The following is a 144,179-nucleotide window of genomic DNA, read 5'->3' as shown; positions in this document are numbered from 1 at the left end:
TTGCTTTAAAATTAAAACATTGTGGGGTTACTGTTAAAAGTTGGCAAGTCTCGAAATTGTATTATGGGGTAATTGCAATTTGAATAATGTTAATGGGTCTAGTACTACTCGGCGCTGGGACAGCTGGGCGCCACGCAAACGAATGAAATTCGAAAATAAATAGACGTTCGTGAATTATATATATGTACTAATATATTATGTACTTTTAAAATATATAATATAATATTTAATTTTATTATTTATTTATTTAAATTATTATTAAATACAATGAGAATTTAAATATAAACACATAAATAATGATTAAATTGTGCGTATTTTTAAGTTCTAACGAGAAGAGAGTTGATTATTTTTATATAAAGTCTCAATTCTCAATCCGCAATAAATAATCATTATGTTAAAAGCAAAATTAATTAAAGCTACAAAATAGTAGGTCGATAGAAACTGATAAAAATTTCTCGTCTACTGTCTGTATAAAAACGTAACAAACGTCGATTTATTTCATTCGACAGTGCGGCGCCCAATTGTCGTGGCGCCCTGTTGTCCCTTTCTTGTGCTGATGTCTTTGTGCTTTATGTGCACAAATGTTTTATATTATATATCGGATGACCTTAATTTTTTTTCCAGCATACATCTTTATATAAAGAGACAGTTCGTTGTTAAATATAAATGCCTATTGACATACCAATTCTTGGAAGAAACCCTACGAATATAAGCTTACTCATGAACGTTCAAATTATTATATTATTTGAAATTTGTCCTAAAAACACGTAGATTCAAAATACCTGAACTCGGGTATTTTAGGTGTTACTTTGCGGTCGCGTGTCGGTTAGCAATAAGGGATCTCAAATTTTTCGTTCCTCTAATTAATCTAAATGATGTTACAAGGTTTACTAATAAAAGCGCATGTAATTACCACGAAACCCAGAAGTGAAAGCAACGTCGTGAAATCATGCATTTTAATAGATAATGACAATAAATTTTAAAGTAGGTAGGTATCTAAAGTAAAATGTCATGTAAATATTATTGTTATTGATAATGGTATATGAAAAATAAACCCGTATTATTTATTAGGTATAGAGAATCGACTGCAGAAGAATGGTCTATTATTTTAAACTTTATGTATTTTTTACCACATCTTGTGAGTATATTTTTGATTGACAATTTTATTAATAATGTAGTTTTTCTTAGAATTTGTTATAATAATGTGACTGTGATATTTGAAATTAGAACTAACTATATTAGTTTTGACATAATCTATTAATATTTAATGCCAATAATTGAGAGACCAATATGTATGTTCAACCAAATCGATTCGGATATTGATATATTCCACTTACGTGAGTGCGAGTTTAGGTACAGGTTGTTTTACACATTTTTAAAATAGGATCTAATTAGCTCATTCGGCGTACTTCTATTCATCTATTTTATATTTTTTATATTTACTATTTTTTATATTATGTACCGCTTATATATCTTTACTTTTCATGACATGTTGTGAACGTATTGAATGTGTAATGTACTTTGCTCACTATACGTAAACAAATAAGTAAATTTGAATTTAATGGTAATTCAATTCCCGCTGACGTACTTTTAAATGCTAAAAATAATATTCTAAATAATAAAGTATTTATTTTATTCAATGAATAATTCACAAGGTTTGAGAATGTAGCATTATAATAATATATTATATTATATTAAACATACATAATTACAAATATACAATATACAAAAAAAAAATACAAAATATATTTTTGAAAAAAAATACGACAACCGACGGGACTTGAAGCTGTAACCACTGGATTCGCGCCAAAGTGGTTTTTCAATTAAGCTCCAAAAACATCTTAATTACAATGAATTTAACTAGTATTATCATATTAAATGTTTATCAAAATCGGTTGATAATGTTGGTTATCGGTTGTTGTATATAAAATCAAGGTTATCAATAATTAAATACCTTAATTACTAATCGAAGGCGGGATCGCTCCAACTTTTTGAATTTTAACTTATTTGTACTTGTTAATCATTTAATAAAGTATTTCTTTTATCCAAATAATAATTTACAACATTTTAAAATGTAAGATTCTATAATATATTGAATATACATCATTTAAAAACATCTCATGTGTATTCATGTAATCTTTCAAAAATCTGTTTATTACAAAAAATCTGGGTAATTATAGGTATGCAATGTAAAAAATGTACTGTCTTTGCTTCATAATTGTGCACTTTTATGTCGTATTATATTTATATGATTTTTATACTAACAAAAAAGTAGGGGACCTTGAATTTTTTTAAATTCTTTTAATGGTAACCGGGCACCATCGAACTTAGTATTTATAGATAGGTATATACGTAAGTGTTGTATTACGTAAGTGGCGCATTTTTCGTTACTGCTCCGGGTACTAAAATACCTTGCTACGTTTCTGACCTCTCCGCCAGTACTTATAGAAGTTATACCTATATTTTGAGTTTCTTCATAATGAAAAATATGAAAAACTATAAAACCGTAAGTCACACAAAGCATTCAAAAAGCCTTAAATTGAATTTTCACAAAAATATTCTTTACGATACATGAACCCTCAGGTTATTTTACATAGCTGCAAAAATCACTATATTTTTTTAACACACCTTTAGTATAAAATTCATTGAAAACGGTGAATAGCTGTATTTTAAAAGTTAATTTAACTACTAAGAGCTTTTCAGTTAGGTAATTCCATTTGATTCATAGCTCTTTCATTTTCAAGTAACCCTTGACACATGCACTTTAAACGAGTTTCCAATTAAATTTGCCGTTAAAGGTCGTCACACCTACATTGGTGCATTAGTGCTACCTACCTGTATTACCTGCTTTCGATTCAGTTATTAAAAACTTTTTGTAAGAATTATTAAAAACTATTAATTTGAAAATTGTATATCTCAATTAAATAGGTATACGTATAACGCAGTACTTATATTAAACTGAAAAAAAATATTTAAAGTTTATATTTACTCAAAATGCAATTGTTGTATAAATACACACTTAGGTAAATAAGTTAGTTTTAGACACATTTTAAAAAGTAAATAAAAATGTTAACTTCTAAGAGGATCATAATATATTATTGTGCCTTTATTTGGTGGTTAGAGACGATATTTGGGAAGTTATATAAGAGGATTTTTTTTTTACGAATAATGGTTATTAACCATTTGCCCAAGCCCCGATTCCCGGTGAGGTCACAATACACGCATGTGATTTTCTTAAGACTATGTATTTATGTGATTGTTAAATCACTGGTATATATCACTGGTAATCAGTGGTAGGTACTATCGTGAGCTATTACTAATAAGTATTACTGTAACTAGTAATAACTAAATATATTTTTTAATCTACATAATTTGAAAACACCTCAAACACCTAGTCCAAAAAATCTTTTTTTTGAAAAAATACAACTCCCGACAGGAATTGCACCTATAACCACTGGGTTCGAGCCAATATGCTTTACTAATTAAGCTACGGGAATTCTACTTAACTACATGAAATGCTTATCAAATTGCGTTGATGTTGGATATCGGGTTTTGTGATTTAAATTAATGTATCAACTAAGTGACTTAACTACCAACCGAAGCCCGAATCACTCCAAATTTAAGTTATAATTGCTGATGTTTTCAAATTATGTATATTCAATATATAGAATGTTACATTCTCTAATCTTATAAATTATTCGTTGATTAAAAGATATGGTTAATTAAATAGTTTTTTAACAAATAATATATGGTAGGGGTAGAATATGAATTACGTAATGTGAGAAAGAGATACTGGCTAAAATTCCAAGGTATATTAATTATTGAGAAGAGGGTGTGAAATTAGTAAAAATCTGATAACAATTCATCGTAAAAAGTATGTGTTGAAAATTAAAAGAAAATTGTATAAATTACATAAATATTATATTATATTGTCTATAATAATTATTTCTAATCAAAAATAACTACACATAGTTTGAAAGTGAAATACTTTCGTTCTTAAGCGATGCCAATTTATTCCAAATTGAGTAGTTTTATTTCAGTGGAAATAGTGCTGCGTTTCATTTAAATATAAGCTTTTTGAAAAGCCTGCCTCTAAAAACTAATATTATGTTACGCAAAGCTCACTTGGAAGAAAGCATAATCTCAAATATGCTTACCCCACATACATTGAATTTTATGTAATAGTATATAGGGATTTTGCGAATATTTGATCTTGCAAAGTAGTCGTGTGCTATTTTTTTCTGCAAAGCCTTCAATTTCGCCTTTTGTTTTAAACCTTCGTCAAAGACTTTCTTATGAAGCCGGAAAACTTTCACAAATTTTTGACTTCAAACATGGTCCTATTATTTTTATTATTGCTTCTATTGAAAGTATGTACATTTTAAAAACTGTGGTTGAAAGGAAAGTTTTATTCAAGATTATAGAATAAAAATGACACCTTCTTAAAGTTCATGAGATATACTATTGATTGTTCTTTCTCCAACGGCCGATGGGCGTAACTCCGGACAACACAACAACCCGCCTATGATGCATGCAATTCATTGTTTCATTGTTTGACTTAATAATTATTATTACTTATGAAAATAATACTTTTAGACATGCATGATATTTTATTTGGCAGTGGTAACAACGTGATGATGGGATTAATTACCAAGTTTATATGGGGACTTTAGGAAATTAAGATTATATATTATCCATGTATGGGATTTACACCTAGTAAGTATAATATTATTAAAGATTGGTAACACACATACATGACGTATATTTACCTCTCAACATACCTGGTCTTATCTCGGGAAAATCCCGAGGCCTTACATTTGGTTGGGAATCATTACCAGTTGTTTATTCCTTGTAAATGTTAAGGTCTCTGAAGCAGTTACTTACTGACACCGCCAAAAGTCTCATCCCTGAAGGATCTAATTCCATTGAACCCTAAAGAGGCCTAAACCATTATCTGGCAGACACATAGAAGTATGAGAATCGTTGATTACGAGACAGCAAGCCAATATCAAGCTAAAAATGTAATTATTATTTGTTAATAATAATATTCAAATTTTGTTTCGTATCCGCAATATGTTAAGACGGCGCAAGTATGTCACATGATCCGACTATTTTTATGTATTATTATTAATTACTTCAATAAGTGTGGTGTTTGTGATGATATATTATAATCTACTGTTAAAATGACTTATCTTAAACAAATTTATTTTTACAGGGGGCACAAAAACGTTTTTTTATGGTTTTCGATGAAAGTTCAAATATACAATAGAAATTATAAATAAACATTAAATGCATGATGATAATTTATTAGCTTTTTATTTTCCTAATCTGATATTAATTATTGAGGTAATTAAAGAAAAACAAATAAAATGATAGTTAGATCTCATTTCCTACTTCTCTTCCTTTTTTTTTTAACTAAGTTTATATAATATTTCGGCATTTTTTGCTGCTTACAATGTGTATTTAGTCGTGTAATTGTTATTGTTCAATATTTTGAAAAAAAACCGAGGGCTAACTCCTTTTTCCTTTCTACAGTTGATATCATTATTGTTTGTAATCGTAATATTTAAAAAAAAAATAGCTTTTTAAAACGTTGAAGCATTTCTCGAGAGCAGTTGATAAGTTAGGCATTTTCATTGAAAAAAAGAGTCTTTTTTTCGTTTCTTTCACTCAAAAGGTCTGAGTGTTTTCACTTCGAATGGATTTATACTCCAATCCTAGTACCTTAGTCCACCTGAGTGATGCGATAAAGCCTACGATAAGAGTCCTTGAAGGGACTCTCGGCTTTTATAAATATATGTTAATTCAAATTCGACACTTTGTAAAATAAACACAACTTCTAGAATGAAAAATATTTTTCTCAGATATTTTGCTTAGTTGTGTTCCAGTCGAGTAGAAACCTACCTACATACTTATTCAAAAATAAAAAATAAATATTATATATTATTTATTAAAAAAAAAATCATCTTAAAAATGTTACATTTATACATTTTGTTACATTTACAAACTTCATTGCGCTCCAGAATTGGAGCATAAGGCGAGCATGATATCGTACTACTTTCCTCTGTCTAGCAGATTTAGTGGAGACATCTAATACCAAAGCTCAAAAGTGGAGATTATAAATAGTCGAGGCCTCTGGGCTTTGGCAAGGCCGTCTATTATAGTCAGGCCGCGGAAAAATATGCTGAGTTCCCATAGTAGTGCTGTGCTAGTCATTGCGTAAATTTGAATGCAATATGGTAACCTGTCTACCGTAAATGAATAATTTTTATTGTATAATATGTTCAAATTAATTAACGTTTTAACATTTTCTACAAATAGTTCACCATATTATTGCATTTGACATATTCTTTCTAACATATATATTCTTTTTAACACTACAATATTTATAGGCCTAGAGGTTTAATGACAATAATGTAGTGAAACAGTAGTGTAAGAAATCTGGTTCAGACTTCAGTTACATGTGTCTAATAATTACTGAGGCAATCAGCCATTTTATAAGTAGGTATATAACTAAGTGTGGACTAACTGTAACTAACGGTAGGCCGGACATATCGCACGGCGAACGGACGGCCGCTGGACGAATGCAGTCATTCAGTGGTACCCGAGGAGCACTAAGCGGCCACAAGAGCGCCCCAACACCCGCTGGATTGACGAACTTGTCAGGTTTGGTGGAAGTACGTGGTAGAGAAAAACAAGGAACCGAGAAGAGTGGAGGGAGCTGGGGGAGGCCTTTATCCAGCAGTGGATCGACCCTGGCTGAAAATATATATAACTAAGTATTAATATTTTATAATTTGATATTATTATGTAGTTTGATAACCTTGATAATTTAAACTTATTTACTCAGTGGTGTGTCTTCTTTATTCATACATAATTTTGATCAACCTCAGAGTTGCGCAGTACGTTGGTTGATATGCTATAACGTCATATTTCAATGTATATTTTATTTAAAGCGAACATTACAAATAACACGTTTTCAGCATTTAATGCCATGCACAGTATTTAAAATAGAGCGCATAAAAAACAATAAGTACATAAAAAATCACTAAAACCACAGAAGAGTAAACAATCAGCTAAATATATACTATTTTATAATTTATAAAAGTTCGTCCACCCAAACTCACACAAAGTGGAATATACGAGGGTGGGTCAATAAGTCCTTAGAAAAGCCGACAGGTGGCGCGACTAGTACTGTAAGCGGTTTGTTTTCATGCAGCGGCACTACCGATTCAGTATGCTGCGAAGTTTCAATCAGATTGGTCGGGTTGTTGTGTGTTTCTCGTACATTTAAAAAAAAAATTTGCTTGTGGAAAATGGAAAAATGGAAAATGGAGAAAATTGAGTTTAGAGTTGTTATTAAACATTTTAATATAAAAGGGTTAACAGCAAAGGAAATAAAAAATGAGTTGGATTTAGTTCACGGCATATCTGCTCCTTCACTTGCAACAATTTATAACTGGTTAAATGAATTTAAACGTGGTCGTACATCAACAAAGGATGAACCACGCTCAGGACGTCCTGTAGAGGTGACTACACCAGAAATGATCAATAAAATCCACGATATGGTGTTAGGTGACCGAAGATTAAAGTTGAGTGAGATAATTGAGGTTACAGGGATCTCAAAAGGTAGCGTCATTTCTATTTTACATGACAAATTGGGCATGAAAAATATTTCTGCAAGATGGTTGCCGCGTTTGCTCACAGTCGACAATAAACGCAATAGGGTCGTGGCCTCTAAAGCCCTGTTGTCGCTCATGCAACGCAATCCGGATGAATTTTTTCGTCGCTTTCTGACTGTAGATGAAACATGGATACACCACTATACTCCCGAGACGAAAGAACAGTCAAAGCAGTGGATTGCGAAGGCAAACCATGTCCAAAGAAGGCGAAAACCGTAAAATCAGCTGGTAAGGTTATGGCTACTGTATTTTGGGATGCACGTGAAATTATTTTCGTTTTCGACTATTTGGAAAAAGGAAAAACAATAACAGGGGATTATTATGCATCTTTATTGGACCAGCTAAAAAACGAAATTGAAGAAAAATGGCCTCATTTAAACAGGAAAAAAATCCTCTTTCATCAGGACAATGCCCGTGTTCACACATGTTTACGATCAATGGCTAAAATTGAAGAATTGAAGTTCGAATTGGTCGAACCCACCGTATTCGCCAGATTTAGCCCCCAGTGACTTTTTCCTTTTCCCAAACTTAAAAAAATGGCTAAGTGGACAACGTTTTTTTTTCAAATGAAGAAGTCATCGATCGGACAAATGCTTATTTTGAGGACCTTCCGAAAACTTATTTTTCTGACGGTTTAAAAAAAATTGAGAAACGTCTAACCAAGTGTATTGAGCTCCAAGGAGATTATGTTGAGAAATAAAAAAAAAATACAAAAATAAAAACTGTTTTAATGCTTTTTTCTAAGGAATTATTGACCCACCCTCGTATCATTCAACTTTCCCACACGGTCTTTGTTTTCGCTATCGGTAGTGTTTAGCCTTGTGATTAAGATTGCACGCAGTTATTGTTCTCTCAATTTACATTACTAATGGTATCTAGGTTAGCTCTAAGCCTTATTAGAACAAAAATCAATGGTCTCAATAAATGTATTAGGGACACACAGGTCAATACTCATAATAAGATAATGTTCCCGATTAAATAAGCTAATAAAGATTTTATTTGAAATTGGCGCGTCTTTAGCAAGCGGCGAAAACAAATAACAGAGTCTCTCGATTTCAGACATTGTTTCCGATACTTAGAAAAAAGCTTAGTTATATCAGTTGTCCTCTGCCCTTGCAAACAAGAAAAAGAATATATTCAATATATAACCTTCCGTAGGATTGTTTTATCGGAGCGAGAAAATATTGTATAATCTCGAATTTTATTCAATAAGTAAAAAAGTCAATTCCATAATTGTTTATATTATCTCCTATATATTATTATCCTACAGCTGTGCCCGTTTTTGCGAGCGATTGTGTGACTTATTCGTCATGTCCAATAGGTTTAAATGAAAAATTCAGTAGAGAAACGTTCTTTATTCAAGTATAAAAGTATGGAATTTGATAAATTTCGTTGCGTTTTAGGGTTTTTTAGGGTTATTTTGACTGTTTTACAATAGATTTTCGATCGGCACGTGACTTTTTTTACAACACATATTAATTAGGGAATTTATTTTTTCGATGTGTTTGCAACACTGAAAATATTATATTTCAAAATGGCGGCTACTCCGTCAATCGTAATGACAATATGATAAATAATGCCTTTGTATTAGAAACAAAAGATGTTTATTTAGGTTTTGGTGACTTTTAGAAACGGATACTACTCTCAATCAAGTGATTTGGCGAATTGTTTATGTTTTAGTGAATTTTTAATCCGGATATTATTCTCAATCAAGCGATTTGGTGCGATCTTAATTAACATAATATTACCCTTTCAGTAGAGGTTAAATAAAACTACCTAATACATGTGTACCTATATTATATTAAAACACTATACTTATCCTAATAATACATTCAATCGTTTGAAGTTGTTATTATAATATTAGATTCATATTACCGGCGAAGTATACCATGTCACATCAATCTGACAGCTGCTGTATGTTTATGATGTGTCACCGTCACCATTCTAATTTAAGTTGTGAAGCAAATACCTATTGTGTATCTACTGTTGATGAAGTTATACGCCAGGTAAGTGCATATGCTCCTGGTTTAAAACATCATTCTGGTTTTCTGGTCATTATGACATTATTTTAATGCAACACTTGACGTATATTATTTACGGTCACATTCATAACTGATATTATATTTTTAGACCGTGAAAAACAATATATGTATTTGTCAGGTCCACGACATTATAAGCCGACATGTTAGCCACTCAGTCATTGTGGGTTTCAAAAACCTGAATCAATCCAAACCTTCATCAAACTGTTCAAGCAAAGTAATTCCATTCCTTTCGTTCACAAATTATGTTATCAAATTTGTGATAATATTTACCTAGGTACCTATTCAATTCATTATTATTATCACCATCATCCTCGATCAATCTACTGTTAGATGAAGTTCTCTCCAACCTAATTCTATTTATCTGGTAATATAGTAATTACGGTGAGTACGTAGATATGTATATATTAATGTATAACGATGGTATTTGAATTTAAATTGTAATGGATTTAATATATAACATATTTTGTGATAGGTACGTTGTCTTGACTTTCAAATTATTAAGTTATTTAAAATAATAATATTATGCACTATTCTGCTCACGTTTTTCAATTATGGTTGATAGTACCGATCAGTGTTACATTTTTCAAACTGTTTGAAATTGGACCCACTGAAGTAAATTTATTTATTATAAGTATTGAGGTCAATTATTCTCTTTCCCCAATTATGAAATGTGGTGATAAAACTAACTATTTTCACTCTCCAGGTTAGGTTTGGTTTGGTCTAAAAAGAAAGTTATAAAATCTCATGTCCACCTCTGCGGCACATTTACTACAGATTTTTTTATGTTTACGATAAATGGATGTTAGCCACTCGGTTAACCTATTATGTCCATACTGGTACAGTTCGGTTATGAGGAATACAGCGAAAAACACATTTTGAAAATAGCTGAGATACTGGATTATTTGTTAGGTTAACCTAACCAAACCTAACATATCGGCTATTTTCAAAATGTGTTTTCCGCTGAATACCTCATAACAGAACTGTACCGCAGAATCTTATTAATTGCATTTTTCGACATTTATCCGACTGTCATTTATTTTATCAGCTTCACAATAATTCACAATAACATAGACTAAAATATTTTTATTCGAACTTTTATATTCAAAGACAACGTAAACATAATTATTTTTAGGGAGGTAAATTATTAAAAATGACATTTACTATAGGTAATTATTACACAACGTATATAATATTATTTCATTTTATATTGTAAATATTTTATTACATAATATAAGTAAAATGCATGCGTGCGTATAAGCAAATAAAATAGTGAATTATGATAATTTCATACCCTAATCACACTATGAGTCGTCTACGTCGTATTATCCATTATTTCCATTCGCGTGGTTATATAGAAGAATTAATATGTATCACTATGCTTATTCGCATTCCACTACTGGATGAAGGTTTTATCAATAATCCTATTGGTCATATGAACTGCTATATCTATTAAAATTGGTGATATTAAAATTTACCTACCCATTTATATCGTCATTATTATCATGAACCAGGATCAATCCACTGCTCGATGAAGGCCTCTCAAAACTAATTCCATTCCTGTTTCATATATACATTGCTGCATTTATCAAATATTTCAGTATAATAGATTCATTTCATCGTTATCATCATTAGACCAGGTCAATCCACTGCTGGATGAAGGCTTCTCTAAGCCGATTCTACTCTTTTTGGTCCTATGAATAATCGCTATATAATATACATAATCTACCTATTTATAATGCCATTATCATAATCAGTTTATATCAATACACTGCTGGACGAATTCTTTTCCAACCTAATAATTACTTCCTCTCAGATCTATATGTTTCTTCTTTTATCAACATTTGTTTCGATATGAACGTCCCGCAGCGTGAAACATATTATCGCTAAAATTTTAATTCAAATTTTAATTTTTTTAAATATTATTCTATGGCTGCAAGCATTTTTTTAGACAATGAAACAAAACAACTTAATAGTTTAAATTTATTTTTTATATGGCTAACCTTCTTCTATTACATTATATTCAATCGCAATCAAATTGTCAGGTATTATGCTAGGTCTAGCAGCCTGGGATGGTATCAGATGACATCCTGAAGGCCAAAATCCATAATAGACTATACATATGACGCTAAATTTATATCGACAGTAACGACTTGCAAATTGTAAAAGTAACAAATCAGCGACATGCCAAACGGCGCCGTCTCTGCATACTTCACAATTTTATTAAAATCCAATATCATTTCATTAGGACGCCAAGCTGTCTGCAAGACCTAGCGAGACAGACTGGCGAGAGCCAGCTGGCTCAGCTAGTCTATATAAATGTGCTTTGTCGAATGTGTAATCCCGAATTGGTACCGAAGTAAATGTATTTGAAAACTAACTCCCGGTTATCAAATTACCTACATCTTTGATTCGAGACATTGTCTAGTTAACTGCAACGTAGAGTACCATAGACACTAGTATCACACTACCCAATTGATCTGAGTAGTAAATACCAGGTAGGTAATCTACCTACATGCCTTTTGATTTGGTTTGATATGTTCCGGATGCCGCCAAAGAGTGCGACACTTCGTACCCTTGTGGCACAGCCTCAATGGTTCCGTCGTCGTGGCCGGCCCTCCCTCACCCTGCAGCGGTGCTACAAAAGCGATCTACGTGCTGCAGGTCTGTCATGGCGGGAGGTTCAAGAGTTGGTGATGGATCGAGAGAAGTGGCGCGAACTTGTGCTTGCCCTATGCCACAACGCTGGGTCGTGATAGGGTGAAAGAAGAAGAAAAGAAAATATAGTAATGATAAAATTGATAGGATTCTTCAAATCATAAATATTTGTCGTTTTATTTACCAATTTGCTCATTTAAATACCACTTCCATAGAAAACAATCATGAAAGAAACAGCAGAATTCCCAGCGAGTGTTATTATACTAGAAACAATTTGGGCTAAAAGCTTATAAATAATGTAAAAGCTCTGTAATAATATAATTGCCTTATAAACTGGTCTTCCAATGTCTCATCGGTATAGTAGGATTTATAGCACAATCAAGAGTACATGAATACATCATAATATCTTGTATCTGTGGTAAGCATATAATTTCGATTATAACTGAGTGAAGTCTTATGAGATTTTAAGTTTTACAACACTTGATATCGATTCCGAAAAGTTTTTAGTGTGGCTGAACTTGTATTTATTGAAAAATTATTATTTAATTAATAATTGGCGCAATAAAATATAACCTGTTCATAATGTATTGCTTATACAGTGCGACATTTATATGAAGTTTTCTACGTCACCACGGTCATTTCTGGAACTAAAATACGCCCCCCGTGATTATTTTCCCCTAAAAATTCTATGCATATTAGATATTGCGTGGAGTTTTGGTGGAGTGGATGAACGGTATTATTTTGAATTTAGAAGTATTGTGAGGAAAAGGAACAGAAAAGAAAGTTTTTAATAATTCTTCTCAATAGTGTCAGAGATAGAGTATCTATTAGTTATATTATATTATATTATATTAGTCAATACGCAAAGAACACGACATGATGTAATTTATTAGATAAACGGTGTTATTAAATATCATACGCCTATCTCATTTTATAGCTTAAGGCTTATATCTCAGTTGAGGCATGGTCTAAAAAATCTTGGCTAGGCGATGCGCGGATTGCAGGTGCAAATGACGCATGCCGACCGAAACATAATTTGTCATCATTCGTTATCACATAAATCCAACATGCGTCCATTTAATGTTCTGTTTATTGTTCTTTTAGTAACAATAATTATGTATTCATTGACATGTTTTCTTTTTAAAGTAAATGGGTAACGGTTTTAGTCATCTTTTCACGATTTAAGAATTAATACCCCCGGCGCCATCACGAAACAAATTGACATATTGACACCTCTACGTTCGCTCTCAGACTGCCAGCGAGTCCAAAATTTCGTCGCAACTATAGTTGAAAATTATTTGCCGTTTCACTGAAGTATCGCCTTAATACATTTGGCCCTTGCGCAGAATGAAATATACACATATTGAAAAAATAATAAGCATTGACATTGATCAGCCGCGGATTGAAGTATTTATTAAAAACGCTTGGCGAACGTACCTAGGTCAAAATTATTGATATAATAATATTTTTTTTCTTGACATTGACATAGAAAATTTACAAAGTAGAATTACAACTAACTGGATGAAACTCACATTGACAAAAATAACAAGCATGTTTTGCCCAGCGGTAGATACCAATTTGTGACCAACAGCTTAAGCTCTACCCACCAAATCACCATGGGTATTAATTAACTTTGTGTTAACCATGTTTAAAATTTAAACATTTTTTTTCCATTATCGTGAATTAATCGTGTCGTTTTTAGAAAAAAAGTTATCAGAGAAACTTGTTCAACATCCCTGAATTTAAAAAAATGGCGTATGATTAGATGGAAACTAGAAAAAAATATCGGTTACCGCCACAATAGTGGATAGGTATGCTAAAAACACTGTGTTTAATAAAATATAAAACAAAACTTTTATAAAACTGCTCATTTTTCGTGATTCAGACTTTAACTGATATATTTTCCAGCTGTTTTATATTTCGCTTGATTAATTATTGCGAGGCCATTACTTTTGAGTCTCGTAAAATAGGAACAGTTCATCACTCGCCTTTTTAATTTCATTATTTAGTAGCGACAAATTATTTCTGACTGAATAAATTTATTTTCAGCGATAAATGAGCCGCAAAACACAGCTTTAACATGACAATTTATTTATTTATGCGTTTGACGTTTAAAATAGACTTTTAAGTCATTTGATAATATATTTTTTTACTATTTTAGAACTTTGATGGATAAGAATACGATAAAAATATATATTTCTTAAATTAAGCTTTTTGCAGTCTACGCATATTAGTACTTACTGCCATCTATGTTTAAAGATTGTATTCAGTGACGTACCGTGGGAGTAGGCAAATAATATTGAGTTGCATGGGTGAGGCACATTATAAAGGGCGGCAAATGGAGGAACTAATACAAATATCACAACTTTTGAGAGCGATAGCAGTTTTTCATTAGACGATGTCACTTTGTTAGAAAGAATCTACGTCTTAAATAAAGTTTAAAGAATAATCGAAGCATAAAAAATTCAGACAACTTTATGGGTATCATAACACAAAACGGTTTATTGCACAAGATCCAATCCTCTCAGCGCCACAAACCAAACAAAACCAATTAATATTGAGAGTAGATTTCATGACCATTCTAATTCTCAGTAGATTATGTTTGTCAATTTAAAGCTTTCTTGTATATTATTTGTCTGTTTAAGGTAGCCAAAAATAAATAATGTAATAGTTAAATAGGTATAATGATCCAAAATAAATGGGATCGATATTCTAAGTCTATTTAAGGGTGACACTTTGCCTAAGGATGTCACTAATGATTGCATTTATTTATCCGGTGCAGTCGATATTACCGGGTGAATTGCAGGTAGATTCGGTTTTCCCAGTAGGAAAAATATTTTGCACCTATGTCATGTAATGTAATTCGAAAATATGTAGAATTTATAGGCATGTGGGGATGTGATAGTCAACAGTTTGGATGTAGGAGACGCTGGATGTATGTGGTGATGGTGGTTAAGCGACGGAGGAGTGATGTGAACTGAAGTCTGAGGATGATTTAGATTGTGTGTTTATTTGCGAGTTTGACATAAGTACAGTGATACAATGGGAAGAGATAATAACGAGATAATAATAAAGAGTGATAGTTCTCAATGTGGACTGAGTTTACGAAGTGACAAAATCGAGTGAGACATTAATTTGTTGTTCGATTGTTACAGCCTTTTTATTAAACCCAACACGGTTGAAATAAAAGCACAGAGAGTAGGTATCCCAGGCTTTTGGTGAGAATTTTTTTTTAATATAATATTACATTACTGAGGTGAAATAATTCTTACTTGCAATAAATAATTTGACTGTGTGAATTTTGTATGCAAAAGAATACTATAATGTAATGAGAATAACTTATTTTTGCCTTTCGCACCAAGTCAGTGTTATAAAAAACTACTAACTTACTGACAGGTTGTGAATCATAAAATAAATAACTGACAATGAAATAAATAATGATATTAATAATTTTATTTAAGTACTGGGTCACACGCATCCATTGACAGCCACAGGTAACTAACAAAAATACCATTTTGACACATCAATATAAAGATAACAAAGCGAGTAATTTAATAAGCAACTTTATAACATGGGATATCTCCGAAAGTGTAAATTCATTTAAATGACGCCCAATTGAAATAGAAAAAAATTGGGAGTGTGAAATTGAAGTGGAATAATATTCAATTAAATAGTGGCATTTGTATAAGAAATTAGCAAATTTTAAATGATACCTAATTGAAATGAAAAAACATTTTAGGAGTGTATAAATTGAAGTGAAAGAGTAAAAAATCAACATGCTGGCGTTTAGATAAGAGATTGGCTATACGAATTTTCTTAGAACACTAAATATACTTACCTAAGAAAAGGATTATTATCCTAAATTGTCGATTTTTTTATAATCCAAAGTGAATACTGATTTTTATTATTTTATTGACACAAAATAATATATTTGTTGTATTACTGCTTAACAAGAAATCAGTGTATTAATATATTAATGCAGTAGGTATTATATAAATCGTCAAAGGAGACCAATTCATCACACGTGTGACTACGTCACAGGATTCATAGATTAGCCCAAACGTGAATACTATTCAATTAGAGAATAATAATAATATACCCAAGACGATCCGTTTCCCGCCCCACCGTCCATGCGCCCGGGTGCGGTCGTAAATTATCACCCGGTCACTTTCGGCGCACATTATTACCGCTTGTGACGTCATGCGGGTTGACAGCGCCACTCAACAGTGGGTCGACCGGCTTCACAACGAGTCACGCCGCAACTAATAATATTGTACAAGGCATATAGTTTCGATTCTCGGCAAGGTATGTTAATTTTACAGAAAATATTGTAGGTAATCTATCAAAATAGATTGAATGTTGCCAGTTGCTTATATAGTTACATCTATCGACATAAAATAGAACTAACGATCTTAGTCGATATCAAATCTTTCAATCATGCAAATCACAAATAATCTCTCATTGATAAATCGTTCCTCGAATACTGTGTTTCTCCGCAATATACAATAAACTATCAAAATAAAGCCGTACATACTGTCGTGTAATAATATTAAAAAAAATATATGAAACCATAAACGCTCATAAAAAACAGTTTTGTGTTTATTATTCAATTACGTATCCATATAAAAAAAAAACTAAACGTCATGCTAAATAAACATAAGGAATAACTGCATAGTAATCCCGACGGAATATGACGTACAACTATACTAACCATGACACCCACGGTGACCGCGCGGCTTAAGCGTTAGACTCTAACGCCGTAGGTTCCAGGTTTGAATCCTGGGTCTGGCAAGTACACATATTATTTTTCAATTTGTGTGTGTCAGGGTATAGACCTAATAGGTTGAGCAAGTGCCTGACATCCATTTCTCGTAAAAAAACAAAATCTGTCAATACAAACCTCTACTCTGTGGAGGCCCATATGATCCTATTACGTTAGGATCGGACATGGTCAAAAGAATATTTACCATAATGCTAACGTTCTGATCAGCCTTTTTCACATAATCCAGAAAAGTAAATGAAAGCAAAGAGTTATTCAAGTCCGTTCAGAAAGTTGTTGGACCCATCGGACTGTCCGACCTGGTTGGCAAAGAGATCAGTTTTAATGCTTAAATAATTGCGTCATCAAATGGTGAGGATAAAGATGTCTTATGTAGTTTTGTTATTTCATTCCTTTTATTATATTTTTTTCTGTTTATTTTGCTTATCTATGGTTCACCATCACTTGCGCACTCATAGTTATATAGTCTAATATATTCAAAGAATACTTTAGTGTGTGGTGACCTCAGCCCTGAGTAACTGCTCCCGAGACGTTCTGAGGTATAAACAACTAAAAAAAGTCTCACATTAAAACTTAGTGTCTCATCATACTTCCGATTAAATACGGTGTAGTGCGGGTTTGGTGGGTGCGAGCATTGGGTATGTTGGTTGATATTGTATTGGTTTTTGGGCTGTCTTTATATTAATTTATGTTCTCCTCTCCCTCTCTTTCTCTCTGTGTCAGTCTGCGAATGGCTTTTTCAATAAGTTCGGAAAGTAAATAGCAAAAAATAGGGAAGGCAAGTTAATATTTCTATTTGGTAGAATTCCATTGTATAAATAAAATTATTACTCATTCCATAATATTTGAGTACCTTTCCGTACTGGAGGAAGAGAGCCATCATACGAGATTTTTGTAATTAGAGGTCGGGTGTATTTAATTACTTAAAAAATTCACATGGTCGGCTGGTTACAATAAAACATATTTAGGTATATAGGGCATGGTCCCCACAAAGGGGGGCCGACAGGGCTCTAGCCTAGAGGCCCGGGTTCAGGAAGGGCCCAGCGTAGCGAGTCGCCAAATAAGTGATATAAATACACATCACAAATTCTCTCTTAGTAAAAAAAGTCGCCTGCAGCGCTATTTTCCTTCAATAATGTTATTATTTCAAATTAAGTAGTTGTACTATACAAATTTTAATTGTGTATCGATACTCGACAACTCCATAATTCAATTGGATGTATTAATATATGTAGGTATATAAAAAAAAACTAAATTATTATACACATTCATTTTACCGCGTACAGTAGTCAGGACACTATTTGGAACGCTACTGTAGAGCGTCACACTGCCTTTATCTTTAGTAGTATGTAGGGAGGCCCGCCAACGATCCTAGCCCGTGGACCCGCTTCAGGATGTGAGGGCCATGACATATGGATTCGAAAAAAGTTATTACGTTCCAAAGAAGTCTTTTTTATTACCCCGGGACGGAATAAGGTTACATGCCCAGATAAGACTTAATAAAAGACATTGTATGGAACCGTCACAAAAACTACTTTCACATTGTGATAATCTCTTATAATATTGCTAATAATAATATATCCAGGGCTCGAAATGGAACGGAATGCACCGGAGCGCCGTTCCGGCTCGTGAAATTTGTAAATTTATCGCTCCGTCTCGTGGAAAAAATATGTTGACCGTCTGAGCTAGATAGACCATAGAATAGAAAATCTGACACACTTATTTTTATAAAATACACCTACGATTTGATGACTATGTGAATAAATATCTTCACAAAACTTGACGAGCGCTCCGGTTTACAAACTTTTCCATTTCGAGCGCTGAATATATTTGTACCTCAGAGCCATTGTATGTCAAGTTCGATTTTGCCAAAAATGAGTAGGATAGAATGTGTATGTGATTTTTCCAATGGAATTTTCTCATTCAACAGAGCCACGAAATTCTTAAAACGATGAAGTCGTAAGGGGCATGAAAAATCTAAAATTACGTTTTCCCGAAAGTGTTTTTTTTATGACTTCCAGATTTAGATTCATTGTTTATCATTCATATAGCTACTTTTTATCACTAGTCATATTATAATACATACATATATATATTTGTATAGCTGCTGTACCCGCAACATACGTTTTCACATTGAAAATAGAGCCGAGCCGTAATCTGCTTGTAAGTTTGTAAGCGGGTAGGAGTTTGCTGGGAAGGAGGATTATTTCTAAAAGATGAGCTGCGTAGTACTAGAAAATCATTGTCGGCACAGATTTTCTGAGAATATAGCTTTGGTACGTATCAGATAACAATATTTACTTATCCATAAATAGTACATCTCTATTGTAGTGTTGAAGATGGGATTAATTGGCATTCCATTCTATATTCAAATATTATAATATACGATTTGAAAATTAGAATAACGAGCGGACTTTTAGCTATTATATAATATTGACATCTATGAAACACACAAAAAGGTAAAATATGTAACCAGGAATGCGATTATATACCAGACAATATGAACACCTTCTATAGATCTACCATCATAAATTGGCATTTCAGCGAGGGCGCTAGTATGACATTGAGAATATTACCATAACTAACAAAAAAATGGTAATTTATAATTTTTTATTGGTAGTAGATTATTGTACAAATATTATGCAATCCATAATTTGAGAAACATGTTGTAAAATTAAATGGCATTTGTAACAAATTTATCCTCGATAGACAATTTTAGTTTCAAATTCGACCGGCTGCCAACTTACGATGGTAGATCTTTAGTATTATGTTTTTCAGTATCAAAACTGGCAATGATCGAATATTATTCTTCAACTTGAAACAAAGAAAAATTTGGCCAATCACACTGGCGAGTTACAAATTAAAAAATGACACGTCTTTTACCATAACAAAGAATAATACTCAAGTGTTGGTCATCTTTTGGGCATTTATTGCACTTATCGTCAACCTGTTTTTATACAGTTAATAAAAAACATACTAGGCGATGCTAAGGATAAATTAGTCAGTTTAAAGCACGACTATTTACGTCTTCTCTTTCTTTCACTCCTGCGACAGCCTGTGAGTGATCTGATTTTTGTATCAAGTGATGAACAACGTTGTGTGGGTTTTGGTTAATTTTAAAATGACTTTTAAGTAAGCTGTTTAAGTGTATAATAATATATTACAACTGCTTGTACACGTTGTAGACGGTTTCATCGCTTAATTCCTATGGGTCTATGGTGTAATCGACCAAAATCTATCCTGCGATCGTAGCGTTGAATATGTCTGCATTATAAGCATTATAATTATTATGGAAAATATTATGTCACGTTATAAAAGTTCAACACTATTCATTCAATTGCAAAGTAAAATAGTAAACCATATTTCGCTATTAAGTGAATCAAATACTAGGAATCCACAAAGCGGTTATTATATTAAGATACTTTTAAAAGAGAAATGCTTGTTAAATATTCGCAAAATACATTGGATTATTGTCCAGTAGGTACATCGAACACACAGAAATATCCAAGATACTGGATCAAATCCTTGATGCACGGAAACGGCGATTATAATATCAACTAAACCAGAGTAAGTGTATATAAGTTTCATCATAATTGATCAATTAATTAAATGTCTTCATTTTATTTATTGATTACCAATAAAACGTCATTAAAATTCCATTAATATATCTCTTAATTTAGCTGTCTATCAATATCTATATGAGTTAAAAGGTATGTACTTACAGAATACGGCGTCTGTCACTTTAGTTTGTTTTTGAATAGCACCAGCTATTTAACTCTTGCACCTGATTTAAACGATATTCTTAAAAAAACATCATATGGATAAGTCACATCAATTTAAGATCTTAGAGAAGGTAGCTTCAGTGACGTTTTGTATAGATAAGTAAATCATCCGTTGATTAGGGACAGCCAATTAAGGAAGGAATACTTACGAATAAAACAGTTTCTGTTAAAAATAATGAAATAATATTGCAGAATTTTAATATGCAGTGATTTTAAGTAGGTACCTATGTATTTATATCAAATAAGGACTAAAAATCGGAATTTTAACACTGTTTAACACTAATTAAATGCATGCTGGTAACCTTTTAATGTAGGTACATACTTAATAATACTTTTATAATGGATAACAATATTATGTAGTGTTTAATATTATTATAGTTTGACAGTGGCACATGTGGATAAAAACTATAACGTCTATAACTAAACTAAACAAGAACTATTTTGTCAGTACACTTTTTCCTGCTTTTTTTAAGTTTTTAAATAATTTTAATAACACAAAAATATAAAGAATGATACAGTTTGTTGCTGAACTAATTAAGCTCAGCTAATTATTCTGCATTTGAGGGCACCGCGAAGTAAAGGTAATTAAAAACTACAGACATAATGATTAGATTTTGCTGATTATTTGAAAATTTTACTATCTAGAATCATTGAATGAATAAATACAACGTAATTTTTATCCGCCCTCTAATTTTGGCCGCCCTAGTGCATATTTTACACATAAGAACAGGTCAATTTTTGACGAATTAAAAACTTCTTAAATACTTTTTCATTTTTTAATTATCAATTATTTAAATGAATTCATCACCCGTTTCATCTGACTCGGCTTATACCCAGTTAAAAGTTCGACAGTATTCGTCGGTGTGTTCATTTGAACGAAGTAAGTTTAGTTAGCTCTACCAGACCAGCTAGGTGGGTGGATGGCCAGAGTTTGTGTAACATGAGAATATAATGATAACAAGTAAGAGTATGCAGATGATCCTCAATCATTCGCCTTAAGAATATCAGGTCTGTGTGTAAGTGAAAGCCGAGCAATTGAATTGTGGATAGGGTTACCAGAAGTGTAAAATAATATTAGAAAATTTTACTATAGAGATAATATTATTGAAGACATACAATTTAATTGATATATTATCGCTGTCATTCTGGCAAAATGTTATATCTACAAAATAATTAACTTACTTGATCAAAAAAGCTAAACGAAGCTATAATTGTTTTTAATAAATTTAAGAGATGATTCGGAGACTTTCGAGATGTGGCTGTATAGGCGCATCCTCAAAATTCCTTGGACTGACCGGATGACAAATGTTGAAGTTCTCAATCGAATGGGGAAGGACCGAGAAGTTCTACGTAGTATCAAAACCAGGAAAATACAGTACCTCGGCCACATTATGAGAGGACAAAAATACAGCATTCCCCAACTTGTCATTCAAGCAAAGATTAATGGGAAGCGTAGCAGAGGACGGCGCCGCATTTCGTGGCTTAAGAACCTCCGTGATTGGTACGAGTGCAGCTCCACTGAACTGTTCCGGGTAGCAGCCGACAAAGATAAGATCGCCCTGATGGTGGCTGACCTTCGCTAGGGGATGGCACAATAAGAAGAAGAAGAGATGATTTTTATCAGGTGCTTTGAGTTATGTATTTATTATTGTAATTTAAATATTACACAGATTTTTCTGTTAAAATTTATGAGTCACCTACAACCAATTACAAGAGTTATGTGTAGGCGCACATACATATATATGGTATCTCCCCGTCTATTTCGAAAAAATATCGATAATAGTTTATAATGAATCGATTTTCCAAGGTAGCGGGAAAGAGTATGGTTAACAAAATCAGACGGGTGCCACTGACTTTACTTCGCATTTATACTTGTAGCTTCTAATGGCTTTAACCCCAAACCCAACACTGTTTCGGGTACATTTCTCATACCCAGGTACTCCACACTTTGAGTTTAGCAGAAATGCAGCTATAAATATGTACGAGTTATTGCGACATGTCGCACCCACAGGTGGTTAACGAATAGGCCTTAACGATAATTTATTATTATAAGGATTCATTAATGTCGTCTGCGTTTCTTTTCTTTTAGACATGCCGCGTCAGAATATTAAATTAAACATATTAAATGGACGATTTGTGTTGTGTTTTTATTGTTTATAATGATCTATTATTAGGTTATGACGATTTATATGCTTATCGAGTGTATTATTTATTAGTACTAATAAGGTAGGAGTTTTTTTACAAACACTTTAACTATTCATAATTTGTTTGTTATATTTTTTATTATGATACTTGACATAATAGGTAGGTGATAAACCTTTTACCTACTTTATTGTATTAATTTGTAATATAAATTAGAGGTGACTATGTTCATTGTTAGTGTGTATTTGGCTTATGGTGAGTTCACATAGTCCCTGAAGATGCCGAAAGGCGAAACTGGGGTCGCAAAAAACTACTCAAATGGAATAGCACAAAACATAAATCCATTAAAAATTAAATTAAATATTGGCTGTCCCACTTAGTTGCATCAATTAACTGCCACGGGTCTTTTACTGGCACAGTTCTTGCACATCGTAAAATGCCGAGAGGAGTTAGGCCAACTCGTTGACACGGTTATTCGAGAGAAAAACCATCCGGGTTACAATCCTCAGTCACGAGGTCCTGATGAAAAACAACTAGTTAAACCTATTCCATTTATCTAAATAATTCATACTTGTCTAGTTCCTGCAAGAGGTTTGGACCCAAACCCCCATCCTTGTATGTACGCCTGGGTGTGTGACGTCAATAATTACTGAACTAAAATTTATGTAAAATATAATTTCGACAAAAATATCAAATAAGTATATAATAATTGATATATTACCAGATTTGCGATATATAACCCCTTACTACCATATTTTTTAAATTATAAACCAAAATAAAGTGTATTTCTATGATCAGTAAAGTTGTATATAAGTACTTAGAAAAGAATATATTAATAAATCACCCTTTTCTACAAATGCGGATAAATTTAAACCACTGAGTAATTTGTAAGTTCTACATTTCATATCGTTAACATGTTAGATATTATATTATTGATCTATCGGTGCGGCGAAATCTATTTCTTGTCGATGGCAATTTTATGGTAGGTAGTCACCGCGGGTGAACGAACGATTGAAATAATATAATACGTAATTTTGATACAAAAATAATAATAATTTGTATTGTATATAGTAAATATATTTTTTTTTGACCATGTCCGATCCTAATAGGATCATATGGGCCTCCACAGAGAAGAGGCTTGTATTGACATTAACAGATTTTGTTTTTTACGAGAAATGGATGTCAGCCACTCGCTTAACCTATTAGGTCCATACCCTGACTCACACACAAATTGATAAACAATATGTATACTAGCCAGACCCAGGATTCGAGCCTGGGACCCACAGCGTTACAGTCCACCGCTTAAGCCGCGCGGCCACCGTGGGTGTAATAATTGCAAGATAAAAAGAATTTTTTATATACCACGTTTTTAAATTTTCTGTTGAATCATATAAACTTAACAATTATATGTATTAATAATTTGGGACAAATGAAGCAATTGTCAACAAATCATTTTTTTGCTATTTTGCAACAGACAAACAAATAATATAGAATACTGAAATGTAATTTTGATTTCCATAGTAACGCACGTATATATTAATAATTTAGTTGCTAGGACCACCCACTTAGCAACAGTGACGTCCCTAGACAAAATGCCGCCCCTAGGCAGCGTCAAAATGCCGCCCCATTTTTTTTATCATCCTTTCATTACTCCAATATCTAAGAAATGTGTTGTATGAAGCATGGCTCCCGTATCCTGAAGCGGGCCCCCAGGCTAGGATCTTTGGCAGCCCCCCTACCTATCGCTAAGGATAAAGGCAGTGTGACGCTCTACAGTAATGTTTTCCAAATGGTGTACGCGTTAAAATTGATGTGTATATTTAGTGTTTTTTGTATATTTTAATACACCCATTTGAATTATGGAGTTTTTAAGTATCGCTACACAATTTTAAATTGTATCGTACAACCACATAATTATAAATATTAATAATATTGAAGAAAATAGCGCCGCAGGCGAATTTTTTGCTATTAGAGCGAATTTGAGATATGTGTTTATTTCACTTATCGAGCCCGGGACCCAGGCTAGAGCCCTGTCAGCCCCCTCTTGTGGGGGGCATGATATGGATGGATACATTACTAACAAAATATATACCTACCACTAAGCTGAATCATAAAAAATTAAACTTAGATATTAATAAATAAATTATCAAATAAATATAATATTAGTTAAACACTTACCCAAATCACCAGAGTCTGAGATGCCATTTGGTTGATACCTATGTCTGACACATTTGGTCTGTACCATTTAGTAATACCTACGCAGACGTAATATTTTTACACCATTTTTTCTATGCCATTATTGTACCTTACAATATGTAAACACAATAATTTTCCTCGTTATTTTTTTAATATAAACCTAATTTTAATCATAAATATACTATTAATTAATAGTCTCAACACTCAACCGTTGATGATTGAAATAAAATACCCAAATCCACACTATTATCAACACAAAATATGTTTACAAAAAATGACTTAAAGAAGATATTGTTATTCACAGCACGATAAATACGATATAATCTAGATAGGTACCTACTAGTGTACATTTTTATAACAATTAGCTGGTACTTAATATAGTATGCACGAATACTAATTGATTATGACTTATGACTTGTTATGACAAATGTCAATGGATTAATAATCATTATGAATATCTATTTTGCAATAGACATCCAGCAACTTTTAAATCTCGGGAGTGACTAGCAAAATTATTTGGATAAATTAAAAAATACGGAGGTATGTACCTACCTATAAATCTCTACCATAATGTTCCTTGTTTCGTCACCAACGTTGAAATCTATATAGGTAGTATTATTTTGTTTCAATACCTACCTACGTCGCTTGTTCGGCGCCAGCTATGGCGCGACGGCTTTTGCGCGTATACCTACATAATAATATCACTGTTATGAAAGGAACTCTTTAATCTGAGCAAATGACATTATATTATTATATTATTTATGAGTATTATGACTGATTTATTATGGTTTTTTGGTGTTTTACATTTATCATTTATAATGTGTCTACGTAGCAAGAGTAGTAAAAATATTTTTTATTGTCATTTGTATACGAAACCGAGCAGTCAAAAATAAAACAAAAATTCCTCGCGAAGCGTGGTGACATCATACTAAAATATAGTAAGTACTGGATAAAAAAAAACATCCGGAAAAACACATCTCCAACGCTCTGGTTATAATATAACTAATATAGGTAACTATTTCTATATACTCGTAATACCAAATAATTCTAGTCGATTTGCCGCCCTTCGAGTATCTGCCGCCCCCAAGCGACGCTCAATCTGCCTACCCCCACGGGACGTCACTGCTTAGCAACCTATAATAGTGGATTTGATTACGGATTTCTTCCGAAATAACTCTTTATACAAAACAGAATTAACTGAAAATTAATTCAATTCTACTTAAAGATGGCTAAAAGTATTAAAATAATGCATTGGAAATATTGGCATCGTGTTCTGATATATTCTAAAAGTTTCAAATGTCTAGTTTGTCGGGAAGTTAGTTAAAAATCGATTGCAAGATTTGTACTGGATAAACAACCACCGGACAAATAATAAAAACGTAGTAAAAATGCAAAAAAAAATACCGAAATGGTAAAATTGAATTAATGATGTTTTCGCTGCAAAATCCACTTTCCAACAGTAAACAGTATTTTATAGATACCTATAATAATATTATATAATATATTATAAGATACTGTTTTCACATATCAATACTAGATTGATAGAGTCCTCATTTACACCGCATATAATATGGTTGACCTAACGATTCTAACGACTTAGTTGTTTTGACGATGATTTAAATACTTGTCACTGTGAATTAAATAATTCAATTTAATATTATTTGTCGTTAGGCGGTAGGCCGAGTGCTATTACATAATATTTTTCAAGACCATGATGACTTTGGATATTAACGTCATCATTCCGTCAAATTACCGTTAGGAAAGTATTAAATTCTAGCCGCTATAATAACTTCAAAGAGAATAATATTAAAGCATAGCAAATTACATAATAATACACCAGGTATTTTCAAAGCTCAGTCTAGAAGCTTTTAACTGACAATGTAGTCATTTAAAATGAATGACGAGAAATAATGTAATGACATCATTATTAGAAGTCGCCAGTCCATCACGAGCTTTCATTGACTTGGTCAAGCGGAATCTTCAATTATTATTATTCTTCACAGTTCCTGTCAAGTTCAAATGGTACATATTAAACTTCACCGTAACACAGTTGACCGAGATTCTCGTATAGTATTGAGTAAAAAAATACTCGTTGTTCCTGGAGCATTGAAGACAGCACAGTTCCAATTTTATTAGATTCAATAGGAACATAAATTTGATATTATTGGTTTAACATGTTTGATAATAACGTTGTCATTACAATTAGATATTTGATAGGTAGGTACGATTTGAATGGATTTAGAATTCACTTACCTATCTATTTTCTTCTGTCTTCCCCTTATATTCCAGTGGTTTTTATTATAAGTATTAATATTAAGTGGTTTATTTAGGCAAGGAATTGATTTCAATATTATACGGCCATATATTTCCGATACAACATATCACGATGGACTGTGTTACGGCCAACTGCATACGTACAAACTTCCGGACGCGATCTTGGCGTTATTAGATAAAAAAAAATAGTCACACTAATTATATCTTATAATAATTATATTATTCGCCTTGTCACACTTCGGAATCGAAGTAGGTACATATTATAGGACAAGCATAAAATCGCGCCATTTCCTACGATCCATTCTCACGTCTCACACCTCTTACCACATTGTGAGAACTGTTACGTAGCGCATAATATAAATTTTAATTTTTATAGATTGGCCATATTTTTTTTTTAAATTAAAGAGTTTTAAATTAACATACATTAGTAAATTAGTGGTGCAAAAAAATGTCAAACTGGTATCAATAGTTTGAGCAGTGTTAATTATTTGAACAGCATGTTATTAAAATAAAGAAAAATAACTTTTTTTAAATGATTAATAATTATTATTATTCCATCAGTTATAATTATAGTTTCTGATGCCCTCTTGGATAAAACCAGTACCTATTGCTTGTATTTTAAATATATTACGTATAATAAAGTAGACAATAACACTAAGTTCATAATTACAATTGTTTTTTGTTTTATAACAAGTCTTGTGTTTGCGTAGATAATCGATAATCAATAGAATATTGACTTGTTTATGTTAACAATATGTATTTAACGCATTTTGAAAATAGCAAATAAACTGGATTATTTGTTAGTTTGGGTTAGTTTAGGTTAGGTTAGGTTGGGTTAGGTTAGGTTAGGTTTGGTTAGGTTAACCTAACAAATAATCCAGTTTATCGGCTATTTTCAAAATGCGTTTTCCGCTGTATCCGCTTTAACCGAACAGTACCGTATTTATTTGACAGCTGTCACTTTAGTTTCAATTTCACTGCTAGGGAAACTATCTATTTGACTCGTCACGAGTCCAAAAATTGGCAGCATAGCACATAAATACTTATGTCTATGCATATAGCCCTTAGTAGTGTACCGTCTATTGGAGGATTTAAAAATCATAGATACATACCCTAACTAATATTTAATGGAATGTATATAGAGATGGGATAAAGATATATATAGTATTATGTAACTTAGTTTATTTGTGTTTACTTCTACAATAAATTGAAGGGAATATTAGATGCTCTACTAAGCAATATTTATTATTTATCCAAATTCTAAATTTAAATAATTAATTCAAATATGGATCCACCCTAACACAGTGTGAACCCCTATTTTTTGACTTTGACTGTTAAATGAGTTTGACATTCCTGCCCCAAAATATGCTTTGTTTCGTAAAAAAATACATTGTAAGGAGGAATGCTAGTGACACCTTTTAATGAGCGTGGAATAATGGTCTTGAAGAATAATCATGGGAAAAATGTACTCCTTTTTACCTTTGGTTCAATAATACGTTACGCTTGTACCCATTAAGGAACGCTAAAGAAAAACTGAAATAAAATTTAATTATTAAATGAAATACCTACTTAAGACGATAGTAGATGGTCTGTAAAATTTAACATATTAATCTAATTTTTAATACTAATGTACCTATTATTAATTGATTAATATCTACTGTTACTATCGATAATTCAATTGCAACTTTTTATCGTACTAATTACACTTTTATTTATTAGAAATGGACCGGTTTCATCCTCTTCAGATGAACATTTTCAACATTTTCAACAAAAAAACAATCCATTCCCAACCATAAATTATTGACAAATAACACCACAAAAGATATCAATGACGACTTTTAAAATATTATCATAACTATTTAATTATCATTCTTTCTTTATCATATCGTTGATATCAAAAATTTAAACTAATATTTTTGTAAGTAGGTAAACAGTAAGTATCTAACTCATTTTCACTATAATAACTCTATATTATGAGTGGATAAGGAAACAGACAAGGATTTTCGATGTAACAGAGTTCACTAAAAACCTGAAATGGAAATGGACTGGACACATAGCTCAAAGAAGGGTCAATCGTTGTACAAATCTAGTCATCCAGTAGTACCCAAGAGGTACAAAACGTCCGCAAGATAGACCTAGAGGCCGCTGGATCAATGAAATGATAAATTTCTGTGGAAGTATGTGGCAATGAAACGCACAGAACGGAGAGAAATAGAATCAGCTTGGAAAGGCCTTCATCCAGCAGTGGATAGATTCAGGCTGATGATGGTAATGATGGTGAAATGTATGTTAAGTTATGTTTTTTTGACTTTCGAAAAGGAGAGGTTAATTCTTCCAGCGTTTTACATGTACATTCCCCATATCCAAATACTTCACACTTTGATTTTAACGATAAATATCTGGCCTTCTGGTATAACTAAGTGTGTTCACCTACGAGTCTTTGTGAGCTAATCGCATCCACGAGTGGTTATCGAATGAGCGTGACTTAACAGTCATATATATTAGTGTCCATGTGTGTCGTCCGTGCTGTCTTGTCTTTTAGACATGCCACATATGAATACTAAACCAAACATTAGATGCCCCAGATGGTTACACCAATTTATGAGTACCACGGGTCTTCCTGCGGCCACATATTACATGTCGTAGAACAATGCCGAGTGGAAAGGGACCAACCCGTTGTAAAGACTGTTCGACAAAATCGTCAGCATCACGATCATGAGGTCCTGACAAAGATGAAGCAGAAGTAATATGTAATTTGTATTTTTCCGTTTGTGGGGTCCGAACCCGAAAACCCCCCCCTTGTGTGAACGCAAGACTTTTACTGTATACCAATTATTACTGTGGTACTTTAGCAAATCTCGAATATGCGTATAATACCGTTTTTTATGAATAAAATAAAACAAACATTAAGGTACTAGTCAGTTATCCTGGATACAGCGGCAAACACATTTTGAAAATAGCCGATATACTGGATTATTTGTTAGGATAACCTAACCTAACCTAATTTACCCTAAACTAACTCAAACTAACAAATAATCCAGTATATCGGCTGTTTTCAAAATATGTTGGCCGCTCTATCCAGGATAAACGTATAGAACCAACATTAATTTTAACTTTTTAACTAACTTTCATTTTTACGTACTTATATCTTACGATAGTTTTTTTTAATTTTTATTTTAAACTGCGAGTAAGAACTGAAAGTGTAAACACAGTCAACCAACAGCTTATTTCTTCACGGACGAGTAAATAAATCGTTACGTACGGCTGCCATGAAATGACTTCATTTGACACAATAGTCCCGTGTTTGATGCGAGGGGAGGACATTAAAGGGAATCCGGACCGAATTGCTACCCTTCACACAAACTTGAAACTATTATTCTCAACCCCAATGGAGAGTAAAAAAAAAAACAACGACACATAAATGAAATATATATTATTTACTTAAAATTACTTCTGACTGTTTTGTATCGAATTTCTTTCTTTCACCCCTTTCGTGATTCTTTTATTTTGATGTAAACAGTGATGTGTTTGTTTGTACAACACGTCTTTCGTATATTATTATTGTATCCCTTTGAGAAATTACGAATACAATTTATTATTATTTGAAATAAAAACAGATCTGATATATGTTTTTTCATTTAATAGAATATCGTGATATCAAAAACATATTCATAACATAACTTGTTTTTTTTTGAAAGGAAATAAAATGCAAATATTGATATTTACACTTTCCTTAAAAATTATATAAACAATAATTTAATACGGTAGGTACTTTCAGTTTTAGTTAGACCACCGCCAAAACGTAATGTAGAAGTATATCTGACGTTTAACTTGAAATAAATTTTTGATCAGTGTTTTCAATTATTGTCAATATTATGTCAAATAAGATAACTAAATAAGCTAGGTAGATAATAGATCTTACAATTGTATACAAGAATAAAAATCAAAAACTAATTTCATATTTTACAACTTTAACGATAAAATAACACATAAGAAATTTATTTATCATTAAGTAAGCACAATTTATTTTTTATTTATAAGATAATGAGATAAAAACACCAGTGTGTCGTGTCGATCCACACCACACTTAGTTTTAATCGAGCGAATCACGAGGATCTCTCTACGTTCGGTGTGAAGCATCAGCAGCTTTTTGCTGCCTTTTACATAGAAATGGACAGAAAGAATGTATAAGCAGACAATAAATGTACAAATACATTTTGGCAATGTCGTCTGAAAGTAAGGGCAACTGGGCGATCAAAAATATTGACTGATTGTATGGGCATTTACAATATATTTTTAAACCTCTGTTGACTACCCCATATTTCTAGCCCTGTCATCCAGTTGATGTTATCACAATATTCCATTCCGGTACAAAGCTCATAATAATATATATAGATCTATATTCAAACAGAACTATAATTTGTATGGGATGTTGTATTTATAAAAAAGTAAATTCGATTTATTAATTGTATTATCTTAGTAAACGGAAAATTGCAATATGATTATTAATCTCAGGGCATACATGTTTATTGAAAATTACAGCAGACTAGTGTTAGCGAAAAAAATCTCAAGTATATTAAGTATAAATAAGTTTCGTATTAAATGAAATGAAAAAATATGTAAACTGAATAAATTTAATTATTTCCGTAATAATTCACAAAACTCAACGCAATTTTTCATTTTTCCACGAGATGGTATGGTAGTTTCGAGAATTTTACAAACTGGAACTGTGTTCCGGTAAGCTCCAGTCATGTTGACCACTGCATTAAAACTTTGCTTTTAGAATAGCGTCTTGTTTTGTATACAGTTAAGTACATATAAGTTAAGTCTCAGTTGCTCCACATTATATTTTGTCTATGGTCTCAATAATAATTTAGTATGATTTAAAATATCTACATTTGGGTACAATGACGTCCCTAGACAAAATGCCGCCCCATTTTTTTTATACAGTATTTTTTATCATCATTTCATGAAACGAATATCTAAGAAATATGTTGTATGGATACATTACTAACACCACTAAATCTAATTTAAATAAATGCCATGTCTACTTCAATAGACAATATTACGAGTCCACGGTTTCAGATACATTAAAAAATACACTTGACAACTTTCAAAACACGCGAGTGACTGACAAAAATATTCGGATAAATTAATTAGGTAAGTATGTATATACCTATTATTCAAATATAATTCGCCAATCTGCATGTGTCATTGCTTGTCATCAAGGACGTTACGTCCAAGGACAACGGAAGTAAAATAGACATCGCAAACCCGACAAAAAAATACATTCCTGTTAAACCTTGTATGTTAATTAATACATTTTGTTTCCAACCCGTGAGGTGAATTCTTTAATGGAAAGATATTTCTGTTATAACTAAGTTAAGGTACATATTTCTATATGTATATACCTAATGATTCTTCTCGATTTGCCGCCCTTCGAGTAACTGCCGCCTCCAAGCGATGCTCAATCTGCCTACCCCCACGGGACGTCACTGTTTGGGTATTGATTTAATACACTGAATAATATTATACTCACCCAAATGTGGCAATTGCCATTAAGGATTCGATAAACCACTAGACTAGGAATAAACGTTTAAAGCCATTTCGACAGAATCCTCTGAGGCGTGTTCTGATTCGGTAATTAACAAATGAGAGGATACAAAAACAAAACATCTTCAGCAAAACGTAGCAATTTTTTTATGAGGCGAACATTAATCAAGCCAATGGAGTGGCATGGCGGGAAATGCAAAACAGCTGAACCGAAAATCAATTCAGCTTTATCCGGCACAATAATAATTTTTATCAGTAGCCAAGGGATACTATGTAATATATATTTTTTTGTAATTGTTAATAGAAAATTTTATTATTCATTTCATACTTGCTATGTACAAATCTTTTGTGGTATACAGGTATATATAGAGTTGGGTATTTCCTGATAAAATCTCAATCTCGAGATTCGGGATTTCCCGAAATGATGAAATTTTGAATTCTCGAGATTTGGGATTTCCAGAAATGAATTCTCGAGAATTCTCGAGATATCGGGAAATTTAAAAAAAAGCCTGCAAACATCCTAAAATCAGTGTAGAAAGAGAAATATTCAAAAAAATATGTTTTTTTTAATTTATGTAAGAAGACAGACAAAATAGAAGTAGGAAAACAAAAATAGTTCAGAAGATTACTTCTAAAATGGAATTTCAAAAAACACAGACTGCCAATCGTTGCATCCGACAATCGCGTATGCTTTTGAGACATAAAATTCCCTGATGTTCATTTTTAGCCGACGTTGGCTTAATTGTGTTAAATGCCTCGATCAGTATTTGAACGTTTAGTGTTTTCTGTACACTTTTGTTCATATAGAATATCGTTTTTTCAATTAATATTTGATAATAAAGTAATCGAAGTAAATAAAAGATTCTTGAGATCTCGGATTTCCCGAAATGTTAAAAATTTAAATTCTCGAGATTCGGGATGGAAAATCTCGAAAATTTCTCGAGAATTCCCGTCGGGAACTTCCCGAAACCCAACTCTAGGTATGTAGGTACATAGTAATATAAACTAATAGAACCTGCTAAGTAATTGTGTTTTTGTTTGTTTTTAATAATATCATGTGACTAGTTTAGTATTGTAACTATGTATATCATCAACATAACTGCATTATAATATGTAATATTCCATTTCATAATACTCATCAGCATCCGTTACTAATCCGCATTAAGATGAAGACCTTCCTAAACAATTTTCTCCATTCCTCTTACTAACCGTTGATGTATAGCACAAGCAGGCATGTACAACGCGTTGATCGCACCATAGTCGCATGAGTCCATTTAAATTTACTGGGGAAAATCTGAATACCGCGTATATTCAGTTAATACATTGTGAATTCAATAAATTCTTGAAATTTAAGTATTAACCATTCCTGTTTTTAAGTAATTAACCAATCGTTTGCAAAAAACCACGAGGAAGACCATGTAACCTCATCACTTGATTTATATTGCATCTCTCACGATCCCACAGACGACAAGTGAGAGAAAGATAATATGAAAATACCCACGCTTTAAACTTAGGCGTATTTTTTACTTGAGTATTAGAGTTGAGGAATAATAATGAGTAGATTAGTAGAGTAAATTATAGCCTATTTCAAGTTGGACATGCCTGATAGTGGCTTATTGTTTATTGTAGAAGATTGTTTAAAAAAAATTCACACAATCCTACTGCAATCGTTGGTGTATGATCATAATGATGAATCACATCCTTGCACCAATTTTTGACTTCCAATGCTTTCTTTTATCATAAATATAAAACCAGTAAAGTAGTATGTGATACGGCTCTTGTGGTGCCGTGGAAGTGAGGTACTGGTTTTTTATCTGGAAGCTCCGGATTTGATCTCAATGAGGACACAATATATTTATGTGATTTTATCAAAGCCTGGGTGATTGTTTCACTTTTATTAATAAATATACTATTGTTAAACTACACTGCTATCATTGAGCTCTAGGTCTGTTGAAGTGTCAAAAAGAATATAACAAAAATAATATAATAACAATAGTAATATTGTTATTTACATTTTTTTTATAATTGGGCATAGAATTTTCAGTAGTGAAGTTAAAAGTCATTTCGGTTTATATAATTTCATAATGTAGATTGTCATTTTTTATAATAATAACACTAAAATAAGCCATCAGTTCGAATGAAAGTAATGTAATTAAACAGTAGTGTAATTAGTAATAGAAAAAAAACTCTCACAGACACCTATGCTTTAAGAAAATCATATATAAATGTATTATAATCTCACCGAGTTGCGCCCGGAGCCCCCGGATGAAAGCTCAGCGCCTTAAACACTGGACTATTTAATATATATTCATAGTTGTGTTAGCTGTAGGCTGTATTAACACTGACGACTGATATCACCTAAGTAATCAATATTATTCTTTTAATGTGTCAATTATGGCAGTTTACCATGGTTCTTTCAAATTGATTCCGGTGATTTACAGTTGATTAGCTGTCAAAGTGAAAAAATGGAAGAACGGCCACAACTAGCCGTCTGGCACTGACAGTCACATAAAAAATATACCAAATGGTTTTCAATTTTCCCTGCAAACAATACGTCCTTCTACGCACACCGGATTCCCAGTGTTAATGAATGAGATTGATACAAATTATTGTCATCTTTGGTCGTATGATTTTTCTTTCTTTGAAAAGATAAGAAAATTCAACGGCCTTCATATTGCTACGTTCATACAACTGTGGAATTTAAACTATTAAATTGAGTGAAATATATGATAAGGGTTGTGCTAGTAGTAATACAAAAGTAATGCTATAAACATAGAACCATCAAATCACGTGAGCGCACGTGCTATGAAAATTCATAATAAAACTTAAAACCTATAAAACATTGTCAATTACCTGTCATATGTTAGGTACCCCATACTAAACACTAAATAATACAAAGATTCAGATTCGCGAGAGCACGTAAAATCAGTAAATTTTCAGAAAATAAAAAAAATCTATCCCGTGTGAGATTGAGTGTAGGATATGCCGTGATATATTATGTAAGGTGACCTTAGAGTAGTTGTGATACATTTGGCAGATTTTTCTAACTGACACAATTCATTTTTGGCTTAAAATATTGTACAGGATGGGAACATCTGTCTGATAGCGGCCCTACTGTAACTTCACGCGCGTTCACGTGACATGGTCGTAATGTATTTTTAGCATAAAATGTGCTTATGATACAAACAACATTGCACACTTTTGTTCAGTAGCGTGACCTTACCATATGCTCACGTGATGTGATAGTAATGTGTTTTTAGCATTATCGTTGGCACGATGCTTTTAAAACCGTGGAATCACTTTTTTATCTCGATTATTCGTCACAAATACAACTAACACGTGCAATTATTAACGTGTGCTTTTGGTCACCAAAAGCTTTTAAATAACAAAGCTCACTGAAATAAAATCACCGTTTCTTCAAAACTTCTCTGCGTATAGTATTTATTAATTAGTGTGTGTTGAAGGGAAGAGCAAGTATGATTTAGCATATCTCACAAAAGATATAGAAATTTTCAATTGCCTAGAAATCACCCCTAATTAAGTTTCTTAGTTAGTTAGTTCGGTTTTACCACAATTTTCAATGCACAGTGCCATGTTTGAATTTCAATTTACAATACGTAGTTCAATAACCCAGCGAGTGCTTTTCGAAATTTTCCGAAATAATTTATTCAATTAGGAATACAATAATTTTACCCACATTATAGAGATATATTGTTTTCGAAACTCTCAACTGAAACAGGTACTTAATAATAATTATTATTTTGTATGTACGCGAGGAAGTTATTTTAAAAGAAGCTACAAATGATATGAATTTATAATTAAACAATATTACCAAGGTAGGTATAAACTTATTTTGATGATTAAATCTTTTCTTATAACAATAAAATTGACATGCTGAGTGATTTCGAAGTATTTACCCTTTGATCAGTATCTGTGTTCACTAAACTCACTAAAAAACTACTAAAATGTTAATAAAACTGGTACATGTCAATAGACACGGTACTTACCCACATTGAACTTCATATTGATATCTCAAAATAAAAAAAAATCTTCTCAAAACGCACCCAACAGTTCATAACTAGTAGGTTAAGTGATCAAATAGCAGCGGTAGAGTGGTGAATGATGAATGAGGCAGATGGACGCGTGCTTACATTCAACCATTGTCGTTCGATCGAAACTAGTCAGAGCTAATAATAAATTTAACCACGAGTAGGAAAGTGATAGCGGCGGTGAAATGTTGAGGTGAGGCGCGGGCAGAGGGTTATAGTTTTTTTTTCCGAATTGTATGGGAAAATTTTTGCGGGCTATCAGTGTTGAATATCCAAGTAAATATAATTTACATTAGTTGACACATTTTTTTTATTTAATACGGAATATTTTTGGTTTTATGAAAAATACTAAAAAGATATAATATAAAACCATTCATACAAAAAGATGAAAAATGATTATAACTGTTTTTCAATATACCAATACAATAATAGTATGTCGTCTTATATTTTATTTTCTCTACATAATAATATATTATGTTTTATTCACAAAAGTTATATTTGTGATTCTGTTAATGATAAATTCCTACTCTGTATCTCTCTCCACTATTAATGACATTGATATATTATTAATTCTAGATATCTGCAAAATTTAGGCTGGTATTTGGTATTTTGACAAATGGATTTTGTACATTTACTTTGAAAAATAAGTAGGTATGGGAGTCTAGGAATATTTTTTGACTTGCTAATACGTGCCAATCAATGTTTTATTGTATTCGGAATTGATTGATCGAAGCAGAGCTTGATTGATTTTTGTTTGAAATTCACACCTTTTTCGCAAGACTCACCGTCATACGCACTTTAGAATTCATCCGCCTTTTAAAATATGCCGCCCTTAAACAATGCATGACTTACATACCCATATGATCCATCTCTGAAATACCTCCTCTGGAAAGATTATTTATTATTAATGTATAAATTTAGTGTAAGAAGTGTAGATGAGTAAATCGTGGAAGAGGCTTATGCTCGACGACCAAATCTTTTCCGTCGGATTTCCCAATCACAAAATCCCGAAAAAGAAGAAGAATGATGCTAACAAAATATAATACGTCCATACGAGTACTTAACACACATTAGAAGTCAAAGTACATAATATTATATAATAATGTTATGCCTTGATAATTTAGGCGAGCACACGGTGGCCTTAAAATAATAAGTTAAGGCAATTAATCACTGTGATCCACGACCACTACACTAGCTGATACTTTTTTTTTGTACCTATTGTCTATTGTACATACAGGCAAATCCGCGGCGCGTACACGGTTCCTGCTAAATAGTAAGTTAAGGAGCCACGAGTCTCTACTCGACTCTAGTTGGAAATACTGTCACCAGTTTGTGTACTCAAATCTCGGATGCAACTACCCATACTCAGTATGATTGTGAGGCCCAATAAACTTGTTTCAAAAAATTTGTGATGATATCATCGCGAGTCGCTTGCCAGTTGGTAAAATTTCAACATAATTGACGTTAAATGCGCATGAGCGAGACAGCACTTGCATTTGAATGACATAATCGTATGAATGAATAGGTGATAAATTTTGTGTGGTAGCACATTCCCTCACACATGTGGTAAGATGACGTACAGGCTTGTTATGATCGCTCAAAGCATGTTTAAAATTAAAAAAAAAACACTGTTATTTACTTCAAGTTAACAGGAATATAATAACTTAACAGAAAAACCACTCATAAATTTAAAATGTGTTTAAAATTTTTATAATAAACTAGCTGAAGTACCCGGCTTCGCACAGGATCGCTTCGTGGTTATATTTATCTTGAATATTTAAAAAATAATAAGAGGTAATTATTTTTTTATTATTAAAATATCTGTGTATTACAATATGGCAATATGAAAAAAATTCTAATAGGAGTAAAGGTCAAACAAAAGAACACTAAATTAAAATTGAATCCAAAATATGCAAACGTCATTAATGTTATTAATATGCAGTAAAAAACCAAAATTGGATAGAACAAACAATCAACAAACTTTGTATTTTATATAATACTAATTTAGAAACCTTTTCAGGTGTGCGCACAACTTGTGACAAACGTTTCATCGCAATCGGATGAATGGTATAGGAACTCATACGAATAGAAGAAGATGATGATTTTCTAATTCAGAAATCTTTGTAGGCATGCGCACGACAACTCACCAACGTTTCATTGTAAACGGATGAACGGTATAGGAACGTATTCGAATAGAAGAAGATGGTTGTACTAATTCAGAAACCTTTGCGGGCGTGCGCACATCAACTTGTCAAAATTTCATCGCAGTCAGATGAATGGTATAAGAACGCATACGAATAGAAGAAGATATAATAGAAGAAAAATAAGAAGAAAATAGTTGTATCAATTCATAAACCTTTGCGGGCGCGAGCAAAACACTTGATCAAAATTTCATTGCAATCGGATGAATGGTATAGGAACGCATACGAATAGAAGAAGATAGAATAGATGAAAAAGAAGAAGAAATGGTTGTATCAATTCAGAAACCTTTGGGAGCGTGAGCATAATACATAATCAAAATTTCATTGCAATCGGATGAATGGTATAGGAACGCATACGAATAGAAGAAGATAGAATAGATGAAAAAGAAGAAGAAATGGTTGTATCAATTCAGAAACCTTTGGGAGCGTGAGCATAATACATAATCAAAATTTCATTGTAATCAGATGAATGGTGTAGGAACGCATACGAATAGAAGAAGATGGAATAGAAGAAGAAGATGGTTGTACTAATTCAGAAACCTTCGCGGGTGTTGGCACAATTACCGACGAAAGTTTTATTGCAATCGGATGAATGGAATAGGAACGCATACGAATAGAAGAAGATAGAATAGAAGAAGAAGATGGTTGTACTAATTCAGAAACCTTCACGGGTGTTGGCACAACCACTGACGAAAGTTTCATCGCAATCGGATGAATGATATAGGGACCATACGAATAAAAGAAGATAGAATGAAGAGAAGAAGAAGATGGTTGTACTAATTCAGAAACCTTTACGGGTGTAACCAGAACGACTGACAAAGGTTTCATCGCAATCGGATGAATGGTATAGGATCCATACGAATAAAAGAAGATATAATGACGAAGAAGAAGAAGATAGTTGTAAAAATTCAGAAACCTTTGCAAGTGTTGGCACAACCACTGACGAAAGTGTCATCGCAATCGGATGAATGATATAGGGACCATACGAATAAAAGAAGATAGAATGAAGAAGAAGAAGAAAAAGATAGTTGTACTAATTCAGAAACTTTTACGGGTGTTACCACAACAACTGATGAAAGTTTCATCGCAATCGGATGAATGGTATAGGAACCATACGAATAAAAGAAAATAGAATGAAGAAGAAGAAGAAGATGATGATTTTTCTAATTCAGAAACCTTCATGGGTGTGCATACAACCACTTACTAAAATTTCATTGCAATCGGATGAATGGTATAGGAACGCATATGGGACAGACAGACAGACAGACATTCATTTTTATATATTAGTATAGCCTATACGCGCAAGTGCAAACAATAATTTGACAAAGTTTTATCGCAATCGGATGAACGGTATGGCTGCGCATTAAATACGAACAAACAAACAAACAAACACACAAACAAATATTAATTTTTATATATTAGATGGGACATTTCGAATATTAATATTATATTATTATTTTTGTATTTTAAGCGATTCTATTGAAGCCGATATTTCAAATAGGTACTAATATGGAGTTGGTTTTAGTTCCAGTTGAGTATGAGACTTTATGTCGCATACGCACGCCAAACGCTCTATATAGTATTCCAAATACTAGTAAGTATTTTGGAACAAGTTTCGATACTAAGTATTTTTTATACCGGTAGTAAGTATACTTAGTCTCCAAAATCAACCAGTTTTCCCACCTCTAGTCACGAGCACTCTCGGGATTGTGTATACTATCGCCTAAGAAAGACGAAGCCTAAAACATACTGCGTCTATCATAATATTATGTATACGAAAAAGGTTTCAGCACCTAACTATTGTAAAAAGAAGTATTTTTTGATAATATATTGAATCGGCAATACGGTAAAAATATATTATGTTGAAATTGAAAGGAACCTATGATTAATTGCTCTCATAAATTTGTAAGGCCGTCAATATTTTCGCATCGGCTGTTCCACGTCAAAAGCTATGAGACACGACGTGTCTGCGAATAAATTTTAAATCAAGTTGATTAGTCGCCAAAGATACTCTCTTTTGACGTCAAAGAAAATCTGGCCCTTGACTTATCATTTGTCAAATTATTTTCAAACTAGTTCTTGTTCTTAACAAACAGCATATTTATTTGAAGTTTAATTTATAAATCACAAATAATGAAATACTCGTAGGATTATTAATTTCATGAAAAATCATTGTCATGATTGTAACCTGATGTTCACCTAAGCCTTGCCTAAGTTTAAAATAAAATTGAGTTTGAATGTTGAATTCAATAATATATTGTGCCACGTTGACATTTTTTAATACAATTATGGATTATGGGTGTCAATAAGCGATCGATAGCAACAACAAGCGGCGATAACTATGTTCAACGAAATTGCTTCGGGTGTTGATAAATTCCACCTACGTGAGAATGAGTTTAGGTTGACGCTGTTTTATAAATTCTTAAAATAGGGTCTGCTTAACTCATCCGGTGTACTTCCTTGTACCTATCTAATTTATCTCTTTTTTTATGTAATACTGTTATATTTATATATCGTTGTTTCTAAATGTTATGTTATGAATGTCTTAAACTTATAATTACTTATACTTCAAAATATATTAAAAAAATAAATAAAATAAAAATTTTACAAACCGGAACGCTCGATAATTTTCCGAAAATATTAACATATTATTTGTGTTATATAGAAATATAGTTACCCGGTAAGCACAAGCGGTCAAGTTGAGTAACTATCTATAAACTGGTAGCATACAAGATTAAGGCATAATATTGAAGTTGCGCCGACGAATATTGAGGATTATGTCACATCATAAATATTTATTTTTAACCACGATTTTGACAAGTTTCGTTTACTTTTTCATAGTAACGAACAGGAATGCAATATTTAATTTTTTCACGAGACGGAGCGATTAACTCGAAGATTTCATGAACAGAAGCTGCGCTCCTGTACGTTCCGGTCCATTTCGAGTGGTGGTATCAATGACTAAAAGCGGGATGAGAAGACCTAAGCTAATTCAGACACATTTTAATATAATACACAATACACGGACCGGAACTATGATGCAATTTTGAGGCGGTGGGAGGGGGCAAAATTAACTAGCTACTGACTTCTGCATTTACCCCGCGGACCTTTGAACTTGTCCGGGTACATACTCCATATCCATAGACTCCGCACATTGAGTCTAGCGATGAACACGTCTTAAAATTCAGCTACCTATAACGATGTATTGCAATCTATCGCATCCAGAAGTGGTTATCGAGTTCGCTCTATTTTTTATTTTAGACATGCCGCGTCAAATATGAAAGTAAATCCATAATTATTGCACAAATTATTTAGAATTGTGGATCTTCCATTGACACGGGCTTTGCATGGTAAATAATGCTGAGAGGACTGGAGTCATCCCTTTGAAAAGGCTCATCAGCCAACAGCTCGAAAGCCAAATCATCTGGGTTATGATCCTAAGCCATAAGGTCCTGCCGAAAAAGAAATTTAAATATTATTACATTCACTAAAATAATTTGATTTTTTTTTCAATCCTAGGAGGGGTTTCAAATCCGAAACCCCTCTTCTTTGTGTACGCGTCTGTATCGCTTTAGTGATATTATGTAATATAATACTTATAAGTAAATAAATGTTTAAAGATTCAAAGTATAGGTAGTGACAGATGCTATACATTAAAAATGTATAGTTTGTTACGATGACGAGCTACTTAAATTTATAAATTTCCTCAGACAGGTTCTGAAATCGCAAGGGCGTATAATTTTATGTTCGTTAAGCAGCTTTGCTTGCTGTTTTTAAATTAAATATGTACGGCAAAGCAAAATAAGAACATTGTATAAGTCTTCACTTCTAGAAATAATATGCATTTATCTAGTCACTCTAGTACGTCATATACGTAAATATGGGAAGATTACGTTTGAGCTTAATGTTGGTACAGTAATGCGTATATTAAAAAGCTCTTCAAGTTATTAAAATAAATACATGTTTTGACATAGCAAAGAAACTCTCTCTTATATCATTATCACATACTGCTATATTAGGCATAACGTGGAAAGACTACGAATGAATGCAATGGATAATAAGGTAGACAGGAGTAAGATATTGCTAAGCAGATGAAATGGAAATAGGCTGCATATCTCGCTGAATGAGTGGACAACCGCTGGACAAATGCCGTCACACAGTGATACACAAGGAGCACTAAACGACCATACGGACACCCTAAAACCCGCTGGCTAGACTAACTCCTAAATTTCGGTGGATATACGTGGCTGCTGAAATCGAAAAGGAGCTAGGATTGGCTGTGATTCAGTAGTGGATCAACCCCAGCTGATGATGGTGACCTAAGCTAAAATCTGAAACATTTTTCTATCGTGATCAATTTTCACCTACTTCTCGTATAATACTTGATATTAAAATATCTCTTTAAACCAGTATTTTAATCATGCCTTTTCGTTTTAGTCTTACTATATATTTTTTAAATATGTTTTTATTTATTTAGGTCAACCAACAGGATCAATCACAGCAAAAAAGTATGATAATAATATATAATAAAAGAATATGTGATGGTCCTAATAACAGGCGGATACAAAAATCATAATTAATCAATTGAAATTAGATCAAATATATTAAGTAGGTACTGTAATAAAGAGTATAATATTGGAGAGCTATTGAAAATGGTTAAAAAAGAAAAACACATAAGTAGTAATCATAAGAAAAATAGAAAAAATACAGAAAAATAAAAGAAAATATTATATATAAATAGAGAAGACAAGCAATATAATAAGATAAAAATACAATCAAAAAGCAATCATCCAGATATAACTAATTGTAAATTTTGGAACAACTTTATTTGAAAGATGCGAAAGAACAAAACATATCCATTCGCTCACTGTGAAGATGCATGGTTCTGCAGAGTCAAGTAACTGGACAATTATAACCTAGCTTGGTTTTATATGTATGAATGTATAGAAGTGAAAAGATGTGGGATCAAATACCTACTCTTTATATAATTAAAAAACAAAAATTTGTAGACATAACAAACCAGAATTCAGGAAGTTCATAACATGAAACCGGGGAGCTCATTGATTAATCTCGCAGCCCTCGCTAATGATGCCTAATAAGTGTGACACGAGGAAACAGTTCTGATCCAGAAAAGATCGTCATAATTGATAGGCGCAAATAAATTGATATTTGTGTCATAATGTCAAGATTGGAAACCATTCCGCGTGATAGCAGGCAAAAATGTCTTTAGGGCAAAAGTGACTTATATTAAAAAGTGAAGTATATTATTTATTAAACATCCCGTGAAAATAAGCCAATTAATTTATTGATATATATAACACAGTGTGACCTTATTTAATGAATTGATAAATATACACAACTTTATAATATTAACGTATCAATCAATATTATGTCACTGTTATAATGTATATAACTGTCACATCTAAATATATCCGGAACGCTTTACTTTGAAGACTTCTGAGGGCCTTTTTTGTTAAACCTTTAGAAATACGTTTTATTTCATTCCATTCACGGGGTATATTTTGTAGCTACAGATTTCAAAGACCAGGGCTTGTGGCTTTGGTTTTCAAATTGTTTAACGCCAAATAAATATATATATTTTATTTTTTAAATTGAACAAAATAAAAAAAAGCCTTTCTGACTAATTAATCTAATTAATTTTATTTAATTGAGTACGTTATGACTATATTTTATTTACGTAATTTAACGATAGATACTACGCACATGAGTTGCCTACAGTCATAACTCACATAGTCCAAAAATCGAGTTCTGAGAATGATAATCGCAAAAAACCACCAGAGCACTGGTTTTTGTAATTAGAAGAAAAGTATTCTCCCTTGAATATTAATGAGTGAGTGAGTCGATTTACATTTTTTTATTTATAATATGTTACTCCTAATGCTACAAAAACTCAGCACACTATGAGAAATAGAGCTCCTTTATTGGTTAGAGAGGCCTTGATGATAGAACTCATGTTATTCTATTATTCATTGAAAAATGTGAGTTATGACACCAACAGTCAACCTTATCAATGATTTTCACATGGTTTAAAGTGACTTCTGATACCCAACTATTTTTCTTTATATATATTAATGCCTTTAGAATTACTTGGTATATGAAATTTAACACAAAAATGATAAAATTGCAAAATGTGAGTTATGACTATGGGCGACTCATATATACTTTGGCTGTATTTATCGGAATGCGAAGTATGATCTATCTATACCAACTCATCATGCAGGAGAAGGTAGATGCCAGCAAAAGCTTGGGTATAAGGTGATTTCCTTTGGTTATGTTACCTATGTAAGTAACTCAATATCCAAGGCTTTGGGAACTGATGAGACTGACCCAGGATAGTCATTTGTATTGCAAGTTGGTCACCAAACTTTGATAGAAGCCAGCACAAACAAAGAAATTATCATTATTAAATAGAAATACGTAGACGCATTACATAATAAAATTAGTCTTTATAATATCATATTTGTCTTTCATAAACGACTTATGTATGGAACAGCGTTATTTACGTTATGGTAATAATTTATATCTATTCTAATTGTTTTTGACTTGCTAAAGGCCTTTCCATATTGTGCAAAAGATGAAAATACATAAAACGTTGCATTTTTGATGATTCCTAAAATCCAATGACAAATAATTATATAACATACAATGCATTGTCTAAGACAATTTGTATCTGCAATACTATGACCCTGTCTTAATCGATAGAAGCATAATAAGAATTAGGAAAAACGCATCATAATTTGTATCTCCACGATTCTGCTTATTGTGACCGAACACTGGATATTAAATTTTATTTTGGTCTGTTTAAATTATGTTTACCAAACAATCTTTTTAGAGCCATTTATTATATTTTCATTCAAATCAAATTTTCCTAATCATCTAGTTTATCTATTTTTTATGAACGTAATAATATAATAGTTTATATAATTATTAGCAAGTGCAAATAGTATGTTATATAACTAAAGTTTGAAGCAATCTCGACGTCAGTTAGTACCTAAGTAATTAAGGTAATGTATATTTTGCTTTAAAACAAATAATTAAAAGATAAAAAGAACTTTTTACATACAACGTTTTTAAATTTTCTGTTGAATCATATAAACTTGACTTCACTAGCTAAACGATCAAAAACTTTCGTACTTGATAGAAATAAAATACTGAAATGTCATATTGATTTCCATAGTAATGCACGTATATATTAATAATTTAGTTGCTAGGACCCCAGATCCCTAGAAATCAATAATGGTGTCGAAATAACTTTTTATACAAAACAGAATTAACTGAAAATGAATTCATTTCTACTTAAAGATGGCTAAAAGTATTAAAAAATACATTGGCATCGTGTTCTGACATATTCTAAAAGTTTCAAATGTCTAGCTAGTCGGGAAGTTAGTTAAAAATTGATTGCAAGATTTGTACCCGACAAAGAACCACCGGACAAATAAGAATACGAGCTAAGAAAAACGTTGTAAAAAACCGACTAAATACCAAAATTACCGCAATTTTTGGTTGATTAAGGTGATGTCTCTAGGTAAAGTTGTTATCGAAAAATAGCTAGAAAAGTTTATTAATCGGTAAATATATATTCAAAAGTAATGAGAAAAATAAAATAAAAAATTAATATGTATTGTGGAGTTCTATATACCAAAAATACGTGTCAAATTCGGTACATTTCTATCGGGTGGTAAGAATGAATGACATAAGATTTATTATCAAAATTACGATAAAAATGTACGTAAATCTATTACCTAGGGAAACGCTAAACGTTAATTGGAATTTATTATATCCTTATATCTTTTTTTTTCAAATTTAAAAAACATCGATTTAGAGGTTAGAAAGCATGCAATTAAAATCGAAACATCTCGGTTCAGACGTAATTAATCGCAAAAAACTCTTTGCGTTTCTATTAAAAATATTATTTATTAATTTTTAGGCCAGTTATTTAAATTTAATCTTGTATTTTTGTATATTAATGAATCGATTGTAAATAAAATGAATATTTGACAAGACTTTATCGACATGTGCTGCTAACGCGGAAATAAATCGAACCATTTTTGAAACAGTACTTGCATAGATTAAAAAATACATACACACACACATACATTGAAAATAAAGGTTCGCCAGGTACGAAGACAAAGACTGTGTTAATTCTGCTGTCAATAATTTTTGTTTGCGATATTAGAGCATAAATGTCAATGGACAACATATATCAACCTCCACTTTCTGAAATAGTGTTGTGTAATTATTTCAGATATTTATTACTGTTTTGACGTACCTACCTTTTATAAAGCGATTTTAAAATAAATATAGTTTCATAATAATATAAAGAAAGCATACGAGCGAAAATGCCTAAGATATTTCTGACACACATCAAATTTAATCTTTGTCTAGTAACTGTACAATTTATCCATATTTATGTTAAGTGTTTAAAATGTTATAAGTAAAAAAAAAATCGTCTATTCACGTGGTAGTCGCCAAAATTATGAACAATATACAATGTTAAAAATAATAAGAATTGTTAAAATTTCTAGTCACAATATTATTCAAAGACAAATTAACCCGATCAAAACAGCCTCGACAAACTTCCACTTCACTAACTTTTGTTCTATATTATGTTTCTCCTGGATACAGCGGCAAACACATTTTGAAAATAGCCGATATACTGGATTATTTGTTAGTTTGGGTTAGTTTAGGTTAGATTAAGTTAGATTAGGTTAGGTTAGGTAATCCTAACAAATAATCTAGTATATCGGTTATTTTCAAAATGTGTTTGCCGCTGTATCCAGGATAACCGACTTGTACCCTAACTTTAATTACATACATACTAGTGTACTATATTTGGGCCATCGAACGTTCATTCCTGTCTACGGCCTTAAAATTATTATCTACGTGCCTATTATAACTGTCTGTCATCGTATCAAAAAGTGGAGATTGATAATTTAGTATGCTAAGAATAGTAAAGAATATACGCTAGCTAGGGTAAACAATTCAGTGAATGAACACATAAGAGATGAATTTGAATTCAAATAAATTAAATTAAAACAACGATTAAATTAACTAAGAAAATTATAACAATAGGTAGGTACAATAAATTGTGTTTAACCGTAGTATTACTAATTTTATGCCGTGATGCTTTGATAGTTGGACTTTTCATAATATTTGGATCACTATTCAGTTGCTCATTTATCTGCCACATCATAAAGCCGTAAATATTGTTTTTTTTACGAAGCAATCATAAATACAAACAATTAAGATCTACTTTTCAATCATAGTAGATACCTAGGAATATGGTATAGGTGTTGATAATTTTTAATTATTTATTCGAGATCTTCAGGGAATTACAAAAGTCCACACCTAAAAACCACTGGGCCAAAAAGGTTTCTTTTTATATCTCCAAATCTATTTCACTTGCATAACATAGGTAAAATAAATATAACTATCTTTTATTTTATCTTGCATTTACGTTAAAATCGACATTAGAATTTTTCAACGAAATAGCGTTCTGTCTTTATCTTAGAATATTATGTAATCATATATTTATGTGCACTTACCTCAAATTCTAAATTTTTTTCTTATGTTTTACAATTTTTTTTAAATTTGTCACTTATTTTGTCCTTGGGTTTGCTTATCAAGATTTGTTCCCATGTTTATTTACGTTTTTTCTTACTTCCAACTCCTTTTTAATTCAATTCGTTGCGTGTCTTACTTTATTTTTATCTCAGATATAGTTAGTTAGTTAATACAAACCTTCTACTCTCTGAAGGCCCATATGATCCCATTAGGATTGGACATGGTTGAAACGAAACGAATTGGGATGTCTATATATCGACTATGTCATAATTATTATAACAACTATAGTCGAACTCGGTTATTACAATCTCGGACATAGCGAGATCTCGGATGTAATGAGAAAACAATCGTTGACATTTGGTATATGATTTTCTCCTTACATTTTTTTCACTGTTATAACGAGAAACTTATCGGATATACCGAGCTAAAATACTGTTAATGTGTTGATCGTTTAAAAACATTTCGACCCTAAGCAATAAAATCCGATCGGACAAGATGCCGCCGGGGACGGATTACGTTTATGACACTAGTTAAATGTCTAATTGTTGTTTTCGCCGACAATGAAAATACCTATTCTCTGATATAACGAGTACCGCTTATAACGAGCAAATTCAGCCGGTCCAACCTTCCTCGTAATAACCAAGTACGACTGTATATTCCTTATTTTGTTTAATAATATTTCGAATGGCATTTGTTTTGCTATTCATTTAAATTATCCTTTTTTTATTCCACCTCTAGAAATTCGATGTAATTGTCAATTGTTCAAGATTAAACTCAATCTTATAAACATTTGAACTTAAATGTTCATTTACTACTATAAATAAACTTTACTGTAGAAAAATATTTATATTAGTATTGACAACGTAAAAAAATCTGGTTCATTGACTGGAGAGGTTACCCTTTATTGCCAGTGTAAAAAAACTACGGTAAACAAAATGAAAAAATCATAAACACTTAAAATCAAATCAAATAGTCATGTGAGAATTGTAAATATTTTATGGGGTGAATATTAATTGTAAATATTTTTACATAGGTAAGTAAATATATAATAAATTTAAATGCATTTTTATCAAGCTTATGATTTTTAATATGTCGCGATATTCAACTTTTTATTTTAAATTTTATTGCCATCTGGTTGCGATCGACCAAAGTTTTTAGTTATCATTTTTAGAAATTCATGGTAAGACGCCTTTAGATAGCGTTGAAGTCACATTTCATCGTAAATTGAGCCAAAGGCTTCACCTTAAGAGCCGAGCCACACCGGGCGACTCTGGTCTCGAGACCAGTCACGCGACTGGTCTCTCCGGGCGATTTACTCGGGCGACTTGCCGGCGACCAGAGAGGCAGCCAATAATAATAATAATAATGAATGTATACGCAATTATGCAAAAAATGCGGCGTGGCTGCCGGCGACTGGTCACCTAGTGTGGCAGCGCTCAATACATAGCTATATGTTTTCATACATCGCTACTGATCGCCCGACCAGAGAGACCAGAGAGACCGGGAGACCAGACCGAGCGCACGAACGAGATTTTACTGATCGCGCGACTTTATTGCTTGCGCGATTACTGGGCGACCAGGTGTGGCATGCTCCATATAACTGCATGCATCGGTCTGGTCTCGGCGACTGGTCTGCCGACCAGAGTCGCCCGGTGTGGCTCGGCACTTAATGTCAAATCGACTAGTTAACTTTTTCGTAATTATCGTATTCCATTAATTGGATAAAAAAATCAATTGGAGATTCTAATGGAATACATTTGGAATCAAAAGCGTGTTAAGTGTGTTATTCTACGATATTTGACATTTTGCGGTGATGGGCGGCCGTGTTAAAAAATATCACGTCTGATAGTTAACTTCCCGAGATAATTGTGACTGAATACGGCATTCGTTTCCTATTTATCACTTTTTATTGTTTTTAGTTAAGTTGTATGTTAAAATTCCCCACTGAGGTGTTTTCAAATTATGTATTTTCAATATTGTTTATTATTTCATATTAAGACTTTGATTTAACACTATTTTTTGATGATGGGTTTGTAAACCGGAGCTAACAATTAATAGTTTCACGCAAAAATATTAAATGAAAGAAAAAGTTTGATGCTCACTATTAGGTGAAGTATTTTAAATGTTTATTTATAAACGTTTCTTTTTTGTCATTTATTTGAGAAGCGTTAAATAAATAGAAGGTCTTTTGGAAAATTGTTGCATTCCTTCCCATTCATCGTTCAGCTGCGGAATTATAATAAACCGCCCATTCGACTTGTTTTGAAAAGAAATTATTACGGGCCTAGAATTTCAATGGAGGGAATAGAATATAATAATACGACGAACGATTCAAAAGTGAGCCGTCGCAGTCTATTGTTTGGTTACGGTGCCTTAAACATTGTTAACAGTAGAGTGTATTTCTTTATTAAAGTGTATATATTATTATGATAATATCTCTGTTTCATTTGATGTTTCTTAGAATTTGTTTATCTCAATTTCATAATTCGAACCTTATCATTTATACCTAAGTACCTAATGTACCTAAGTTTAAGGTTCAAAAATATTCCGCCAAGGCTGCATACTCTCGCTGTTTCTCTAGGACGATTCGGCGCCGGGACAATTGAGCGGCACGTAATCGAATGAATGAAAAATAGATATTATTATGTATTATTTATATTTTAATTATTATATTGATAATAATATTTTAATATTTGGAATTTAAATATCTACACGTAAATAATGATTTAATAATAATGATATGTTTAAGTTCCAACGAGAAAAGAGTTCTTTTATTTTTATATAAAGCCTCAGGCATGATAATTCTCAATACGCAATAAAAAAACATTATGTTAAGAGCAAAATAAATTATAAGTAAAACTACTAAGTAACCAAGTAGAAGGTAGATAGAAACTGATTAAAATTCTTCGTCTACTTTCTGTATAAAATCGTAACGAACGTCTATTTATTTCATTTAACAGTGCAGCGCCCAATTGTCCTGGCACCCAGTTATCCCATTCCCCTCACTGTTACTATAGAGAATATTGTTTTTAAAGTTCTATAAGGCGAAGAAGGAAGATATTAATATAGAATAGATCATTCTACGGCTCTACGCTAATCGCAAATAGGGAAACGGATATTTTTTTTCTCCTTTTGACCATATAATATATTATTATTAAATATTTAATAATATTAAGTCCATACTCTGATTCCAAACACAAATTAAAAAAAATATGTGTATTTGCCAGACCCAGGATTCAAACTAGGAACCTACGACATTATAAGCTGACGCGACATTATAAGTCGCTCTACTATTGAGAACGTCCTTATTATCAAAACCTGCTGAACTCAACGAACCAAATTGTTGAAAAATATAAAAGGATCCATCGTCTTAATTAATATAAATAATGAAACAAGCTAAAATGAATAAATAAACAATAACATAATTTTCCATGTTTTCATTGTGAAAGAAACCTTTAAAAAGATTTTAGTTTTTAAAAACGCACTAAGATAGATTTTGAAACCCAACATAATAATATGAATTTGAATAAGTTTTGAAAGTGAATCATAATAATATGGATATTGGATATTCTTCAAGCAAAAAAAATCTTGTTCTGCCAGGAAGTTGAAGATCAATCACCATTAGGACGATTTAATCTCAGACAAAAAATTAAGAAATGCTATACCTTTAGCCTTACATAATATGGCCGTGGTACTGTATTTTTTCTGGCTTTGCTACTACGTACAACTTTTTGGTCCCTTCCAATTCGTTTGAGAACATTACAATTTATAGTAAGTATTGGGAATTTTGAGAATACGTCTACACAGCCACATAATATTGAAATAGTCAACTCTTGACAGCATCTACTAGCCTGGCCTAACGTTTATGCCGTTATTAACCTTTGTTCTTAAATATTTATACTGTGTCACACATTGGCAGCAAATATTTTCATTTTAATGAGGTTATTATTTTTTTAACAAAATCACTATTTACTACTTTTATTTAATTATAAAGCTTTTTTAAAATAAAAAAAATGAATTATCTGCATTGATCTAAATGATGTATGACATGAATATTGTGATTAAACTTTCATAGTAGTAATATATTGAAAACAAAAAGATATCGGTTCCACATTTGGCTTTATACTTGGTAAGATATATGGAAAGTGGCCCTAAGATGTGGTCGTAGGTACAACTAACTTGCTTCTAAACTTATCTAATGAATTACGAGAGCCTTGCAAACGCCGTTTACTTGGAGTAAAACTTAGTGTATTGTTCGATATTTGTTCAATGAACATACCTACTAAGAGAACATTGAGTCCCTAGTATTAAATTCTCTAGTCTAGAATCTTTGAATTTATTATTTTTTGACTATATGAGGCGTCTAATTACAAAAAGCGACAGATTAATATTTTTGGGAAACAACGTTTTTCTGTTTCAAGCTTCAATTATTTGTTTTAACGTGAGATTATTTTTTTCCGTTGTATTCTATGTCGAAATAAGAACCAAATGGCAATTTGTTTCAGCCGATAAACTCTTAAATGTAATAAATATAGGCAAAATAAAATTAGACGTAGCGCTATTTGTACCTCACTTTTTAATTTACTCCGCATAAGGCACATATTTCTGTGGCACTGTCATGAGTTTTCGAGATGCTACAGCATGGGAGACGCCCTTTTCAATATTGAACGTTCCCTTATTGGTTGACTTAAACACGCGCGAAATCAACAAAGATTTAATTAATATGGCTTGGCGCTTTTTGTAATCAATCACGACTTAAAATATTTTTTTTCGTAGTGTTATGTCGCGTTTTGAAATTTATAGATCAATACATTATAGAGTAAAATTATACAAAGAATACGTGCGTATTTTTTTCTCGATTTTGACCAAATGTGGACTTATCGCTTTTCGGAATTAGACGCCTCATATATCCGTTATTTATTTATAAAATTACAACGTACTGTCGATTCCGTCTGCATATTTATAACGAATTTACTATTATTATGTTATTAGTTTCAAAGATGGTGGCGGCGATTTTTAGTGGACTGAAAATTGGGATGATTTTGGATGTGGATGCTAGAGGAGGGTGGTTTAATCGGGAGTCAATCCAGGCACTAACCTTGAAGTTGTTTACACGTCCTAGTAGGTGGATGATTCTGAGTGTCACTCTTACGGTTACACCTTATGAATATGAATGATGATGAAAATTTTGTATGAATGATGAGACATCCTGTACCAGTAACACGGCTTGATAGGTGGTCTAATTGACTGAGTTCGTAAGGAGACTCGAATTAAATTATTGCTTGGATGACGGTCACACCGTAGTAAGTTGACACGGTCGTAGTCTACAAATAGCTGCCTTTGTATCAATCACGAACGGCTGATTACGCGCCTGGATGATAACAATAAATGAGAATATACTTGTGCAGGTTTAAGAATTTGATTGGGTTCATAATCGGCCTAACCAGGTGGTAATCTCTTATTTTTAAGTTTTTGAAATTTTAATTGATACAATAAGTACTTTTTCATCGTGTGCATATTCAAAAAATGACAAATGTAGCTGCGTTTGTTAAATAAATATAATTATACTCTCAGAGGTTGATGTCAAAGACGTTATTTTTGAACAATTAATTTAAAAAAAAAATATTCATTTAAATGACTTTAATTGCATTTTTTTCGTTATTTTCCTTTTATAGTTATTTACTAATATGTTAATAATTACAGTCCTAAATGTGGTTGACGCTTTTTGGCGATTACCATATAAAAATGGCGGAATATGGACGTCTTCTTTTGAACGACCAAGAATTTTCACCCCTCTCAATCCTCTGCTTCTTTCAGTGCACACTGAAGCTTACCCCCAGTCAGCTCGTTTACTCGATCGTTTCAGTATACTGACGCTCTTCTCCTACTTCGCCTTTCCTGGAGGCTACACAAAATCACCAGTCTCACCAAGTTATCCAATCCGCGCCACGCACTATGTCAAAAGAACTGCAGCCATTACTTTAACTGTAGTCTCTGTATAATTAACTGGTAATGATAAGTAGATAAATATAATATGTACATGCATATACCTTGATATAAAACTAGCTGAAGTATCCAGCTTTACACGAGGTCGCTTCATTGATCGATATACATTTGTGTATCTTTTACAAAACAATAATAAGTACATTATTAAATAATAAAATATCTGTATATAGGCATACAACATATTATTAAAATGAAAATAATATATCTGACAGCAAAGTGAAATTAAAATTGAATCTAAAATATGCAAACTTTATCTGTCGTTAAAATTCAAAATTTAATTTGGCAAGAAAGGTAATATGAACAAAGAAACTTTATAATATTTATTATTATGTAGATATCAGTTAAAGGAAAGTAGGAAAAGGAAATCAAACCAACATATTTTGAGTTATATGTTATAGATATCATACTGCGAATTTCCGGGGAAAACACTGCATATATATTTCGTTTTCAATTTTATATTTCTTTAACAAAAGATTGAAGATTATTTCAGAAGGTAGGTAAGCAAATAAAATGTCGATTTTATTGATATTTACTTGAGCTTATTCTGAGTTTTGTTAAAATTTTCAATTTACAACTAAAGCTTCGCGCAAAACAAAAGTAAAATCAGTATAAAAAATGGTTTTTTGCAGATATTTAAAGAATTGAAATAAAAAAAAAAACAAAAAAACTCTCACGGAACGACAAAAAGTTCGCTTTTCTTTTGGTAAATTCTTTTGGCGGTACTAAAAAAGGCAATTTTAGAAATACGGAAGAGTTTTTCACTAAAAAACAAAATACAAGAATGTATGTAGGTAAAGGTGCTTCAAAAACTCAATTGATTCAAATTGTTATCTTACCTTACTTCTAGTAGTATAGTTTTTGATTGAAAAAGTTAGATTTACTCATGATCGGACTTTTAATGAAAACAGTTTGTTTTGATAATGATGTACTAATTTAATAGTACCTATATATATATGAATATTTTAATATTCAGTTGCAGTTTTCCATGAAGCAGATTTGTAACGGTTTTTTGTCATAATGGAAAACAAGGAGGTATGAAAATCTTTAAAATATGTACGTACCTATTTTTCACAATATAAATACAGTGTGGAGCGTCGGATCTTCCTTTTTTGGAAATGAAATTTAAAAAAACTGTGCACGTTTCAAAAAATAAACAATGTTATTTTTCACCTGTCACACAACACGGGAGATATTTTGATTTACACCATTTTAAAATAATAATATTTTGTAAATGTCGCCCTCCATTGTCAATACACTGAGTCGAATTCGGAAGTTTCGGTTCACTCTTTCAAGCTTGCCGACCAGTACATTGACAATTTCAGCTCGGATGTTTTTCTGGATGTCTTCCAGGGTCCGTGGACCATCGTATATACCAGGGATTTTAGATAACCACACGTGTATGAAAAATAAAATGAATACATAATTTTAGTCATTTCATTTTTATGTACCTAACTAAAAAAATATAATTTTATTGTTGATTTACTTAAAACATTTTAAAGAGTGTCGTTATAAAAATATACAATATGTACTTAAAAACTGAACTCTACCTTTACATTATGGGTGAGTCTTTCAGATTTTTGTCGGAATAAAATATTGTAATGTATTACCTTCTCTGGAAACAGAACCTTTTTTTTCCTGTTTATTGATAGTATAGAATGTTGTATCTTCAATGATTGTAACATTTAATGGCGATTTTATATTATCACATAGGAATTATGTTAGCAAGATGAACTTTAAGCTTGGTAGAGCATGCCAGTTGCTTTAGGCTTTAGTTATGTACGACATTTTTTGTTAGTGTCTGTTTAACATTTTTTTTTATAAATGTGTACCTCAGACCCAGACAGTCTTGTTCATTTTTGCCCAAAATGAGTTAAGTACAAATTTCGTACCTAAATTATAGATTTTACACTATGTATATTCATAACAGAAACCTGAAATAATTAATTCAATAAAACCATTAAAATCAGTGACATGGTTGTGTTATTTTTTAGGATAATTCAGACTTCTCTCAGATATAGAATCTATCAAACACAAGATTGAAGAATGTACTTACTATAATTTATTGAAAACCTAATGCTTGGAGTACTCAAACACAGCTCAACTGTGTGCGAACGGTAAAAATGAAGATAAGTCTAAAATCGTTTAAATTCTAAAGGACTTAAGTTTTGAGTCGTTTTTTGCGACCCAAGTTTTGCCTTTCGGCATCTTCAGGCGATATGCATAAAAGGCAAGCACACACTGACAACGAACACTATTAACTCTAACTTATATAATAAATCAATACAATAAAGTAGGTAAAAACATATCACCTTCCTATTAAGTCAAGGATCCAATGAAAATATATATATAATAAACAAATTATGAATAGTAATTGAAAGTGTTTGTAAAAAGTCCCATACTTTATCAATAATAATACACTCGACAAGCGTATACTAAATCGTCAAACATAATAGATCATTTAGTAATTCTAAACTATAAAAATACTACACTCAAGAGGTGTAAAATCGTCCATTCTGGGAACAATGGAAAAAATGGAGTTAACTCAGTAGTAGTCATTAAAAGTTATTAGTTAAACAATTAATATTCAATAATATTCTTACATGATACCCACTTTTTTATTTTGTATAATTTTATTTTTATCGTTTCTTTTTAGGATAGCCAAAAGAACACTGATTTTTTGATATGGCAACTTCTATTTTTCTGTATAAAATTTAGTAATTATCGACTATGTCTTTTATTATTTATGTAAGTATATTACATATATTTATTTTTATAAGTACATTGAGATTCATTTGGTGTAATATTCAATTTTTAAAAGTTTTCGTCTGTCCTTTCGCCAACAGATTTGTTTAAGATTTTTTTTATATGTACATAACATGTCTCTTAAGCTCTCTTAAACATTATTAGCTATACGAAGATAAATAAACAAAACGCAAATGTAAATAAATGAGTAATTTCAGTACAAGTAAATAATATTACACTATATTATTTATTTCAGATATGTTCAGTTACTGTGTTTACTTTGAAAAATGTTATTATTTGTATTCCAAGCGTTTTTGTTACTTTTTAAATATGACCCATTTAATATGAAAATATTTTCGGTAATTTTCTCAAATGACTGACAACTTAAGCCAAAAATTAATTTCTAAGTGACAAAGAAAAATGATTAATAGCGATGCAACAAAGCCTGGGGAGATTATAAGAATAAGGAATTTAAAAAAAAAACAAAGGACGACTTAAAATATTCTCAGAACAGGATATAACTTTTGTAAGTAACACTTTTGTGAAACTCGAGCATTGAAATAAACAAAAAAATGATTATTTTTATTTTTGAAATACATGTTCTTAACGGGAATATAATTATTGTCATGAAAATATTTTAGTGCAACTTTACTAGACTAGTCTAGTTAGTCAAGCCAGTCTAGTCGTGTACATACTTTGTCATCTCATACAATGACTTACGACCCTTTTCTAAATTTATGAAAATCATAGAGCTTTTAAAAACTTCGTGCTGTTCGAATTTTCTCTATTGTAATTTCAAAAAAGAGAAATTTAAAATAAGGTTATTATCAGTTTCGTCAAAATAATTGAATTTATCACTAAATATCTACCATAATACTATAATATTATTGTTAAAATTTAATTCTATTTATTGTACATAATGTGAATAGGTATTACTATATGACTTTTTGTGTAAAATGTCGTCTCACGTAGAAGAATAAAACAAAAAACTACATCTCTCATATTATATATACGAATGTCTGCTCAGCATCTGGTCTAATTTGGATATTGGCCGCCACACAAGAAAGTTTTTTAGCATATTATAATATATATTCACATAAAGCCCACTCTCGTGTCGAGGTGATTTTGTTGTCATTTACAAAATAGATGTAACTTAATGTACTGCTGCATATAGCGTCGGTGTGACTCTGGCACTAAAAATACATTTTATTGTTGTTTTTATTTAATAAAACGCAATTTTTGTGTAGTACTTATTCCACTTTTTATCAAGAGATTAGGACGGGTTTCGTCCGCCTCAGAGGGACATTTTTGAGTTGAAAATATCCCTCTGAGACGGACAAAACCGGTTCTAATCTCTTGATTAAAAGTGGAATAAGTACTACATAAAAATTGCCTTTTATTAATTAAAAACAACAATACAATGCAGTTCCACCATGAATTGACAGTTAACAAAATAAAAGAAAAAATACATTTCTTTGCTATGTGAATTTCCTAGACTCAGATTTTGAACCTGAGACCCAAGACTTTATAAGCGGACCACAAATTTAATTTATAGCAAATTAAGTAGGGAGGTACTAAGACTAAGTAACTTTAAGTTATAAAGAATGTTAAAATTAAGTGCAACGACTTGTTTTCAACTTCGAAAGCTCTAACTAAGCTTTCCCTTGTAACTCATGCACTTTGAAAAATATTTTCAAGTGTCATACTCTCGTTTCTATGGAGTTAAAGACTGTTTGGTGATTTATGATTTAGCGCACTGGCAACAGATGACGCCACCGGGATAAACCAAATGGTCCAATGCAGCGGCGTTGACATATTTTATTATGCCTATAAATTTCATGAAAAAAACTTTGATGGATTATTTCGGATCCCCTACTAAAAACATGGCTCAGTAATCGACGGGGGAATGGAAAATGAATTCGCAAAATATTTATTACCCACTGTACATTTTTAAAGTAGGTACATAAAAACAATTAAAATTTTAATTAATTAAGTATAAAATCATTATTTCTCAGTCGGTATTCGTCTGCTTAAGAGGGTGTCTTAAGTCTTAAGCCAGTCTTACGGTATATTTAACATTAAGGAATATCACATTAATTAATTTATTTATAAATAAAATAACATTTTTTATAATATATAAATACAACACCGCGGGCCGCACGTTGGTAAATTTTTCACAGTCGGCTCATTTTTTAGGTATATATTATCGCCGCGGGCCGCAGGTTCCATAATTTTCTCAAATGTTGTCATTATTTTTTATATGCAGGTAAGTATAATATTCATTTGTAAACCTTTTTTGAAAATTTTTATTGGTTTTCGTTCACGTGCCGTGGAAATTCATCTCGCGTGCTATAGGTTCGCCACCCCTGATCTATACCAATGGGTTTTAATCCTTCACGCGGTCGAATAAAATGTGTTATTTAGTAATATGACTCGGTGTGTATAAATTTTCAGTTGTTTTTTTTCACATCTCAGATTATAAATTTTATTTTATAAAGGCCATGATTTCCATAAGAAAAGTACCAGCCTTAATACTCCGAATACTGCAGTGTCACATTAGGTTACCCAGCCCAATAAACTGCAAATTTCAATTTCAGTTGAAATCAGTTAATTTGCAATTCACCGTCTTCATATTTCGGCTATTTCTGAATCATTAATAATATAACGTAATATTATAATTAAAATGTTATTATTTTCAAAATCGATAGCATTATTTAGTAAATACATAATAAATATCCGTCAAATTTCATTTATGAATCATAAATTATATAATTACAAGATAAAAAGAACTTTTTATATACTTACAACGTTTTTAAATTTTCTGTTGAATCATATAAACTTGACTTGACTTGACTAGCTTAAACGATCAAAAAAAATTGTATTTGATAGAAATAATACTGAAATGTCACTTTGAAATGTCATATTAATTTCCATAGTAACGCACGCATATATTAATAACTTAGTTGCTAGGACCCCAGACCCCTAGCAACCAATAATGGTGTCGAAATAACTTTTCATACAAAACAGAATTAACTGAAAATGAATTCAATTATACTTACATATCGTTAAAAGTATTAAAAAATGCTTTGGCATTGTGTTCTGATATATTATAAAAGTTTAAAATATCTAGCTAGTCGGGAAGTTAGTTAAAAATCGATTGCAAGATTTGTACCGGACAAATAAGAATACGACCTAATAAAAACGTTGTAAAATGCACGTTGCAAACAGAGCATTGCATCCCATTACGAACATAAGAGTATATTATGCGACAAAGAGAGACAAACTCAATTGTGAGATATAATTAGTATGAAAGCAAGGGTAAGATCAAAATAGTATTTTGAATTATAAACTGTAAGAATGTATAGAAATACTCGTATGATTGAATTAATTAAGGTTTGATGCCTTTTTGAATATTTTATAGTTAAAACAAATAACACATAATGATGATGAAACCTTATTAGACTTATTAATATTGAAAAAATATGCATTTCTCTTTTACCTACTGTCATATTGTCTGTAATTTAGAACGGTAACTCAAGATGACATCACTAAAACGGACCGAATATAATATGTATGCATCGTAACGGAAAAGTTAAGCAGACGTTCCCTTCCATATTGAGTTAAAAATATCTACTAATTAATTATTTTAAATCGTAAACATACAGATATATTATCAGAAACAAATTATTTATTATTTATTTCTACCTTGTTGTAATGATTTAATAGTATCACTATCGTCTGGCGGGTTTTTTAAATTTATATATTTAAATAATTTACTTCTGTAACCTTCTGAGATAATTTTATAAAGAATAGGTATACAACTTAAATAATATATTATGCTACATTTTAAAGCAAGTATAATGTAAAAAATATAATACTTTCAAATGAAAATATAAAAAAATATATAATGTAATATAAATCCGTCAAAAAAACGTCACGCTGGATTTCACTTTTGTAATACTTTTTTATACAATAATAATATAACATACGATGAAAATGAACTCGAGTCAATCTCTTTGAAGACGAAAGTACAGGGAGATATAACAAAGTCAAAAATCAACGGTTTCAGCATTTTATGAGAAAACATGCCTTTCGGCACTCCGCCTGGCATATGATTTTCCATATGCAGGTCCTCTTTAAATTTATTCAATTTGTCAGTAATTTAAGCCCCATCGACTTTCTTCGCGCCTTCATATTTTCACCCTGTTGATATTGTAAAGAGAAAATTGAATACAGTGGGTAGGTACTATTTTATTCTTTGAGTATGTACTTTAAATATTTATATCATTTGAAGAAATTTTATATATCGATGGCTCAGTTCCATACCTATTTTATGTTATACATTATGTTACATTTCATTATATTCGTATATTGCTTCACTTCAGTTCTACAAAATTATATCAAAAAAAAAATAGTTGTACACGTAGAGACGATGTTTTTGTCACTTTTCTACAAGTTAGTACAGGTGAGTCAAAACTTTGATCAGCCATTACTCAAAACTACTAATTCTTAGTTGTAGTACTATATAATTAAGCCATCGATATAATGTGGTATATAGTATTGATATAGTAATAATATAGGTATCGGTAATACGACGTTTAAAAAGGCTATAATATAGAAATTGTGAATAATTTACTTAAGCAGAATCAGTTTATTTTATTTTTCACAATTGCGCTTTTGCATTTGTATGCATGTAGAGCTATTCTAAATGGTTAACATGGTAACAAGTTTCCGTTATTTTAATTACCCCAAAATAATTTATACTTTCCATAAAATCTATAAAAAAGGTGGTATCTACAATCATTATTAACACACCGCACTGCGTCCTACTTGATTCCAAATGTATCCGATTAGAATCTACTCTATTCTATCTACTAGGATACTCCAATCGGATGCATTTGGAATCAATTAAGGCGTGTTAATTATGTTACTCAACGACTTAACTTATTATTATCAAAACAACAGTTTGAGACATAATTTAAATCAACTTCATTATGAAAAAAACCATTAAGTATTTAAAATGAAACATTGTTGCCATTACTGGCATAACTTGTTAACATCCCAGATACAGTTGTTATTTAGTCATATTTACGATCCGATTCAATTCTTTAGATAAGTTAGTAAAAGCCTATAAATGGATAGCGAACTTATGTTTTCAAATCACACACATAGCAAACCACACCTCTAATATCAAATACCTTCTGCTGTACAACTTAGACTAGCCGAAACTCATAATAATAATTACTTATTTAACAAACGTTTGATATTTAGTTTTATTGTGAACCATTATTTTAATACTGTATTAAAAACGTTTAAACTGAATCATGAATGAACTAAATCAAAACCGACTCAATTGAATGTCCTCTTCTTTTTAATTGAGATACCTATAAACGATTCCTCAGAGCATATTCCGTTTTAATAACAAAGTCAGCTCAGTGAATTATTCACGGGTTTGAACGTAGAAATTGATTAGCAAACAAGAATCAAACAAATAATCACTTTTTAATAGTCGTGTTTGATTTTGCATCTATCAACCACTATCCAAACATCTGCAATTTAAATTAAAATAAATGCCAAAGGATATCTTATATGACTGTGAATGCTCACTGAGTTTATTGAAAATATTTGAAATAAAACTCAGTAATAAATAAATAAAGAAAGTTAATTGAGTTGTTGAGGATCATAAAACAGCGCCTGAAGTGATCTAGTAGTACCTAATATATCAGCTTATGAAGTTATGGGTCTCAGGATCAAATTAAGGGTTTTGAAAATTTCATATTGTATTTTTAATATGTGTCTCAATCTATGTAACTCAAAAGTACACTCCTAATGCATCAGATTAGTAGATAATATCTGTTTCTCGTAAAAAAATCTGTTATGAAACTTCTTCATGACGCGGCCCAGATCCTAAATCTGAAAATAGAGTACCTAAGTACCTAAATTAAAAAATCAAATAAAAAAACAATATGTTAAGTCTTAATAAAAAAATATTAATGATCACAACATTTAATTAAGATTATAAAAAATAGGTAAGCTACATAATATTTGAGGCTTTCTGAGGGGTTAGGTAAAGTACGTTATAATAAAAAGCAGTGTTATATTAGAAAAAAATACCCCTTGTAATTGGTATTTAATAAACTTGACACGAAGAAACAGATTTGATCCAGAAAAGAAGAATACCACGCGTCTAAGTAATAAACGGGTTTATGTTATAAAAATTTAATCATAATATCAGGATTGGAAACCATCCAAAGTGAGAGCAGTCAAAAATGCATGACAAGCAGACATGACTTACGAGCTTCATGAAAATCAAAGGCATGCATGGTTTGAAGAAAGATTCATCATATTTTTTAAATGTATAATTAAGGTTTCTTAAATGACTTTGGCACGCTAACTTACTTGATGATATTTCAAAGAAAATTTGTAGCGTTGAGAATGTCCTATTGAAATCACTTCCAGGGCATATGGAATCGCCTTGTAAAAACCCTGGAAAAATCTTTATATACCGTGATTCTGTTGAATAGCTTGTCGTATTCGTTGAGAAATGAGAACTGTTTTCTCCAAACTACCAGTTCTCCACTTTTCCCATAGAAGAAAATTTTGCATAATGTTAAACTGCTTAGCATACTCTTATGATGCTGCAGAGATAAGATTTTATTAATATACGTTTCTTAATTTAAATGACTGCAGTCACTGAATCTAAAAGACATGATCCTTTTTATTTGTCATCGTTTGTTATTTTGCATGTCGTAGTTATTAAAAAAAAAGAAAACTTCTCACAGTTTGAATATAAATGATAAGTTATCTTTTTATAGTTGTGATATATTTGATTAGTTAGTTAGTTAGTGTATCGTAGAATTAATTAAAAAAATACTTTATTTCAATACCAAAACAAAAAGATAACTAAATTTTAAATTCAATCGCGATACAATCAACATCGTAAAATGATGTGCGCTTTGAAATGGGAATATTAATTTTGAAATCAAATATCATGATATTTGACATTATAAATGACTGTATAAAATTTTAATTATTTGAAAATATATAAAATATTTATATGAAGTGAAGTACCTAGCTAATCACATATTATTTAATAGTATTTAATAAAAAATACATAATTTGAATTAAACACTATAAGAAAATCTCTTTAAAAAAATGGGATTCACGTCCACGTACTCTATTAATTAACCTATGTTCGTCCTATCCAATTGCGACAAAATTAACTAGAAGTTTTTCAATACTTTCTAAATTGCGTAAAATTTTTTGGGAGTTGGATTTGTATTTTAAATCATGTTATAATAATACCTTACTTACTAAACGGTGTCAGAATCACTTCATATTTTAATACCTAATTATAACGTATTATTGCAAACTATATTTTTTTATTTTCTGATATATTTTTAAAAGATGTATGTTCAATAAAATAAATTAAACATTCTGAAATCTTATGAACTATTCGTTGAATATGTATCATTTTTTATCATGTTTTTTGAATCTGAAGTTAAAAACTGGTTGAAATAAATCGTATCAAAATCTTGTTTTGTGAGTTATTTTTTGTCATTGTTTTTGAAGACTTTTGGTTTATTTGGCGATACATATCTTTCGACTATATGTTGCTGCTATTAACAAGGTAATGTTATGAAGATTATTGAGAAATTCCTCTTCTGCTTTTTTCGATTTCCAGAAATAAATTCTTGAATGATCGCACATAGAAGTCAAATTCTCTCGTGATATTTCGCATAATGTAGCTGCAAGATAATACTATATTGTCTTGATTTCTGTGATTATTTCTTTAGATATTTTTTCAACATACCACTGTATTTTTTATACTCAATTTTTTAAGTATCCAATGTTGCTGACGTTTGTTTCTGTGAGCCTCAACGCTTCGACTACATATTATATTAAGGTCGAAAAGACTGATTCTGTCTTACAGGATTAGGTCATGCCTATATACTGTTATCACCACATTGTGGTGATCACAATAGTACTTTGTCGAGGCATGTGGGTCTATTCTATGCTTATCGACCGCTAAAGTGATAAAGTGAAAAATATTATCAAACTTAGGGTAGGTTTGTATCAAAATATTAGCACTTATTGTAACAATTACACGAAGCCGGTTTTTATTGTTACAATAAGTGCTATATTTTAACAGCACCTATCTTGCTGCTGTTAAAATATCGCACTTATTGCAACAATAAAAACCGGCTTCGTGTAATTGTTACAATAAGTGCTAATATTTTGATACAAACCTACCCTAAGTTTGATACTATTTATCAATTTAGTGTTCGATAAGTATAGAATAGACCCAATGGTAGGCAATGTAGTTTTTTATTTCAGGATACTTATCTAAAAAAACCCGATTGATTTTCAATTTTATATTGACTATGATTTTAAGACAAACAATTTTAAATAAAACAACTTTTCAATTGAACAATGTGCTATAATAATTACTATAATAAAACGTATTTTACGCTATTTTTATTATTTAGAAAGTTTGGTATAAAAACAACTTGTCGAGAACCATCTTGAAAAGCTTTTTACTACCTATCATTTATATAACACTACCTACATTAAAAAACATCAATACTCTGAGCTTCTCAATGTTATCAAAGTCCAAAGATTATTATTGTACCTATAACCTGCTTATTTTTAATTTAAATGAGCTTTAATACTAATATTGTTTACTAGCCCAGCTACCCAATTCCGAAAAGGCAAGCCGTTAGTACTAATTCTCGATTTTTCGATATTGTTCGGCAGTGATGTAAATTAATTGTACACTGTATTTTCATTGAATAAATACCATTTTGCATTAGATGTTACAAGTACCCATAGATCAATCGTATGAATGTTATTCGATTTTAACATTGATACAGCATTATTGTTGACCTAACCATACATAAAGTAAATATGATAAGATTATTAGCTTCTCATTGGATTTTAATTGCGGAGTGCTACCAGAAATTGATAAGACGTATTACAAGCACCATTCCAAATCTATAAATTATAAAATTAAGTATATAATATATTATGCAGAAGTGAATGCCAATATGACAAAATGCCACGTTGAAAAAAAAGGCTCCGGACATTAACCACCTCTACTAATCTAATTAAAAATTCTCCCGGATATTAACTTCAGGTATTAAAATAATTTATTTTGAAACAATTATTATGTCAAATATTTTTTTGTATTTATTATTTGTGGCGTTAAAGAAATTTTATTTAAGACTTTTAATTTTACATGGGGGGTTATTTCTTATAACCGTGGCGTTAATGCCTGTCAGGATTTTGCGTAATCTGGTCAAGTTATAATGTTAAATTATCTGTTGAAATTACTTATTTCATTGTTTATTTCTGTGTTAGTTTATCGAAAAAAATGAATATCTTATATTCAATTATTTCTTATAAATATATATAAATCGTTCAAGTATTGGTAAAAAAATTGCACAAAGAAGTGTTTTTTATTTGAAGCGTTTTATTATAAAAGCTCATGCATGGTATTTTACTTAAGTCTGTTGTGACAGCTGAAAGGTTTCGAAAAATAACTCTTAAAATTCATGACATTTTCTGAATAAGATTCACAGTATAAGCAACTCGTTATGGCTGAGAAAAAAAGCGAGAATTTTCGTTTAATGTTTGGCAGACGTCTACGAAAAAAATCTAATACCTTTGAAAATAGAATTCGCACGGTGATGTGTGTGGAGGGCGCGAAAATTGAACGAGTAAGTACGTATTTTTGCGAAGTGAAATATGACGTATTACTCTGCATCAATTTTCGCGAACGATTCAAATGTATTTTGTCGCCGAAATGCCGGCGCTAACTTCAGACGCTTTAGTAAGAATCCAATTTGTCAAGATTGATGGTATTTTTTATGATAATTTAAAGGTATATCATGTTATGACATTCTCTAATCTTAAATACTGATAAAAAATAAATAAAAAAACATATTTTCAAAATACCAATTTCATCAATGGATCAAATCGCTGGAAAAGTGATAAATGTTGAACTTAACTTAAGAATAATTTTTCATTGACTAAATAGTTACAATAACGATTATAATAATATAAACAAGGATGTACAATTTTAAATTTAAAAAAAATGATAATCAATCCATACCCAACCAATCATATAATATGTAATCGTCATAATATAATGGTTCTTCTTTGCGCATTTAATGAATGTACAGCCTAGTCATATTAGGGTTTTTCCAGAATATAATTCCCCTAAAGTGGAGACTTTGAATAATAGTATTAGTACCTAGTAACAATATACCATAAATCAGCACTCGTCACGGTGGCCAAGGAAGGCATGATAGGTAAAAGTCTAGAAAACCCTTATGTTCAATTTCAATGTGGATTACAGGATAGCAAACTCATTTGAAAATGTCTAGTTATCCAAGGCCTGTCGCACACGAGGACAACAAATATTAAAAGCAACAACAAAGCACATGAAGTAGTAGTAGGTATATGTTTACATTTCAAGCATCATTGAAAATAAAACATGGGGGATTCACACGTTGATCATTTTTACTGAATTCACTATAAAAGTATTAAAAGTTTATCTACAATAATGATTTGCCGCCCCCTTAGAAAGTGCCACCCCCACCTTTAAGAAACGCATTGCCTGCCTAAAGGCTGTTCCTAAAAAATGGTTTTCCATTTAAAACTCTTGCTACTTCAATAATAACTATGACAAGATATCTAACGAGGCTAAATTTTTAGAGTATTTTAAATTTTTTATTTAAAACATTTATTGACATTTTTATCCTGATGAGATAAAGCTAAAAACTAAAGATTTTCCACCATTTTCCAAGATGGCTTATCACACCATGTACGAGTGCTGATTTATGTTATATTTTTACTAGGTACTAATCTATATATTGTTACTAGGTACTTCAAATATATAATTCATGGCACAGGTGGTCGCAATGAGCGTGCAGATCAGCACGTCATGGTTGGTAGATTCCTTGGCGCCACATTTGCAGTTTGAAGAATCATTGGAGTATCCTCACTTTTTCATATTGTTTTTGGTTTTAGTTATTTCCGTTTACGATTCATCGTCCTCCAAATTGCGAAGTTCTGCATCCACCAAGGTGGCAACTTCTCAACGGGCACCATTAAGAAGGCTGCGTAGCGGTACTTCTCACTTCACCTAGCTATTTTTTCAAGAATTGATACATATCTATACTTACAAACAATCCTGTGAATTTAATCAAGCCGCTGTAATATAATTCAATTAGATATTACATACTATTAACAATTTTTATTAATTTTTAGTAGTTAGTGTCCGGGTTTTGTCGTGGCTTGGGTTAGCGTCGCTATATTATGTGGCCAGAATAATTTATAATATACGGACGACACTTAAAATAAAGAGTTGAAATATAATAAAATGTCATGAGGGTGTATAAGGAATATGAATTTATGATCATTGTAAACGAGCAGTGTAGCCAACTAAAAGTCGTGTTAATATTCGTTACTGGGCATACCGCTGAGGGAACTTGCACTACATTTCCACACAAATCGTGAGCTTTTTGTAATACATTTAACATGTATATACTAATATTTTATAAAAGCGATACTACCTTATAGAAAAAAGTATATATATATATATAATGCAGTCCTAATAGGTAAAAAAGATAGACACAATAATAGTAAATGAAAAAAAAATGAGACATTATAAACAATCGATCAAAGACAATCATTTATTAAATTGATAACTTGATTTTGTTTTGTGTATAACGAATCGACTTTCAATGATTTCATAAATTTTATAAATATTAATAATTTCAAGTTGTCTACATTTATAATTTCTAGAAAAAATTGATGTTTTTAAAATTAAAAATATAAATCAGTTAAAACTATGAAATATTCAAAACTGTATATTAATCGTAGATTTTCCTAAGGGATAATATTTTTATTAGTATGGTAATTTGGTATTATTTTCTTGTATTGAAGACGTTTTTCAAAACACACAATGTTAAGAAAAAGTTTTAGATTATTTAATATGAAAATGTGTTGAGACGAATTGTCGATAGGACTTTTATACGGAGAGCAATATTGTCCTACTTTACTGCACTCTTGAAACTGTTCGCAGCTGAACCGTATTTTTTAAAAATAATAAAAAAATATAAAAAATATTTGCATGCTAATTTTAAAAATATCTCCATGGAGTTGCATTTTTTATGTGATGTTTTTGCATTCAATAAATAAGGCATCTCGAATAACGCGAGGAAAACAATGAAATCTGATAAACATTAAATAGAGACTAAGTCAAAGTTAACTCTGTCGTATATTGCAAAGAAATTAATTGGAGAAGATAGGAAATACTTTAAATATTTGTGCTGGATACTTTGATTTATAATGGGGTTGTATCTTTTGTAATATTAATAAAGTCTATGTTGGTAAAAAAGATGGATTTTTGTTGAAAATATTTGTATTAACGAATATTATATGAAAATCTCTTGCAACTATAACACGCCTTATTAGTTCACAAAAACCCCCTTAATTGTGTCGTGATGATTAGCTTTAAGTATTTATTTATTTAAAAAAATAACTCCTAAATACCAGGTAATATTAGTGTAATTTGGTGTACTTAATTAGAGAGTTAGTTTTTTTTTTAATCTTTGAATTTCGAACCTTATGCAATAATTAAAGTATTTTTCTGCCTCCTGAAAATAAAGTTCTTTTGGATTTGTAAGGTTTAGCAGATAAAACAATAATATGACTTTATCAGTAATGAAATGAGAAAGTTGATACTTTCTCAAAAAAAAAAATCAGTATGTGTACTTATGTACGCGCGTTAGAAGTTATACTTCTTTGGCGTAACAAAACAAAAACAAAACTTGTGATAAACTAGATTCTTTGACTAGCTCTTTATTATCTTGTTAAATTACACACTCAAGAAAAAGGACCGCTTATTGGAACGCCATTGGTTTATTTCTATACACTTTAACGTATATTACTAACTGACGTTTAATCGTTTACGAAAGGAATTGAAAATGGCCGACACAAATAAATTCGCTGCCTAGGCAAATGAACAATTCTAAACTATAATATTATACTATATAATCGTCACGATTGCAGTATCATACTATGGCGTAAAGGTAGTGCGTTCGGCTGATAACCGAAAAATCGGTGGTTCGAATCCAATCGAGTGCGTTTTTTTTGTGTGAAAATATAAATTATGGGTTACATGTCATACAAAATACACTCTGATATGATTTCCCAAACGCGTTAAAAGAAGTATAACTTCAAAAAATAGTTTAAGATAAACCACGTACTTATAACGAATATCTTTATAAATTTTCCAATTCTGTCTTTTTTTCAAATCAATTAATTCAAATTTGACATCACAATTAATCAGACCGTGAATTGTATACAGGGTAAAACTACGGGGTTCTGGCAAAACCTAAAAAGACTCCAGAAGTCACGCGTGGTTTCCATAATAGGCTTTACCTTACATGCAAATTTTAATGAATAATAAAAAATAGAGATTCCGGGTATTTTTTTATTAATAAAAGAAGGGTGAAAAATTAAATAAAACAACTTAAATCTAATAAAGGGACAAAAAGGGTCATACTAACAATGCATTAAATTTATACGGACGATTATGAACACAAAATTAAAAAAAGTGTATACTTAACGGTATTTTTAATTAATTTAGAATTTTTGAAGTAGATTATAATAAATATATTTATTATAGTAAATATATTACCTGGAAACCAAATATACGGAATATTAGTGAAGATTTGCGATTGATAGCATTGCCAAAATTAAAAAGAATAGTATTCATGGTATATAATGTTTGAGGCTTTCACGGTTGTTTTTTATCGTAGTATATTATTGGGTTTCCACCGTCGTGTCTCCTTCTTTCTTCTTTACTCGACGTTTCGGGCTCGCTGCAGAGGCTATTATCAAGACTCTACCGGAAACCAACCCATACCAATCGTTATTTACATGCTTCATCTCACCACCACCCTGCTCAAAAAATGGATCTGATTTAGACTTTGATGACAAGAGCTCGGCGTATCTGCGAATCTTCGTATTTAAAATCCGAGATATCTCAAGTATCAAAGGCTCTTCAAGCAAACGGATATTCTCACAATATGATCCAAAAAACCAGCAAAAGCAAAATCAACCTTAACCCGGTCAGTCAAGAGGAAGAGATACAGTTCAAAGGCCGGGTCTATCTACCTTATATCAAAAACATCACCGATACTCTTTCCAGGATACTTCGGAAACATGAAATCAAAACAATATTCTCAACATCGACAAAGGTCCAAAATATGTTAAGACCAGTAAAGGACTCACAACCCTTAGACTCGGCAGGTGTATACCAGTTAAGCTGTCGTGGATGCCCAAAAAAGTATATAGGCCAGACTTCTAGAACAGTAAAGAAACGTGTGAGTGAACACAAAAGAGCATACCGACTTAAACATTACACGATGTTGGCAATTGCCGAGCACTCGATGGATACAGGACACAAATTTTACTTTGAAACCAAGATATTAGGTTGGAATAAAGGATATTTCGCACGATTGGTAAAGGAGGCCATTGAAATCCATAGAAACCCTGAAAATATTAATAGGAATGATGGATTACAGTTAAAAACGTCATGGCTTCCGGCCCTATCAGCAAAATCTAATATTCGAGCCGGTATCCATGGTCGTAACAATTGACAGATTACTCTGAGAAACGTTTGCTCTTAGCTAATCGGATTTCTTTTGACATTCTTAGAGCAACGTTTACATTCACTTACCTACACTACATTTTCATCATAAGACATATCATCTCTTAATAATGGCCTCTGCAACAAGCCCGAAACGTCGAGTAAAGAAGGAAGAAGGAGACACAGTGGAAACCCAAGAATATACTAGTATTCATGGTACTAGGTAGATGAAAAATTTGCAAGAAAGCCGCTTATAGATAAAACACAGATGTATTTTAATATAGTGCGAATGAAGTATAATAATATATAACATTTTCTTATTAAAGGTAAAAATAATTATATTATTAATAACCTCTACGGTTTTGAAACAAGCAGAATACACAACAGTATAGTTACAATATAATAAACTTTTACTTTGCACAGAATGTATGAAGTAGGATAGGTGCAAACACAATACCACAGTACCGTGCCGGTACTAAGTATAAAGTCTTTCGTACATAGCGTTGCGAACAAATAAATTTTCTTTCGCATACACCGTTTACAGTAAACACTGTGGTTATTACTTTTAAAACACATCTTTATATCACCGTCTCTTGTATAGAAATATATTTTAGAGAAATTGTCGCTTTTGTATTTAGTGCATGTCGTGTGTTTTTACATTCACTATATTGTAACTTGATATAGAATGCTGCATTTTTGATTGTGTATTTTTTACCCAGACGTTGTGTATTAAATTTTGTGTATTTTAATACTTTTTTATTATCTTCTCATCTTTCCTATTTAGGGGTGCAAAACAATCGGGCAGCAAGATTCAGAGGGTAGTTATTGTCCGAAAAAACACATTTTAAATGATTTTAATAAAAATATATTTAATTCTATTACCTATATGAAAAAATATGTTATGAAATATTATATAGTATTATGTCCATTGTCTATTGTAAAAGAACGACGCTTACAACAGTGCGACACATTGAAGAGTTCACGTGAAATATACAACCATTGTCTACGTATATTCTTATTAACTAATTCATCACATCACCGAAAAGAATTCTTTTAAAGTCTCAATATGCCGGATCAGTATTATAGCATAAAAAATAATATCAGCCGGGGTCAATCCACTGCTGAATGAAGGCCTCCTCAAGCTTTTTCCAACTCTCTCGGTCTTGTATCGTTTGCTGCCACGTATTTTCACCGAACTTTATCAGTTCGTCAATCCAGCGGCTTTTAGGCTGACCCTGTGGTCGTTTCGTGCTCCTTGGGTACCATTGGATGACGGCATTTATCCAGCAGCCGTTCTTTCGGTGAGCAATGTGCCCCACCCATCTCCATTTCAGCTGTTTGGCAACGTTTATTACATCGCGTACTTCTATTTGCTTCCTAACCCATTCGTTTATCTTACGGTCCTTACGCGTGATGCCCAACATACACCTCTCCATGCCTCGCTGTGCGACTCTTAGCCTTTGGACATCTCTCGTGTTGAGGGTTCACGTCTCGCAGAAATACGTGAGCACGGGCAGCACACATTGGTTGAACACCCTACGCTTAAGACATAATCGTAGGTCATTTTTAAATATACTATTCAGACGTCCAAAAGCACTCTATCCCAGCTTTGTTCTGCGAGCAATTTCATCGTCTATGGGCACCTGCTGTCCGAGATAGACGTAGCTGCTGACTTGCTTGAGTTGGGTGCCATTTGCAGATGCTTTTGAAACTGTTGAATGATTTATTTATCTTGGGTCCCATATCACACATACAAATAATACAAGCGACGTAATAAATCACGGGTACATATGACACTTCATGTCATTAAAGATAAATGACGGCAGAGCAAGTCAAGATTATTTTTATTTTCTAAAACTCTTTATTTAAGCACTAAGGTGCATGGTTGCTACATCAGTCCCTTGCAGCATCGCTTCGGGACAAGGATGTATGGTACTAAAATCTTTTCATTCTGACACGTTTATAGCGTCATGGAAGGCGGCAGTGCACAAACCGCGGCTGCATATACATGGCGGGTGGGGATGGAGAAATTAAAATCATTGGATCGATAAACAGATGCCACTATCAAAGAAAATCAAAATGGTTCGCAGACGTTGATTTTAAATAAATTTGATAAAGTTAAGATCATCAAAAAGCTTCCTGAACTCAGGAATATAGGGAAGACGCCTGATTCTGCACTCAAACTCTTATTACTTCTGAGAGTCATCACCAGTTAATTTCCACATCTTAGAAACGCAGCACAAAACTGATCTGAATAATGTTTTCAGCAGGTGAATTTTAATATTTATGTATATCTTTAATAATCTGGAGATAATTATTTATAAAGACTATTATAATAGTACTTACCGTTCGCGTGTACGAATATCGTTTTAATTTTACTAAAAAACAAAACATCCTAATCAACTCTAAGTCCATTATGTATTATGATTAGTAAGTTATTTATCTCTTTTATATTGTCGATATATTTTAATGTCCATTTATTATAAAATCACATTTACTACTATGAGTCTACATGATGAGCCCAATTATATCGTTTTATTTCTTTCGCGAATGAAGATAACCCTTTCAACGGCGTTGAATTGAAATATTTTAATTGATTTTTACAACGTTTTTATTAGCTCGTATTCTTATTCGTCCAGTGGTTGTTTATCAAGTACAAATCTTGCAATCGATTTTTAACTAACTTCCCGACTAGCTAGACATTTGAAACTTTTAGAATATATCAAAACACGATGCTAATGCATTTTTCAATACTTTTAGCCATCTTTAACTAGAATTGAATTAATTTTCAATTATTTCTGTTTTGTATGAAAAGTTATTTCGGAAGAAATCCGTAATTCAATCCACTATTATTGGTTGCTAAGTGGGTGGTCCTAGCAACTAAATTATTAATATATACGTGCGTTACTATGGAAATCAAAATTACATTTCGGTATTCTATATGTTTGTTTGTTTTTTTATTTACTTCATATCAAGTACAAGTTTAAGCATATTGAGCATAATAATTCAACAGAAAATTTAAAAACGTTTTGTATAAAAAGTTCTTTTTATCTTGTAATTATTCATTCTAACGACAGGCAGTGATATTATACGTCCCTCTTATAATAATTTATACGTTATAGAAAATTATAAATAATTAGTTATAGATTTGTTTGAATTAACTATCAAAGAGCTTTCATTAAAATAATTATAATATTGCAGAATATGCATAGTATATCTTTTTATAAATTAATTATTTATAATAAGATATGTTTTTTTCATACAACTTAAGTTAATAAAAGAGTCGTATTTTGACAAATAATGTAAAAGCAATTTGGGTATTCAAGTAAGCTATTCCGATAAAACCTTTTTATATATTTTTCAATAAATATTTTTTCAGCCTTTAAAGTAAAATAATTTTTCAATATTCATGACAAGTATAGGGATGTGATGTTATATTACATTTTAAATTGATTTAACTTAAATTCAATAAAGTAAAAATAATAAAAATACTCTATATAGATTACTAATGGTTTAGTTTTAGCATTTATTTTATACAATCATATTTTAAAATAGTAGTATCATCATCATTACTGTATCAACATCATGTACCTTCATAAATCCACTGCTGGGTGAAGATTTCTCCAAAAACCTTTGAATCGTATTGCTACGTAATTTCACAGGGATTCATGTAAAATAGAAGGCGGTTCACCAAATATATTATTATTGCCGTCAGTTTTTTTTAACAGTAACATTTTTATGACAGTACATAATTATAGCATTGAGACTAATTAATGAATGTCGCGTTGCTTGTGGAACATTTTTGCTATGGCATATGTTATTTTATGATATCGTAGAGTGGCAGGTAATTGATAATAGGTAGGTACCTCATTAACTGACGGATCCAACCAAATATATTAATATCGATTCTAATTATACCTACATTTGCATGATAATTATACATGGTTAGGTTATTGGTTTTTAACTTACTAAAAGACGCTCATTTGCCCTGAAAAAATCAGTCTGAGGAAGTAAAGTTTTGAATCAGGATGCATGACCTCTTCTCACGAATGAAAAAGCACCTAAGTAAGCCACTTTTTCTTGAGCGCTTTGCTAAAATCAAATTAATATATTGTGATCTATCCGAAAATTTAAAAAATGTATTCTAAATAAATAATTGTTTAGTTAGTCTGTTTTTTGACATACGCAAGGTTTTTAAAATCTAAAATAACAATACGTACTTAATATAATTACTATCTCAAAGTACCATAGTATATTAAGGTTTGCAAATTAATACTACTACTATTTTTATGTCACTTAATTATTTGTATATTATACTTGAAACTATAATAATATGGGTAATATTTTTTTATAATCTTATGAAAAAATCCTAGAATAAAAATTGGTAATATTAGGATTCGAACTCACACCATTCACTGTCCAGGTAAATGTTAATATATTTTAAACAATTGATTCATTATTATACGAATGATAATATTATTAAAATTATGCCTAAGAAATCCTATTAGATATTTGTCATCGAAATTTCAGTTATGGCATCCTTAAATATTATAGATAAAACATTTTTTTTGTTAGGATAATGAATATGAATTTGTATACATTATTATTTAAAAATCTTTATGTTATTGCTTACAGTTTTATTTTGCATATAAATGTAGAAAGGGTTAAAACGAAAACCCTTTTTACTAATGATGCCACGTAGGGATAGAAGACTTTTATAAATATTTCCTAGAGGAGAAAATGCTCCTGAGGAGATCAGGAAACCCCCGGGCAATCGTTCAGCTTCCCAGACTAATCCATTAGCGTTAATAATGGTAATAACATCAAAGACATTTGCGGCCGTAATGCTGGGATTAGAAAACGATGCCTGATCCTATACAAATCTATATTAAGTATATAATTGCCGTGTAAAATAAGCTTTTGAAAAGCTTGCCTGATTACGAATAATTTAGGCATTATTTTGATTACCTACCATCAGAGCTTCCCTACCAGTGACTTCCCTAGTCAAAATGCCACATAAAATGTCGCGAATTCCATTATTTTGATCTTCAAATCAGGGGTTGGAAACTTTTTTAAATTCACATTCAACTTTTAGAATTTATAATTAGTATTTAAGAAAAAATGTGAGATGAAAAAAAATAAGAATCAATTTTTTTTAAATTTGCAAAAGATACGGGAACATAATATAGAAATTAAAAAAAAATAGATGAAAAACGAAGTTTATGTATCACCGTTTATTTCCCTGAGTGACTTTTGCAGCTGTTTTCCGTTTGTTGTTAGTCAAATTATTTATATTCACTTTGAAACTTGAAATGCACAATCATTACCAAACTCACGGTCGAAGATGCCTTTTGTAAATGAATGTGTTTCCACTGCGACATATTTAATTTTACAGTATCTTACAATTTCGTGAAATAGATACAGTGTACCTATAAGTTTCAATGGTTTTTATATTACCTAGTATATAGGTACTAATTATGTATTATAAAAATATTTTTTTTATTCAACGAATAATTTACAAGATTTCAAAAAGTAGCATTTTTTCGGTTAGTAATTAGAGCACTTAATTGATACCTTGATTTAAATTAAAAAAAAACGATAGCCAACATTTTGCAATTTAATAAGCATTTCGTGTAAGAACTAGTAGTTATATTCGTTGTAATTAAATATAATAACCGTAAATAAATCGGTAAAGAAGCACTTCTGAGAAATAATACATAACCGATAGAAAAAAATTAAGCTTTAGAAAGCACTCCGAGAGTTTTGTTAAAACCATTAGTTAAATTCGCCGCAATTAGATAGAAATGATACGTTTAGCTGAATGGTCAGAGTACATGGGCGCTAATCCTTTCGAATCCTGTTGGGTGTCGCATATATTTTCAAAAGTATTTTTTCTATTTATAGGTATTAATATAATATTTCTCAGTGTTATAAAATTACATAAATAATGTATGTATTTTTTTTTTAATTATTACTTTCAATGTCCCTGCTTTTTCGTATAAAGTGGTTGTGAGGCATTGAGAAAATCACATACATAATAAATATTGTGTCCTCACCGGGATCAAACCCAGAGCTCCCAGATGGATGACCAGCGCCTTACGCACTTCACCACAAGAGCCGCCATATATGAATGTATTAATTATACTATGCTATTACATACCTAGGAAAAATGTTTATTATAAATGCTTGTAACTATTAGGTCATTTTCAGTTGAATTAAGAAAAAAATGTGTAGGTAATTAATATTTTTCAAAAAGTGGTAAATAATTAAGTACATAACTATTTTTCTATGTAAGTTAGAAAATTTTTATGAATTATTGTGTTAGGAGACGTGAAAAGGTTATGATATAAGTTTTAACTAAAATTTAGTACTTATAAATATTTTTAATAAAAAAAATTACTTTGCTAAAATAAAAGACGAACGGTTACCGCAAATAAGGTAAATATAATATGAACATATGACACACGTATATGCTACGCTTCTGAACCTGCTGGATCGTGATGGGGTGGCTGAAACCAACGCATGTCAATACGTGCTTAAGTTCGTGTGTTTTCTGGAATTGTCTCTCCATTTATCCAACGCCGAACCCCCGGCGCCAAAGAGAAGGTTCCATGAAACGTCATTCATAATATGTACTGAATCTGCAAAGTAAGATATTGATAATAATATATCTAGGAGAAAATTTATGGAAACAACCACGTAGTTAATTGAAAGTCTTATCCAAAAAGGATCTACTATGCACATGACAAAAATATTTTGTTTTTGAGCGATTTAAAGAAAAGTGTGTGATCAATCCTCGGAGCCAGTCTCAAAAATTTAGCATGGAACGTCATCAGAAGATTGTGTGATGACGTTCTACGTGTGTCATCAGAAGTGTTAAAAGATATTATACTGGAAACAATAAGATAACATATGTCAGAGTTGGCGAACCTTTTTACGTACGCGTGCCAAAATTTCCCAAATATAATTTTTTTACTGTCTGACGTGCCGAGCAATTTTTCATTTCATAAGTTCAAAATTATACTTGAGTACTTGAGTATTTTTGTATAAGTTAGTTTGGTTCTTTACAAATAAATAATTACAACATAAAAGTACCTTTTTATATACAACGTTTTTAAATTTTCTGTTGAATCATATTATAAACTTGACTTGACTAGCTTAAACGATCAAAAAGAGTTTTTGTACTTGATAGAAATACTGAATAATGAAATGTCATTTCATATTGATTACCATAGTAACGCACGTATATATTATTTAATAATTTAGTTGCTAGGACCCCCTAGCAACCAATAATGGTATTGAAATAACTTTTCATACAAAATAGAATTAACTAAAAATGAATTCAATTCTACTTAAAGATGGCTAAATTAAAAAATGCATTGGCATCGTGTTCTGATATATTCTAAATGTTTCAAATGTCTAGTTAGTTGGGAAGTCAGTTAAAATAGATTGTAAGATTTGTACCGGATAAGCAACCACCGGCCAAATAAAAATACGACCTAAGAAAAACGTTGTAAAATAAGGCATTCTCTAGCTACAGCGATCTCAAGCATTGTAAACTGATTGTAAATCGATAAAAATCAGAGATCAGCGGCTCGGTTTCCTCCGCCGCCTGATAAGGTCAGTGCGAAATAAAACTTATAAAACCTAAGAACCAACCTATGCAATTTAAATCAAACGTAATGCTTATTATTGAAGAGAATCTGTCTGCTATTTTTTATACAATGCGACCTGTCTTTTTTTATGCATGACTTTCGTCATTTTCGTTTTGCGAATCGATTAGTGAACATGATTGTTAAAAAAATCAAATAAAATACGCACGGCTATGTCGTCATTATTTTTTAATATAATGTAAGTACTTAATATATTTATTTGTAAAAACTTTTTTGTAAAAAAAATATTTTTTAAATTAATACTTATAAGTATCTATTTTTTCTCTTCAACATAAAACGTTCACGTGCCGTGCAAAATCGTCTTGCGTGCCATAAGTTCGCACTCACTGATATAGGTGATTAACAAAACCTGCACTATCTGAGAATTCTGAATAATATTCTTGCACGGTACATAATATATAAACTAAAATAAAATGTCTACGAGATCCTACATGCTGAAGAAAATGATATTGTCTATGCCACTTATGGAGCTATACAGCCATTAATTAATTGTGAAGAGTGACTTTGGAAGTAGGTAAGCAATGGACATCATAATATATTACGGGACTTAAGAAGATAATATTAATATTATAATGTCACTGCCGATGAATCGGTGCACACTAATAAATGTCAATGTTGAATAACATCGCAGCATTAAATATATAGCTGGTTTTTTAAATTTAGTAATTAATAACATAATTTAAAAACACTTCAGATATAATATTATGTGTACCCACTCTTAGAACTTGAAAAATAATTATTTTAATACAACACCTATGGGGCTTAAATCTGTATACACTGGATTTGCTGTCATGTAATTGAAAATTAAACCACTGGCGTTTTATCTAATTTCGTCGAAATTAACTAGTAGTTTTTACATGATTGATGCGTTAATTTTTGGATCGGTTTCGATTTAAATTCGGTTTTTGTGTTTTTACAGCAAGGTGTCAATAATTAAATCCCCTAATTACTATAATAACTGACGACAACCGGATCACTACAAATTCCAGTTACAACGTATTTGCACTTGCTAATAATCTTAATACTATATATAAAAAAAAATAGTAGGTATAAATATTATATAATATCTGAGATATATTGTTTAATATGTATGTTCAATATAAAGAATGTTAGGTAGGTACAGTTTCAAATCTTATGAATTATTCGTTGAATAAAAGAAATAATTTATAAAATTTAATTAAATTCTGAAAACCATAAAATATAAATTTATTTTATTAAAACAGCGCAAAAAGGGGGGACATGCTCGTCGAAGGTAAAAATTGAGTTTTTATTGTATTTTCAAACCATGATCCTGGACAATCCTTAAACGTTGTAGATAATCTATTTATATAATTTTGAAGCCTTATTATCCTTTATAGTTATTTTAAGCATTTGATGACTGCATAAAGTATTTTTGTTACATAAAATAGTATTCTTTTAAACCTCTCGCTCTAATGTTTTAGAAAATAGTCATATTTCGGTACATAACTGTGCAGTGGTGTTAAGATTTTTTACATTTATTATTTTTAAACGCATTTATAAAACTATTAGCATAATTTATTACGAGATAATTTTTGTAAAATATTCACGATAAAAAATTATATTGATAATCTCTGTGATCCCAAATTTGACAAGAATTAGGCATTTTATTATTCAAAAAATTGGCAAGATTAACACATTTGAAGATGATTCTAAAGATATTTATTATAAGCTATGTCATTGACCATTCAAGTGTGATAAACATCTTATGAATTATGATTGCTTTATAATAATTATTGACCTAAGAATAAGGTAGTGTTTTTTTGAAATACGCCTTTTCTTTTGTCATTTCCTAGTGGTTGAGCTACAACATACGGCTGTAGCCATAAATTGACAAACTATAATTAAAGTAGGGAGTAAAATTATGTTAACGCGCGTGTTTGAACATGTACCTAACCGATTTTTTTTTATTTTTTTTTAAACGGTACATGTTCAAACACGCGCGTTAATATCATTTTACTCCCTACTTCAATTATAGTTTGACAATTTTTGGCTACGACCGTATGTTGTAGCTTAACCACTGGGGAATGACAAAAGAAATGGCGTATTTCAAAAAAACACTACCTTATGCTTAGGTCAATAATTATTATAAAGCAATCATTATTCATAAGATGTTTATCACACTTGAATTTTCGAAGACGTAGCTTATAATAAATATCTTTAGAATCATCTTCAAATGTGTTAATTTTGCCGATTTTTGAATAATAAAATGCCTAATTCTTGTCAAATTTGGGATCACAGAGATTATCAATATAATTTTTATCGTGAATATTTTACAAAAATTATCTCATAATAAATTATGCTAATAGTTTTATAAATGCGTTTAAAAATTAATAAATGTAAAAAATCTTAACACCACTGCACAGTTATGTACCGAAATATGACTATATTCTAAAACATTAGAGCGAGAGGTTTAAAAGAATACTATTTTATGCAACAAAAATACTTCGTGCAGTCATCAAATGTTTAAAATAATTATAAAGAATAATAAGGCTTCAAAATTATATAAATAGATTATCTACAACGTTTAAGGAGTGTCCAGGATCATGGTTTGAAAATACAATAAAAACTCAATTTTGACCTTCGACGAGCATGTCCCCCCTTAACTGCGTAAAAAAACTTTTATAAAAATATATATGTAAATTTTTATTATTTGCTTGAAGCTAATAATGAAAAGCCTTCAAACCCCACAGCGATTTGCTAAGTGAGATTTTTCAGTAGAATCACGATAAAATTTATACATTTACGAATGGATTATTACAGCATTTGAATGCATAAATATACGTCACGGTGCATCCGTAGGTAGATATTATATAGCAACATCGATAACAGTATAATATTAGGTATTGAAGTCTCTGTTGGTTTGTTACTGATCTTCGCCACTGATGGCTTTTCCGGATCCTACACGACAATGAAAATTGCAGAGCTAATGATGAAAATGATGATGCTAAATTACAATGTTATAATACTATGGAATTAACATAATATACGTCTCTTGCCAATTTAGAATACCACATGTTTTCAAATATTAATGATTGTATCCAACATAATGTTGTTATATTATAATACCTAGTGTAGGTATTCGTTGTAATAATAGTCGAGAAAATCAAAACATATTGCCCTTACGAGAGATATTTGGCTATTCGTCTGGCCACAAAGCTTTCCCTGTCCACAACAAAACCACATCATAGGAACTGGCATAAGTAAACGAGTATACGATGGTACTAGAAGTAAGCAAGTTGAATAAGACTTTAATAGAAGAATGAAATAAAGGTATGGTGTAGCAACGTGCAATATTGCACACTAATTATACTTACAAGATATATGTTCAATTTATAAAAAAAAAGAATATTTTACTACCTATCTAGCTAGTATTACATTAAACTATTCTTTAAGTCAATGAAATTTCTAAATAATGTTACATCTATTTTTTATGCTGTCTTCTACTGTAAGTTGCGTACACAGTCAAAAGAATTTCGTTCTACCAATACTTCTCTTGTACTATGAGTTGGAGTAGATCATATTTTTCATTGTGGAAAATAAACCCGAAGTCTGCAGCTTGTCTGTGTTTTTTTAATTAATAAAACCATGACCTTATTTTTTCACATATGTTGGTTGTTAGTAATTTTGAACAATCACAAACATCCAAGCTTTGAGAAAATCACAGAAATATATTGAGTCCTCACAGGGATCGAACCCAGAGCTTACTGACCAGCGCCTTACGCATTGCACCACGAGAGCTGTTTATACAGTAGCTATTACACCCACAATGGCCGCGTGACTTAAATGCCGGCCCATAGAGTCGAGGGTTCCAGGTTCGAATCCTGGGTCTGGCAAGTACACATATTGTTTTTAATTTGTGTATGAGTCAGAGTATGGACCTAATAGGTTGAGCAAGTGGCTGACATCCATTTTTCGTAAAAATAAAATCTGTTAAACAAACCTCCACCCTGTGGAGGCCCATATTATCCTATTCGGATCGGACATGGTCGAAAGAAAAGAAGAATATTGATGTCATTATCCGGTCCCAGAAGCCTTCAAATGATCGTATTTATGTAAAGTCAGCTACTGAAAAGATGTGATTTAAAAGGAGTAAAATAAAATAGGTGCATGCTAGTTCTCCACAGTGCAACAGATGATAATAACAGTCTTATCATTGGCGGCGATGCTTTTGAAACTGTGGATTCATTAATTATTTATATAGTATCCCTTGTCAACACTAATAACATGAGCAATGAAATAAATCACCGGATCACCCTCACCAACATGTGCTGTTTTGGTCTCCAAATGCTTCTAAAGAACAAAACACTCTCAAAGAAAACCTTCTTATATAAATCTTTCCTGCGCCCAGTATTATGAATGGATCAGAATGTTGGGCATTCAACAAACAGATGAGTAAAATATGAATATTTTTGAGAAAAAAGTTCTAAGAAGAATCTTTGGGGATCCTCAAGAAAGTGGCATTTGAAAGTCAAAGTATAATGAGCTGTAGACGCTTTATCGGGGCGAAAAGATGCGGACACTGCACTGAATCGACCACGTGTATAGAATACCAGACGATATACCAGCAAAGCGGGATATGTACCTACGCAACATCCGAGGGAAAGAAAAGCTCTGGACGGCGGCAATTAAGATGGCTGGACTGTACCATGGGAGATTTAAGAATGCTCTGTCAAATCAACTGAAAAGTAGCGGCGCTAGATTGTCCAGGATAGAGGATTTTTTTGAAGAAAGCCAAGAACCCGTCAAGCATTGTAATGTAAGAAATATATGTTGAAAAAAGTATGTTGTCATTATAAATAGCTATTAGCCAATGTCCCTAAATACATAATAGCTACTATACAAAATAAGGTATACACTTATAAACATGAAATATGTGAAAAAATATTTACTTACTGATAAAAACAAATATAAAACAAGAAAGCAGAAGGTATTTTAAGTTCTTATATAATATGAAAGTAAAATAATAAAAATAATTTCAAATTTAGCCTATTTAGCAAGTGCACAAGTTTTATACAATACAATATATTATATATATTAACTTTAATGGTGCATTTAAAAATAAGTTAAACGCACGATACACAGCATCGTAAAACATTACATACATCCTTTAAGAGTTATGAGTTTTATTGATGGGAAGATGAAAATTATTACGTCTTGTCAAACTGCGACAAATGCTACTAGTTTTGATCCTCAAAGTAAAAAAAAAATTCAAGCTTGACCTCCAAAATCACTAATTTATTATTATTAAACACACATAATTTGAAAATATCTCATGCATACCTATATACACTAGAAAAAATCATATAGTATACTTGAACCTATGTCTGCTGGATTCGGGTCAGATGCCAATCAAGCTATGGGCATCTTACTAAATTACGACGGTTTAAACTAGTAGTTACATGAAATGCTTATCGAATTGCGTTATAATGTTGGCTATCGGTTTTAGTATGTTAAATTAAGCTAGGTATCAATTATTAATTCCTTTATTACTAACCCACGTCGCTGATCACTCCCTTATCACTCACTTATGTCTTAAAATTATGTATGTTCAATATATAGAATGTTACATTCTGATATCTTGTGTCTTATTCGTTGAATAAAAAATTGGTTTATTATATTATTATTACATATCGGAAAAAATCTTATTATTCAATACAAAAAATGAGCTTGACTATTATTTGAACACAGGAAAAACTATTAAAATTCAAATGCACGAGAATGACAAGATGTTATCCATCTAGTATCGGCTTCTTATTAATAAAATGAGCGAACTTTGGAATAGTATCGTTAAGGGGGCGTTCTACTATTTCAAAAGGCCGATTGTAAACTTTGCATAAAAGCTTTGTCACGTAAAGGTGTGCGTACTCCGGCGCTAGTTACTTATTTGTTAGCATAACAGTGGGGGAAATTTGAACCGATCGCCTATGCCCCCTAAGAGAACTTCTCGAAACTGATTCGCTACAAAATGTATGGACAGTAGACACTGAGCTTAAGTGGAGTCTAATGTTAAAGTTTAAGGGTGTTTATTCAATTTCGGTGAACTTTAGCGGCAATCCGAGCTATTTCAATGATAAAATTTGACCTTGAATTGTTGTAAAAAGGTATAGAAATTACAAGAAAGACTTTGTAGTATAGTACAATATACCTACTGTAGTTTTTTTTTTTTTTTTTAATTTTTTTTATATTAAGTCAATGTCTTTACCTACCAAAGGCACCTAGCGGAAAAATACGAAACTTGCAATTTGAGACATTTTTTTTTTTAAATTTACAATTTCAACAGAGCAAGTCAAGATTCTTTTTGTTTTCTAAATCTCTTTCTTTCAGCACTAAGGTGCATGGTTGCTACGTCAGTCCCGTGCAGCATCGCTTCGGCACAAGGAAGTGTGACACTAAAATATTTTCATTCTGACAGGTTTATATCGTCATGAAAGGCGGCCGTGCACAAACCGCGGCTGTATATAATACATGGCGGGTGGAGATGGGGTAATTAAAACCATGGATTAATTAATAAATGTGTATCTGAAAACATTACAAAAATATATTTTTTATAAATAATTATGAATAATAATAAAATAAATATAAACTTATAAAATGTAAAAAAAAAATATGAAATGTGAGTTTGTCACAGGACTCCATCTTGTTATTACATATTATATTGTATGGTCATATTTATTATTAAAATCTAGTTTATTAAGCTTTTCATGTTTTATTGTAGAGATTTTTGACTAATTCATAGTTTTATATTTTTTTATATTTATTATAAAAAACATCGATTCGGGCGTGTAACGTGCAATAAACATCATTATTTCGATTAACAATCACGTAAAATTTTAAATTAGTTGGTAGTAATTATGTAAAAAAAAAATAAACAATATCATTTTAGTAATTATTTAACATACATTAATAATTATCCTAACTGATTTGGTCCGTTTCAATATGACACTTTCAACAACAGATAAACCTGATTCTGATCATTATTAATTTATCTGTAATAAGTATCTACTACAAATTTCTAAAACCAGAAGATCTATCAAGAGTTGGCAGTAATACCATTGTTATATCATGGAAACAAAATACACGTCAAAAACATGTCACCATTTTTGATTTCATATAAAAAGCGTTATCGATACGGAGAATATTATGAACTACTCTACAGTAAGTTATCAATTTAATTAACCATATTATTATTAAATCGTTCCGGGAATGCTGTCAAATGTTGCATTACAACACGCTTGTTTAAATCCATGATTTTATAGTGCCAACTATTTACCGACAATTCATATAGTTTCTTATAGAATGTCTGAATTATTTGTTGACTTTTCACAATCAAAACTCATAAATATCGCAAGCTTAATCCACAAAAACGCATTAGAATCGTTTATTATTAAAAACTGTTTGAATGTAAAAATTGAGGCCATGTAATAAAATTACATTTTGTTTGTATACGACATGACGCGTGACTCGTCCATACAAAGTCCCTCCGTAATCAAATAACAAAAACTGAACTTTCATTGATTTGATTTATATCAGTTTCCTAAAAGGATTTTATCGGTTTATTTGAAAACCGAATGTTTTATTATTCAGCATTGCACGATATAACTGCCGATGAGGGGAGTTTTAATTTAATAAAAGATGCCTTAGTATACTTTATCTAATGTCAATATCCATGGATGATAAAAATTGTATACGACAATAATCCTGCCTTAGAAATATGTTTAAATAAGTAAATAATGTAATAATCCAACTGACCGAGGGTAAATACTTTATGAAATTGGGAAATAAATTCTAATTCATTGACTGTACTCCAATAGGAAATGATACAGGAAAAAAAGACCAGCACTATTTATAATCCGATATGGGTTTTGGTTGCCTATAAACATAGCCTCCAGCCTCTTTGGCAGGCCCCCTACTTATCGTTAAGGTTAAAGGAAGTATGATGCTCTATAGCAGCGTTTCCCAAATGTATTCCGCACAGTCCCGGGTTCCACAAGGTAAAATTGAAGAAAAAGCGTGTATTTTTATCGATTTTTTTTATTAAATTCACTTAAATTATTGAGTGTTCAGCACTCAGGATCATATTGGGTCTAGGACGATTTGGCACCGGACAACTGGACGCCACGGAATTCGAAAATAAATAGACGTTAAGTACTTATAGGTACTTTAAAAAGAATATTTAATATTATTATTTATATTTAAATGATTATATTATGATTTAATAGTTGGTGAGAATGTAAATATGCAGACGTAAATAATGATTTAATCGTGCATATGTTTAAGTTCCAATGAAAAAAGAGTTTTTATTTTATATAAAGTCTTAGGCATGGTAATTCTCAATCCGCAATAAAGAATACATTATGTTGAATTAAAACTACTAAGTAGTAGACAGAAACTGATTAAAATACCTCGTCTACGTTCTGTATACGTGTCTACGACAGTGCGGCGTCCAATTGTCCGGAGTCCAGTTGTCCCATTCCCTCATATAGTTATTATGAAGCACTGATCGTGACCCCCTTTTGTGGTTGCCAAGTAAAATATGACCCCTCATAATATTGGATAAACATCTATTTTTAATCGTCATGAAAAACACTGACAAGTGTGTACAGCTCCTCATTATACATAACTTTACCTCCAAATTCCACTTTTTTGTACAGCGCCAAAGATTCTTCTCAAAACAATAAATTCTCAAAAATAACCATATTATTATCTTATATTATAATATAATTATTGATTATCTCAAAATCAGAATTTAAGATTAAGTGCCTACGTTTTTTCAGTCTCAATAATTATTGTAGTTTTATAAAATTCTTTAATATTCTCAATATCTGGTATAATATAACGCATCAAAATATTGCTGTGCGTATTTTTTATTACAACGTTTTTAATAGCTCGTATTCTTGTTTGTCCGGTGGTTGTTTGTCCAGTACAAATCTTGTAATCAATTTTTAACTAACTTTCCGACTAGCTAGACATTTAAAACTTTTAGAATACATCAGAACACGATGTCAATGCATTCTTTTAATACTTTTAGCCATCTTTAAGCAGAATTGAATTAATTTTCAGTTAATTCTGTTTTGTATAGAAAATTATTTATTATTATTATACTATTATTGGTTGCTAAGAGGGTGGTCCTAGCAACTAAATTATTAATATATACGTGCGTTACTATGAAAATCAAAATTATATGTCAAAATGACATTTCAGTATTCTATATTTGTTTGTTTGTTTTTTATTTACTTCATATCAAGTACAAGTTAGAGCATATTGAGCATAATAATTCAGCAGAAAATTTAAAAAAGGTTGTATATAAAAAGTTCTTTTTATCTTGTAATTATTTTAATATATTTTCTAAAATTAATATAATATTACCACAATATCGTTAATTTATTTTGATAAATTTCAAAAATATGGTAAAGACAATAAATTATTATCCAAGTTAATAACACCGAATACACGAACAAAATAAATTCTTCAAAATGCGAATTTCATAATAATAATATTCAACAGATCCAAGGTTTTCCTGATCTCGTTCTGTTGCTAAGTACCGTGTTTAACGATCCTCCATCCTTTGTACGCGTCATCCTGGGAAAGCCTGCCTTAAGTCGATCCCCGAGGTAAAATATCTTGCCTACTCTTCCAGACGCAAACGCTGCCAGAGATGAAAAAGATAATTCAGGTTATCCTTTCCTGCGACACAATTATATTTTGCCATCAGTTGTGGGGGACTCCAGAGATGGGAAATAGCGGCTGCTGAGTTTGTTCTACGACATTACGGTTATGCAAAACCATAGACAAATTATGTAAACATTAACTTACTGTTTTATTAAAAAAACATGACGTGTATCATGATAAACATGTGATATTTATTTTATTAGTGGTCAGAGAGCTTTGTGTTGTATACGTCAAACTATCCTAGGATACCTGGCGAAGACCCTTAACACATAGCTGGCTCTCACGTCAAAACTAGTCTTGCCTGAACGTGTCGAATACGTCGATGTGACGTCATCGTTTTTCACAAAACACACGTCGCCAAATGGACTGATCGAATGCGACATTTTAGTTTGAAAAAAACATCTAATGTTGCAATCGACAAGTTGCATGCTTTTCGGACAGTTAGAAGTTAGAGCGCCAAGGATCATGACAAAGTGGCTATCCCAACGGAAGAGACCCAGAGGCCGTCCAAGAAAGAGATGGGCTTACGCCGTAGAAGTGGACTGGCTTCATATAGGAAGACCCGGTAACTGGAGAAGTGTGGCGAGAGACCGGAGTGAGTGGAGAGCGGTTGTGGAGGAAGCCAAATCCCATCCCGGTATGTAGCGCCGTGGAAGAAGAAAAAGCTTTTCAGGCTGCGAGTCGAAGACGCCAGGACACATACGAATACTTACGAATTGGTCATTCCTATACCAGCTCGCCGATCGCTGCATCCAAATATCTATACGTTTCGAAGGTTTCGTGCAACTGTCACTAGGTAGATGTGCGGGGTTTTTATATGCAACACCGGATCCACGTCCTTGAAAGGTTATTTATGGCTGTGCGGGAGACGAGGCGAGTTTAGATGTGAGAGCTGGGATATTCTTTTTTGACCATATCCGCTCCCCAATTAAAGCAGATCAACACCACACTGTGCGGTACCTCCAGGAATTTTTGTCGTTTGCCAGTCTTCTTGCATCACATAGCTCCACCGTACACACTCTATGGATGGTTTTTAACTTTCTTTTATGTCGCTGGAATCTAACCTCACCTCTTTACTCTCAGCGTGATAAATGGCTGCACAATCTTCTATTCTTGAATTTCAGTGTACGGTTGCTCTGAAGTTTTTTACTCGCTACAGATTAGCATTGGCATAGATTTGATGAGTTCCAGACGTTCCGCATCAAGTTGAATGTTAGTCCAGCTATTCCCAATCGGATAATGAGCTTTCTTTGAAAAGTGATATCTTCTATAGAGCTTTTAGCGCTAGATTTTTTGCCCATCGCTTAATAAGGGGAAATCTGGATCAGGACACGTCATGTTGTGAATGAAGTATCCGAAAATAAAGTTGTGGGTCTTATGTTCAAATCTCGGATCTAGCATATTCACGTGTTGTTTTTTAATGTACGTTTTAATCAGGAACACGAACCTAATAAACTATCAGAAAACCCCTTCATTCTACGATAAATATCGGCATTTAGGTCAAATGAAAACAAAATACTCAAATGTACACGTTATATAATATTATATATATATATATATATCTCTATATATATAAAAATCTCGTGTCACGATGTTTGTGGTCGAACTCCTCCGAAATGGCTCGACCGATTTTTATGATTTTTTTAATATATATTTTTTAGGTATGAAAATAGGTCAACAAGTATATTTCATACCGCTAGGTGATTAGGGTATCTCTATCCAGAAAAATTTTCTTATATTTTTTTGGCAATTTTTTTTTTGTATTTTTTTTATTATTTGGCATAAAAAAATACTTATAACCTCAAATTTTCACTTTCTTACCCCCATCCTCCCATTTTTTATTCGCGATTATATTATTTTTGTATGAACAAATTTAACCGTCGTTCGTATTTCAAACAGAACGAAATTATTTATGTTGTTGAATGACAGATGGCACTACGTCCGAGAAGAATTCAAGAGAAGCGTCGCGTCATTTTGACATTTCATTCGGCAAATCACAACGCAGTGCGTGCAAAATTTTGTACGATTTATTTTAATTTATCTATTTTTATGTGCGTGTATTACAGTGCACAATGCCAGCAAGACGCAAGGGGGGCCATTTGGGCCGTCGAACGAATAAAGCAACAAACATGCGAAATAGTAGAGTAGAAAGAACAGACGAACAAATCCAACAAGATAACAAAAACGTGCGTGTAAGCATGTCGCAATTGCGTGCATCTCAATCACAAGAGGCACGAGCTGAACGAAATCAACAACGACAATTGGAACGGAGCCAAAGCGCCGGTTCGTAGTTAACACACGCAGAGCAAATGACCGACAACGCCAACAAGTACATGGAACATTTACATCCGCTTCGTTCTTTCGTCTCGCATTCGAGTACGAGCCAGATATTGAATATTCCGCTCATCCGAAAGTGCTGATTGGTGCTATGGACAAAGAATGTCTCCATTGTCATGCGCTCAAATTCAAACATGAGTCAGCCGGGATGTGTTGCGCATCAGGAAAAGTGCAACTACCAGAAATTAAGATACCACCAGAACCATTGAACAGCTTGCTCATTGGCACGGTTCCAGATTCAAACCTGTTCCTGAAGTCATCAACATTCAATTCATGCTTCCAAATGACTTCGTTCGGGGCAACAGAAATAGTTCACAATACTGCGGCAAATGGTCCAAAATTCCATTCTACGTTCAAAATCAAAAGTCAACTATACCACAAAGTAGGCTCATTGCTGCTAATGCCAAACGAACCACATACATTTTTACAAATCTACTTCATGGGCGCGGCGGTGAGGACATCAATCATGTGGATGCACGTTGCGGCTACAATAGCCTCAATTCGCCTAATGCCAGGCGCATCGTCGGCTAACTGGACGCCCTGTTGAATGAGCACAATGAATTATTGAAATTCTTCAAAGCACACATGCACGAATTGCAAAGTGACAATCACGCTATTGTCGTCAATCCTGATAAAACACCAGCTGGAGAGCACGTACGTCGATTCAATGCGACTGTTGTTGACGACATTGCTGGAATCATGGTTGGCGACCGCACATCGACGCGAGAAATCGTGATTCGAAGAAGAAACAATAATCTGGAGTTCATCGCTGACACACACCGTTCATACGACGCTCTCCAATATCCGCTAATTTTCTGGAAGGGACAAGACGGATATTGCATAAACATTAAACAACGAGATCCTGTCACAGGTAATTCATTTATTATGAACATCATTACTCATTTTGAATTGAGAAAATGAATGGTTGATGTTTTTTTGTTTTTATCGGCGGTCATCGTCTACAGTGCTCTATTCCTCTTTCTGTCATAGATCCCATTCCCACACACTTACGATACATTCGTTACTTTTTATTTAACAACCAAAATATTCACTAGAAATAATTTATATGGCAGAACAACGTTTGCCTGGTCAGCTAGTTATATATATATAAATTATCACCACGAAAACATGTGATATTATTTGATATAATAAAACAGTTTTCTAATGAGTAATTTTATATGAAAGTTGACGGCACTATCTAGTGGATACTCACCAAAGTTGTTGGTGATTCAGAACTCAGGTTATATAAAATAATTATCATTTGTGAGAAATTGAATACCTAGTTTGTCACTTTTCTAAACAAAACTAAAGTGTTTCCGTAATTCAATAAATATTATACAAAAATGCATAATAACGATTTTTGCACCTAATTAATAATAGGTTTCGTTGCGTTCAATACGTCTTATTATCCATATATGTACTTAAAACATTAAGCCTTTGATTAAGACTATACACGCATTGAAAACCCAGCGTATCATTTTTGATAGACGTGTGATTTAAACCCACTACGACGGCCTCAAGCACAGGCGCTTGCAAACTATTTCACTGTGAAGCACGATTCGTCAACATCCACGGTTCTATTCCAGCACTAACTCTTCTAACTCACAAAAATAAATACTCGAGACTATTAGTTTCAAAGTCGACTTCCATATTTTGCTATTTTGAGACAATCTCAAAAAACCATCAGGATTTTTGCAGATTTATTATTAAATTATTGGAAAAAAGAAATAGTAAAATGTAACGACCTACATAATAATATGATTATTAATATAAATAGTGAATCAGTTTAATACACTTGTATTTAGAAAAAAGTGCTAGATTTGATAGTTTATGAATATATTATTACACCTTGGAAAAGGACTACTAACCAGAACCCATAAAAATAAAAAAATATATGTAACTGACTTTGGAATTGTCTGTATTCTAATTTGATAGAATTATGATAACTCTTTACATATAGTATTTTAAATTAAGTTATTATATTTTATAGAGCCATATGTTATGAACGACTGCTTTCTTAACGTAAGCTTTAAAGAAACCCACTGGGATTTATCGTGACTGTAAGAGACAGAAGACTTCATGATTGACTTTTTAAACTCAAAACTATTTTTAAGTAGATATTATATCAGGAAGCATTTTTTGTTCTATGTCAATTTATATTGAATTTGAAGAATGGCAGCTTTACTTCTCATGGTTTTTTTTTGTATATAATTAATTTAATAACCACCAAAAACGTCGACGTAGACTTGTCTGCAAATAATAATATATAATTTATATATATTATATCTATATATTCTTGTATACTCATTATGAGAGTTATGATAAAATTATAACATGTAAGATACAACCATATAATAGATATATCACTGTTTATATGGTGTAACAATAATAATAGTAATTTCATTACCTATATATGGCTGTCATCCTCTTCTTGTCTGTTCTTGTGATCCAGATCATAATAATTATAATATTATTTATTAAATATTTATTTTCACGTAGAATCAGTCAGTATAATAATATTATGATAATATCGTAAAATTATGAGATTGCAGTAGATCCGCAATGTATTTATTATTAATGATAATCGCATAATCATTTCAACATATTATTCCATAGTACGCCGGTCAATAAATAGCGGGTCATAATTTGATTGGACATTTAACTCGATTATAAGTTACGGTTAAAAATGCATCGCACCGAATTGTCATTATATTTATTATATTGTATCGATTGTAACCTTGTAATTATTATTGAAACAGTTAATAAATTCTCGCCTTCTCCACCATTATGAACAACTACTACCGTCTTTCATCACTGCAACACCTATCCACCGCCGAAGTGGAATACCTGCATAATATATTTAAATTAGTGCAGATCAAAAAAACATGGAATACAAGACAACACTATCTTATCTTCTTCTTCTTCGGCCATATCCTCCACTTAGTTGGAGCATATGGACACCACGAGGCGCCTCCAAGAATCCCTGTCGCTCTCCAGTCTTCTTGCATCGTTCAATGTATTTATTATGGTTTAAAAATTAAATTATTTTTTAATTTTACAAAAATTGCATTAGTTTTACCTATCGATAGCTATTTAGAGCTGAAAAGCCATCTTCTAGAATCTAGATTCTAGAATCTAGACGATAATAGGATAACAAAATTATATACTGGTTTTCTTAGTAACGTTACGGCAAAGTTAAGGGAACTAATAATTAATTCACCTAAATATTTTGTATTTTTTCCCTTCCTTGTGTGGGCGCCTTTTACATATAAATTGTTATATACGTATGCACTTAGATATAAAATAATATTGACTATGCTCCATAACAAAAGCTCGCTTTTACTTTAATTAAGTGTTGATACAAACTGGCAATCTTTCTTAAAAGCTTTCTTGGGATGTGTCTAGCAACTTAAAAAAAATCTTTTCATTTCGTTAATGTTTTTCATTACAAAACAATTGATTTGATCTCATTACTTATAGCTTTAGATTTTGGTTAGAGAATATAGTACTGAAATACAGTGTTAAATGTTATTTACCACACTTTAAGGGGGGACATGCTCGTCGAAGGTCAAAATTGAGTTTTTATTGTATTTTCAAACCATGATCCTGGACAATCCTTAAACGTTGTAGATAATCTATTTATATAATTTTGAAGCCTTATTATCCTTTATAGTTATTTTAAACATTTGATGACTGCAGAAAGTATTTTTGTTACATAAAATAGTATTCTTTTAAACCTCTCGCTCTAATGTTTTAGAATATAGTCATATTTCGGTACATAACTGTGCAGAGGTGGTAAGATTTTTTACATTTATTATTTTTTAAACGCATTTATAAAACCATTATTATAATTATTACGAGATAATTTTTGTAAAATATTCACGATAAAAAAGTATATTGATAATATCTGTGATCCCAAATTTGACAAGAATTAGGCATTTTATTATTCAAAAAATCGGCAAGATTAACACATTTGAAGATGATTCTAAAGATATTTATTATAAGCTATGTCTTTGACCATTCAAGTGTGATAAACATCTTATGAATAATGATTGCTTTATAATAATTATTGACCTAAGAATAAGGTAGTGTTTTTTTGAAATACGCCATTTCTTTTGTCATTCCCCAGTGGTTAAGCTGCAACATACGGCCGTAGCCATAAATTGACAAACTATAATTGAAGTAGGGAGTAAAATGATATTGACGCGCGCGCGACCTACGACGAGCACGTGGGCCGTTAACAGTTTGATTTATTTTTATTTGTTTTAGAACATATTTCAAGCAACTGGAATCATTAAAATCTTTTTTAATGCTATCTCAAGAGTTAATGTTATTAAAAATTTTGAAATATATCGCATTATAGTTGTTCACTGTCTACTGTATTTGGTATAATCCGTTTTTTTAATTCATTTTCTAATTATTACCAAAATTTTATTCCTTGACGTAGTAATTAAAAATAACAACAGAAGCTCCTATATCTCAGTTAAATGAATCAAACACAAAATGACAGCTGGTTATGAATAACTTACTAATCAGTTAACCAGTTAAAACCATCAGTTATTATTTGGTAAATTAAGTAAACTATTATCCGATTGACTATTGAACACTAAAGATTGAAGAACCATAATGAAATTTTCAAAAGCTTAATGATACTAGGTAAATCTTATTACTATAAATATATTGTATAATAAGGTACAATAATTTTATTTCTTTGTATATTATATCAGTTAATATAATACCTGATACATACCTTGCTACATATCTATATTTATTTTCTCCCAAGTAAATAGGTTTATTTCTGAGTAAGTAAGTGTACATGGAACGTGAACAAAGCAAAGATTTGGTGAAATTCTATTTGTGTTCCAAAAAGTTTTTAGTTATAATAATTGTCACTATGTCAAAAAACATTTTAAGTCCCGCATACTATTTAGCCGAACTAAAAGCACTCTTTACAAGACACTTGTAAAGCCAGTGTTCACCTACGCATCGGAAACCTGGACATTAACTCTGCGAAATGAACGAGCCCTGAACATCTTTGAAAGAAAAATTCTCCGCCGTATATATGGACCGATCAGGGATGGCACAAATTGGAGGAGAAGATATAATGCTGAGCTCTACGGGCTGTACGAAGATTGCAGCGCAGTTCAATTAATTGATATTAATACTTTGGACGCGGAAGACGCACACGGCGCTTAATGACCAGGTGGCCGATCGATGTAATTAACGTGCATTTTAAAGGGGGCAATTAAAATCTCATTATATAGTCAGCAGCAAATGCGTTAAGAGACTGCGATGGCTAGGTCATGTGCACCGTATGAATGACAATGAACCGGCAAAGAGAGTGATGTCCAGTAATCCAATGCCCTAGAAGAAGAGGCAGGCCAAAGATTCGCTGGTTGGATGGAGCTGCCAGTGCCAGTATTCTGGGGGTACCGAATAGGAAAGTGGCCACACTGGGACAGTTGGAGGGAGCTGTTGGAGGAGGCCAAGACCCACACCGGGTTGTCGCGCCCCTGATGACGATGATGTCAAAATACACAGAAGTAGATGAAGTATATCTTGTCTTCACTCATTATTTAATACATAATGCCAATATTAGTTTACATTCCACTTCTAAATTCCGCGTGTATTCTTTTTCAGTAGTATTTTAAATAACGGTATTATAGTAAAACGGCTTTAAACTTTTTATACTGAGAACTCCACGTTTGATTATTTATAGTTGAAGCCATTGTAATTGTGATTGCATATATTATTATACTCTTAATGTACCTACTACTGAAAATTAATTAAAAAAGAAGAAAATAGCAATCGAATTGTTGAATGTTCTTCATAAATTAGTCAAGCGCTTATTTTACTGAAAACTAACTTGGCAACCAAACACGGTTATGGAAACATCGACGGTATTTTCCAGGCGTTGTGTCAATTTCAGATGTATGGCAATGTTTCATATTATGTTGATATGCCAAAAGGTAATATGTTTTCCATATTAGACTTTAAGACCTGTGTATACGTATGTACATACTTTGATTATAACAAAGATTTTCCACCCATAATATTAATTTTAAATGCCGCGCTGGAGGATATTATGGAAATACGAGTACAATAATAAATTTTAATATACACGTCTAATGGGACTTGAACCTGTAACCGCTAGATTTGCGCAAGTGTGATTTAACAACTATGCTACGGGCATCCTACGTAATAACGAAGAATTTAGCTAGTAGTTTTTACATGAAATGCTTATTAACTTTAACGAAAAAGATAACTAAAACTCGCAGTCGATAATTTACAGATCACTGCAGCAAGACTCACTGATCAAATTAAAACCAATAAAATATTAAAAAGGAAAGATAACAATTAAGTACCTTAATTACTAACTGATCCTCGGATCACTCCAAATTTTAGTTATAACGTACTTGTACTTGCTAATGCATACTTTGAAACGATCTCAAAAACATTAGTAGTAGCAAGATCGTTAAATAATCTTGGACCGAATAGGAGTTGAACCAACATCATTTGCTTGCCAGGAGAATACAGTAGAGTAAGAGAACACTCAAGTGTCCAAGATATAAATTATTCCTAAAACCTATTGTTAGGGTTGGGGATTGAAAATGCAATAAACGTGACGAGGTACGAGGTGTCAACTTGCTGAGGGAAGGAGCTGAGTGACTTCTTGTGCAATCTCAGGTGAGCTGCAAGTGATGAATACATTTCATCATCGTTCCTTCAAATATAATTTTTTTCAAAGCCATCGCATTGTTTAGTTACCGTGTGCCTTTTTTTATCTCAGCAGGTAGTCTGTTACATTTTTACATAATCAAATTTGTACAATTTTACATAAATAACAGAACTAAATATTATATGATATTAAATTTAAGCTAACTTTAGGTTATAAAATCAACCGATGTCAGTTCTGGCCTAATCCTCGATGTGGAATAAATATACATACTGAATATTACCAGCCTTGTATGTGAAAATGTTTTCAAATTCCGTAGTGACAAATAAATCAAATTGGAATTTATTACTTTTCTAATAAACAGTTTTTGATTCTCTAGTCTAAAGATTATTTCGGAGATTGATAATTCAAGGAAGATTAAGGTTTTTTGGTTGCCTATTGTACCTGTTCATCCTTTTTACTATTTTATTATTTAAAGGTGTGGTCTTTAATATTTATATCTAAAAGTTTTTTTGTCGTTCGAAGGTCATGCACTATTTATATATAAATAAATATATATTTTTATTTTTCAGTAATTATTATTGAAAAGGATGAAACGAACGACTACGGTTATTTAATTTTGAACGAGATCAAGGATCTTTAAAGGGTCAATTTAAATTAAATTAAATTAAATAATAAAATGCACAAGTACCAACGGTGGTGATTAAGCTTAACCCAAAGTAGAATAATTAATTGTTAAAATATTCAGTCTCACAATAATTCGGTGAGCACTACAATTAAAATTCATTGCGAATTCGTCGCGTTTCTCCGGGTGTATTTAATAAATTCATAGTCGAAATGTTAATGTGCAACATTTGCGGTCGCAAAGCTTTTTCGGGGGGAAAGGGGTTCTATAGAAGACGTTCTTACGTTTCCTAACTTAACTGACGCATTATTGTCATTATGACGTAAAATTTTCACAAAAGTGTTTAAATGACATATAAAGCAAGAACAACAAAATGGTTGAAAAAATATATTTGCATAAAATATACCAATTACAAGAAATTCTAAAAAAATGTGGCACAAAATAAGACTCGTTCACTGTCTGAATGAGTGCTATTAATCTTTAAAAAAAATATCAGCCGCTTCAGTAGTTGTATACCTGTTGAATCAGAAGAAGATTGTAGGAAACTGATTAAATAATATTTGTTAATATTAAAGATTTGCAGTGGGATGAAAAGTTTTGGATTTGATAACGACCACCAAATAGGGTATTCATAAACGGCCCACATGCTCAGCGTAGGTCAAAATGGAGCTTTTTTGGTATTTTCAGAGCATAACCCTGGACATTCCTTAAACGTTGTAGATAATCTATTTATATAATTTTGAAGCCTTTTTATCCTTTATATTTATTTTAAACATTTGATGACTGCATAAAGTATTTTAGTAGTAAAAAATCTTAACACTTCTTCACCTGGATGTACTGAAATATGAATATATTCTAAAACATTAGAGCGACAGGTTTAAAAGAATACTATTTTATGTAATAAAAATACTTTATGCAGTCATCAAATGTTTAATATAATTATAAAGGATAATAAGGCTTCAAAATTATATAAACAGATTATCTACAACGTTTAAGGAATGTCCAGGGTTATGCTCTGAAAATACCATAAAAGCTCCATTTTGACCTACGCTGAGCATGTGGGCCCTTAAAAAGTAAATTATATAATTAAAACAATATAGTAACAATATGAGACTGTTGCACCAGGCTTAGCTAGTGTGATCTAGTGTTTATTTTTTTGCATAGCTGACAACCTGCTGCTATTTGAATATATAATTATAATTTACAAAATATGTAATAAATATAGTACAACAATGCAAGAAGAATCATTGTAGCGGCAGGAATTTTAAATGAGAAAATAATTTTTGTATATTAATTGTAATAGCAAGTAATGATGAAGTTCAGGAAAAAATGTCGCCTACTATGTGCTGTTAATTTTATGTCCATCAAACCTTACTTTTATTTATTACAGGGCAACATATTTATTGCTTAATATATTATATTAGTCTACACATTAATGTTAAATTTTTTTCGAAATATCCTATTATATCGTACGTTTTTGTTGTCGTATTGAAAGGTTATTATAATATTAGAACGGGTGACATTTTGTGTATGATTTAAAATGTCGAAACATTGCCTAGGTTAACATGTCATTACTTATTATTTTACATGTAATATTTGTTCTTAAATTAATTCTTTATTTTATTTATTATTAATTTTAGCTTATTTTGCAAAATGACTCGGAGGTCCCAAAGCATATTATGGTCTCGTGAATTGAATTTTTTAAAGTATTTACTACAAAGTCATATAACTTTATAATCTCTACAAGGAAAAGGCAGATCAAAATAAGGAAAAATATGTTTTGCCTACTATGCTAGATAATTAATTTAATTATATGAAAAAAAATTAAAGGATCGTTTAAGTGTTAAAATCGCGTGACTCAAGTTATAAGAAGTAAAAAAGCGAACGGCAGAGTGAAAGCTCGCGCAAAAGTTCTTGCAGCGGTCATTTGCGGAGAGCTTAATGAAACGAGCTTTCCATTTTGAGAGTGGTGTGCGCCACAATTATATGTTTTTGTGTGTCAGCCCTAATGTGGCGTAACGCGAGCGCTAAGCACTTTTCTTTAACTTCTATTGGCTGACGCTGGAGTGCTTTAAATGGGTACATGCGTGCGGAATGATATATTACAAAATTTTCTAAAGGGTTCATTTATTTGAATAATCATATAATATGGTACGTCCGTATCTCAGAGGTGAGAGAAATCCGATAATACTTAAAGTAGCATCAGTGGCGAAGGGTGGAGGTAAGCTGTTAAGATCCGACATACATAGTGGATATTACTCTTTGTTAGACATAATATATATTTGTTTTTATTGACCTAAGACTACAGTTTACAGATGGTGTTGATTAATTTTAAAAATAAATAAAACCCTGCCTAAAGCAAACCGTAATAGTTTTGATATATTTTGGACGATCCGATAAAATTGTGCACATTTTTCACCCATACTTATTTGTTTTCGTTGAATTAGAAATAGGTAAATATTACATGTCATATTGTTGGTTATTTTACAACGTTTTTCTTAGCTCGTATTCTTATTTTTCCGGTGGTTGTTTGTCTGGTACAAATTTTGCAATCGATTTTTAACTAACTTCCCGACTAGCTAGATATTTAAAACTTTTAGAATATTTTAGAACACGATGCCAATGCATTTTTTTAATACTTTTAACCATCTTTAAGCAGAATTGAATTCATTTTTAGTTAATTCTGTTTTTTATGAAAAGTTATTTGGGAATCCGTAAAAATTACGTGCGTTACTAAGGAAATCAATATGACATTTCAGTATTATTTCTATCAAGTATAATTTTTTTGATCGTTTAAGCTAGTCAAATCAAGTCAAGTTTATATGATTCAACAGAAAATTTAAAAACGTTGCATATAAAAAGTTCTTTTTATCTTGTAATTATTTTTAAATTCATTTAACCTGTCTAACCAAACTATAAAAGATAAAATAATATTTTATTCTATCTATAAAATATCAAAAATTATGTATGATTTAATGACATAGTTTTAGATATTTTAAAGATAGACGAGTGAGTATTTTGCCTATTATCTATTATGATTTCTTATAATGAAGTCTTAGTTCAATGAAAACAAATACGTATAACCGATAACGTTTAGTGTTCACTATTTATGGCGGATCTAAACAGCCTGCCTCCACCCTTCGCAACTGAGTAGCATGGCATCATTTCAAGACGTGTATGTTATGCTAACTGCGGAATAATCAAATACTTTAATGGAAGAAAACAAGGATATGTAATAAAATTTAATGTATTTCAGCATTCCCCATTTTTCATCCAACGAAAGATCAACGGTAGGTAAGCATAGAAGATGACGACGTCAAATTTCGTGGCTTAAAAAACTCCATAATTAGTACGAGTGCAGCTCCACTGAACTATTCTGGATTGAAGATGATAAGGCAAAGATCACGCTGATGGTGGCCGATCTCCGATGGTTGATGGCACGATAAGAATAAAATTGTATTTAATACTATCAACCGAGGGTTCTTGATGGAATTTGAAGTTTTGTACTATTCCATTTGAGTCGTTTTTTGCAACGTGGGTCTTCAAGCACTATGCGTACTCACCAATGGTAAATACATACTGACAACGAATACAGGTAACTCTAACACAATACGTAGTATTTTACCACGTTTTTCTTAGCTCGCATTCTTGTTTGTCCGGTGGTTGTTTTTCCAGTACAAATCTTGCAATCGATTTTTAGCTAACTTCCCGACAAACAAGACATTTGAAACTTTTAGAATATATCAGAACACGATGCCAATGCATTCTTTTAATACTTTTAGCCATCTTTAAGTAGAATTGAATTCATTTTCAGTATGAAAAGTTATTTCAGAAGAAATCCGTAATCCAACTCACTATTAATTATTGGTTGCTAAGGGGGTGGTCCTAGCAACTAAATTATTAATATATACGTGCGTTACTATGTAAATCAAAATGACATTTCAGTATTCTATATTTGTTTGTTTTTTTGTTGCAAAATAGCAAAAAAATGATTTGTTGACAATTGCCCTATTTGTCCTAAATTATTAATACATTGAATTGTCAAGTTTATATGATTTAACAGAAAATTTAAAAACGTGGTATATAAAAAGTTCTTTTAATCTTGTAATTATTTTCTGTGTAACTTATTATTAAACCGAATTTAAGCTATAAGATTTATTTTAATATTATGTTAAAATTGCGCGACTTTGATCAATGTTTTAATTTAAAATCATAAAGTTATTTCGCCTAATTTGGAAATTTCAAAGAGTGACTATTGTGCATTTCAAAAATGGATAAAAGCTCTATTGCTTCTTATCTACTCAGTTATAAAATAATATTAGAGTTTAAATTATAAAATTATATACGTTTTAATGCTTTAGTCAAGCAAGCTTTAAATCTTAATCGTGTATTTTGATTCCTCTAAGTGGATAATTTAATAACTTATTTCCTATCCATCAATCAAGTGGCCTGGAACGAGAGAAAACAGAGAACAGTTTTGTTTTCTAAGTAAAATAATTAATCAACACAAGCGAACTCCCTATCAATCTTTGGATATCTCGAGTCTCCAGTACAACTTTTAAAGCATCTGCGCTTGGCCAAGGGAGATTTTTGAGAAAAAAAGACCTTTTGCCTTTGTAAAGGGTACTGTTTTTTAGAGATTCATCGAGCAGTTAAAAGCATCAACTGATTGGCTGACATTTTAATTAATAAAACGTCAACAGTCTGATAAAGTTTTTAAAATAATAAATTGAATTAGCAAAATTTTATGTTTGTTATATAATGGAATAGGTACGATATAATTTTTTTATTTAGGACTACTTAATTGCTTATTTATTACAACGTTTTTCTTATCTCGTATTCTTATTTGTCTGCTGATTGTTTGTCCTGTACAAATCTTGCAATCGATGCCAATGCATGTATTTTTAGCCATCTTTAAGTAGAATTGAATTCATTTTTAGTTAATTCTGTTTTGGCCTCAGTGATTAGTTCGGCCATTTTCTTCCCGTGCTTCGATGCTCTTAATAGGGACGGAGTGCTAAAATCAAACCAGTCTATAAGGTTTTTGATCCAGGACGTTCTTCTTTTACCAGGGCCTCAGTTAGAAGAGATCTTTCCTTCAATAATAAGATGTTAGTAAAGGTTGATATCTCTTAGTATGCCACATGATGTAACACAGTGGTTTCCAAACTTTATTTTACTGCGCCTCCCTTTTAAAAAATTTAATCTTGGCGCCTCCTCCCTTTATTTCATTAAAATAATACAGACACATTTTTAAATAGTGAAAAATGTACTACCTACTTAACACAAAAATTAAAAAAAAATATATAAAAAATAGTTTGTTTTTCATGCGATGAATGTGCTTGTTTATTAGCACAATCAAGTTCAATAGTAGTCAATCCAAATTCAGCATCGTTCATTGACAAATGGATTCTATCATGGGTCCCACATCCTAAAGCGGCCCCCCAGACCAGGATCTTTGGCGGGCCCATCTACCTATTGCTGAGGTCAAGGGTAGTGTGGTGCTCTAAAGTAGTATTTCCTAAATAATACACGGGAGTAATCATTTAAGTATATCAATCAGCATATACGTATCACATCAAATTGCAACGCACAACCACATATTATTTGAAATATTTAATAGCCCTGAAATAAAGCAGCGCTGTAACCGTTTACCGGCAAACTAACCAAGAACTCGGTAAATGTTTGCTTTAATATATCCGGCACAGAAATCATTTAAAAGTGGAAACATGGCGAACATATTTTTTTTATAATTTTGATTTCCAAAGCTTCAATTTTTTATGAATGTCTTCACTTTGTCTTTTTAAATCAGTGAAGTTATCCTTGCATTGATTATTTGCTCATTTTTTTTTAAATTTCAACCAAATAGACAAGTTTAACAACAAAATTATCGTTCTTAAACAAATTTGCCTCAAATTTCAAAATTATGATTTGACCCTTTAATTTTATTTTTTTTTACAAAATAGCCAGCGCGCTTCATATTAGTAGATACGTGATGTACTGTAAAATTAGTCTCCATATTATTTTCAGACAGGTTTGCAAACAACCTTTTATAGGACTTTTTTATGTAGTTTATAACTATTGGCCGTTTTATAAAATATGCATTTGCAAACTGCAAACCTGTGGCTACATTTTTTATGTTAAACTTTTAAAGCCTCCCTTTGCAACACTCCGTGCCTCCCAGTTTGGAAATCGCTAATATAGCATGTAGCAAAAGTATGACTATTTCAAAGGTCTTTTTTATTCTCGGGAGATCCAGATAGTATGACTTCTCCACCGCAATTTCATTCATACACCAGGTCAAACCAAATGGTGTTGCGTGTTTTAATATCTTGCTGATTCTACTGTGACTATGACAATGACTAGTGTCTGTCACTGTGGTATTTTTGTGGATCTAACGCATTTTCTTTTTTGAACAAAATATTTTTTTTACTGTTGCTATATTATAATTATACTAAAAATTATGTGATTTTTTTTAAATGCACCTACCATTTTAATGAACCCTATTTTATTATAAATATGTACATAAATAAAATTACCTCACCGACGAGTATTGCTATCTCTAATGAAACTTATTACGGTGCTAGGGTTAATACTGCACCAACGATGCACAGGAAGTTCTCGCGTGCAACCGGAAGCTATATCTTCCTGCCTTGCCAAACCGGATATGACGTCATACCGCTGTTTCTTAGGCCTGATTAAAAACTCTACTCTGCATAAAATGTTTTATCGATGAAAATGTGTTTATAGCAACACTAATGTAAAGCTTACACGTTTACTTACCCCAATTTAGAAAGAAGACATTGATTGATTGAGCTTGCAGTTATATTGTACCTATTACTATATATTTATATAATATTAATAATATTTTTATAAGTCTATGTTGGTAATTACAATATAGGTACTATAAATGTATACTACATTGAAAAAACCAAGTCTATCCATTCCATTTGAGAAACAAAGAAGCCAATAAAACTAAATGTCACTTAGAGAGACGATTAACTCGATCACTGTCTAACATCGAATTAGACTCGAATCACTCTGTAGTACTACCACCAAGTAAGTGTATGGCAAAAGTAATTTACAGTTATATTGGTTTTGTTTGCTAATATTGAAATAGACATCGTAGGAAATAGTATAAATACTTCTGCGAATCACCCATGGTGCTACTGTAGATTTTACCCCCTAATTGGCCTCACTTCTCTTGGTGTACGAAGAAAAGAAACAAATAAGGTTATCATTAATAAAGAAGCAGATGTTGTAACCACTTGATGGATATAATTTAGAAATTTTACAGCTGAAATCCAGGAAGACGTATTCATCAATGGTTGGAACTTAGAACAGTTTTATTGGGCGGTCATAAGAATAAGGGGATAACTAATTATGTGCAATACACCCGATCCTCTTTTTGCACGGGGGATACGTTCCAAAGACTACCGTGCAAAACAAAACCGTGTAAAAAAAGATATGCTGTCCATAAAAAAATGGTAGATAGGTTCCGTTACTTCAAATCAACTCAAAATACGAAATTCTTGAACTCAAAAATAAATCGAATTAATTTATTATTCATACATTAAAATACATAGTTTTCGATTTACATTCAATTTAGCATAGAGAAATAATATATTCATTCAGTCTCGTTACTTGACAATTAATAAACGTGCCCGTTTACTGCTGTTTTTCTCTGGCGAAAAATCACTCTCATCGCTGGAAATGTTTAATGACGCTGACGTCGAAGCACGCGGTGCGTCTCTCACATCGAATCCGAAGTGACTGACTAGTAGCACCATGTATGTACATATTATGTATATCTGGGTGGCACCCGATGACAATATATCTAGGCATCAGTGGTGTGCGGTTCATTGCAACGCAATTTTTTGGTAAATATGTAAATACAACGTATTTTTATTTTTTTAGTTTTTTTTTAAACCGTGTTAAACCAAAAAAATCAGTGTAAATATAAGATAATAAAAAATAATCGGTACTTTTTTTAAGCCGTGTTATTTCGAAACCGTCCAAAAAAAGCCGTGCAAATAGAGGATCGGGTATATTTTAAATGCATACTTATCCAAGCAAAGTTTGTAATATTCCGTTTTCTTTGTATTATTTTATTGCATTTTAATGTTACTTTTACCTGTTAGGTGTTTATAACAAGGTGATAATAATAAACGAATCATTTTTCTTTTGTTTATAGATTTAATTATATTATAATATGTGAGCGCATTCTACCCCAATTGAAACTGAATATTCAATTTATTTATAGTCTTTATATTGCATAAAATACTGTAATATATACATGAAAGCATTCATATTAATAATATGTTATATACCCGCTAAATTGACATTGAGTTCATTTGTAAAAATTGCGAAGACGATCTAAAACTCATCACCACTCATCTCGAGTTCGTCACTCGACTCACTTCTCTGCTCAAGTCCGTTGCTCGACACAGTCACCTGCTTAATAGTATATCGGTAGGCGTCGCTACCATATCACTCCAATCACTTTACACTACGTTAATCTTTACTCCAACCATTGTATTTCTTTATACTCTGCATCAAGACTAAAAAACATCTACATGCATATCTTTACCGCTACTACCTTTATCATCTCCTCACCTTCTCCAACTTGATAACTAAATGACCAAATTAACTAAGTATAAAAGTAATATGTAATAAATAATAATATAATTAATCACAAAAAATACATATTTATCCAAATGACCATAAGTAAAAAAAATATGGTGTAACCAAGTCTTATGTAGAGCGTAATGTAAAATTTTATTGGTTACAATTTGTGTATTGAAATATTATATATACCGTATCAGTAGGGCTTAATGTAAGGTGAATCCTTGTCAATGTCAAGAAAATTTTATGATGGATTTTTATATGGCAATTTTATTAGAGCCACATTTATTTTGAATTACATGGATACACATAGGAAATACTTTATCCGTCTTTTCTTTATATTTTTTGATAAAGTGATGCCAGTAACGCCTACGTAGCTATTAAAATATTTATTTATTACATTTTTACGTTAAGTGCTGACTTTTACTTTTAAGAATATATTTTGTGGCTTGAATGTACTAGATTGATTAGAACAAATATGCTGAAAAAAACCTTCTTCTGCCAGATGAAGTATTTCACTGAAGCATATTAATTTATTTTAATTAAGTGAAATTCTTATATTAAAAAAAAACATTGAGTAAACCTGCTGCTATTCAGAGCGTGTATGACATTTATTTATACAGTAAGTATCCTTGATTGGCTTTACTTTACATCTTTACATCTCTTACATTCAACAACATTGGATAAGGGTTGTATTAAACTTTTAAAAAAATACTACAAAGTTAAAAAAATATTACTTCATATTAATAGTATCGACTGAAGGTACTTGATGGAATTTGAATTTAAATTCTAATGGATTCAAGCTCTCTACTATTCTATTTGAGTCATTTTTTGCGACACGGGTTTTGCCTTTCGGCATCTACAGGCGCCGTGTACACTCACCAAAGGTAAACACACACTGACTATATGTATAGTTTTTTTTTTAAATAATGTTATAAAAAAGCAGGTACCAAGTAAGAGTATTATAAAAGACATTAGTCTCATTAGTTAACTCCATTAAATATTTTTCTTAGAATTGACGATTTACACCTCTTGAGTGTAGTATTTTTATTGTTTATAAAGAATAATGATCTATTATTAGGTTTTGACGATTTATTATAATAGGCTATCGAGTGTACTGTTATTAATAAGATAGGGTTTTTACTAATTAGGTTTTTTACTGACACTTCAACTATTCATAATTTGTTTATTGTATTTTTGTGACCTTTGTTTTGATAGATAGATAATGGAGTTTTTACCTACTGTATTGTATTGATTTATTATATAAGCTAAAGTTAAGAGTGTTCGTTGTCAGTGTGTATTTACCTTTGGTGAGTGTACACGGCACCTGAAGATGTCAAAAGGCGAAACCCGGGTCGCAAAAAACGACTCAAATGGAATAGTACAGAGCTTTAATCCACTAGAATTTAATATTACTTCAGTTCAAATATTTTATTTGTTAACATCAGTTCACATTACAAAGTTTAAGTTAATGTTGCTATCAAATAGTCAAATAAATTTTAACAAATTGTAAACGCTGTTTTTGACTATTTGTCAAACAATACTGAACACAAATGTCAGTTATTTTGGTGGGAATCATAAAAAAATGTCTGTTATGGAATTTTAAAAAATATATTGTACTAATTTGATAGCCCCTGTATTTATAAATATGAATAAAATCGACGAAAGTATAAAATTAACCACTGTAAAGTAAATCAAAACATAAAATAATCTCTACTTACAAAATGTGAAAGAAATACTCTCTTTTTTATCTTTACGGGGAAAATGGGATAATCGCCATGTTTCTTGGTCTAATGAGAAAAAAGAAAGTTTTATTTTACAGCTCTACCGTTTCCTCGTTAGGATTTCGTGAAAACCCCCAACCTCCTCTCAAATGGAAATATAGTGTAGGCGTCCGTTCTAATTGTGCGGAAAAACCGAATTTTCATTGCTACGCTCTCTAAATGATACACCTATACACGCTGTAAGGCTTTTGTTCAATTAAATATTATATACTGGGCTTTTTTAAATGGAAGAATTGTGTATAACGCGAAAAACGATTCGAATGGAATTATTAAATGCAGAAAAACGTGAATTTGTACTTATCCAACAAGTGGAACTTAGTACTTAAATAAATAAATATATATATACATAAATATATAATATTTATTTAAGTACTAAGTTCTATATTATCTATATCTATATTATTATTTAACTACCAAACTATATAAATTACATTTTTTTATAATTTTTCGTTAAATAAATTGCGAATTAACTTTCATGAAAAATTTCTTAATATATCTAGGTAAGTAAGTATTTAAATATTTTTCCTAAAAATTTGATAGTAATGTCAGCTTATAATGTAACAAAAAAATAATTCTATCAACCGAGGGTACTTGATGAAATTTGAATTTAAATTCTAATTGATTTAAGTTTTATACTGTTACATTTTTTCCTTTTGCCTTTTTGGATTTTGCCTTTCGGCATCTTCAGGAACAATGCGCACTTACCGATGACAATTATTAATATACACTGGCAACGAATAATGTATTTAACCAAGAATTAACTGTATTCGTTGTCAGCGTGTGTTTGCCGTTGGTGAGTGCGCATAGTGCTTGAAAATATCGAAAGGTGAAATCCGGATCGCATAAATTGACTACAAAACTTAATTTCATTTAAAACTAACAGTAAGCTAGTTAGTTTAAAATCTAAATTTTCATCTTTAAATTTTATTTTATATTCAAGATACACAAAAATTAAAAATGTTCTTTTTATTGAAATTTGTATAAGTATTGAATTCGACTTCCTGTCTTTCTAATTTAAACGCCTGTCTTATGATAGAGAAGTCTGTCACAAAAGAAAAGATAAATATTTATGCTTAAAAGGGCATTAAGGCAACTGAACGCTAGGACAAGTGGGCGCCGCATTATCGAATGAAATAAATAGACGTTCGTTACGATTTGATACATAAAGTATACGCTGAAGTTTAATATGTTTCTATATACTACTTAGTAGTGTTAAATAATTTTGTTATTAACATACTATTTTTTATTGCGGATTGAGAATTATTTTGCCTTGCGAGAACCCTCTTCTCGTTGGAACATAAACATATTCACAATTAAATCATTATTTTTTAAGTGTGCATGTTTAAATTCTCACCAAATACTAAATATTATTATACGCATTAAATATTATATATTTTAAATGTACTTATAATTTATTCATAAACGTCTATTTATTTTCTAATTTCATTCGATTGCGTAGCGCCCAGTTGTCCCGGCGCCAAACCTTCCTAGACTCCTTATAAGTAATATAGTCTCACAGCCAAAATAGAATATGAGTATACGGAGTACTTCACTATGTACCTACATAATATGTTTACTACACACTAAGTAGTGTCTAGTCATAGCTACGAAGTATGAATTAAACTGTCGATCAAAATATAATAATGTAGAAACATAATGCTAAAAACTTCAAAGCGTTAAGCTTTAGTAATCACCATGTAAAAATGAGTGAAGTTTCCTTCAAGAACCTCTTTGCTTCGAGTGGTGTAAGATACATAATATACCAACTCACATAGGTTTTTCTCTGAATTGAATTTTAATTAAGTATAGCGTTTTTCATTATTTAAATCCCACGTAGAAAATAATTAAAATTTCAAGACGTCATTGGTTTTTCTCACAAACGCTTTATCTTTAAAAGGAATTGAGATGTGTAAAGGAATCTCATGGTTATCTTTATAAAAATCGTCTACTTAACAATACAAAAGTAAATGCTTTCAGGCGAATTTTGTATTATTTTGAATGTTGAAGCTAATTTTAATATCTGGTTAGCTTAAAAAGCAATTTATTTTATGGTGTCATATACGTATTATTGTTATATTTTTTTAAATATAATATAGACTATTATATAAGTGATAAGTAATCTAAAAAAGTACATACTACAACTGTCATATTTACGGAATATACTAGTAGAATTTTTTATTATCTTAAGTATATTAATCATCATCATCAGTTGGGGTCGATTCACCGCTGGATGAAGGCCTTGCCTGGCTCTATACATTCTTTTCGATCCCTAATTCATCACTGTCACGTACATCCACCATACTTTATGAATTCCTGCGGGCGTTTCGAGCCCCTTGGGTACCACTGTATGGCGGTATTTGTCCAGCGGTTGTCCACTCACCGAACGACCTTTATCACACCGTGTACCAGTAGCAAAGGGTGAAGGTAGGCTGTTAATATGAAGGATAAATAGTGCACTTTAAACTTTGTTAGTCATACATATTTGTTTTTATTCAACCAATACTACAATTTACAGATGGTGTTGGCAAGTTTTTAAAAATCAATTAATCCCGGCCTAAACCAAGCCATAATAGTTTTGATATACTTTGGGCGATACGATAAAATTGTGCACACTTTTTTATTCATAATAATTTGTTATTTTCCTTGGATAATAAATACATATTACACATATTGTTCATTTTTAATTCATTAAGCCCTGCCTAAACCAAACTATAATATATACAAAATAGTTGTCTATCTTTAAAATATCCAAAGTTATGTATGATTGAATTGCATAATTTTAGATATTTTATAGATAAACGAGTATTTTTGACTATTATATTCTATTATGGCTTGATTTTCGCAGGGTTATATTGAATTTTAAAAACTAACCAACACCATCTGTAGATTAAAGTCCTATTTTAATGAAAACATATACATATGACTCACAAAGTTTAGTGTGCACTATTTATAGTAGATCTTAACAGCTTACCTCCACCCTTGGTCACTGCCGTGTACTCTTGTCTGCTTTCTTATCCATTGGTTTCTTTTATGAAAATATTATTATCATATTAACAAATAAATTCTTAGGTACATGGGTCTTTTTAAAATTATTGTATTCATTTGCATTACGCAAATAAATAACTTTATTCGCGATTGTATTTTCTTCAACATCCAAGACTCAAACCAAATGATGCCTGTATAACCTGGAATGCCGCAAGAAGACTGATGAGCGACAAGGATTTTTGGAGGTGCCGTGTGGTGTCCATATGCTACAGAAAATAATGTCCGGCTTTGTCTTGCGTACTTCCCAGGTCTGTTCGGATTTTACGCTACTAAAAATTCTCTATAACTCCTTAGCTAGTTAAAAACAGACTTGAGAGTGGGTCTATTGTCTGGGTCCTGCATCAGTTAAATTAGTATAGCCTTATGGTGGAGAGGATACAGAATTTATTTTTGAGACTCCTTTACTTTCGGCTGAATGGATATTATCCGTGGCTTTATCCGACTGTCTTTCTCCTAGGTATGTTTAGATACTGTAGCTTTAAGTTTAGAAAGGATATTTTTATTTACCTACTCACATTTTATTTTTTCCGACTTATACGCGGCGGCGTAAATGGAAACTCTGCCAATAGGGGGCATACGTTGTTTGTTCTCTAAAAGTGCAGAACTATCCTGCCATTAGTAATGCCAATTGGGAGGGCAATAATTATGTTTAATCAAACCGCTTCGATTAATGATATAGTCTACTTAAGTGAGAGTGAGTTTAGGTGGACGTTGTTTTATAGGTTTTTAAGATAGGGTCTATCAACCTAGTTCAAACTGTGTGCTTCCAAGTACTTTTATTTTTAATATCGTGTTATTAACTCACATTATCATGTAGTAATTTTATTTGAAAACTGTTAAAATGTTATACGTATATAAAATAAATAAATTTGAATTTGAATTTGACATGGCCGAAGAAGAATGTTTTATATTATGCTTTGTCATTATTTACGTATTTTAATTTTATTATTTTATATTGCATGCTTTTACTGTATTATATTACAACGTTTTTATTACCTCGTATTCTTGTTTATCCGGTTGTTGTTTGTCCAGTTATTTTAGAAAAATCCGTAAAAAGTAAAAGACTATTATTGGTTGCTAAGTGGGTCCTAGCAACTAAATTGTTAATATATACGTGCGTTACTATGAAAATCAAAACGAAATGTCAAAATGACATTTCAGTATTCTATATTTGTTTGTTTGTTTTTTATTTACTTCATATCAAGTACAAGTTTGAGCATATTGAGCATAATAATTCAACAGAAAATTTAAAAACGTTGTATATAAAAAGTTCTTTTTATCTTGTAATTATTTTTATATAATTAGTACCTATACTAATTGAAAGCATATATTCATACCATCGCTGCATAATATGGCAAATTGTTCAATCACTCTTATATCGTAATATTTTTTTTAGTAAATAACACTCATCATTCTTAACAGGTTAACTTGCTAGTATCGACTCATATTTATATACCTGCGAGCCAGGTGTGGACTATTAGCAAAATAGAGTTAAGGCTCACTACATACTGCGCGGAAGTGATCGACTGACTTTGCCTTTGGCAGCGCCATCTCGCGCCGTCCAAATAAATTTAAAGCTTTCGTTTGAATTTCGAATTCGGAATTTGTTTTCCCTCCCAAATAAAGTTGGAGCTTTAGATAAAGGGCAAAAGGGTAGGATTAATTCTCACAGTAATGGAACGTTATATGAAATGGTTAAGCGTAGAATTGTATTCCAGGTTATGTGACTAACATATCAGTCACTAACAAACTAAACGTCGTGACTGTAAAGTACGAGAGCAGAAGTTTTTTTATATGTTTCTGTTACACCAGTCAGTCGTTAATGGTAGACAATACCAATATCAGTAGATATATCTGTACTTACGGGACAATGTATCGTATTCCCCAAAAAAACGCATTTAAAGTTTTTTTCAGCTACTTTTTATTTATGGACTTTTGGCTTTTTGGTTTTAGGAATTAATGGTTTCTGTTTTAAATAAACTAAACAATTGAATTGGCTCTGAAATATAACATGATACTATTAGTAGTAAGGTTGATTTCGGGTTCAATACGCAAGAACTTAGATGGAGAATAAATTACAGGTAACATACAGTTTAAAATATTTATTATATAAATCATGTACGAGTTGGTACGGCTTCATATACCTGAGGCATACTTTCTTAGAACTGTGAGACCAGGAAAAATGTTTGTCACATACTATTTAAGTGTTAAGTTTAATACTGTTTAAGTGTGGTATGTCATAACGACTGTCCAATATTATAAAAGGACGAATGGACTATCTGTAACTAAAATTCTGTTTAGATATGATAATCATGAAACACCCACGGTGGCCGCGCGGTTTAAGCTGTGGACTATCACGCCGTGGGTCCCAGGCTTGAATCCTGGGTCTGGCAAGTAAACATATTGATTTTCAATTTGTGTGTGAGTCAGGGTATGAACCTTATAGGTTGAGCAAGTGGCTGATATCCATATTTCGTAAAAAACAAAAATCTGTTAATACAAACTTCTACTCTGTGGAGGCCCGATAGGATCAGACATGGTCGAAAAAAAAATCATGAAACTGACCTCAAAACACCTCACGAAATATTAAACAACAAAACAACACAAGAACACTTCATAAAATATTTAATTCTGGCTATAATGAAAATTAAAGACATAACTGGAGGAACATAATTAACTGCTTATCAATGTTGTTAACCCTCTCAACCACCTTCGACAAAAAAACAAGAGCATGGTTATTAATAAAAAAAAATATTATATAAGTTAAGCTTCCACAATGTATACTAAAACAGTAGGCATGAGTCAGTACAAATACTTATTTCTGATAGCTTTTGAATGTTATCAGACGTTTAGACAGGCTAAGATACCAGGATATGACGTATATATGCCATATTTTCATTTTACAACAACACAATACTATGTGTACGTCATATAAATATTGTCGACTTCAGCAGTGCTCGAAATGGAAAATTTTAGGAACCGGAGCGCTTGATAATTTTACGAAAATAATAACACTGCTACTTATCTAATTATATACATATATGTATTTAAAAAATGATTGTGTTAAATTTTTTTATAATATGACATATCTCGCTCAGACGGTCAAATTAATATTTACACGGGACGGAGCGATAATTTTGGGGATTGTATGAACAGAAACGGCGCTCCGGTGCGTTCCGCTCCACTTCGAGCCCTGGACATGTGGAAATAACTGTTTTAAACCTAATAAACCAACATTACATTAAAATTGTTAACATAGTATATACCTAATATATTATGGTAGATAGTTTGATATAGCTTAACCTAAAAATTGTCTTTACCCATAGCTTACGGGCCGCACAAAATTGTGTTTTTGCTAATTACTTTTCAAATGCAAATTAACACGTTAATTACAAAATTAATTAAAAGGGCTCGTAAGCATTGTGTTAACATTAAAGCTCAATTACATATAGGTATCATTATGTATATAAAAAGAATTTAGCACATAACTGGTGAAACAAAGATGAAGCGTTATAATAAAATGAGAAAGCACGTCAGTAACCATCCACCCTGTTGTAAACAATAAGGTGTATGTACGCTGAAATATATTTAAAAATTCTATTTTATCATAATAAATCATATTGTTGCGGCAGGCCGATGTTTCAATTTAGTGATAATGAATATATTATTAATAATTACAAGATAAGACGAACTTTTCATATACTTACAACGTTTCTAAATTTTCTGTTGAATCATATAAACTTGACTTGGCTAGCTTAAACGATCAAAAAAATTTGTACTTGATAGAAATAATACTGAAATATCATTTTGACATGTCATATTGATTTCCATAGTAACGCACGTATATATTAATAATTTAGTTGCTAGGACCCCAGACCCCTAGCAATCAATATGGTGTCGAAATAATTTTTCATACAAAACAGATTTAACTGAAAATGAATTCAATTCTACTTAAAGATGGCTAAAAGTATTCAAAAAATGCATTGGCATCGTGTTCTGATATATTCTAAAAGTTTCAAATGTCTCGCTGGTCGGGAATTTAGTTAAAAATCGATTCCAAGATTTGTACCGGACAAACAACCACCGGACAAATAAGAATACGAACTAAGAAAAACGTTGTAATAATAAAATCAAGTTTGCTAAGCCAAAAATGATAAAAGGGATATTCAAAATTGCAAGTTTCACTTTATTCCCTTCTAGCTTAGCTTTCTTTAAATACTTTCTAATATGTATTTTCAATTAAAAAATTTTAGTACTGTATTTTTTAATTAATTATTTAGCTTTACCATATCCCAGTTTATGATTTTGTCGTCAGTAGCTCCCGCTTTATTCCGCAGAATGAATTAATACGGAGAAAGTTTGCAAATTAGCCAATAAAGTTTGAACTTACACTCCTCCCGGCCGCGGTTTCTGGGTTCGATAGCAAAAAGTTTTTTGGCACCGCCACTGCACAATTATATTGTACCTACATACAAGAGAAATTTATTACGAGGAGCTTTTACGAACACAATGTAAAATACATAATTTTTGATAGATCTGTCAAAATCAAATACGCTCGAATATTTCATGACTTTAAAACAAATTTATCCCACATTTACCAGACATTGTTATTAGAATATTAAACTTCCTCATACTAAATAATATATGAAATTTTATAGTAATGTGATTCAGAAGCTAAGAGGTTTAGATCTAGGAGGATCCGGAAACTTTTACTTATGCAGTTTGCCATATCACACTTCACCGTAAATTGTTTTATAGGAAATAATATATGGCCGTATATTAAAGACCATCCAAACTCTTTGAGTCGTATAGTACTATTCATGTCTAAATAAAACACAATTCTTGTCAGTTTACACTTAAAGCCGCGTTGACACGGTCCAAGTACGATCCAAGTAGACTTGGATAGGAATAATTAGTATGAAGATGTCTCATCCAAGTGACAGCTTCATACTATTTATTCCTATCCAAGTGACAGCTCCATACTATTTATTCCTATCCAAGTTAACTTAGATGAGTAGGACGCGGTCCAAGTAGCTTGGATAGGAATAATTAGTGTAAAGATGTCACATACGAGTGCACTTGGATGGCACTCGGTACAAGTGTACTTGGATCGAGTGCCATCCAAGTTAACTTGGATAGGAATAAATAGTATGAAGCTGTCACTTGGATGAGACATCTTCATACTAATTATTCCTATCCAAGTCTACATGGATCGTACTTGGACCGTGTCAACGCGGCTTAACAGGAAAGCAGCAAACACATTTTGAAAATAGCCGATATACTGAATTATTTGTTAGGTTAGGTTAGGCTTTCATTCTTGCTAAAATCAGCTATGGAAATTGAATTAATGTTCATATTGAATGTAATATAATTGGAGGCCGTATGGTATACGGCCTTCTGTTTCTGATAAAAAGCTTACGGCGAACTGTACAACGGTGAAGTGTTTTACGTGCAATTTACATGTAACCTTTGCATACACGATAAAAGGGGAAGACAAATAAAGTTGTTACGATAAAATCTCAATAGTAAATTATGAGAAAAACAGAGAATACTCATAAAGAATACGACATTTGATAATGAAGCAATGATTCAATTAGTAAATTACTATTTTTGCTTTCGAGCAAACAACAAATAGGCCATCACATAGTGAATTTTTTATTAATACAATTTTTGGGAGGGATGTTGATTTTAATAATATTATCTCTTCACTGGATCCAATACATCGAATAAAAAAATTACAAGTGTATTTTGAGCCATGGCATTATAATGGACGCCTCACCAACTCGGCTATAGTATTATAATAAAATCAAACAGTATGGTATTATGATTATTATATGGTTAGTTATATAAATATTGCCGTAGCTGAAAAGTGCAAGAGCGCCTGTCGCAGTCGTAGAATTGAATATCGAAATAATTGTTAATTAAAAGTTGTTTTGTCAATGTTTGATCCAAAACGAAAATACCTGATGATCGATAAATAGTTTCTTAAATAAGTTCAATTCAAGTTAAGATAAATAGTTTCCACAGTTTCTTGCAAAACCTGTATTATACTTATTTATACTCTTTATATAATTATAATACATACGTTGTAAGTATTAATAATATAATGCACGAAGTACTTTCATTTGTTAGTGATTAAACAACCTTAATCCAGCGTAGGTAAGCACGTCTAAGAAATAGCCTAATGGAAATTAATTAACTAAAATGGTACATATAAGTATGTTATTTAATTGTAATTTTGTGCAACTCTTGTTTAATACATATTATTCGAAATTATAAAAAAGTCCCTAATATTTTTAACCTGGAAATATTAAAAGTGATTTTTTCTTTTTATGAAATGGATGTTAGAATATTATTTATTCAATCAAATTGATTGGTGGCTTTGTGTCCAAGTTGTGTAATTGCAAATCAATACACCGGGGCTTTGTGGAATTTCCGATCACGTTTATATTAAAATTTATTTTGAAGATAAATGTTCTTTTAAAATATGAATCTGTCGCAAAGAAAAAATATAATATACAACAATTGTAAACTTATGTTTAAGGGTTTTAGGCGGTATCAAATATTATGCTTCTTGAACTTAAAATATTGTGAAGCAAAAGAGCGTTAGAAAATTATAATATTATTTTCTCTTATTTGTTGTGTCCATGCAAGTAATGTACCTATAAATGTGGGTACTTATAATTTTTCTAACCATAAACTAAGAGTAAAGAGACCAGCATGTGTTCTAATAGAGTTTTTTCGGAGCCACATACTTAGTTAGAAGAATTATCGGAGTAAAAACAACTGCTCTATTGTTGTCTTTTTCTGCTGGTCAATATTGAATGTCTTGTATGAAACTGTTTACGTAACGCAAATAAGGTAGACACATAATGATGACTGACGCATACTAATACCACCTGTTTGTACAGGTGGATTTACTTGCACCAATAGTGCGTATTATAAACTAATGCGATAATAACTGTTTACACATAAAAGCACCTACTTATTGTCTCTCCAATCTCATTCTTCATGCGTGAGCGAGATGCTATTTTGTCATAATATAGTGCTATTTGACAGATTCAGACAGTTTCGGGCACGTTCGGACAAGTTCGTAGATAATCAGTACATGTCAAGATATTTTGTGCGGTGTGGTTCGTATTTCTTCCTTTCAGGTTCGCCACTATCGTTTTACTGCGCATGCGCACCGCCATGCAAGTACCAATTATCGCGTGAAAATTTAGAATCTTCTTAATTTTTTTTATATATTTATGCAATCTTGCAACTTGCACGATAATACGTGTAAGTTTAGACGTTCATTTTAATGCGTACTGTCAGCTGTCAATCCATTCACATGAAAACGGGGTATTATGGAGTATTTGAAACCAATTTCGGTGGTAAGAGTGCACATTCAGTGTAGAATCACACCACTGGATGTCCGTAGAGAATTAGCCACCGATGTACATCGCACAGCCTAAATGAGTGATGAAAAACATCCACTATATGAACATAAATTGGTTCAATTATGTCTGAAATAATAAAAGCTTCCTTATACATATCATCAAAAGACTTTTTCCGAGAGCGAGAAATAAGACTACACAAGCTTTTTACCAGAACCCGATGATAAACTGCCAACTGGGGGAATACTATAGGATATGGCATGCGTGCCACTAGTGGCACGTGAGATAATTTTGCATGGCGCCATGAACCTCTAATTTTGATCAATTTCCAATGCTTGAGACCTCTATAGTGAGAGAATGCTTCATCTAATCGGATCATTTCTCGTGTCAATTTATGTGTAAATAACTAGCATAATTATTAATACATTAACAAACAATTTCGGTACAAATCGGTTTTGTGGAATACAGCGGCAAACACATTTTGAAAATAGCCGATATACTAGATTATTTGTTAGGTTAACCTAACCAAACCTAACTTAACCTAACCCAACCTAAGCTAACCCAAAATAATAAATAATCCAGTAAATAGGGTATTTTCAGAACGTTTTTGCCGCTGTATTCCACATAACCGACCAGAACCAAAATTTCATTTCTACCCACAAAAAATGACTGCACCAAAAAAGAAACAAAAGCTCGGTGATGCTAGTACTAAGTGGTAATTCTAGCAGACAGTTTCAAAGTTTCAGAATTTTTAAATACTATTTACCCCATAACTGCTCGACACGTCAGACAGTTGAAAAATAATTATGAAATTTTGGCATGCGGATGTAAAAAGGTTCGCCAAACCCTCCTATAGGACGATAAATCGTATACGAATCAGAGAAACTAGATCTAAAAACAATATAAAGAATATTACTTTCCGTTAGGTTAGCTATCGAAATTTCAGTGATCAAATATTTATATTGAAATATAATTATGTTATACGTACCTAATTAAGATTGATTTTTTCATGTTGAAAACTATCGTTGTTCATATTGGTTATAAACTCTTGGTCATTAATTTTATTAAGAAGAACCAAGTGTTCTTTTAGCAGTCAAGCGGTGACGTAATATACGGACAAAAACTGAAAAATGGTTCGAATTTTTTTCGCACAAAGGCCCGCCAAATAGACCCTACAAAGATTGAGTAGGCATAGTATTCACTGACCGTTGGCAGTGACATTTCCCAGCCTAATAAAGCCAGAAAAATAATTCTCGAAATCGCTTTTTCCTTTCTCTGTAGGCGACGTAATCTTTCCGTATCCGGGACCGGTTCATGCGGGGACTAGGCCCGGTAATCCCGGGACTAATGCCCGGGATCCATCCGAGGCCACTGTCGGCCTGTATGACCCTAGGCCTTAGTAGGTTGACAATGCCTATGCTCAATAATATACAAATGGATACGTATTACTCGTCTGATATATTAAAGTGGAGGATTACTGGTGTTCTGTTAGTTTATTTTCAATATTCTAATTTTAACCCAGACGCGCTATTTTGAATAATATGCAATTTATAAATATTTAATAGAATATAAAAATGTAATATTGTTAAAAAGATTATTTTATTTTATATATTGTGATTAATTTTGGTATTTAAAACTATTTAAAAATTAAAATTAATATTTATTTACAAGGTATGCATTATTCCTGAATAGCTGGATAGCTGAATAGCTAATAAGGAATGGCTGGACCAACATTCAACTCGATGCGAAATGTCTGGGACTCATGATTGTACTCATTCAAAGCCAAATGCCGCCTATTCGACGTTTGCATTCTGACGGTGCTGCTTTACGGTAGCGAATCATGGCACCTTACAAAGGCTCAGAGAAACCGTATACTGAGCTTCGAAAACAGATGTTTGTGACGAATACTGGGTGTGCGGTGGTGACTTAAGGAGCAACGAGGAGATAAGAGAACGCACCAAGCAGCCTCTCATCACGCTGAAAGTGAAGAGGCGACGTTGGACCTGGCTCGGCCATGTGCTGCGGATTCCAGAAGAAAACTTTAACCTGGCTTGCTTGTTCTTCAAGCCGACTGGATTCCGGCATCCTGGAAGGCCGCTAAATACAATCTACAGAGTGTATATGGCAAAACTACGGGATGCTGGTTTGACCTGGAACGAAGCAAGAAAACTGGCGAGTGACAGGGATTTTTGGAGGCGCCGCGTAGTGTCCATATGCTCCAGTTAAGGGGCGGATATGGCAAAAGAAGAAAAAGCATTATTCCTTAGCTGTTGCAGGTTGTATTATATTATTACTCTATAACATTATATTAATCGATTAAATTTTTTTTGACCATGTCCGATCCTAATAAGATAATATTTATTTATTTATTTATTATTTATATTTATTATTATTTATTTATTATAGAGGTTTGTATTAATAGAATTTGTATTTACGAGATATTATGGATGATAACCACTTGCTTAACCTATTATGTTCTGATGATTTATACTCTTTCTATGATTTAGATTCCTTATGATTTATACACAAATTGAAAATGTGTACTTGCCAGACCCAGAATTAGAACCTGGGATCCATGACCTTATAGATATAGGCCAACGCTTAAGTTGCGCGACCATTGTGGAACTGACATTTACGAAGTAATTAATATATAATTAATGTTGTAAGCAATTCATCGACTCCAACAAACTACAACTAAAAAAAATATTTGAAAAAAAACACGATGCCTGACGGGACTCCAACTAGCATCCACTGGATTTGCGCTATTGTATTTTACCAATTGAGCCACGTGTGGCTTATCTAATTACAAATACATCGTTAGAAATTTTTATAGCTTAGGTACTTCTTAAATCAAGAATTTTTGAGTTCTAAATACTGACTACTATTTTGTTATATTACCCTATTTTTATTTTAGAGTGATCTTGTTTGAATTTAATAAGTTTGTGATTAAAAATTCCGAAAATTAATCACCAACTTGAAAAAATGTTCTAAAATTCAAAACTACGTATTACAATTTAACATTATTTACGCAATAACTTTTGATGGACTTTTAGTCAAAAAAAAACTTCTGTGGTTTTATAAATATACATAATAAATTCTTGAATGTTTATTTACGTTACTTGTTCCATATGTGTTTTATTTTTTTCCTTAGTTAAATACCTACATATAACTGAATTTATTTTAAATTTATTGAATACGTATGTACCTATATAAGTACTAATAATTAATGTTGTCACCAAGGAACACAAAAAAAATAGAAGAGCGTTTCGTTATGGGTGAGGCAGTAACAACTTTTTATTCTCGAGAGTGAAAAAATGTCGGACACATTTAAAAAGTCAGAATAAGTTGTTTTGGTACTGTTCAGTTATCAGGAATACAGCGGAAAACACATTTTGAAAATACTCGATATACTGGATTATTTGTTAGTTTAGGTTAGGTTAGGTTGGGTTGGGTTAGGTTAGGTTAGGTTAGGTTAGGTTATCAAAGTCGGCGAGGAAGCAATGACGCTGACAAAAATGGTTCCTTCCATGCTGGAGAATGCTGCATCATGGTCGGCGTGGGTGGAGTTTGCATCGTCAGTGATGCAGAGCAAGGAAGAGGAGGAAAGATCCCGGCGAGGGGAGAAAGAGTAGCGGCATAATATAATGCAAGGACATAGCTGCCCTCCTGAAGCAATGCATAAAAGTGGATTCCGGGAGGGCAGCTGGGAAGAGGAGGGGGGTTTTAGTGGGTAAGAATCCCACACTACTACCAGTCAGTTGCCGCTGACTGCTGGTGGTGTCTTAAGAAGATTTCCCCCCGCCGCCGCAAAAAAAAAAAAAAGGTTAGGTTAGGTTTGGTTAGGTTGATCTTACAAATAATCCAGTTTATCAGCTATTTTCAAAAAGTGCTTTCCGCTGTATTCCTGATAACCGAACAGTACCGTTGTTTTTAGCTGTTAGGTACCTACGTCTGTATATATTATGGAAATAATATGTATTACAGGTTGTCACGTAAACGAAACACGCATTCAATATTCGCCCCATATGTATTTCTAGATTTTTGTAGTCTGACCGTCGTAAGGTATTAAACCGTATCCAGCTTCAAAACTTTGGCTCTTGGTTACTGGCTATCACATTTACATATTATTAACTTATTTTACGGTTGTCAAAAATCATATGGAAATGTTTCTGCATTATGAGCACACCACGATATTTAAGCAGTTTTTTGTGTAGTAAAATTCTATACTCGTTACAACGAAGGCGTTAGAGTTTCATTTAAAACCCTTTATATTTATGGTAGAAGTCAAAAGTAAAAATATATGGGCCAAGAAGGAAATAAAGTTGATTATGTTAATTAATTTTATGAATTATAAAATATTGATTCTTGCATTAGATAAAAGTTTGATTCGATAATACTATTTATAACAGATAAAAAAAAGTGTGTGATTATTTTATTTAAGGGGAGAATATAATATACTTGCTAAAATATGCGTGTAATTCTCTTCTATGAGCACTACAAAGAAAGCCCCCTCGTTTAATATATTATTATGCATAGAAATATTGAATGAAATTATGTTAATTTTATTGCGTATTTACATTCAGTTTTAATATTAAACTGTCACGGCTGTCAAAAGAAAATGAGTAAACCAAAAACGAAATGTACAAGACTTTGTTTTGTTTGCATGAATTTTGAGTAGATCGAAATTTTCGATTCTCATATCACTATAAACGGACTTTTGAAAATCTGTTTGAGCAAATATGTGTGTATATTATTATGGAAATATATAAATGACAAAAACTTTTATATATATATGACGTATCAATGATATATTATTTTTTATCAGAGACACGATAATGTAAAGAGAAACTTTTCAGTAACGTTCTGTGAGTCATGTCATGTATCAACGATTACTTCGTGCGACAAAATATGAATTATAAATTTTTGAGTAGGTTTTATAGAGAGAAGATTTTTTTTCGCCTGCGTCACTGACAAAGGTGAATCTAATCAAAATGCCACTATATATTATTTATTATGCATGTCTGAGTATACAGTAATAGCAGAGAGTGCCTGTTGAGGGAAAGTCAGTTGTAAGTGATCGATAAAGTACTAAGACAGTCATAACAGGGACTATAATTTCAATTTTGTTTCGTTAGTATTTTATTGATACAATTTATTGCACAGAAAAATATTGTATTTTGCTTTTTTATAATCAATATTTCACAAAAAAAACAATAATTTGCACTAAAAATACAATGACGCTATCATCAGTCATAAAGCTATCCTATACTGGGGCATACATAAAACTATGTAAGTATATAAAAAAAATCGAATAGCAGTTGAAAGATAAAAAAATATATAAATAAAACCGTCTCACTAGATTATTATTATATTATGATTTCATAAATTTAATTTTACATACACTGTTCGATATTTCCGGTGAACTCATAATATGTAATAACAATCAACTGTACCTATGTCATCACTGGATAATATAACACTAATTCTGACGTCATCGGCGTATTTTTTTTTTACAAAACGTATATAATACTAATGTATATTTTGTATGCGTGAAAATGCGTGAAAAATTACTGCAGTTTGCCTCACTAGACCTGTATAAATAGGTGGGGACGTGATAGCCGAGTAGAACTACAATGAATTTATAATACGTACATATAGAATATGTTAGTGTAGACCCTGTTGGTGGTTTAAATAAGTTTAGTGAGCTTCGTAGTATATATCATAACTGGTTAGGCCAATTATGGACGCTCTCATAACTATTTCCCCCCTACCTCAAATCCCCAGTATTGCATGCACCGGGGACTAGCTTCAACCATGCCACAGAATATCATACAAGGTCAGTGCCAGGCATCTTACGTGTAACCCACCCCCAGCATAAAATTATGATTTTTAATTATATTTAATTTTCAACAAGGTAGGCTTTTAATAATTACCCAGAATGGAGGCTTCGCCACTGGATACATATTATATAGAAAATTTTATGCTGACAGTAGTAACCTGCATTCATTCAGCTAATTCAAAGGTAAAACAATAAATATTTGAATTAATACAAATTCAATTTTAATTAGTTTTTTATTTACTCACCCCGTTGAAAACTCGTGCAGTTTTAATTAACGGGAGACCATTTCATTTTTTTTATTTCCAATAAACACTCATTGGACTGTACCTAACTGACGGACAGCGATAATTTAAATGATTGAAAATGAGACAGAGTTTATTCTTAATTAATTTTGAACAATATTGGTTTGTGCGTTCACCCGCGAAATTGTAATTGTATTTTTTTACCGGAAAATTGTCGAAAAATGTGTTCGAAAATATTTTGGAAACGATTTTTAGAACAATTTAAAAAATAATTAATATTAGTCGGGGAAAGAAATTTACAAAGAAAAAAATCATATAATTATATTTTACCTAATATTATTCATATAATCATCAATATTGCGATAGCTAGGAAAAAGCCTGAGAAAAATAGCAAATAATCTTACATGTAAGATATAATATTATCCCAATATCATTATATAATAAACAAAGAATAAGTTTATACTAAAAGCGAATATAATACTACAGTGAAATAGAATTATACGAAGTAAATGCTATCTAAATTAATTAATTGTACTCTTTTCATAATATTACTTACGCTATCCCGCAACTTCATCCACGTGAAATACGATTTAAATGAGACAGATATAATAAGGAAAAATACTGATTTCAAATATTATAGAAGTATACCGTTCTAAAAAACTTCACCTCACCATTCCACCACTGCTATTTGACTACTACTTTACCTACTCGTAATAATTTATTTTTGCAAGTGTGCTTTTTTTAGATCTTTATATTAATTTTACGGCTACTTTTGGATATCGAGATGAAAATTAGTAATAATAATTTGTAGTCTATGAGTTGAGCAAGTACAATGAATATCCGTTTTGTCGATTTCATAATATATTCGAGACAGAAAACAATATTAACATAATAATATATTGTGTGCTTATGTATCATGGAAATACTTATCAAACGGAAAATATGTCTAAATCGCAGACAGGTATTTCCAATGACATTTATTATATATTTGTCTTGATGACTTGATTTACCTGTATATCTGTCTTTATCAGCACGCACACACACACACACACACTTTCTCTCTCACTGTCTACTAAAGATATGCAAGTTGTCTCTCTCTCTCTGACGCACGTAAATGTGCATGCAACAGGGCTTACGTCTTTGTTGCGCGACTGTATAAATCGAGCTCCCACGTTGCATCCCTCTTGTGCTCACTGCACTCATACGCTTCTTTACCAATACTAATAAAACTCATGTAAAATTTACCGGCTTTATTGAAATATATACTTACCATTCTATGTTGATGTTCAAATGGACGCGTATATACAAATAAATAAATACGTAAAATATATAGGTACTTTTGATAAAAGTTAGATTTAATTGGGAAAAATATATTATAAAACTTAGATTGTTAACACGTTTAGGTTTATATTATATCTTATCGAAAAAAAAATCGATACAAAAAATGTAATAAGCTTCATAATCCGCTTATGTACCTATACAGTAAAAAAGAGTCCAATGAAGGTATGCGTAGGGCTTATTTAATGGATTTTTAAAGCATTACTGTGGGATAGAATTCACTTTGGTGGATTTAAAACCAGAGATCGATCCCATAAAAATGGGGGGAAAATCTTCTGTCTAGACTCGAGCGAGCTCAAAATGTTTTGATAGATGAAATTTAATATCGTGACGAGGAATAGGGTAGTTTGCTTTCATAGGATTTGGATATAGTTAGACGGTGAAATGTGATATTTTATTAGTTTCATTTCAACTCATATCTGTATGGCAGAGTTTTGTTACATCCGTTATTATATTGATTGGCATAATACAATTAGTGAACACAGCTACAATATTGGTAAATATAATTTGAGATCCGTTTTATACTGTTTTATGCCATTCCATATTATTGTACAAATTTAATTAAATCAAATTTTTATAAAGAAATATATATATTTTATATGGAAATAATCTAGAAAGACAGCAGATAAAAAATATAACAAAAAGACTAGATGCAGAGATTATTAACCCAAGAGTCAGTTGTGTAGTTATATTATATCGATACCTTCAATAGGAAAACAACTTAAAACACCTGGCTTAAGATAATGGCGTTTGAATTTTTTGCAGAAATTCTCATTTTAATTTTAAAGTCTTGATTTTGAGGAAAATATGTGTTTCTTTTATATTCAGTTTAGTAAAATTCATGTATGCACAATGAAGTTTTATAATTTAACCTGATCACCACCAAGTTAACTCGTCAAAGCACATAAGTCGCATCAGGCCATGAACGAGTTAACTCGCTCGTTGTTGAAAACGTCATATAACATCTGAATAAATTGTTTGTGTATATTTTCTAAACAATATTTATCATTTTTGTGCGAAAATATTCATGATATACTCGAGAAGCATGTTGATTTGGTAAGTTTTCACAAATATTTATCATGCAGTTCCTATTTCATGTGTTTTAAAGGATTTATTTTATTCCAAAAATAACTGGCGTCTACCTAGTAAAGATTGGCTAGCAGTGGAGAGGTTAAGGAATTAACCCAGACATTCCATTACAATATAACTTAATCAATGAATAATCTCAGAAAGAGTTTTTTGATTTTGTGACACATTAAAGAAACTATTGACTCTTAGGTATTACTGAATTGTAAAGAGAAGACTTTTCTACATCAAATGGCATTATTAATTCTAAACTTTGAAATTTTGAGTTGCTTCCTTTGTTTGATTTGACTAGCGTTTACGTGGCAGTAGCTACCCTATTATAACTATTTTGAAATAAAGCTATTTTGTAAATTTAACGTTAACTGAGTCATTAACGTTGACAGCAATTTAGGGTTATAAATACATTTCAAAGTTGTCATTGATGGGCTTATAGATCAAAACAGCTGTCAATGCAAGACTTAGAATTAATAAATAAAAATCTCATGATGGCCGAGTGGTCTAGACAACAGTGTCGTAAGACCCACTTCAAATCGTGTGAATAATAATTAATGAAATACAAATTAATAATAATCACAAACTTAAGCTAAATCGTAGTTATAAGATCACCTGAAGTCGGTTAAAGCCTAAAGCCGAAGGGAAATCAATAAAGTGAACATTAATATACACATTTTGTACGTATAAACAAATAACACTTACCAAGGTTAGAGGGTTGTTAGCTAATTATTTTACCAAATCGGAATTTAGGGGTAAGAACCGGGACAACCTAAAAACCGCATAATTCAATATTTCTAATTTAATTTCTATGATATCGAAATAATAATACTAAACAATATTTTTCCCCACATTCGCATATTTGTATTTAGCTGAAGATTTTACATCCTGAATAGTTACGTTCTGCTGATTAATAGATAAGTAAAATTTAGCTCATTAATACCTAGTATACCGTGCTGAATAGAACAAGTAATTCCAATTTATCAACAAAATAGAACATCTGCTACTTGCATCTGATCGTTTTAAATTGATTTGAGAAGATACCCATTCGGTATTAGCAATTAGTTATTGGTGATTTTAAAATAAATGAAATTAGCTTGAAAATATATTTAGTCTCTTTTCTAGGGAATATTTTGAATATGCCTTAATCTATAGAAGTTAGCTATCCTGCGAAGTACAATCTATTTCTGTTATCATTATATCTGTGTAAAACAGTACGTCATTTAACTTGTTACATAGTTTTAATGTTTAAAGATTTATTAAAAATATGTATTGTCATTGATTTTAAAAAGTTTTAGTATTTTATTTCCACCGGAAATAATTAAATGCAATTTTAATTATTGTTACTTTTAATAAACAAAACAAACACAGTATTAATTTCGTTTGAAATAACTAACTTGTCCAAAATGTGGCACAGTTAAAAGCTCTGGCAGTGATTGACAACCCGATGACGTGAAGGGGACGCAAAAAGCTACGGATGTTGGCCTCAATCGTCAGTCTCTCTAAGCTAAGCTCCAAAATAATTACTCGCCACGCCAGCAACTGTGCGATAGACTTCGATGAACAGTGATCAAATTGACAGGCCGGAAATGCATTGTGTGCGTACATGTCTTTCATACTAATAATATACTGTATTTTGTGAACTGATTCCAAGAGATGCTCAAAATCTATTTCAAAATCTGCTTTAACCTCTGAATTAATAGTTAATAGAAACTAACAAATTAAAAGTAATATATCAACATATTATGTACAAGAAAAGGTTACAATATTAACATTTATCTTGGCAGATCTAGCATTTTTAATAGCTTCAAAAATACGCATCTAGCGTATGACGTTAAAACTAGTGATTTTTGTAACTGCAAACTAATTGTTATAAAAAAGTTAAAGTTTTATACCGCATTTGCATAAAAATCAACACGCTAGGCTTTTTGTACCTTTTCTTAAAAGTATATCATAAAAATATAATAAATAATGTAAGTTACGATATTTATGTAACACATAATAATTCGTGTCAGCTTATAATCAATGTGTATTTGAACCCAGAGCGTAGACCGAATAGGTTGAGCAAGTGAATAATATGCATCGTAAAACAATAATCTGTTAATCCAACCTCCACCCTAAGGAGGCCCATTTAATTATTTTAAGATTATACTTAAAAATATATATTTAGTTGTAAAACTTTATAACTTGTTCTTGTGTAAGCAATTCTTAAAATAATGACATTTTTAATGCTAGCATATTTTATTATTTTTGGATAATCTAGCATTTTTTGACAACTTGTTTTACTCAATCTGGCATTATTTATATCAATTATTATAGTTGGCGACACTGATGTCAGGATAAGATGACGAAAATTTACATTACTACAAAGCCAATGAAAAAAAATATCTGCAAAATTAAATTTACAGATGAATGTTGATTCCACTAGTTGGTTCATTTTTTTTATATTGTTTTACTAGATTGAAAAAAATTAAAATAAACAACGAACCTTTTTATTGAAAAAAAAAGAAATTTTCATAAATACTATATATTGTATTTAATGAAAATCTCTACCTTAAATTTAATAAAACATGGCTTGTCAATAATAATTAAATAAACCTGTATAATAAAAGTCCTGCTAAGTGATTTTTCGTGCTCCACAAAAAACGTAGGTATACGACATAATATATTATAGGTATAGGTTAAAAACGTGTATATACTTTTAGATTGATACATATTCACGTTTTCACGTATGTTTTACATATATCTGATTGTATCTTGCTATTCGTAAGTTTTCTGATACATAATTGATATTACTGTATGGTGTAGACTAAAATGTACATTTTTGTATTACATAATTTATATGCCAGAGAGAGAATATGGATCCCAGAATGCGAAGATACATATACATACATTTATAGAAGGATTAATTACTTAAACAATTATTAATAAATCTTTTCATTTCACAACACCCTTCGAGTATATTTTTTTTATTAAGGGAGCTTTAAACTTTTACTAATTAGTAAGGTGGGTAAGCCCGTTGTTCATCATACATGTTTTAAAATACTGAAATTTGCACTTCTTATGTAGCATTTTATATATATCATTGTTCATAATAACAGCTAGAAATTCTAACGACGATCGTTGTTTGACGTCATAATGCTTCTTATGGTAAATAATATTTTAAATAATATCAAACCAGTTTTAAATTTGTTGATTTTGTGGATTAATTAAATAATTTATTGGAAATAAGACTTATATAGGTTATTGGTAATTATTTAATTAATATAACGATCGTAATTAAAATCCAGGAAATTTATTTTCAACTTTATTTGCTTTCGTTGACAAAACCATTACAATGACACTCATGTCGTAAACTTTTGACGTCATGCAAAGAAAAATCCGTTTGTTACAAATTTCAAATTACAAAATCATTATATTATTAGTTGATTCATCCACCCTCAGTTGCTCAGCATAGAAAAAATATAGGCAAAACACTATTCAATGTGAGTGGTTAAGCTACAAAATAATATGGCCGTAGCCAATATGGTAGCAAAATGCCAATAGATATGGCGTATTTCATAAAAATACTACGTTATTCTTAGGTCAATAATTATTAAAAAATAATCATTATTAGTAGGATGTTTTATCACATTTGAATGTTCAAAGACATATCTTATAATCATTATCTTTAGAATAATTATCTTCAAATTTTTTAATCGTGCCCATTTTTTGAATAATAAAATGCCTAATTCTTGTCAAATTTGGTATCACAGAGATTATAAACATAATTTTTTATCGTAAATATTTCACTATATAATGTTAACAACAAATATTATACTAATAGTTTTATAAATGCGTTCAAAAATTAATAAATCAAAAAAAATTAACAACACTGCACATGGATGTACTGAAATATGAGAATATTTTAAAACCCATAGGTCGAGAAGTTTAAAAGAATACTATTTTATGTAATAAAAATACTTTATGCAGTCATCAAATGTTTAAAATAAATAGAAAGGATAATAAGGCTTCAAAATTATATAAACATATTATCTACAACGTTTAAAGAATGTCCAGGGTTATGCTCTGATAATACCATAAAACCTCAATTTTGACCTATGTGGCGCATGTGGGCTCTTAGGCATTTATTCCGTTATTTGTTATCACTATTTTCTTAATAGGTTTCTCAAAGTCATTAGGTGTCAGAGCATTAATTTCAAATATTTTTGACGAGTTTTCAGAAGTTCCAGAACATTAAATTTAGCATTGATAGAATCCGTGTATGGCATGACTATGTTGATAAGTTTAAATATATTAATTCGCAAAGCAGCTATGTGTATAATTTGGCTTTCTGTGGTAAATAAGGAATATTTTTAATTTTAGTTTATTGAGAATTTAAAAACATTTTACTAAATTTCAAAAACATCAAAAAACATAATATACCTATTCTGATTTACCACAAAAAGCCAAGCGTACAAATAGATGCCCTGAGAATTTATGTTTTTAGACTTATCAACATATTCACACCATACACAGAAATTACACATATTTTATTATATTCCTATGTACTTACGTATTTTTGTTAGATTTTGACTATAATGTGAACTTACTGGTTTTTAGAAATCTATATTTTTCTTTTTCTTCGATGGCGCTACAGCTCAAGTTGAGCCCTGGCCTCCTCCACCGCCGTCCTCCAGCCGAAACGGTCTTCCACAATTCTTTTCCAGTTCCTGATTTTTAGCAGCTGGTTGGCATCTTTTGTAATGTTATCACCCCATCGTATGCGTGGCTTTCCCACTGGCCTTGACCCCCCTAGGTTTCCTTCGAGGATCTTCCTTGGTATCCGTGACGCAGACATGTGCTGGATATGGCCTGCCCAGTTTAGTCTCTGGAGTTTTATGAAGGTGGAGAGTTTTAAATATTGGTATAAGCGGTATATTTCCGTGTTGTACCTAATTCTCCACTCCCCACCATCATTCATGGTCCGTATATCCGCCTCAGAATCTTTCTCTCAAAGCAGTCCACCATTTCAGCTGCTTTCATATTTAATGTCCATGACTCGCACCCGTATGCAACGACTGTGCGTATGACGGTTTTATAGAGCCGGGTCTTAGTTTTTCTGTGGACATTTCTGAATTTGAATATGGGCAGCAATGAGAAGTACGATTTATTTGCAGCGGTTATTCGGGCTATATTTTTATTCAATTCATTTATTTTTTTAACATATTGTGGACATTACAAATTAAAAGTTTAAGACGTTCACAACATGACATTTAGAAATAATGATATATAAATATAACAGTATTAAATAAAAAAAGAGATATATCAGTAGATGAATTAGATAGGTACAAGGAAGTACACCGGATGAGTTAAGCAGACCCTATTTTAAGAATTTATAAAACAACATCCACCTAAACTCATTCTCACGTAGGTGGAATATATCAACACCCGAAGCAATTTCGTTAAACATAGTTATCACTCTCCCAATTGGCATTACCAGTGGCAGGTTGGTTCTGCACCTTGGGAGAATAAACAACTGATGGTCTCTATTTCTAAGATAGTTATCATATTATACTCATATTATATTATTGTTTTAATACAACAGTGTTCTTTTTTAGTATACGCGTGATTTTTAATCTTAATAAACACGTGTATTAAAAAATTATAAACATTAATACATGAATTTATAAAATAGAGTAAAGTAGTTAATAGTTGGCTCGCAAGTGCGGTCCCTAAAATGTTTTAAGTAAAATTCAGATGAAGGTAGATGGAAAACCCAGATTAAATGCGGATTACGGTCGGCAGGGAGTTAGTTGTAGACAGTTACTAGTGTACCTACCTTTAAAGTTGCTTTGTTTTAGACATCCGATGTTATGATGTCGGTATTATTTATTTTAATATTTTTTTTATTACGCGAAATAAATATTTAGAATAATAAATAAGTAAAATAAAATAAAGTTAGTTATTATAATTATAGTTCATCTTTACTCCTCATTTGTAGAGCTTATGATTTCTCGACTTTTATTTGTCATTTCTCGAGGAAAAATTTATTCATAAAATAAAAAAAAATATTTTTTCGAGAATTCGAGATTAGTTTTTGGATATATCAAGAATTCTTAATATTATCGTTATTATTATGTAATTACTTCTCTTACCGATTTTATTTTTTGTTTTAGATCTTCCTGACAATTTTTATTAAGATTGACAGTTTTTTTAGGTTTTCCGACCAAAAAAATAAATAAACGGGAAATTTAAGAAAATCGTTTTCAGCCGAGGGCTTTTAAGATTAAGATTAAAACCGGGTATGGTGTGGGGCGGATATGGCTCGGTGGGGACATTAACTTGTCCATGGCCAACTGTACAACCATCTTCCGGAAAAATCTATAGCACGCTCTATATTAGGGTACTCAATATTAAATTTCTTATATTAATACTTAATTACATTAGTGCATAATTGATATTATATTCCGTAAAAGGTTTTTCAACCATTAATTTTTTCATTCAAATTTAATTATGTGTTTTAATTTTAAAACGGACATTTAAGAGATCGGGAGGGTTTTGGGTCCGGAGCCCCCCTCCAGAAACGGAAAACATATAAATCATTTACGTGAATTGAATATTACTACTTCTTAGTCTTTAGGACCTCATGACTGAGGATCGTGACCCAGATAATTTTTCTGTCAAATAGCTACGAAATGGCATGTAGCCACTGTGCACCTGTGCATACATAAATTGATGCAAACATCCGACGCTTTTTTAATATTTCGATTCGGCATGTCTAATAGACAAGACAGCACGGACGACACAAATGGATTCTAGCGATCATAATAATTATGACCGTTAAGTCACGAGCATTCGATAACCACTTATGAATGCGAGAGCTCACAATAGCTCATAGCTGAACACCCTTAGTTTTACCTGTAGACCAGCTGTGGTACTCTGCGAGTAATTGAAGTGACGAGAAAGTGGAGAAAATTTGAAATCAATCAAACTATTTCTATATGCGGGCCTGTCTTGAATAATGTAGTTTTACAACTTTTCAATGTCCATGTTACAACAATTTTATAATTTGGAGTTTTTTTTAAGATAATCCCACAGTAAGCAAAGTGGGCGATGCAAAGTGTCACATCGAGCTAAACGTCACCCATTTGTCAGCCAAACCGAGCGGTTAAAGGATTAGGGCCCCTGCAATTTGTCCGCCCTTTGCTATAATCGTTGTCCACCTGACAGAGAGGCTTAACTCAAAATTTTCACTGAATCGAGTTACGACTGTTAAAAAATAATATATCACATTTATTACACTTCTACTGCCATAAAAATGATGTATTTTCAATCAGCATAGTACTTTTTATAAAGTGATAATGTGAGAATATTTATCGATGAAAGATATTATATTTATATACTAAGGATATCTTTTTATCAAAATTATTTTTGCATAAAATATAATATATTATAATATTTACGCAAAATATCACCACTGTATACCTGACAGACGTACGTAACTGTAAACGTAAATAAAATTATTCCCACGTTTAGTGAATTTGGGAAATATATATACCATTTGTCATGTAAGTGTACATTTGCCATTGGTTAGAATTTTACATATAGCGTTTTTCTTTGCCTTATTTCTGAGGATGGTAGTCACTAAAATTACAGGCTTTGCCAACAATCACTTTCCATCCAGAGTGCAGATTTTGATGCTTCAGTCGCTTTCTCGATAATTTCGCAACATAATAATATGTATGACGCCCATCCTCGCAACCTCCTTTGTTTGATACTACCTAATAGTTCCCTCCATACCAACCACGCACCACACTTGGTAAAATTTAAGCGTATCACGAGGCCTTACGTTTGATGTGAAACATCAACAGTTGTTTATGCCTGATAATATCTCAGGAGCAAATGCCCAATTACTGAGATTGCCACGCAGTCAAGTGTGCTTTGAGTGAGTTAACTGAGACATAATTTAATCAAAGTACCCATGGGAGAAAGAACTACGAAAAATGAAAATAAAAATATAAGTAGATAAAAGCTAAGACAATAATATGAACTTGCATTTATTATCACTATATTATGTGAGGAGATCTTCACGCTCGCTATAAGACGCCGCATTTTTTTAAAAACCGTTATTTATGGAATTTGGAGCAACTGGGTTAAATGGTTTGATGGGCATAACAGTTGGTTGGACCTCTGTTCTATACTATCAGAGTTACTTTTCTCTCCAGGCTATTCAGATTTCATACTACTATGTGATTGAAGAATAAGAGAACGCATCTCATGAAGGTGGCAGGGAGACGTTATTTGATGTGAAGTTTTACCAATACAGACATTTATACCTCTGGCTGTATATAAAAGGGAGAGCATCTTCCGCCAATACCATACTTTAAACGCGTCAATTTATTTCCTACCGGATTCTCTGAAACTTTAGGTTTCAACACCGTATATTATAAAGATTAAAAATATTTACGTTTTAACTTCTCTTTTTAGTGATTTCTCCACATCTTGATGAGATGAGACGTAGCGTTCTTGAATATCAGAATTATTTACCTATTTTCTTCTTGTAGCTACTGGAGCATATGAAGGTGCTGAAAGGTGAGACCCAGTCAGATAAAATAACTAAAATGGAATAGTATAAAACCTAAAATATTATGTTTCGTTAAATAAACTAAGATACGTAGAATTATACAATCAGTAGTGATTCGATTACATCTAGATAGTGGTAGTATGTTAAGCTATTGTTGTTTTTATTTAATAAAACGCAATTTTTTTGTAGTACTTATTCCACTTTTATATAATAGATTAGGACCGGTTTTATCCGTCTCAGAGGGACATTTTCAACCCCTTTTCCAATTTTCCTCTGAGGAATGTTGAAAGCTTTTTTTATTATCAAAATTTAATTTTTGAGATACCTTAGTTTGCCGGATAGTTGACTTAGTGCCAATGCAGGCCGAGGCAGAAATTTCTGATTCGCCTCGTAAATAATTAAGGGCCATCGGTGCGGAATTAAATCGGTTTCGTTAAGGCACAGATAAGGAAAAATAATGCCTAGCGATAGTGATCTAATGTGTTGGATTAAGTGCGGCCGAACCTTTTCAACCAACACGGAGTTAATGAAGTGGCCTGCGAGGAAACTTCGATACGTGCTCAAGCGTCAATTGGCTTGAAATCGGATATGAAATTATACCTCAATGATATGGTTTTGAAACCTGTACGATTACAAGGGACCAATTTAAAGTTATCCTATTTGTTTACCTTATAATGGCATGTAGGTCAGTGTTTCTCAACATTTTTTTTTAATATTTAATATTATTATAAATTATAAAAAAAATGTGGCATGCTGAAAAATACGTATTGCTATCACTTTTTTGAAACTCATAAGTTAAAATACCTTTATGAAAATAACAATATAATATTTTGTAAAAGAAGATATACATTTTTTATTATAGCGTAATACGAGGATGTTAGTTTATAAGTGGGTAATTTCTATAATATTCCACCGTTTGTGATAATTGCGAAAACCGTCAAGCTTATTTAGGTTTGAAAATATAATATTAAGTTTTTCTTTGCAAACATTTTACTTGTCGTAAATACCCACGTTAGCCGCGCGGTTTAAGTGTCAGCCTTAAGTGTCGTGGGTCCCAGGTTCAAATCCTGGGTCTGACAAGTACACAGTCATATTGTTTTTCAATTTGTGTATGACTCGTAGTATGGATCTAATAGGTTGCGCAAGTGGCTGACATCCATTTCTCGTAATAACAAAATATGTTAATACAAAACTGTGGAGGCCCATATGATACTATTAGGATCGGACATGGTCGAAAAAGAAGAAGAAATAATAAATTGTAGTAAATAATTGCAAAATTTCCTTGACGTCAATAAAATAATAAAACATTATGTTTACAGTTAATCGTAAAATATTAAAAAAAAAATAGCGGCCTAACGAACGACTAAGCAACCAATCTCCAGTTAATTTTATTTTACTCACAAATGGTACTAGATTTTATATTATATAAATGAAGTAAAAAAGTACATACCAATCGAAATCTAGAAAAAAAGAGGTTACATATTATTTCAACAGGCTTATTTCAAAATAAATAATTGTGTTATGGTAAATACTTTTATTAACAGTGTATTTTAGAAGCCTATGTCGATACTTGAGAAATAAAAAAGTACTCATAATTAAAACTAACCTAAGCTGGTGCTATTTATAGTCAAGTTCATAATATCCAACTGCAAAATCATCAGCAAGACCATGTCTATTTTGAGCTCATTCTTTTGACGTTATCCATCCATCCCACCCGAAGGTAGCCCAGAGCCTGATTGCCTGATTGATGGAATTCTGGATCCATTATAAATGGGAGTCAAAATCCAAACTTTGAGTTATTTTACTTCCATCAATAAATATATATACATAAAGATGAAACTAGAATTTTAAAAATTATGTCATAGCGATTAATCTAAAGGGTAATTAAATTAACATTACGGACTATTGCATATTAGTGAGTAGGTAACAATTGTTTTTGTATATCGGTTGAGAAGCTTAGATATAGATTGAAGATAGTATGAAATACAATCATCTGGGACCATTCTTATTATATTACAGGATAACTAACTAACTTCATGACAATTTGGAAATTTAAAAGAACATTAGGTACCTTTATTGTTTTTTAATCGTTATTATATAATATTTATAGAAAATTATGTAATATTAGGCATAGTCATATACCTAGTTGGATGAGTAAGGAAAAATACTACTCTTTTTGGGGAAAGTGCCAAAATTGCCATAGATAATAATTATTTATCATGAATACACCTATAAAAATCAGATCAGAGTGTATTTTTGACGTGCGACATGTAACACATAATTTATTTTTTCACACGAAAAAAAACGCACTTGATTGGATTCGAACCACCGATTGTTCGGTTATCAGCCGAACGCATTACCTTTACGCCACAGTATGATACCGCAATCGTGACGATTATACAGTATAATATTATAGTTTAGAATTATTACGTTGCCTAGGCAGTGAATTTATTATTGTCGGCCATTTGCAATTCCTTACAACATACAATTAAACGTCTGACTATAAAAACAACGAAAAATCATTATATAATTTAGTATTATAGGCAAAAGTGTATAGAAATAAACCAACGGCGTTCCAATAAGCGGTTCTTTTTTGAGTGTATAATAATTTAACGAGATAATTAAAAGCTAGTCAAAGAATTTAGTTTATTACAAGTTTTGTTTTTGTTTTGTTACGCCAAAGAAGTATAACTTCTAACGCGCGTACATAAGTACACACACCGTTTTTTTTAAATGGATGCTACTAATATTCGTACATTGATAAATAGCTTCCATAACATGGTCAAAATGTTTCAACATTTGGACTCCGACTTTAGAGCAGCGTTTTAATTATTTCACGTTCGATAATAATTATTCCTGCAATATTTATTATCCCTTGTACCTCGGAGATATTGTTTTAACATGTGCATATTTTGCATAATAATCTCGAAATACTAAAAAACAACCACATAGAAAGGAGGCAGATAAAAGTACATGATGAAATACCGACATACAGGGGTCTCCAAGATAGGTACACTAAAAATGGCTCTCCAATTCTTGCTGGATAGACGTACTAATTAATTTCAGTGAATGTATGTGGTAACCAAGAACTAAGAAACGAGACGAGTGAAAGGAGCTAGGGGAGGCCTTTTTCAAACAGTATATAGATAATAAGTATTAATTACAAAGTAATTTTGTATGTTCAATAAAAAAATATTACATTCTCATTTTTTTTGAATTATTTATTCTTCTTCTTCTTCTTTCACCCTGTCACGTCCCATAGGGAAAGAACAAGTTGGTGCCACTTCCCTCGATCCATCGCCAACTCCTGCGCCGCCCGCCATGTTAGACCTGCAGCACGTAAGTCACTTTTGTAGCATCGCTGCAGGGTGAGAGAGGGCCGGCCACGGCGACGGAACCTTTGAGGCTGTGTCACATGGCACTCTTTGGCGGCATCCGGAATACGTGTCCCAGCCACGTAAATCGAATTTTCGTGATAACTTCAATCACCGAAGGCTGTTGTGTCTGCTCACGAACTCGGGTGTTTATAACGCGGTCGTACCAATGTACCCCTAAGATTCGGCGGAGACATCGATTCTCAAAGCTCAAAAGCCGAGACTCTTGAAGCTTAGTAAGATGCCATGTCTCACAGCCATGCAGGAGCACAGGTAGCACGCACGCGTTAAACAAACAACATTTGGTCTTCACAGAATACAGCCTTGATCTCCATGCGACTCCAAGTTGGTTGAACGCAGAGCCCGCCACACCCATGCGGATTCCAAGCTCACTAGAAATACCGCCATCATCGGCAACCGTGGCACCCAAGTATTTGAATCTGGACACCAGCTCGATGGGCAGACCAGAAACCCGCAGAGGAATGTCGGCGTCGATGCATGCAGCACTGCACATGGATTTGGTCTTAGCGGCATTCAGATGAAAACCCACACGCATCGAGTTTGCGGCTAGCCTGTTCACGGTTACCTCCAACCTTTTAATCGTCGAGTCAAACACGACTGCGTCGTCTGCATACTCCAAGTCGCACAGTCTTTCTTCGCATAGATAGGTTGTGTCATCATGATGTAGGCGTATCCCACTGTCGGGGCAAACCGTCTTACGCATTATGAAATCCATCATGATGATAAAAAGAAAGGGCGCATATTATATACTGTAAATGTAGGTATGTATAAATGTATATTAAATGATTATAAACATAATTTTTTCTCGGGAATCACAGTACGACCTACCTTCAAAATACAATTTAAAAAATGTGACATTACAATCGATTACTGCGCTAGCCGCGATATTACGAGAACATGGGCAATGGTCAATATTATGACTTTTACAGATACACAATAATTTACATCCTGTATTGCGTGCGTGCTATTTGTGCTCCTGTATGGTTGTGAGAGATGGCATCTTACTAAGCTTCAAAAGTCTTGGCTTTTGAGATTTGAGAATCAGAACGTCTCTGCCGAATCTTAGGGGTACATTGGTACGACCGCGTTACAAACACTTGAGTTAGTGAGCGAATACAGCAACCATCGGTACTTGAGCTAATCACGAAGAGACGCTTTACATGGCTGGGACATGTGTTCCACTTGCGACACTTCGTACCCTTGTGGCACAGCCTCAAGTGTTCTGTCGCTGTGGCTGGTTCTCCCTTACCTTGCAGCGGGGCTACAAAAACGATTTACGCGCTGCAGGTCTGGCATGGCGGGAGGCGCAAAAGTTGGCGATGAACCGAGGGTGGCGCGAACTTGCGCTTGCTTTATGCCCCAATGCTGGGTCGTGACAGGATGAAAGACGAATAAAAAGAACACCAAATTCACGCCAGTTGGTGATTGTATTGACAGAAAATCATTCTCGACAATGTTTTGAAATACTACAGGTGGCATGACGATGGACGGAATTAAAATTATAAATCATAATGTAAGTCGTTAATATATTAACCTAATTCGGCCGTTGCACTATAAAGGGTTAAATTATTAGCAAGTGCAAGCACGTTATAACTAAAATTTGGAAAAATCATGACACCTTGATTTAAAACGCAAATTTTGATTGCTAACAATTAACGCAATTTATTAAGCACTTCAAGAATATCATCATAATTATATAAAACACACGTAACTCATTTGACAAAGCACATTGACGCAAATCCAGTGAAAATCCAGTCCCATTGGTGTATTTTTTTTTCTAGTGCATATAATTATTATATCTGAGGTGTTTTCAATTATTCATGTAAATGGGTTTTTTTAGAATTATTAATAACCATGTCCTTGCCTTTTTGTACAAGGTGGTTGTTAGTAATTTTGATCAATCACAAACACCCAGGCTTTGAGAAAAACACATAAAAATATTGTGTCCTCACTGGTAATCGAACACAGAACTCTCGGGTGGATGGCCTTACGCTCTGTACCACGAGAGCCGCCTCATATAAGTAGTAGTCGATTTTTTTGTAGTCTAATAATTATAAAACGAACGAAATGAACTGATAGTGTCAAAAATTTTATGAAATCTCTAATAAAACAATGCAATAAATTTCGAGTTACGGATAAAATACAGCAAAATTTAAATGTAGCCAGCGATGGTAATTGAAAAATCTGCTTTTCGTTTCCTCTTCGAGTCTCCAAAATAATATCTTTAAATATTTCAGTGCCCCGGAAAACTTTTCGCTGTCTCCTTATTTATGGAAACCTGATGTGATTTTTAAACACCGTAAAAACGGACAAAGTTTTCACATAAAAAACTTGCAGTTATAACTCAAATTTTACGATAATAAAATAAAATATCTTTTTTTCTATGCCTAAAAACAAAAAGAAGTGTACTTTATGAGACAAATCTGTGTTAAGATATAAAATATTTTTGTCTAAGTTTTTTTTTATAAAAACATGATTTATTTGTGTAGCACCTTAGCCATTTTGTAGAAATAATGTTTTACGAGACGTCGTTATTATCGATTTGATCTTTTGTTTTTTGTTGATTGTCTCTTAGCGTCGTCTTCCTGATGAAGATCGGCGAATAAATTGCAGAACTTCTTTATTATAAATAGACGCTTCCTACAGAATACCACCGATAGAACAACGCCAGTTAGATGCTGGACAATTGGACGGCATCAATTTGGCCGCTGCTACACTAGACTTATATACTATACTGTATACTAGACTACGATGTAGATAATAATATACTATTAATATACTATAAAGCATGCATGTTCAAAGGCTATGATTTATATCGATCTATCTATTGAAATATTCTACAAGATTCATAAACACCATTAGATACTATGTTAGTCTTACAACTAGAAAATTATAATGGTATTGATATTCTATGGAATAAAGAAGCTTGAAAATACAGCATAGGTATTTTTTCTTTCCGTTTCATGTAAAATTTTCCAATTTTCAAAATAATATTTTTCACATTGGCATCGAGCCTCCGTGTAAGGTACGATTGAACCCGCGTCCAGTGCTGAATGACTTCATTTTTTATTCGGTCTCAAATCATTGTCGTTATTGACATATCCATTTCTCCAAGAGCCTCTTTGAAATTCCATATTATTACTAAGACCATCTGGTTTCAGTCTTTCATAAGTATATTGTTTCAGGTAACATGGACTGATTGATTTTCGTCATTTTAAAATCATTTAGATAAGTTAGGTTGGAAGATATTTTGCAAGTTATATAAGTCTTTTAGAGCTTAATGTTTATTAAACTCAATTGTTATATTAAGGTAAAGGAAAAATACGTATTAGTTTAAAGCACGGAGGATTCACATCTTTTCTTTATCTCACCACAGCTATAGGACGTGAATAATGCAATAAGTATCAAATCATACGTCAATCTGCCATAAATATTGCACATTAAACTTTGTCAGTCATACGTATTTATTTTCATTTAAATAACACTACAATAAAATTTATAGATGGTGTTTTCTAGTTTTTAAAATTCAATTAA

The sequence above is a fragment of the Rhyacophila brunnea genome, unplaced genomic scaffold, assembly GCF_057557595.1.
Source record: "Rhyacophila brunnea isolate RB1 unplaced genomic scaffold, BYU_Rbru_1.0 scaffold_21, whole genome shotgun sequence".
Classification (NCBI taxonomy): Eukaryota; Metazoa; Arthropoda; class Insecta; order Trichoptera; family Rhyacophilidae; genus Rhyacophila; species Rhyacophila brunnea.
This window is presented reverse-complemented; position numbering follows the sequence as displayed.